General features: G+C 48.6%; 5 protein-coding genes across 34 annotated transcripts; 4 read left to right on the top strand and 1 right to left on the bottom strand.

The window, feature by feature from the left end:
• The first annotated feature begins 12,288 nt into the window (after positions 1-12,288).
• On the top strand, positions 12,289-25,325 carry SLC2A1 (solute carrier family 2 member 1). 2 transcript variants are annotated; one of them, XM_083876809.1, is made up of 11 exons: positions 12,289-12,346; positions 17,021-17,113; positions 20,344-20,504; positions 20,648-20,888; positions 21,232-21,394; positions 21,474-21,661; positions 21,753-21,857; positions 21,957-22,058; positions 22,294-22,497; positions 23,535-23,726; positions 24,407-25,325. In XM_083876809.1, the coding sequence occupies exons 1-11, from the start codon at positions 12,329-12,331 to the stop codon at positions 24,407-24,409; spliced, it is 1,470 nt and encodes a 489-aa protein (XP_083732935.1). In that variant the 5' UTR covers positions 12,289-12,328; the 3' UTR covers positions 24,410-25,325. The 2 variants fall into 2 exon arrangements, with proteins under 2 accessions (XP_083732935.1, XP_083732934.1); XM_083876808.1 differs by having other exon boundaries at positions 23,535-25,320.
• Positions 25,326-26,908: 1,583 nt separating this feature from the next.
• ZMYND12 (zinc finger MYND-type containing 12) lies at positions 26,909-41,540 on the bottom strand. Its single transcript, XM_083876718.1, has 8 exons — positions 41,309-41,540; positions 40,175-40,316; positions 34,951-35,122; positions 33,429-33,598; positions 31,294-31,416; positions 30,363-30,483; positions 28,685-28,830; positions 26,909-27,378 (listed from the first exon to the last, which is right to left on the bottom strand). Exons 1-8 carry the CDS (start codon positions 41,389-41,391, stop codon positions 27,259-27,261), a joined length of 1,077 nt encoding a protein of 358 aa, XP_083732844.1. The 5' UTR covers positions 41,392-41,540; the 3' UTR covers positions 26,909-27,258.
• Positions 41,541-41,543: 3 nt separating this feature from the next.
• Positions 41,544-47,983, top strand: PPCS (phosphopantothenoylcysteine synthetase). 5 transcript variants are annotated; one of them, XR_014591572.1, is made up of 4 exons: positions 41,544-42,082; positions 42,739-42,842; positions 44,199-44,591; positions 47,883-47,983. XR_014591572.1 is itself a non-coding variant. In XM_083876719.1 (3 exons), exons 1-3 carry the CDS (start codon positions 41,566-41,568, stop codon positions 44,520-44,522), a joined length of 945 nt encoding a protein of 314 aa, XP_083732845.1. In that variant the 5' UTR covers positions 41,544-41,565; the 3' UTR covers positions 44,523-44,833. The 5 variants fall into 5 exon arrangements, 2 of the variants coding, with proteins under 2 accessions (XP_083732845.1, XP_083732846.1); XR_014591573.1 differs by lacking the exon at positions 47,883-47,983 and adding an exon at positions 45,860-46,179; XR_014591574.1 differs by lacking the exon at positions 47,883-47,983 and adding an exon at positions 45,050-45,853.
• Positions 47,960-93,752, top strand: CCDC30 (coiled-coil domain containing 30). Of its 25 annotated transcripts, none has more exons than XR_014591552.1 (29): positions 58,722-60,589; positions 62,500-62,592; positions 63,294-63,400; positions 64,173-64,365; positions 68,320-68,418; positions 69,057-69,197; positions 70,608-70,745; positions 71,553-71,710; positions 73,004-73,244; positions 74,644-74,817; positions 75,455-75,664; positions 76,242-76,399; positions 76,855-77,002; positions 77,500-77,621; positions 79,092-79,233; positions 80,646-80,782; positions 81,059-81,170; positions 81,933-82,000; positions 84,985-85,671; positions 85,829-85,884; positions 86,127-87,006; positions 87,100-87,483; positions 87,661-87,722; positions 88,195-89,442; positions 89,944-90,047; positions 90,291-90,408; positions 90,646-91,936; positions 92,205-92,886; positions 93,040-93,752. XR_014591552.1 is itself a non-coding variant. In XM_083876716.1 (23 exons), exons 1-23 carry the CDS (start codon positions 48,042-48,044, stop codon positions 82,836-82,838), a joined length of 3,240 nt encoding a protein of 1,079 aa, XP_083732842.1. In that variant the 5' UTR covers positions 47,960-48,041; the 3' UTR covers positions 82,839-84,295. The 25 variants fall into 25 exon arrangements, 3 of the variants coding, with proteins under 3 accessions (XP_083732842.1, XP_083732841.1, XP_083732840.1); XR_014591566.1 differs by having other exon boundaries at positions 84,985-87,006; positions 92,205-92,323; positions 92,450-92,482; positions 92,560-92,886; XR_014591570.1 differs by adding an exon at positions 84,304-84,399 and having other exon boundaries at positions 84,985-85,126; positions 85,326-87,006.
• A 4,049-nt stretch (positions 93,753-97,801) lies between these two features.
• Positions 97,802-103,134, top strand: LOC310918199 (guanylin-like). The gene is made up of 3 exons (XM_083876996.1): positions 97,802-98,031; positions 101,179-101,368; positions 102,232-103,134. Exons 1-3 carry the CDS (start codon positions 97,957-97,959, stop codon positions 102,294-102,296), a joined length of 330 nt encoding a protein of 109 aa, XP_083733122.1. The 5' UTR covers positions 97,802-97,956; the 3' UTR covers positions 102,297-103,134.
• Positions 103,135-132,293: the final 29,159 nt, after the last annotated feature.

Raw genomic sequence — 132,293 nt, 5'->3', positions numbered from 1 at the left:
TAAATAAATTTTCATGTCTTTCTAACACAAAAATACCCTTAAAATATGTTTTTATCTAATCTTACAACTTTCTAGTGGAAAAACTGTCACATCCCACCTTATATGTATTTTAAAATATATATTTATATTTTTTCAGCTTTTTAGTGCAAAAAAAGACCCTCAAACATCCATACATGTATGTTATTGTAGCTTTCCTGTGAAAAATCCCAATTAACTTCCAGATAGATACATCTAATTTTGCAGCTTCTTAATGCCAAAGCTGCCCAAATCCTCCTATATATTAATCTCTAATAAATGTTTTCCTTATATTTGAAATATTCATGTGTCTGACCATCTCAGACCCTCCTTCCACCTGGGTACCAGCCTCTGGCTCATCCTGAACTAGCATCCTCAGAATTCTTCTCCCTCAATTCTTTGGAGAGACAACACCCCTCCCAGTCCTTATACGCACAACCCACAAATAAAACTCTTTCACTGTTCCCTGGTGTCCCAGATCCTGATGTCAATCAATTTTTGATGGATGTAAAATGACAAATTCCCTCAAATTTTTGGAAAATTTGATTATTTGGGCAAGATCCTGATGCAGAAATGTATTTATTATAACTCTATGTTTTTGTTCTTTCTTCCAAATTTATTTTCTCACCTTCTGGGAAAATGAATTTTCAGTACTTGGAGGCAAAATAAACGAGGGTTTGTGCCTACAAACCCCACAAATGTGATGGTTTTATTTACCGGGACATGAATTTTTCTGGAGGGCAATGCGGGAGTTCACAGATTTGGAGCCTCGATGGAAAATTACTGCCGGGCAAACAAAGAAATCTGGGATTTGGGAATAAACAGGCGGGCCAGGAAGCTGGGAGGAAACCTTGGGCAGGGGAAGGGAAGAGAGAGAAAAGCTCCCACCGCGGGGGGTGGCGAAAACAACTGGGGGGGGGGGGGGGTCAGCGCGTGGGAAAGGGGCTTCAGTCCTTGTCGGAGGGACCTCAAATCTGGGATTCCACAGCGTGGGGGCAAAACACATCTCCAGGTCAGGGGGGGGTCAGGCCTGCACTCCTGATCCTGTGTTTGGGGGAGGGTTGGGAATTCTGAGGGCTAAGGGAATAAATCTTTCCCTAGGTTTATTTGGCCTCATGGTTCTTTGTGAATGGCAGGTGTGCAAGGCAGGGAGTGTGCAAGGGAATGGGGGGTGCAGAAGGAAATAGGAAGCATGCAAGAGAATGAGGAATATGGAAGGGACGTAATGTGTAAGGGAATAGGGAGTGTGTAAGGAAATGGGGAATGTGCAAGGGGACAACACGTATGAAGGAAACAAATGAGCAAAGGAAGTGAGTGTGCACAAGGAGCAAGTGTGGAAGGAAGTGAGTGTGCAAGGGGAGCAATCCTAGAAGGGCACTAAGCTGCAGACGGCCTGGGTGTGCAAGGGGAGTGCACAAGCAAATGGAATGAGAGTGGAAGGGGAACAAGTGTGCAAAGGAGAGTGAGCACAGAGGGACAGCAAGTGGGAAAAGGGACCAAGTGTGCAAGGGCATGTTGGAACAAACACATGAAAACAAGCATGCAAAGGGACAAGTGTGCAAAGAGAACCAGTGTTCCAGGAGAGCAAACTTCCAGAAGGAACAAGCATGGAAGGGAAGCATGTATGTGCAGTATGCATGGGGAGCAGATGTACAAAGGGAGGGAGTGTGGACAGGGGAACAAGGGAACAAGTGTGCAAGGGGAACAGGTGTAGAATGGGAGCGAGTGTGCAAAGGGAGCAAGTACAGAGTGAAGTGAGCAGGAAGCAAGTGTGTGGAGAGTGAGTGTATAAAGTGGTGAGTGGGAATAGGGAGTGAGCAGGGAATGTGCAAAGGGCGTGTGAAAGGGCTCCCATGAGAGGGGCTGTGGAACAGCCAGGATGTGCAAAGCCAGCCCCCATGACTGACTCCCACTGGAGCCCCTAGCATTCCCGTTTTCCTTTGGCTGTCCCTGTTTCCCAACATGTCTCAGTCTTGTAGAAAGGAAACTTCAAAATATGTCCATCAAAAAAAGGGCCTTGAGCTGGATGAGCTCCCGGCACCCACACCCGGCATGGGGACCCATTGCTTGGGCACTGGCAATATTTGAGAGATTTTTGGGAGCAAATTCCTTAAATCTGGCCCCTGAGAGAGCAGGTGGAATGTGGGGACGCTGGGGGATACGGGAGCTGGGAGACGCCTCAGCCAAGTGGTTGTTGCCATGGAGTGTGACCCTGGGAACAGGGCTTGGACATGATGCTGCTCCCCAATACTGGGGGATTTTTTTCTATCATCCAGCTCTGGAGCACCCCCAAAAATGGGCAAAGAGGGGATGAAGAGGCACAGAGGAGGCAGCTACCAGGCAAGACAATGCCCATCACCTGTGTCAGGCCAGCACATGCCCTCCCCACCCTTGTGCAAGGGCTTGGAATGAGGAAGAAACTGCTCCTGCTGCTGCTCCTGATGCTCCCACAGCCTGGAAGCACTACAGGACCCTGGCTGAGGTCTCACCCCAAAATCCAACCCCATCCCACAGTGGCCTGTCCCCAGGTGTCCCCAGTGCAAGACCCTTGGTGGGACCCTGCTCAAATGGTGCTGTGGGACATCTGCCCATATCCACCCCATGGAATGTTCTTCATTCCCCACACATGTCCTTCACCTCATGGAGGTCCTTTACTCTGCAGATGTTTTTCATTCCCTGAACTTCCTTCACTCCACAAGTGTTCTTCACCCTGTGGATGTCCTTGACCCTATGGAATGTCTTTCACTCTGCAGATGTCCTTGATCCCACAAATATCCTTCACCTCATGGATGTTCTTCATCCCATAAATGTCCTTCATCCCTCCATGGATGTTCTTCATCCCAGAGACATCTTTCATTCCATGTGTGTTCTTCACTCTATGGATGTGCTTCACGCTGCAATCCCTTTATCCCTCATGCTCCCCCACCCCTACCATTCCCATTGGGAAATGGTGCCTATCCATGTCATGATCTTCCCTGGACTCAGCCTTCACTTGGATCCAGAGCACTGCTTCCTAAGCCAGCCTCGACTCCTGCAACAGGCGGCAACAAGTCCTGGCCTGACCCCATCCCCCAAAATTTGGGTCTCTGGTGGCCAAGCATGGCAGGTCCCAACAGCTCTGGCCTGGAGCAGTTTTGGATGGCTGTTGCCAGGATTTGACCTTGGGTTTGGGAAGGGAGAGTTTTTTGGCTGACCCACATTTTTGGGAAGTCCGTGGGAAATGGGGGTGAAGCCCTAAAATGCTGATCCCCCTCAATAAGCCAGGAAATGTGGAAAAGAGGGAAAAATCCTTCAGAAATGCCAGGTTGGGGAACACAGAATGAAATTCAAAAGCCACAGGAATTCCAGAGACTGAAAATTGTGGAAAGGATCAAAGTGGCTGCATGGGAATGGGCAAGCCTTAACAAGATCTGGGGTGACCTCACTTTGACATTCCCAAAAGTTTGGATCCCTCCCGCTGTCATTGCTCATTATCGAGATGTTCATTGCTGAACCCCCTTGCTCCCAAAATTGTGGCTCAAAGCACCCAAGGAACCCCCATGGGAGGATGTTTTCAGACTTTACACGATGTTCTGGGCATCCCCCAATCCCCCTGGGACGGTTGCAGCTGGGCCGGTTCCCCAGCATGCCAGGACGTGCTGGGAAGCACTTTTCCAGCATTTTCCTATCTCCTTCTTATGCAAAGAATTCAGTGCTAAAAAGCAGTGCTGGGGGTTTTGCCCTGGCTCCATCCCACCCTTCCCACAGGATGCGACAGAGCTGCTAGTTGTGGGGGCTGGATTTTGGGATTGCATGGAAATTGCACTGAAATAACATGGGATTTCATGGGATGATTGTATGCAATTTTGCATGAGATTGCATGGTTTACGTGGGAATTGCATGGGATAATCGCATGGGATGCTCACAAGTTATTTAATGAGATTCCTTGTGGTGATTGTATGGGAATTTCAAGGGTTGGTTGCACGGTATTTAATGAAATTCCATGGGGCAATTGCATGGGATTGTATGTGATTCCATGGAATAGTATGGGATTCTATGGGGTGATTGAATGGGATTCCTTGGGATGACTGAATGGGATTATTGATGGGATTGCACAGCATTTCATCAGGTGAATCCATAGGACTGCATAGGATTGCATTAGATTCCACTGAGATTGCATAGAGTTCTATGGGATTGTACAGGATTGCGTAGGAAGGGAAGCTTGGGAACATGGCAGCAGATGCTTACACAGGTGCGTGGTGGATTGGACAGTGTGGGATCAAGGTTCAGGGGGATATTTGGGATAGAGCTGGGCACTGCTGGCCACCCTTTGGCACATCCTCAGGGCTTTTACCTTCCCCCATCCCTTTTACATCCCTGGGAATGGAGAAGGAAAGTCCACCTGGAGAGATAGCAGACCCAGTTTGGTCATCAGTGCATTCCAGACTCATTTGAGCCTCAAATTTGGGTTTAAAATGCTTATATATGCAGAATTCTGGGATATGGCACAAAAAATCTCTTGGCATCTCCTTGGCCAAATTCAGCTGGGAAAACCCCCAAATATGGGAATTTCATGGCAAACAGCATCAATCCCCCCTTTTCCACCACCACACCCTCCCCATCATCCCCCATTTCTGGGGGGTCTGAGCCCCCCACTCTGTTGTGCCCACTTCCATCTAATGAGTGTAGCCTTTCCCTTTTCCTAATTAAATTCTGCTCATTAACCCACAGGATTTAATTGCTCCCGACGAAGGGCAGCAGGGGATGCATTTCCAATTTCCTTCCCTTAATTCTTTTAATTGGGAGAAGCAGAGAGATGGTGACCCAGCACTGCCAGAAAATCTACCCAGGCCAGAGTTTTTGGGAATATTTTCCATAGCTTTCATCTAATGGCTTTGTAACACTCCCAAAAATAGGGAGAATATCCCCAAATCCCCAAGGAAATGGTTGTAAGAGCTGCATTGTCACTCCCGTTGATGCTGACAACAACGACAGCAACAACAAAACTGATAACAATAACAATGTTGATCCAACCTTTTATTCCAGATTAAGGCATTTTTGGGAGGTTTGGCGATTTTTGGAAGCAAGCTGTCAGTGTGGCTTTTCTTCTTCTCCCACTTGGAAAGGAGTTTGTAATTTGCCTCCTGGGTTTTTTGAGAGCTGCTGAATCATGAGTTTGGGGAATGGGGTAACAGAGAGGGCGGGTGAGGCTGCAGAAGGTGGAGGGATATTGGGAGAACCTCACAAAAATAGAATGCATTATCTTGGGTGGGTGCTATTCCCAAAAAATCCAATTGCATCATCCCGGAATTCTGATAAACCCCCCTCCCACCAAACTGGATTGTGTTGTCCTGGGAGGGTGATGATCCCCAAAATATCCAATTACATCATCCTGGGAGGATAATGATCCCCCCAAAAGTGTATTACATTGTCCTGGGAATCCATTAGGCCCCCCAAAAGTCAATTTTCACTGTCGTGGGAGGGTAATAACCCCCCTAGAAATCCCATTGCACTGTCCTGGCTGGGCTATATCCCTGCAAAAATCATAGTTCATCCCCCCGGGAGGTTGATCCCCCTCAAACCAATTTGCATGGTCCTGGAATGATGATAATTCCCCCAAATTCGAATTCCATTATCCTGGATGGCTGATGCCCTCCAAAATGGAATTGCATTATCCTAGGAGAATAATGACCCCCCCTAAATCAAATATTATAAGCCTGGCTGGGTATTATCCCTCCAAAATTTAGAAATGTGTTGTCCTGGGAGGGTTACGACCCACTCAGAATTCAAATTGCTTGGTGCTGGGAGAATGATGCTCCCCAAAAATTCATATTGCCCACCCAAATTTAATTTGCATCACATTGTGAGGGCAATATTCCCCCCAAAAAACCCCAAAACAACAAGTTGTATCATTCTGGGAGGATGAGAGGCCCCACAAAAATCAAATCTAGTCATTCTAGGAGAGCAATATCTCCAAAAATCAAATTTTGTCATCCTGGGAGAACAACGATCCCAAAAAAATTGAATTTCATTTTCCTGGAATTATGATATCTCCCAAAGAAAACTGCACCATCCTGGAAGGACAATGATTCCAAAAACTTGAGCTACAGCGTCCTGGACGCCCCTGGCCCCACCCTGCGGACCTGCTCCCTACCAGGGAAAATGGGGATCGGTGGAAATTTTATCTCCTGGATTTTCTGAGCCGAGTTCGCTGTCTCCGACATGTCCCTGCAGCCAAAGGGTGATGACACACAAATACCTGACTCATTATTATTCCGTCAGTTAATTAGGTAATGGGGCTTAATCCTCCTTCCTGCGGGGCGGGAATTGCCCATGGAGCCTGCTCCGACCCATTCCCAGTGTTCGAACTGGGCACTTCTCAGTCCAGCAAGGGATCGGGAGGCAAAGCCCATCTTGTCTGGAGCCTCAGGGATTTTTAATGGAAGAAATTAGGATTTGAGGTCTTTTCTTTCCCTTCCTAGTGTTTCCCAGCTTGGGATGCCAAAGCCACCTGCATCCACATGCTTTTGGTGAGTCCAGGGGGTAAAATACACCTTGTGCAGGAAGAGGAAAATCATTATTAAAATAACTAATTGAAAATCGAGCATCCCAAAATATGGGATGTCCTTCTCCATCCGCAGTGGGATGCGTGGAGCAGCTCACTCTGTACCCTCTGGCAGCACCTGGCTCACAGCCCGACAACGTTCCCACCCTCAAACCCAACATTTATGCATCCTCTGACCCCAAGTTCCCTAAAATTCATTCCCAAAGTCCACCTCCAGCCCTTTTCCAGGCTCCTCATGAATGATCGGGCATTCCAGAGATGCCAAGGGGTGGAAGGAGGATGCCTCCGTACCGGCAGCTCCAGGTCAGGGTGCCTTACGTTTGGCAAATTGGGCCATTTTGAGTGAAAAATCAGGATTTGGGTATGCTGGTGTCCGCAATATTTGGATTTTTTCCAAGCCTGACGGGAAATATGGGATGGGAAGACCAAAATCTGCCTGTAAAGAAGTTCATCACTCTGGGAGCAAACACTGGATTTCTCTGTGGGATGCTCTGATTGACTGCTGTAACACACCCCCCCCTCCCCCCACCCCCCCCGCCACTAGCCCCGGACCTGGAAAATTCCTAAATCTGAGCAGGTGTGGGTGGATTCCCACCGGGATGGTGACACCGGAGCCAGGAGGATGCTCCTTTGGGATACTCGGGGTTCTGGCATACACTCCCCACCCTTGCAGGATTCCCAAAGCCCCGAGTGCTGTGACCGTGGGCCAGGGCTGAGACCTTGGGAATGTGCCGGGAGTGGCAGAAAAAGGGGAAAACGGCCTTATTCCGCCTTTTTTTCTCGCTAATCCACTATTTTTCTCTCTCTTCCAACCTATCTTCACCGTGTTCCATCAATTTTCTCCCTGTTAAATCTTTTATCTTCTGCTTATTCCAACTTTATTCTCTCTGATCCAACCATTTTTTCAGTCACATCTTTTTTTTACTCTCTGTTCCACTCTTTTTTGGTCTGTAATCCTCCAATTTCTCTCCCTGTTCGATCTCTTTTTTCGCTTTGTTTTACCCATTTTCTCCCTTTTCCACTTCTGTTTTCCCTATTTCACTTTGTTCTCCCTATTCCACTTATTTTCTTCATTCCACTCTTAATTTCCTTCTATTCCACCTTTTTTTAAATTTAGTGTTCCACCTGTTCTCCCTATTCCACCTTTTTTTGTCCCTGTCCCACTTTTTTTCTCACTATTCCATCTTTTTTCTCCCTGGTCTCCTGGCTTTTCTACCTATTCCACAAATTTTCTCCCTATTCCATCCTTTCTCTTTGTAATCCATCTGTTTTTTTTCTCCCTATTCTACTTTTTTTTTTTTTTTTTTTTTTTCCCTGTTCCACCTTTTCCCTCCCCAGGTGGAGAGAATCCCAGTGACTGGACCCCAAAAATTCAGCAGCTCTCCAAAACAAATTTTTCCATGGCATCCTCCATATTATGGCAATGGGATAAAATAAAATCAAAGAATTAATTAAAAAAAAAAAAAAAAAAAAAGAAAAAAAAAAGAAAAAAAAAAAGAAAAAAGAAAAAAGAGCATCCCTGTAAAAGAAGCCAAGTGGCTATTATCTGCTTACTGCTTATTATCATAAAAGAATAATTATTGTCATTAGCAGCCTTTGACTTCAGAAATAGCTCCCCAAGGGGAAAATCATAGGCAAATTGGAATTAATTCATTATAATATCATGGAAAGAGGGGGGGAAATCACTTTTTTCTGCTGTTTTGGCTGGTTTAGGGGTTCTTTGGGAAATCCAAGGCACTTCTATGGAATGGGAAAAATGGGATTAAATACATATATTTATATGTGTATGTATATATAACTATGTATCCCCTTTTTTATTTCTTCTTGGAGAAGGACTAGGAATCTTCATGCGTGAACGTGTGAAGCCAAAAGGAAAATGGATTTTTTCCTCTCATCTTCCCATGTGTTTCTGCTCTGGCTCCATCGGCACAACACTCCCAGTGCTGGCCATGACTCACCCAGTTATTTTTAGCCCCGACCTCTTTTCTTCCCATGTTTTCATCCATATTGTGGTACCCTTAAAATGCAAAATAGGGGATCTAATGGAAATCCTACTTTCAGAAGAGTCAGAACTGGGGGGTAGTTTTTCTGTTTTCATGGATAAACCAGAAATTCCCTTTGTTTTCTTATCTTTGCTGTATTTATTGAGTGAAAAGCCAACAAAACCAGGTCAGTTTAGGACAAGGAAGTTGCTGCCTGGCAGGAAAACTTTTTATTTATTAATTGGAATGCATGGAATTATAATAATTGAATTTATTTGGATCAGTGTTCCTGTTTTTTCAGACATAGGACTTTTCTCCATTCCACTCTAACCCAAGGACTGGAGGGTTTAATGCACTTTAATGCAGTTTTACTAGTTCTGGGGTTTAACTAATCCAAGTTTAAGGATAAGAAGTGAAATCCAAGGAGTTCCAGCTGTTAAATCCAAATATTAAGGATATTCAGGAGCTCTGTCGCATCCCTAGAGCTGGACCAGGAGGTTTCAGGAGCATTCCCCAGATAAGGAACCAAGAATCTTTATGGGAGCAGCTCAAAATCCCAATGGAAAAGCCAAACCAGGGCATTTTAAGTAAGGCTGTAATCCCTATGGAAGTTGTGTCAAAGTTGCCCAACCCAATTTTATGACAAATCCTGTTTCCGGATGGACTTTATCCCCAATTTGATCACCTGGGCTGAGGCTTTCCAGGTGACCTGACCCCAGCTCAACCCACCCCTTCAAAGAGCCTCACACCACAAAAAGCACCCAATTCATGAAATGCTGGTGGGATCACTGGGGTGTAGTGCTGGGCGGATGTTGGCAGCTGGTCCAGCTGTTGGGGGCTGGGGTTGTTGTACCAGAATTATGCACTCCTGCATATTTTTTCTGTCTTTTTTTTTTTTTTTTTTTTAGGTTTTGGAGGAATTGGGATGGTGGTGGTCCAGAAATCCCATTTTGGGGGATTTTTTGCTGGACTTTAAAAGGATAAACCCCAACTTTTTGGCCCAGGGAAATATTTTAAAGCTTCTTGAGGGTCAAACATGTTGGAGGATACTGTGAACAATGAAATACGTTTCCCCCTGGAGTGGATTAACTCCATCCCAAGAATGTTCAGTATTGGGGGAGAAATTCTTTAGTTTCCCTATACTTTAAGGGATAATCCAGTACTTTGGGCTCATGGCATCAAGTCCCAATAAAGCCAAATTCTCTCCCATGATCCATCCTGTGAAGCCAGTTTTATTTCCTCAAGAAACATCCCTGGAAAGGCTATTCCAACCTGGACTTCGCCTGAAAAAATGGGAGCTGTGTCTGAATCCCCTCCCCAAATCTGGTGTGCCACCAGGACTTGAGTGTCCTTGATGTTCCTGAGGGTGGCACTGGGTCAGGATGGGAGAGGCTCTGAGATAACAACTCGTCATGAGTGATGGGGTGTGAGGAAGGGATTGCAGAGATCAGGAGCCTGGATTTCCTCATCTCCTGGGAATGAGAGTTTATGGGAGAGGTCCCTGGAGTGGGTGTGTAGGGGCTGTGTGTGATGGGGGCGTCAAAGCCAAAATCTGTGGTGGGGAAGGGGGTGAGGATGGAGACCCAAGCCCATCTCTTTGTTCCTGTTCTCCACACAACCCAGATCTCTGGAAGAGATCCCATCCCTATAATCCCTTGTCCTCGACAGGACCCCAATCCCTTGGAAAGGCTGATCCCATCCCTTTGTCCCTGTTCTCCAGCACCACTGGACTCCGTTACCCCATCCCTGTGGCCTCGGGTCTCCACCAGAACTCCAGGTCCATGGAGAGGCTGATCCCACCCCTGTGACCTGTCCTTGACACAGGTGGACTCCCTGAGCCCATCCTTGTGGTCTCCATCCCCAGCAAAACTCGGATCCTTGGAATGGCTGAGCCCATCCCGGTAGCCTCGGGCCTCCCCTGCCCTCCCTCCGTGTTATTTTAACCCTTTCCCCCGGAGCAAATCTCCCTAAATCCCCTCCAGCCCCTCGGCCCCGCCAGGATTATCCCGCTCCGGCCATTTCCCTCCATCAGCATTCCCATGGCGCCGGGGAGGGGTCCCGCCGGGAACGCCGAGCCGGCTAAACCCCCACCCGGATCCCTTGGGATGGGCAATAAGACGGAAAAGAGGCTGGGATGGATTCAATGGATGTTTAGTGGAATTCACAGGTCAGGAATTGCTTGGAATGACCAAACGTGGGGCAAAATCCAGCAGTTTTAGGAAAGGAAATTAATATTTATGTTAGTTTTTTCTGGTTTTTTCAGTGCAATTTCCGGTTTTCCCTTTTTGGTCCTTTTGGGATTTGCTCTTTTGGTGTCTTTTCTTTGCATTCCCCCCACTTTCTTATTCTTCAATTTTATATATTTTGGTGCACAATATTCGCTCCTTTTCTGTGTTGTTTGTTTGTTTGTGGTTTTTTAAAGATTATTTTTTGGTGCAATATCTGCATAGTTTCTTTTTTTCTGGCCTTTTAAATTTTTTGTACATTTCTGTGCTTTTCCCCCCCTTTTCTCTCCTTTTATTTAGGTTTTAGTTTTTTCTCTTTTTCTACAATTTTTGTGCAACTTTTAGTTAACCTCTGTCATTTTTTGCCATTTCTCCTCTCTTTTTACCTTTTGGGGGTGCAGATATTGCACAATAATTTCTTGCACTCTTGCGGTGCTTTTTCAATATTTGTGCACTTTTTGTGCATTTTTTTTTTCGTTTTGGGGACATTTAAAAAAATTTTTTGGTCACTTTTTCCAACATTTTCCCAATACTTCTCTCTTTTTTTGCAGGAACAAAAAGGGGAATTGCTTTTTCCATCCACTGTTTAGAATTTTAGTGATTTTTAGGGATCTTAAAATACGAATTTGGAGGAAAAAGGCAAGTTTTGGGTGGGGGTGGCAGAGGTGGGCACATGTAGGTGTGCACTCACTCGTGCACCCACGTACAGCTGTGAAATCCTTGCACACTCGTGTGCAGACATACCTATCGCACACACACACACAGGTGTGCAAACCCTTGCAACACGTATAGAGCCACACAGCCCCTTGCACGATCACACATATACAGGAACACATACCATTGCACACTCATGTACACACACAAACACATACATGCACATGCCACTCATGCCACACCTGTGCACACACAGTCACACACATGAACATTGGCACACGGCTCACACACACAGATCTGTGTATACACACACACACATATGCACAGTGACACCCATGTCCCCCATCTGCCATATACACAGCCGCACGCACCCATGGGCGTGTGTTTACGCACACACTCACATACGTGTACACAGTGACACACACCCCTGCACACTCTCACACACACACTCTCATCCCCCACACTAACACCCACACACTCACACGTGCACACGGTGACACACAGACACAAGGACACACACAGACACACACACAGACACAAGGACACACACTCACAGACACACACTCACACTCTCGTACTCCCACACACGGACACTCCCCGTCCCCGTCCCCGTCCCCTCCTCCGCCGCCCACGTGCAGCGCCGCACGCGCCGCCGCCCCCCGCGCGCCCCCTCCCACGCCCCCCATTCACGGCCCCTCCGCTCCGCCCCCAGGTCTGGCCACGCCCCCTGCCCCACACCGCCCAATGGGCGCCACCGGCTCGCGCCGCCCCCGCCCGCGCTCTTAAGCGGCTCCAATGCCCGGGCGGTGGCTGCGCCTCCACCCCGCTCCGCTCGTTCCGCGTCCCGCGCAGCGCCCCGGCCCCGCCGCCTGCCCGCCCGGCCCCGCCGCGCCGGCCCTGGCCCCGCCATGGATACCGGCAGCAAGGTGAGCCCGCACCCCCGGTCCTGCGTTACACAACCGCCGGCCGGCCGCCCCCATGCGCGGCTCTGCCACCCCCGCACAGGCGCGGCTGCTGCCGCCAGCCGCGAACACCTTTTTGATTTATTTTGTACCCTACGCCCGAGTGGAACCCTCCCCAAAGAGCGGCCGATGCTGGCTCAGCGCGTCGCAGCACGCACGGCCACCGCTTTTGGGCTCCCCATTCCCCCCGAAATGCGGAACCGCGATGGACTGACCCAATATTGTCCCTTTTGACCTCGTTTCGGGGGGAAGCGGAGAGGTGGCCCTAGAGCCCAGCAGGGGCCGAGGTGGATTTTGGGGAGTGCGAGGTTGGGGTGGCCCCGCCGGGACCCTCCGGATCTCCGCAGTGTTGAGGTTCGGCCGGGCACATCCCGCCTGGAGCTCCTGACCCAATTCCCATTAATTTATACCAAACTGTGAGTTATTGAATGCTCTCAGCTCTCCCGGCCGCTGCCGAGCGGCCGGGATCCCCCAATGCTCTCTCCATCCCAAATGAATTAATTTATAGGGTTGTTTAATTTGTAATTAATTTGGGGGTTAAAAGCCCAGAACGACCCTGGTGTTCCAGTAGGTCACTGACATCAACCCCCATTTGCTTCATCCCAACCACCCAAATATTCCCATCTGGGAAAGGTTGGGATAAATCCAATTGGCTTTTTTTTGGGGGGGAGGGGGTGGGACGTGTTAGGAAATTAGCTGCGTGGCGGTACGAAAGTGTAATTAACCCCCCAAAATAATGATTTTATTCTAATTAAAGATGTCACGGGAACGATCCCGCTTGGTATTTTCCCCCCTGGGAAACAACTCCCACTTTCCTCTCCTCCTCCCCTTCCCCCTTTGGAGAATGAAATATACAATTTTCTTAAATTTAAGGATCTATCTCCTATTTTTTTATGATTTCATTCCGAGCAGGCTCGGCCGCAGCCTCTGTTTTCCAGGATGAGGAGTGGGATTGGGGGTGGGAGCCGGGAACGTGCCGGCCGGCAGAGCGGTGATGGGGGCAGGAATTAAACGCAAATTTGGTCTCATACCCAAGAAATCCGACGCACTTAACTCCTGGCTTCCCGAACGGAGCCGGAGTCGCATTCCTGCTGCTTTTCCAGCTCCACAACCCCCCGCCTTGAGTGGATTTGGGTTAGAAATTATCAATTTTTGTGAAGGTAATTAATTGCAGGGATGATTTGCCGAGCGCTGATGGGTGACGGTTCCATCCAGAGTGTGTTTTGCATGGAGGAAAAAGGATTTTTCATGGAAGCAGCTGGAGGTTGGTAGGTGGGGGATAAACTCCCCTCACCAACCCCCTTTATATTTAATAATTAATATTTTTAATCCGGAGTGTGTGGGGGGGAGTGTTGCACATTCCATGTGTTTTTTCCAGCTCATTCCATGCAAAAACATTTCCTATGCTGGTCACAGTTGCAAAACTCGCCGGGATTGTGTCGCCGTCCCTGGTTGACCTTTAAGTAGGGAAGAAGAATAAATAAAAATTAAATTCCACCACTCTAGCGCTTCTTCCCATCCCCCCCCCGGTTCTCTCCCTCAGCCCAAATACCACCTAGTCCCCACCACAGTGCTTGGGTGTGACCCCCAAATTCTCTGGCTCTAAATCCCCTCCTTTGGGTTTGGGGTGGATTTTTCCTGGTTTTCGGTGGGGGTGTGAGCTTTTCCTGAGTTGGGAGGTAGATGTTGTCCATGTGCCCTTGCTCTCAGGAGTGTGCAAATGCGTGTGCAAGGGGTTGCACCAACTGCCCACATCCCCTTTTCTGTCCTCGGATGGGACCACTCTGGGCTGCTCCTTAAATCCTCATGGATCATTTTAATGGTGTCTTTGTCATGCAGATTTTCTCAAAATTCCCTCCTGGGACCCTCTTTTTTAACTATTATTTGGATTCTTAAGGAATTATTAAGTTGCTCCACGGGACAGATGGCATCTCAAAACCCTCCATACTGGAGTAAAAAAAATGGGATGTCCTCCCAGGACCTTTGTTTTTTCATGTTATTGCTAATTTGCTTTTAGAGAAATTATTAATTCACTTGCTCCATGAAACGATCAGCATTCCAAAATTGCCCAAATCCTCCTGCACTGGAGTGAAAAAAGTTGAAATTCCCTTCTGGTCCACTTCTTTTACTATTATTTAGAAGGAATTATGAATTCCTTTCTTTCATGAGGTAGCAACATCCTAAAATCCTCCATGCTGGATTGAAAAAAGTTGGAATTCCCTGCTGGGTCACTCTTTTAATATCTTTATATTAATATTTTAATATTATTATTTTGCTTTTAAAGAGATTATTCATTCCCTTGATCCATGAGGTGGGCTGTATCTCTCCAGGCTGAAGGATAAAAAAAAAAAAAAAGGGAGGGTTAAAAATAGACTCATAAAGCTGAAGGCAGTGGGTTGGGGGATGCCCCTGTTGTCCCCCCAGATCCTCCTTGGAGCATCCTGGCTTCCGCGTTGGAGCTGGGGAGGAAGCAGGAAGCAGCTCAAAAGAAAACAAATACTATAAATGTATTAAAAATCTGTCTTTCTTATAACATAAAGGAATTAATAGGGATAAAATCAGGAGTTTGGGGTCTAGCTGGGCTTAAATAAGTTTATTTTATGGAAATAAGAGGGAATTAGTCCCAAAATTCCTGGTAAAGATGCTTTTTGCTGCAAGGAGTTAAAAAATCTCCCCACAGTCTCACGTGGGGTTTGGCAGGAGCTGCCTGGGCAAAGCCGCCCTTAAAAATCGACTTTTCCCTTTATTTAATTATTCCCCCCCCCCCCCCACTTGCCTTTAATGGCGAAGTTCAAGCCGAAAGGCTCCCGGATCAGAGCCGGGCAGCGTGTTTGGAACTGGGAAGGGAGCAGGAGGAGCTGACTCACCCTGACCCTACTCAGGACGAGCCTCCAAAAAGCAGTTTTCCTACGAGTTTTACCCTTTCATATCTTCAAACTGCTGGAATTTAATCATAATTCAAGGGGGTTTTGCTGTTTAATTTTTTTTTTTTTTTGTAGGCATGAAATGTTCCGTTTTTCCAAATGTTAAAATGGTATGATGGTGTGGTTTTTTTTTTTTTTTTTTTTTTTTTTTTTTTTTTTTTTTTTTTTTTTTTTGTGGCTGGTGTGGGTGCATCAAGGTGTTGTTACCTCTCACCTTCCTGGAGCAAAGTTCATCCGGCTGCCGCATCCCCATCCCTGGAGCCATGACTCACCTGTGCTTGCCCTACCTAGGGGAGCGCCTGGCAGCTCCTGGGGTGCCCTTTAGCCGGGAAAAGACAAAATTGGGACCCAAACAAATCAGGGTGATCCCCCAAAATCAAAGGAAGATTACTCCATCCCCCAAACCTCTCAATTCCCCCTAAACCCACTCAAATCCTCCAAATCCTTAATTTTTAAATAAGATTTCCCCAGCAAATGGTGCTTTCAGCATTCCCATCCTAGGTTTTTGGGGGATGGGTAAGGTCACAATTAGAATTGTGGGGTTTTTGGGGCTTTTTCTGTTTTTTTTTTTTGGGGACACCACCAAGTTCCCAGCCTGTTCGTGCCCTCCCAAACATGGAAGAGGTCTTTTCTCCTTAGGGTGGATTTACTCCGAAGCACCAACCAAGTCCAAGTGCCAAAACCTCCCTGATTAGTTGTGTTGGGGCCAAGCCTAATTAATGAGCTTCATTAATGGGCCTGGCTTCGTTCCTTGTGCATTTTTCCTGGGAACTTTCATGCAGAGGGAGGCAGTGGCCAGAGTGGTAAGGTCAGGGAGCAGCATTAATTCCATTATTTATTAAAAGAAAGAGGAGAATGGTTCTTAATATAAAAAATATCCTTTCTGTGGAGGGAGTTGGAGTCACCCCATCTCATTTAGATGGGATATGAGGGATTGATCCCTTGGGAATATTAATCCATGGCACCCTGGGAGCATCCTTGGGGTAACTTAGGTACTTTGGTACTAATGTTGGTACTTAGGGAGAAACGCCAGCCCTCCCCCCTGCCCCACCCCCCGAAATTAAGGGTTTTATAAATTTCACGTGGCTCATCCCAAAGCTGATTAAGTGGGAATGTCGGATCCTGGTTCTAGTGCCGGGAAAATCTCCTGCCTGGGATAATTGGGCCGCTAACGAAGGTGGCCCAAGCACTAGCCTGCCCTGACCTCACTTCTGAACAAGGCTCGATTGTTGCTCCTGCTCAGGCGAGAGGAAGAAGAGGCCCAGGAAGGCTTTGCCAACTAACCAGGATTTTGCTCAGTGACTCTTAATTAGACTCTGATGGAAAACCGTTGTTAGCGGTGGCTTCCTGGAGCATCCTTGGCCAGGAGCGCACGGAGACTCCACTGTGCTCTGGGAGTGGCCAGTGCCAGCCCAGAGCGTGATGGTCACTGGAGCCACTGAGGGGACCCTTGGAGCCCCAGTAACACCTCCAGCCCACTCCAGGGCCGAAATTCCTTGAATCCCCTGAACCCTAGGTTTTTTTAACCCCAAAAATGACATATTTGTAATTATTTTTCCCTGTTAGAGCCAAAAAAGTGAGTTTTCTCTTTTATTCTGAATATTTGTACCTGCTGCCTTCCCAGCATCCCATGCAGTGCCCTGGTATCACTCAGGTGGGGGAGACAGGGCTGTGGGGATCCCAGATTTAACCCCTTTCCCCTGTTTTCCGGCAGATGACAGCTCGCCTGATGCTGGCTGTGGGAGGAGCAGTGCTGGGCTCCCTCCAGTTCGGATACAACACTGGTGTCATCAATGCCCCACAGAAGGTAAGTGCTCCCAGAACCCTCCCCAGGGAAATCTATCGCAAAATTCCATCCCTTTTCCCCCCACCACCCCATGTCTGAAAACAAGCCAGCCTCTGCTGCCAGCCTGGCGAAAATAGTACATCCCGCTAGGCAGCTTAGGGCTGTAATGGGATTTGAGAGGGAGTTATTTAGCTCCAGCCTTCCTGGGAGAATTTGTTTCCTACTTGCTTTCATTGGGAAAAATCCCAGCAGTGCCTGCAGGATGCTCTCTGGGTGTGGCTGGTGGAACTTTTAACCTCGGCTCTTAGTGAAGGTCTGGGAGTGAATTAAGGTTTGAGTCATCCTGAGTGGCTGCTCTGACTGAGAGCTCTATTTCTGAGTTTTACATCCCGGCACAATATCCTGGGAGGAGAGAGGGTTGGCTGGGAAGTGTTGTAAGGGGGACAGAGTGCAGGGGGTGTTGGCTCCTCCCCTTATGTACTGCCAGGATCCTCTAGCTGCTCGTAGATACCTGTGGTCCATGGAAAACATGACTTTTCCCAGATTTGGTGGCTGCTTGAGGTATTAAACAGTTGGAAAATTAGCTCAGAATTCCCATGAGGTGCTCACAATGTTCCCTGGGCACAGCTCTTGTGCTGGGATAAGGTGTGGAGGGACAGCTTGGGCTCTGGTGGGAGCAAAGCTGTCCCTGAGTGTCACCACCCCAAAGAATTCAACCCACCGGGACAAGATCCAGCTGCCAGAGTTTAATCCCATCCCAGTGAGTGCCTCTGGAACATTGCCTCAAGCATTGAGAAAACTTCTCGTGGGATAGAAGACCCTGTGGAAAAACTTCCCAGGCCCCATCAGTATGGGAAGAGGAAAAAAGTCAGGAATTCGTTCAAGGTGTTGCATTACATAGTATTGAATCCTGGGATTCAGTCCCTGTGGCTGGAGGCTGCAGCTCCCACCCAGAACCTGTGGGGTCTGCTGAAGGCTTCCTGAAATATCCCGATGCCTCCTTGCCTTCATGTGCACTGGTCTAATGTTGGGAATGTTCATTTTTGGATGGCCCTGAGGACCCTGCTTGGGAGACAAGGCAGCAGAGCAGTGTTTGAGCTGTTGGAGCTAGAAAATCTCTTGAGATTGCACTCAGGAGCTGCTCCCCAGCATCTGCCCTCATTTTCTTGAGCTCTGGCACTGTGGGAAAACAGAATGCTGTGATCACCACCCTGGTCAGAGCCACATCCCAGGAGGAGCTTTTGTTTCCATGGACTGAAGGATTTCTCTCCATTCTCTCCCAGCTGGCTGCTTTGGGTGACATGGTCAAGGATCAGCTGTGAGTTCCCGTGGGAATGAGCTCCCGTGCCTGCAGCCCCCAGCAAATCCAGACCCTCATGATAGGTGTTGCCACTGTTTTTCTGAATGATTTTGGGAATGAATCTCTTGTGCACAGGCCAGGAGGAGTCACATGGTGCAAGACAAGTCACCAGTGTTGAGGGGAAGGATTTGGGATGCTCCGTGTGGGAGCACGACAGGAGGTGGGCTGAGGGTTGTCCTGGTCAGCACAATGTGCTGGACACAGAGAGTCATCCCAGCTTTAAGGATGGGGACACATTACTGTGCAGGACTGGAATGCATTGGACTTGGAATGGGGGTACATTGGGATAAACTGGGGCACAGAGTTGGTATGCAGGATGGGCATGCATGAAGGTGCGGGAGTGGGACAGGAATGCCTCATGATACATTGAGGCACAGGATGGAGATGTACTGGGATAAACTGGAGTGAAGTGTTGGGATGAGGATGCACAGAGATGCAAAGTTAGGATGGGGATGCACTGAGATGCATTAGGGCACAGGTTTGGGATGCACTGGTATTGGGATTCATGGAGCTGCAGGGTGGGGATGCATCACAACACTTAGCTGAAAAGTGGGCAAAACCAATTTTTTTTTTCTTCACCTTTCTCCCTTTAAACCCATTTTTCACCTCTTCTTCTCCCAAAAAAACACATTGGGTTCTTCAAAGAACCTCTTATTTCAGGAGGAAGGGGCGGGAGGGGATGTTATTTTCAGATACCCCCTGGGCCTACTGAAAGCCTGAGCCAGTACAGACTTCTCCAATAATCCAATCAATTATTTATTTTGACAATACTGGGAAAAGCATCCAAACCTCTGGGTGAAACAGGAGGGAGCAAAATGGAATATAATTATGGAAATTCTAATGGTTTACATGCTTTGGAAGAGAAACAACTTGGAAAAATAATTATACTATTGGGACTTATACCCAGCCCAGTGTGTATTTCTTGTGCTGTCTCTGGCAGGGCTCCGGTTTGGGCTTGGATTGATGGGAAAAGTGGAAAGTGAAGCACAGTGGTGTAAACAGTGAATTGGGAATTAAACCCCTCAGAGCAGTAAAATCTTGGAGCCACCTGAGGCCCAGCAAAATAGGGAATCTCTGGAATTTCTGCTCCTTCCAGCTGAGCTTGGTGGGGTTGTTATGGAGCCCTTTGCTATGGTGGTTTAGGGATAGGTGACCCTTAAATCATGGTATTACGTAGGATTTGGCTTGGAAGGAACCTTCTAGAGGGTCATTTAGGCCATTTCCCAGCCATGAGCAGGGACAGGAACTTGGTGAGGCTACCAGTGATGGGCTGGCTTTAAAAATACATCAAAAGTATACAAAATGTATATAAATGTACATATTTTGTATATAAGTGTATAGGTTTTGTGTATAAAAAGATACAAAATTCATGTAAAACCACCTAAAATTCACAAATCAGGCTGTTCTTGGTGTTTCAGACCAAGGCCTGTGTTGGGTGCTGGCATCACGGTCCTGCAGAACCATATCAGAGATTGTGTGTTACAGAATTCTTGGGGGGGAAAAAAACCTGGAAATCCAATTTGAGGAGTATCCAAGGGGATGGGAACTACCTTCTGTTCCTCCCCTTCCTTTGCGGGGCTGGCGCATCTCTGGCTCCTGCCCTGCCCTGAGGAGCAGTGTGACCTCCCCATGCCTGCCTGGCAAGTTTTGGCAGCACCATCTCTCTCCCTCTGTGGGCAGGGTGAGCCCAGAACCTGTCCGGCTGCATTTCCCCCATGTGTCCCAGCAGGTTCCCTCCCTTGGGCTGGAGCCGAGCCTCGGCCAGTGGCTCCAGTAATGGTGACACATTATCTTATGAGCTGTGGTGGCCACAGGGACTTGTCCCTCCAGTGGCATGGCTGAAGTGGGGGCAGGTTTGATACATGATTTGGTTTCTCTCCTTGTTTTCCAGGTGATTGAGGATTTCTACAACCGCACGTGGCTGTACCGATACGAGGAGCCCATCAGCCCTGCCACGCTTACCACACTCTGGTCTCTCTCTGTTGCCATCTTCTCTGTTGGGGGCATGATTGGCTCCTTCTCTGTGGGGCTCTTTGTCAATCGCTTTGGAAGGTGAGCTCTGAGCCTGCCGGATCCCTGGTGGAACCCTCAGTGGGGAGGTTGTGCTGCCTTACCCCACCCTGGCATTCTAGGACTGCCAAGGGCTGATGTGGTTCTCCTGGTGTTCCTCACCTCTCTCCTCCATCCCTCTCCAGACGCAATTCCATGCTGATGTCAAACATCCTTGCCTTTGTGTCAGCTGTCCTCATGGGCTTCTCCAAGATGGCTTTCTCCTTTGAGATGCTCATCCTTGGCCGCTTCATCATTGGCCTCTACTCTGGCCTCACCACAGGTTTCGTGCCCATGTATGTTGGCGAGGTGTCCCCTACTGCCCTGCGGGGGGCCTTGGGGACCTTCCACCAGCTTGGCATTGTCCTGGGCATCCTCATCGCACAGGTGAGCACTGGAGAATGACTGGGAGGGGTTCCCACTTTTCTTGATCCTGACACTCATCAGGGCCTGCAAAGATGAGGTGCTGTGGATCTGCAAAACCTTTCAGGTGGAGCTGGGGTGGGAGGAGTGAATCTGGAGCTCAGAGGAGCAGGGATGCTGTGGTTTGGGATCTGAAGGTTTGGGATGGGCAGCATCAGGACATTAACATCTGTTGGCCACCTGGAAGCAGCATAGGAGTCCCTCTAAGAGCTGTTCCAGCTTGGAACACACCATTAGTTGCAGAGTTTTGTCCAACCAGGACTTTTCCAGCTGGGATGGGTGGCTCAATCCCTCTCCTTTTCCTCAGGTGTTTGGTTTGGACTTGATCATGGGAAACGACTCTCTCTGGCCACTGCTGCTGGGCTTCATCTTCGTTCCTGCCCTGCTGCAGTGCATTATCCTGCCCTTTGCCCCGGAGAGCCCCCGGTTCCTGCTCATCAACCGCAATGAGGAGAACAAAGCCAAGAGTGGTGAGTGCCTCCTCCCTGGGGCCCATCCTGGCACTTTGGAGGGTCCTTGACATATCCTGATGCCACCTCTCCCTCTCAGTCCTCAAGAAGCTGCGAGGCACGACGGATGTGAGCAGCGACCTTCAGGAGATGAAGGAGGAGAGCCGGCAGATGATGAGGGAGAAGAAAGTCACCATCATGGAGCTGTTCCGCTCACCCATGTACCGCCAGCCCATCCTCATTGCCATTGTCCTGCAGCTCTCCCAGCAGCTTTCAGGGATCAATGCGGTAAGTCTGGGTGTGGTCTGAATGCCAGTGGTCAGCTTGGTTCACCTAGAGCTCCAGGACCTGATCTGTGCCAACTTCCCACCCTTTGTAGGTCTTCTACTATTCCACCAGTATCTTTGAGAAGTCGGGGGTGGAGCAGCCTGTCTACGCCACCATTGGCTCTGGTGTGGTGAACACAGCCTTCACGGTGGTCTCAGTGAGTTTTGGCCCCCCCAGGGTCCTTCCAGGGAAGGTGGGAGAAGGGGGCCCTTCCTGCAGGCTGGGGAGGTGCTGATGGATCATATCCATCCCACAGCTGTTCGTGGTGGAGCGAGCCGGGCGCAGGACCCTGCACCTCATTGGGCTGGCGGGGATGGCTGGATGTGCCATTCTCATGACCATCGCCCTCACACTGCTGGTGAGTGCTGGGGAGGCTTGGTAGGAGGAGGAGGTTGAGGAGGGATGGTTGGAGAGGAGGAAGGACTTATTCCTCCTTGAGGTGATGGCTGAGCACTCGGTTCCCATTGTCACATCTCTCCTGAGCTCCCACAATTCTAGTTTCCAGCTCATGGCTCCTTTGCCAGCCCCAGCTGAGGTGTCCAGGTGCTGTATCCCCTTCATGGTACTGACCTTCTCCCTCTCCTTTGGCCTAGGACCAAATGCCCTGGATGTCCTACCTCAGCATTGTGGCCATCTTTGGGTTTGTGGCCTTCTTTGAGATTGGCCCAGGCCCCATCCCGTGGTTCATCGTGGCAGAGCTGTTCAGCCAAGGCCCCCGTCCTGCTGCTTTCGCTGTGGCTGGGCTCTCCAACTGGACCTCCAACTTCATTGTGGGAATGGGCTTCCAGTACATTGCGGTAATTGCAGCTGGAATACTGGGGGAGTGGGTGATGTGGCAGGGGACACAGGAATCTGGGAGTCCCAGGGCATCCCAGCAATCCAGGGGAGTCTCAGTCTCAGCCTCTCAGACCATGTTGGTTCAGGGTGGATCCATATCTCGGTTATGGATCTGGGATGGAAAGTGTCCAGCAAGATCCTGATGCTGGCTCCCAGTGCCAGACTCCAGTGTAGGATCCCATTGCTGGATCCTGCTGCCAAATCCAAATCCTGGTTCTGGTTGGTTCCTGGTGTTGGATCTCATTGCCAGATTTTGGTGTGGAGTTCTGGTGTCAGATCTTCGTGCCAAATCCTGCTGCAGATCCCAGTGTTGAATTCTAGGGCCACATCCTTGAGCCCTAAAACCTAGGCTGAGGTGGTTTGGTTGGGTTAAGACCCCTTGGGAAGAAGGACTTGGAGCCAGAGCAGGAACTCAACTCAGTGTTGCTTATGAACTTGAGATGTTCCTTGAAAGGAGGATCTGGGTCTTGGATGACCATAGCAAGGTGTGGGCAGGGTGGTACCAACTGGTTCTTCAGCCATGGCCCATCACTGTGTCCAGAGATGGGAATGGAGCTGGGGAAGGGTCTGGAGGACCAGAAGCATCTGAAGGAAATGGGAAAGGGGCTCAGCCTGGAGAAAAGGAGGCTCAGGGGAGACCTTCTGGCTCTGCACAACTCCCTTACAGGAGGGTGCAGCTGGGGGGGTCGGGCTTTGCTCCCAGGGAACAAGGGACAGGATGAGAGGATGCAGCCCCAGGCTGTGCCAGGGTGGTTTAGATTGGATATTGGGAAAATTTCTTCATGGAAAGGGTGGTCAGGGAGGTGATGGAATTGCCATCCCTGGAAGTGCTCAAAAACAGGTGAATGTGACACTTGGGGGCATGGGTTAGGGGTTGACCTGGCAGTGCTGGGTTGGTGGTTGGAGTTGATCTTGGTGGGCTTTTCCAACCTCAATAATTCCATGATTCTGTGACCTCCATTCATGTGCTCACCTCCCCCTTTCCCTTCAATCCCAGCAACTCTGCGGCTCCTACGTCTTCATCATCTTCACGGTGCTGCTTGTGCTCTTCTTCATCTTCACCTACTTCAAGGTGCCAGAGACCAAAGGCAGGACCTTTGATGAGATTGCCTCAGGCTTCCGGCAGAGTGGAGGTGGCCAGAGCGACAAGACCCCGGACGAGTTCCACAGCCTGGGTGCTGACTCGCAGGTGTAACCTGGACCCCCGGCGCCACCGCCCCCCGAATCTGGGGGGACTTTTTAAAACACTTTGTACAGACCCCAGGCAGGAGGGAGTGGGGGGGTTCTGGCTCAGATGCCCCTTCTCCAGCCTCCCCCAGTGGTATACTGGGGACAGACTGACCTATTTTTTTTTTTTTTTTCTGCTAGGAACGAATTTTATTTTATTTTTTAGCTGGTTTCACGTCCAAGATTTCAAAGCCAATAGGTGTTTTAAAACCCAGCCACACAGCCCCCAGCAGCAGGAGGGCAATTCCCTGTTTTTTTTATTAACGACGCGATAGTTATTTAACAGAAAATCACGTAGAAGTTTTTAAAAAGCTGGAAATTTATTTTTTAACGTTCTAATCATAGAGGAAAAAAATCACATAAATTGACTAAATCTAATATTTTTTTAAAAAAGCTACCACGAAAATGAGTCATTTTTAAAAGTCTCCTTGATTTCAAACCCTGTGGTGGGTTTGTGGATGGGGACCTTCCACCTGGGGCAGCGCGGAGGACAGAGCCATCGGGATGGATCAGTTGGAAAGGTCAATCCATTGTTGCAGCCTCCTCTCCTTTCACCTGAATTCCAGCTGGGAGGGGGAAATGGGAGAGGGGAGATGTTTTTGTTGAATTTTGGGATTAATCTCGGCAATATTTGCCCGACAGTGAAGCGCCGGTGGCAGCCGCACATGACAACATCCCCCTCCATCACCACCCCCATCCTGGGACTCACCAAAATCCAGCACCGCATGGATACAGCAGTTTCCTGCTCTGTGTATAGACTGGAAGATATTTATATTATATATATTTTTGTTCAATGGTTGTTAATAGTAGACATTTAAGTTATAGCATTTCTGATCTGACAAGCCAAGTACTGTAAATATTCTCGGAGTATATTCACACTGTATAATGCATACAAAAGGTACAGAAAAAGGTTATAGCTTCTATAGCAACTAAAGAAAAAAGCTTGTACATGGTTAGGATGACTTTTGTATAGTTCTGCACTGTAGTTGTATCTATTGCACTGAATTTCAGGCTGTAGTATATTAAAAAATATACATGAGAAATACTGTCCTTTTCAAACAAAACTGAAAACACACACAAAAAAACCCCATTTTCCTGAGTGCAGCTGCTGGCCACAGGCAGGACTGTTTTTTGGTTTGTGGTGTTTTTTTTTTTTTTTTTTTTTTCTGTCGCTTGATTTTTTTAAAATATATTTTTTATTTGGTTTGGAAGTGATGACACTTGACTATACGTGAAAGAAAATAAAGGGGGGGGAGAGAGTAAAATAAATCTCTTTAAAAATGCCTGTTTTCAACTGGTTGTAGCACAGCTGTGCCAAGCTGGGGGTGTGTGTGTGTGTGTGGTTTTTTAAGCAAATCCCTGCAGTGAATTGCTAAGGGCCAGGTGTGTGGTGTGAACAATAAAGGAGAATGTGAGCAGCCACCCACCCCTGGTGTCCTGTGCCTTTATTTTTTGGAGCCAGACTTTCCCTGCCCTGCCAGGAGTGGGGGGGTCTGGGAGTGCATGTCCCTGCAAAGCTTTTCCACCACAGGAATGACTCACCTGGTTGCAAAATGAGTCACTGTGCTCTGAGTGTACAACCAGACTTTAATTGCCTGGAGCAGTTTGGCCTGGGATCAAGGTGGGGGGCAAGGCAGGACCTGGCTGGAGCTGTCCTGCCCTGTGGATCCTGAACCTGCTCCCCTTGCCCAGGAGAGAGCCTTGGTCATGCCATGAGCACCTGAGCGAGGGCAGGGAGGGAAAAGGTTGCAGCTGCTCTGTGGATTTGGTTTTTTCCCCTTCAGCAGAAAAGGAGCCAAGAACTGCAAGCCTGAACACTTTCAGGCAAAGAAATGCTGATCTTGGTCACTTCAGGCTTTTTTCTATTTATTGAAGCAGCTCATTGCCCTGCAGGGCACACACTGGGCATGGCTGTTGTAGGAAATTGCTCTAGCAGTGCAAGAGCAGCCCAGGGCTCCTTTCCTCTCTGCTGTTTTGTTCTTGGCTCCAGGAGATACTCAGCCCTGCACAACCTTAATTTCCAGGCTAGGTTTGTTTTGTTGAACATTCAGAGCAGCCTCATGGCCCTGCAGGCTCAGCCTGGGAACACTGGAAGGATTACAGATATGACTGAGCTCCAAATCCCTGGTGACCCAAATCCTTGTGCCCTGGGGCACTATGCCAGCAGGCATAGTCCTCCAACATTCCCCACCCCATGGAGGTGATCATTCCAGCCTCTTCCAGCATACCCCACCTCGTGGAGATGATTGTTGCAGCCCCTTCCAGCATCTCTCACCCCATGGAGGTGGTTATAACACACACGATGAAGTGGAGACATCACCATCATCTCCCACGTGAGTGTTGGGTGGTCTCCTAGCCCTTTCCCAGGCCTGTGCTATGCACCCCAAGCAGCCTTATCCCACCCCCTGGAATGGAACATGGCTGAACCTGTGGTTTTCCCTTCCCCAGCAGCAGCAGTCCCTGCTAATTGCTCAGGCCCTAGCTTGACGAAGCATTTACAAATCACGCTTGACTCCAGCCCAACTCGGCGAGGCAATTAAACATCCTCATAAATCCTCCTGAAGTAAATGAGCCTTAATCGGAGCTCAGGGCTCACCCCGGCACAGGCCGAGATTCCCCTTCTCCCCTTTCTCAGCCATGAGGGATCATGAAATCTGGCAGCTGCACTGTGCTTCCCACTCTCCCCATGGCTTCTGGAGCCTTTGGTGTCTTGCTCTGGTGTCCCTGTGCCTCTCCAGCAGGGTCGCCTCTATCCCAAGGGGTCTTGCTGTTCCCTGGGGCAGGAGCCAGCTGGGAGGGGACCTCGGGGCCTTTTCATTCTTTCCCTCAAGACTACTTAAGTGTCCCTCATGCCTCTCATGGTCCCTCCAGGATGGAAGTTCTTCCCATGGAAGTGAAACAAAGGAGTCTCTCAGAGCCCAGAGCTATGAGAAGCTCTGGGATGAGCTTTAAACCAGGCTGGTTTTCCAAACCAGGCTGGGATTCTCTGGAAATTGGTTTGGAGATGGAGAAGCTCTGCAGGGAGGTGCAATGCCTTGTCAAGCCTAACCAGCTCCCCAGGAGTAGATGTCCAGCACCCCAGCCCTTCCCTGTGTCCCTCTCCTATCCCTCCATGGGATCTCCCTCACCAAACTGCCAAGAAAAGCCAGGAAACCAGTAAGAAACACACCTGAGCTTGTCTTGGCTCCTGGACAACCACCACAAAGCTGTGAGAAGGCTGTTTGCTTATTCCCAACCTGGCCAATAAATGATTTATTCAGTGTGTTCGCAGTGCTTTTATTTCTCACCCTGGTGCTGTTACTCTCTGAAAAGTTACAGAGGTGGAGCAGCACATGAAGACTAACTCAGACAAAAATGTTTATTTACCAGTTTGGGACAGCCAGATGCAGCTGGAAAGAGGCAGCAGCAGGAAGGACCAAGGGCTTGTGACACTTATCCAGGAACCTGAATAAGAGAGAAACTGGCCAAACACTTGGGTCTGGTAGAGCCAGTTTTCATGTGGTGTGGGAAAACTGGGCATTAATTAACTCCAGCAGATGACCGATGGTTTCTAGAGAGTCTTGCTGGGGCAGCTGCTTGGCCAGGTCAAAGGCTTTCATCCCCACCTCCCGGGCCTGGAATGGGACAGAAGAAACACCCAGGAATTGTCAGGAATCTGGCTTTTCTCATGGAGTATTTAAATACCTGCTAAGGCTCAGTGCAAGAGCAGATTGGAGCAGATCCAGGTTCCCTTTCCAAGGTGACCTGTACAAGCTGCTTTACAGGAGAGCCTAAAGCTGCCAGCAGATCCCATATTTAGGATCCAGTGGTACAGATGGGAAATTACTGGCCCCAACCCCCTGTGCTGGATATCACTTCCTGTCTAACACAGCTCCTCTGAACAATCCCAAAGCTATGTCAGGGAAAAGAACAGCTGTACTGACTCTGAACTAAATCCTGCATTTATCTTAATAAGAAGCTAAATAATTTCCCTTGGTAGCTCTTCCAGGGATTAGACACTCTCACAATTATAAAGCTTTGTCCTTTTTCTTTTTCAAATAACTTCAAATTTGTTTTTGTTCCCAAACACTCCCAAGTTGTGGCTTTCTGTAATGTGATGAAGAGACCATTAATATTTCAACATAGTATTTTTCACCATCTGTATTTTCACTCTTCAAAACCCAGGGTGAAGAAACTCAGGGTTTTGAGCTCTGATCCCAAACAGAGGGGCCTGATTTCCAGATGGTTTCTGCTCAGCACTTCCTCAAAATCAATTTTTGGTAAAGCACAGAAGTTACCAGTCACCTGTGAAATTTTGAGCCATAAAGATACAGGAATATAGATTCCAAACTGGAATTACAGACTCCAATACACTGAACCTTGAACACAGAGGAGCCTGGCTCAAGGATAGGTCTGTGAGCCCCAGGTCTTGCTCTGTGTAACCCCTAAGCTCAGGTCTAAAGGCAGCTACACCGCCAGGATAGCCCAGATAAAGGATGAACCCAGAAAATGTGGATAACTGTAGGATCTGCTGGCCTGGCAGAGACGAAAACACATCCACCAGAATTGTCAGCCTTGACAGAGTGCAGGTCACTGAATCATGGAATAGTTTGGCTTGCAAGAGACTTTAAAGCTGATCTCATGTCCCATGGCAGGGATATTTACAAGACCAGGTTGCTTCAAGTCCTGTCCAACTTGGACATTTCAGGGATGGGGCAGCCACAGCTTCTCTGGGCAGCCTGTGCCACGGTCTCACCACCCTCACAGGGAAGGCTTTCCCCCCAGTATCCCACCTAAGCCTTTGGTTTGAGAGCTAAGAGGCATTTTGTCCTTGGTCACCTGTGGCCTCAGGACAGGTGCTGGGAAACAAGAGGACCAGGAGACAGTATGATCCCCAGAGCAGTTGGGCAATTCTCCTGAACCATTTCAGACACAACCTACCTTGGCTAAATCCAGACCCAGGTAGTGGATCATGGCCAGGGCATGCAGGACTCGGGCTGTCTCCCCAGGATGCTGCAGTGGTCCCTGTTCTCGGACCTTCAGCACTGCCCACAGCACCCGTGTTCCTTCCTCGCCCTGGGCTTTGGCTGCATGGAGAAAGAAATGATCCTGATGGATTGATTTGTGCAAGAGAATAGATTCAAAACTGCCCAACTGGCTCTTCTAGACAGCAAAGCATTTCTACTACAAACATCAACATGGTCTGAGGGTGAGGAGGCCCTGGCAAAGGGTGCCCAGAGAAGCTGTGGTTGCCCCTGGATCCCTGGAAGTGTCCAAGACCAGGCTTGATGGAGCTTGGAGCAACCTGGGACAGTGGAAGGTGTCTGCCTGTTGCAGGGAGGGGAATTAGGTGAAAGTCAAGGTCCTTCCCACCCAAACCAGTCTTGGTGTCTATGATCCCAGCTTCATGCAAATTCCATGCCCATGAACAGGACTCCTTTCATTCAGTCAGTGTTTGTGTTGATCAGCCTTCAGAAAGGATGTGGAGTCACAACAGCTGCAGGAAAAGAACTATTTTTCTACTCCTGTCACACCAAAGATGGTCTCCTGTTGCCCTGTCTTAGTGCTCTTCTGGGAACTCCTGATGGAGGTAGTGCCAGGAAATGGGATTTACACAAATGTTTCTCTTATAATCACAGACTGCTTTGGGTTGGAAGGGATCTTAAAGACTATCTCATTCCAACCACTAGTCATGGGCAGGGACACCTTCCACAAGACCAGGTTGCTCCAAGCCCTGTCCAACCTGACCTTGAACATTCCAGGGAGAGAATTTTTTACTCTCTTTCCTGACAATGTCCTTATTAGCACAGATGGTAGAAAGGAGCCAAGAACCAGAGTCTGATCTTGCTTCAAGGGAGCCTGAGGTAGTACCAGGGGAACACTGATGCTTTCTGCACCTTTATGTGCCAATGAAAGACTCCACAGCTCTTCTCTCAAGAGTACTCTCCTGATTAATACATCCAATTATCTGTACAGGCTACTCCATCATGTCCTGCTCCTCCAGGAGGAAGCTGTAACTTCATCTAAGTGAGCTGAAATGTCACATCCATTATTAAAGAGAGACAAAGGAGCTGCAGAGAAATGAGCATGTTCAAGTACTAAATTGTACCAGGGGAGGTTTACTTGGACTATTAGGAAGAAATTTTTTCATGGAAAGGCATGTAAAGCATTGGAACAGGCTGCCTAGGGAGATGGTGGAGTCAGCATGCCTGGAAGTGTTCAGAAAAATGTGTGGATGTGGCCTTTGGGGTGTGGGTTAGTGGTGAATAGGACAGTGCTGGAGGAATAGTTGGACTTGATGATTTTAAAGGTCCTTTCTAACTTGAATGATTCTATGAGTCCATGAATCAAATCTTGCTTTGCTCCAGTCAGTGCCAAGGGAGCTGTGAAATGGAGAACGCAAACAGCAAGGGCAAAGCTGTCTTTCCTCGGAACACCCTCATTCCTGAAGGGGCCTGTGGCAATCTACTGAGCACTGAGACCAAGAACATTGGCATTGCCATTAAATTCAGCCTCTGGAAACACCATGCCAACCCCAAGACTGCCAACATAACCTATAGGGTGTGGGGACTCTTTAACCTCCACTTCCCAAAGGTTTTGGAGCAACGGCAGCTCTTACTCATCCTGTCCTCGATGCCTTCCTCATCCTCAGAGAACGGCGATGTTTCTGCCTGGGCCCGGAGCACACGCTGATGCCCATGAAGGGAGCTAAGCAGCCAGTCATGCCAGAGGTTGCTCACCTGGCAGGAAGTACGAGAATTATTTCACTCTTGTGAATCCCTGGTATTCAGTTGTTCTCCAAACAATGTCCCTGCATGGCCCATCCCCTCCGTGTGCCTGTGGATCACTGAGCTGGGCTGAATGTTCCCAGAGGAATCACATCGCTCCTCTCCCACACAGCCCCTCACTTCTCCAGCTCACTTCTCCAGCTGATTAGGGATTTTCAGCTAACTTGAACAAATCTAACTAAAATATTCACCAAAATCTAGTTCAGTTGAAGTTTGGGACAGGAATGACGGTCGATTTTGCAGCACCCAGAACCTTATTTCCACAAAAATTGATTTAAACAAATAAAAGTTCATGTTTTTGGTTATTAAATCAATTAGACAATTATTACTTTCCTTGCTTGATCAACCCATTCTGAAAATCTTTTATCAGTGTGGCTTTTTACTGATTTCCAGTGTAAATTTTAGCTGGCTTGTTTGTACCCACTCTTCCCTGGATTTAGGAACTCCTCAGAGACCCTATGTAATGATGGGACTTAACTTCTGGCACAGGAAATTTGGTAGCAAAGCTGGTTTTTAAGGAGGTTTGGCTGCCCAAACTTAAGACAGTTTATTAAAAATTTTGAACTGATTACAGGATTAATATCTCATGGTTTTAACTCAGAGAATTATTTATGTATGAAAAGAGTTTCTGGGATTGATCCTAAAAGGCAACACTGACACTTGATAGGTCACCATCCCATTGAAAGGAAATGGAAAAAACTTTGGAAAGGGCACCAAAAAAAGCTGAGAAAAACTCAGAGGATGATTTTTGGTTCTACCAACCTCAGTATAGAGTGAATTTGCTGCATCCATTTTATTCTGGTGGAAGAAGATGTTGGCCATGTTTAAGTACCCTCCAGAGGCCTCAACAGAATTTAGTCCAAACTCAGCAGTAGCCAGGTAAACCTGAAATCAATATAAACAAAAAATAAACCCCAGAATGTTCATGTTCATGTTCATGCCCATGTTCATGTCAAACCTGGGAAGTTTTTCATTGTGGATTAATAATATTGCAAATGCTGGGGGGTTTTTATGTGTAAATTATGCCCGGTAGTGATTGGAAAATGTGGTACTTAAAAGCTGGTTTTTGGGGATTATGTAAAGGAATGACATACTAAAAACTCTGTTTGGGGATTATTCATAGGAATGAGGCACTAACAAGCTGTATTTTGGGGGTTATGTAAAGGAATAAGGTATAAAACCTCTATGTTTTGGGGTTATCTGTGGGAATGATGTACTAAAGAATTGTATTTTGGGGTTTATCCATAAGATCCATAGGAATATACCTAGTTCACAGAGTTTATCCATAGGAATGTACTAAAAAAGCTGTATCTTGGGGTTGACCCATGGGAATGCAACACCTTAAATGCCCCCTGGCTGGGGCAGAAGCACCTGCTCAGCTCATTCTCTAAAGTCCAGGGTAGGTTTCCCACCTCTCCCCCTCTCCCTGCTCCAGTCATCCATCCCACTTCTCCCAAAGCCCATCCTGCTGCTTTCCCAGCCCCCAGGCAAGCCTGTTCTTCCCCAGGAGCCCTGGAGGAGCAGCGGGAAAGCAGTGGAGCATTCCAGCTATTCTGAGCTAGCATGTGACTCCCAGCAGATCCCAGACATGCAGCCAAGGTCCAGGCAGGTCCTGAACTTGCTAAGACTTAAAAACTCCTTATCTGGTGCCCTTTGAGGCACCACATTTAGAGAATGTTAAAAAAAAAAAAAAAAAAAAAAAAAAAAAAAAAAAAAAAAAAAAAAAAAAAAAGAAAAAAAAAGATTTTGGGAATCTCCAAAGCCTTTTCGGAGATTCCTTTGTGAGATTCTCAAATGCCCAAAGGGCTTCTAGACTAAGCAGAGACAGGGTTGTGTGCTATAATAGAAAGGGTCTAACTCTTCTCCCTTTATGTCATAATTTACACCCACACAAAGCCACTATCAAATTCCACAGAAGTGGGTATACATCACTCGGCACTGGATAAATTTAGTCTACATGGGACAGAAATAGGATGTGGAGAAGTTCATCTGGCTTTGAAGGATCAAATGACAGGCAAAGCATCCTCAGGAACAGAGTTGGCAATGACCACTTTCAATGTAATAAATTGTTTTGGAGAACACATCATTGAACCAGATACTGAAATAGGGAAATAAGGCATTAATTAAATAATGGGTGACAGAGCTCAGGAAGTATTGAGGGAAATAACAGCCAGAACATAAACTATCTGTGGAATAAAAGGCAACTCCATCAGTTTGGTGCAGGAATGTCTGGGCATCTCAGCACTGTAATTTATAGGGAGAAGCCACAAAGAAAAGGAATGTGAGGAACATATGAGGAATGGCTGAGGGAGGCTCAGCTTCAAGAAAAGGAGTCTCAAGGGGAGACCTTCTGGCTCTCCACAACTCCCTGACAGGAGGGTGCAGCCAGGGGGGGTTGGGCTCTGCTCCCAGGAAGCAAGGGACATGACAAGAGGAAAACAGCCTCAAGTTGTGGCAGGGGAGGTTCAAGATAGGATATTGGGAAAAATCCATCATGGGAAGGGTGTTCAAGTATTGGAACAGGCTGTGCAGGGCAGTGGGGGAACCACCATCCTTGGAGGTGTTAAAAAAATGTGTGGATGTGGCACTTGGAGACATGGGTTAGGGGTGGACCTGGCAGTGCTGGGGGAATGGTTGGACATGATGATCATGGAGGGCTTTTCCAACAGTAGTGATTCCATGATTCTTTGTCACTTCATGGGAATAGGGATAACTGGCAAAACACATCTTTAGATCACACATGGATCTACAGGTGTCTCAGATCTATCCATTTCGGGTGTCTGATGTGAACCCTTTCAGGATCCCAAATCTTCCTGTTGGCATTTTGATATTGATCTGGGAGGAGAGAAGGAATTAAAATGGAAGTGTTCCTTGTTCCTGTATTTCAAGGGACTTACATCATTAGCCAGGTGATACAAAGCCTGGTCCAGGTTTCCTTCAGCAATAGAGAAAAGCCCCAGCCCACGTTGTAACTTAGACTGAAGAGCAGCACTGCAGCCTGGGGTTTGAAGGACGATCCACTGGGCTTGGGAGAGATACTTGGCTGCCTGTCGGAGATGGCCAGTACCTGGAATGACATATAGGGATAATCAGGGAAATAAGGAGGATAAGGAGCATTTTTTAATCTGGAAAGTCAGAGAATACTGTTTGCTGTCCCTTTGGGGTAGCTTGATATGGAGATGCAGTTTGGGGATTTCCCACTTCTTTCCCAAGGGCTTCTGAGTTGCCCAGGTGTCTAAAGTCTCATTTACAGACAGGTGAATGTGTAGAGAGCTCCAAAAGGAACCAGAAACCACAGAATTCCAGACTGTGGAATGGGTTGGAGGGACCTTAAAGCTCATCCTGTTCCACCCTCTGCCATGGGCAGGGACACCTTCCTCTATTCAAGGTTGCTCCAAGCCCAGTCCAACCTGGCCTTGGACACTGCCAGGGATCCAGGGGCAGCCACAGCTTCTCTGAGCAACCTGTGCCAGGGTCTCCCCACCCCCACAGCCAGGAATTCCTTCCCAACATTGCATCTGACCCTGCCGTCTGGCAGTGGGAAGCCATTCCCCCTTGTCTTGGCACTCCAGACCCTTGTCCCATGTCCCTCTCCAGCCTCCTTGGAGTCCCTTTAGGCACTGACAGGGGCTCTGAGGTCTCCCTGCAGCCTTCTCTCAGGTTGAATCCCCCCAGCTCTCCCAGTCTGCCTCCATGGCAGAGAATATATTGCACACAATCTCTCTGGAACACGTGGCCTAAACAGGTTCACTCCAGGCAGGCACTGATGACTCTCACCTTATCACACTGGAATTAGTCACAGCATTTTTTTTCCCTGCTCTCACCACACCATTTACGACAACCCCTGAGCCAGCTCTGTTGTGCCAGCAGAGCATTGTGTGTGCTCTTGGAATAGCAGTGATTTACAGGGATCTCTCTTGCAGGGAGAGCAGCTCCCATGCCCTCATTTGCAATGTTTTCCAAAGCACACAATGAGAAAAAGTTCTGCTCAGGCAGAGCAAGATTTGTGAATGAACTGGGGAGTTCTTTGGGTGCAATGGCCTCCAAAATGTTTGCTGGTTCTCTGAGATAAGAGCACAACCAACCACCCTCTGGAATTTAATGGTTTGGAGAGTCATTTGAGGCCACAGAGGTGAAGAATAGATCGCCATACAGCTTCTCCTGTGGGAATTGGTGGAGAAGGAGAAAACATTTCATTTAATTTCATTGATCTCCTGAGTGCTGAGAGATCCTTTTCCCCAGAGCCACAGAAAAGGGGTGTGAGGGGGGTGTGTGAGTGGGATGGCTCAATCTCTGCAATGCCCTTGAGGCAGAGCAGGGCCCAGAGCTGCTCCTTTCCAGATAAATGGCAAAAGGAAACCAGAAACCTGATCCGGGAGGCCTTGCCCTTGCCAGCATTCCCATGTTGACAATGCTCACCTGTGGAGGCCTCAGCCAGGAGCAGATAAATGGGCACAAGCTGCACGGAGCCAGAGCCGAACACTTGGGAGCTGAAGCGCAGTGCCTGCAGTGCTGCAGGAATTGCTTCCAGGGGCTTCCCTGCCCACACAAATCCTTGGGCTGTGCTCAAGGCCAGAGCAATGAGGGATTCCTGAAGGGAAACAAGGCAAGGGCAGAGTGAGAAAAGACAGGGAGAAAGGAAATCACAGGACCCCACAATGGTTTGGGTTGGAGGAAACTTAAAGCCCATCTCATCACATCCCCTGCCATGGGACATCTTTCACTAGACCAGGTGGTTACAAATGCACAGGCTCTTTTTAAAATCAGATTTTCAAATTATAAAGCAGCAATTGTAATGTAGTTTGTGGCTGTAATTAATAGACAGACATTAAAGCTGTCATATTAGAGCGTATTAGAGTCCAGCTCCATTCCTGCTTCGAGCAGGAACAGCTTTGGACATCCTTGTAGGTCATGTGGTGTCTTCCCAGACGAAGAATCCTTTACGCCTCCTGACAAGGTCTCATAAGGCTGCAGCAATAAAAGCTGTGAAGCACATAAAATGATCATCACAAGACCAGAAAGGAGATTAGAGCCAGGGGCTCCAGCATGACTCAGAGCCAGCCAAGCCCCATGGTGCCAGCACGGCACAGCTCCAACTGCTGGAGACATAGCCAGAGAGTGAGGAGAGAGCTCCTCACAGGGAACTGCAGCTTCATCCCACCCTCTCCTGGCTGGTCCCAGGCTGGGATTTTATGTGCAGAGTCTGAAAACTGGTCAAAATCACAATGTGTTACACTCAGCAAATCCATCCCCAGCCAGGGCTGGTGGTGCAGCAGCTTCTGCAGTGTTTGAGTTTGTCAGAATCTGGAACTTATCCTGTACTTATTCATGCATAGTTGCTCCCTGTCTTTTGCTGTTCCTACCAGTCCACACCATTTGGCCTCCCCACTGTTAGCAGCATCTGATGTAATCCCCAGTTCCACAAACAGATCTCCATCCCAATGCCTGCTCCCTGCCAGGATCTGTGCATACTGTGCCCTTACAGGGATGCTAAGGAAAAAACACCAAGATCCTTGTAGAATGACAGAATCTCAGAAAGGTTTGGGTTAGGAGGGGCCTTAAAGCTCATCTTTTCCACTCCCTGTCATGGGAAAGGACATGTTCCACTAGACCAGGTTGCTCAGAGCCCCAGACAGTCAGCTACTAACACTTCTCCATCATCTTTTCCTACCAGTGGTGCAGCAAGAAAGCTGCCTGGGAATCAGTGGTGCTGCTGGAGAGTGCAGCAGTGCTACCTTGGTTTTCTCAGTGGGACACTGAGAAAACACCAGTTTACCCCTTTATCACACTCTGCCTCCAGCTGGGACTGAGCTGGGCAGAGACAGCAATCTCAGAGCTACTGGAGGCCAGGCTTTGGCATTTTGCTGACCTTGAACTGCTTGGAGTGAGGCAGAGTTGTGCCATGGGTGATGGAGCAACTCTGGGACAGAAAGCTCCAGGACAACCTGTGAGTGTTTCCCAGAGAACCTGGCTGAGGTAAAGAGACACCTTACTGGATAAATGAGATCACCAAAGAACACAGCCCAGAGCAACAGCCCCTGCTCCAGTGCGGAGAGCCAGGAGCCAGAAAACACAGCACCCATTCCTGAGCTGCCAGGATATGGAAAAGGGAAAGGCAGGTTTTCCAGAGAAGCTGTGGCATTCCTGGAAGTGTCCAAGGCCAGGTTGGATGGGGCCTGAAGCAACCTGGGACAGTGGAAGGTGTCCCTGCCCATGGCAAGGGTGGAATGAGATGGACTTTAAGATCTCTTCCATCCCAAACCAGTTTGGGATTCTGTGAAACACAAGCTGTGTCCTGGGAGCAGGTGGTGCCCAGGAGAAAACCAGCACATGCTTGGGGCAGCAGGAGGAAAATCTGGTATTTCTCAGGCTGCTTCTTTTTGTGCCAGTCTGTTTGTGCCAGTCTGGTGCAACCAGTGCAGGCCCTGGTGCGTGAGTATTGCCCAGTTTGGCATTGGGATGTGCTGGAGATCGGGATCATTTTTTTTTACTCTTTGTCAATGGTATCATTGCTGCTTCCCATGGCCTGAAACACCTGCAGCGAGGACAAAGCTGGGGGTTGGACTCTGGCACATCTTCCAGGAGGAGAAGGAAGGGCAGGAAGCAAAAGGAGCCCTGGAGCAGTGAATATTTCCAACCACAGTTCCAAGCCTCGGAGGATGGTTCCCTTTGGCCCTAAGGAGCCCTGGGGGAATGGTTCCCTTTGGCCCTGCCCTGGTTTCCCCCTCACTCCTGGCCCTGTCACTTTGGGCTCTTTCCAGATGTGTTGCAATTTGAGGTTTCTCTGAAGATGCCCCCACAGTTTTTGGGGTTTGAGGGGGCTGAGGACCCCAGCTCTGCTCCAGGTGGGAGCAGGAGATTGGGAACACAGGGTCCGGTGCCACATCCATTATTCCCTCACAGACACAATCGATTGTGTGTCTGAAGAAATGAGGTTTTCAGGAAGAGGGAAGGCTCCAGTGAGATGGAGCTGAACCTGCAGCCAGAGCAGTGCTGGGGTTGGCTGCGCTGGATCTTTTCTCATGCCCAGGAGCTATGGGGAGATGACATCATGCAGGCAGGTGAGGATCTTCTCCAAACAGAAACTTGGAGCTCTGTCAGTTTGGAGGTGCTGTCTGCAGGCACCCCACTGGCTATGTTGACAGAAGCAGATTTCTATCAATAAAGCTTTGGAGCACAGACAAGGAATGAAACTCATAAAACCTCCTCGCTCCCAACTCCCTGCTCCTTGAGCCACAAGGCATTTGGACATGCTCAAGTTTCCCTGTGTCCTGACTGGGACTGGAGCTCTGTGTTTTCTAAACAAACACAGGGCAGGAGTGGGTGAAGTACAGCAGAAATGTTCAAAAAGCAGCAAACCCAAGGCAGCCTTTGGGCAGCAGTTTTTTTCTCTGGTTACCATAAGACTGCAGAGCTTTTCCCTCAGCTCCAAAGGCCTTTTTTGTATAGAATCCCAGACTGGCTTGAGTTGAAGGAACCCTAAGGCTCATCTCATTCCACCCCCTGCTATGTGCAGGGACACCTTCCACTACCTCAGGTTGCTCCAAGCCCTGTCCAACCTGGCCTTGGACACTTCTGGGGATCCAGGGGCAGCTACAGCTTCTCTGGGCAACCTGTGCCAATGCCTCCCCCACCCTCACAGGGAAGAACTTTTCAAGCACTTTTGTTTGATCTGGAATAGGAATGTGATGCAGCCAGTGAGACAAGGCACTAACTAATCTCCCCCTCTCTCAACGCCTCTTAGCTAGCCCAGGCCCAACCTGGCTGCTCCAAATCCTGCTGGAGAAAGGAATTTTGTTTCTGGCTGGGAAAGCCAGCAAGTAACTGAGGGATTTCCACTGTCTCCCTCCTTTTTTTGGAGGGAAGGAAAGCAAAGTATCCTAGCACAGGTCATTCTCAAAATCTATTTTATTTAAATAGGCTGGATACAAAGGTCAAAGAGCAAATGATGTAAAGGGTTGTTAAGAAGCTTATAAAAATCTCCACTTCAAAAAAACCCTGGAGTCTTCTCTCCCTGCCTTGTCCATGGAGCCATTCCCAGCCCAGGCTCAAGCTGCAGGCTGCTGTTTGCTAAGCCAGTATGAACCCCAATCAAGAGTGACTTTCTCTCCACCAGCCCCATCTTCCTGCTGTTTTTTTCCTTCACCTAATTAAACCAGCAGATTAACTTCCAGCTAATGAAGGAGCACTTCCCTCAGCTGGCAGCCACGTGGCCTGTTGGAATGTATGGGGATAATTTTAGTTCCAATAAAGTCAGTGATGTAATCAGTGTCAACATCAGCGTTCAATAGCAGGGAGTTTCTTGGAACAGCTTCAAGCACTTCTGGATGCAAAATGCTGTCACACCCCCATGACACCCATTTTAACCTTCCTCACAGGTTTTATAAAGAACAACTTAAACAGAACCTAGAACTAAGGAAGTTTTACATTTTCCCTTTGGGACACACTGGCCTTACACACCTTCTATGGACTTTGTTCAACAGTCTCACCCAGGATTTTCAGCCAGACAGGAGTTTCCAAACCAGCCTGTGATGTCATTGCCCAATTCCTGTAAAACCAAAAGGAATCCACTGTCCAAAGCCTGTCACGAGCTCTCACCAAGCAGGACTTTTGCCTTTGGACTTCATCTTTCTGGAAGCTCCCAAGAAAGGTGAATGAAAAGAAATGAAAGAAAGCAATGAGCTGGTCCCCAAAGCCCCACAGTTGGGCCAGAAACACCTTAAAAATAATAATTTGTGTAAATTTCAGAAGTTTAGGTATGTTCTCCTCAGTGGCACCATTGGATTGTTCCAAGCCCACTGTGTGCTGCCCCATTATTCTGTGTCTGCAAGTTATAATAAAGAGAAAATTTATTTCCATAGGAAGGATTTTCAGGAGCAGATGCACCTGGGTGGGTTATTTTAGCAACAATGTAGAACAGCAGCTTCTGCCACTCCATAAACAGAAAAAGAAGGAGTTGCAAACCATTGGGGCTGGAAATGAGCTGCACATACCTGAGGCCTGATGGAGATAAAAGGCTGCACTTAGTGGGAAAGGGTGTTCCAAGTTGGCCAGGAAAACAAAGGGAGAGGACCTGGATTCTTTGCCCCTTTCCTCTGGGAAAGGGGATACCCTCCCATCAAATGGCCTGGAAGAAGCAAATCTCAGCTGGATCGCAGACTAACCAGGGCGATGGACCAACCCACTGGCAAGTAGGAAATCCAGGATTGCTGCTGCCTGAGGAAGTTCAGAACACCAAGGAAAAGGCTGGAGGCTCAGGAATGACAAAGAGGATGCTGCCACTCCCCTTATTTTTGAGGTTTTGTTTAAAAAAAAACAACCCCAAACCTCTCTGACAAGTCCCAAATCAACCAAGGAAGTGCGATCCTCTTCCTTGGGAGCACCCAGAGGGAGGAATTCTAAAGAGGCAGATCCTGTGAAGGCAAAAGCCCTGATTGGTTTTAGGCAAGAAATTCCTTTCAATTTTAAAGGAATTGTGCAGTGACAGCCCAGGCTGCTTTGGAGACTCCTGTGTAGCTGAAAATTCCAGGTGAGCCCAGTCTGCCCCTGGTGTGTCCCACTATGTACCACCAAGGTAGGGAGAGGAGCTGGAATTCCTTCCCTGGAAGAACTTTGAAGTTGTGCTTGTTCCTCCTGCACCTACCTGCCTCCTCAGCAGCTGCTCCTTGCCATGTTTTCTGTCTTTTTCAGAATGGAAACAGGGCTGGGGCCCAAGGACTGGGATGAGCAGGTGGCAGATATGGCTGTGGATGCTGATCCAGTCGGTTTGCTGGTGGGAGACATCACTAGCAAAAGGAGAGAAGAAGGATACTGGTATTTGCTGGGATATTATGTAAGAGAAGATTATTCTCTGCTGTCTTTCAAGACTTTCTCCACAGCAATTACCCAGAGCCCTTGGACTGCCTACAGGGGGCCCAATATATGATATTTCCAAATGTTTCCATTTCACAGCACTGTCCTGCCACATCCCCACAGCTCTCTGTGTTAAAATCCTTATTTAAATCACTCCCTGAACTCCTGATACAGCTAAGTTTGAACAAATCTCTGGATTCCAACACTGGAAAAACAGAAACCACAAACCAACCCACCCCAGGTCATCGTGGAAACAGGGAATGTTCTGGACCTCAGTGGCCACTCTGAGGGCATGGGAGGGGTGTTTGTCTGACACTCCAGATCTCTCTCTCTCTCTGCTCCCTGCCTGATGCAGGAACTGCCGGAAGGCAGCAGGAACATTCCAGGTGAGTGTGCCTGTTCAACTTCCTGTTGTCCTGCTGGCTGAGCTCCAGCTTGGGCCCTCTCCAGGCTCCCAGGCTCCATCCTGTCCTGGGCTTTGTGAGGCATGTCCCTGTGTACTGAGCCTCATCCCAGGGACAATGCTTGCCTCTTGCCTGTGTCCCAGACCACACCCCAGGCTTTGTCCCTGTCTCTCTGTCCTTGTTCTGGGCCTGTTCCTGCCTCCTGCGTTTCATCCTGGGCTTTTTCCACGTGTCCTAAGCCTCACTCCGTGGCTGGTTCCTGCTTCCTAGGCCTCACCCTGGGTCTTTTTCTCATACCCTGTGCCTCATCCTAGGCCTCGTGTCCTGAGCCTTTTTGTGGGACAAGCCCTGCCTCTCGTGCTGTCCTAAGTCTGCTTCCTCCTTCCTGGGTCTCATCCTGAATACCAAGCCTTATCCCAAGCTTTGTGCCTGCTCCCCCTGGAGCTAATCCCTGCGTCCTGCCCTGTCCCTGTGCCCCAGGCCTCATCCTACCCCCTGAGCCTCACCCCGGGGTCTCTCACCAGTAGTAGGTGAGGCGGCAGTCGGGGCAGCGCAGCGGGGCCGTTCGGGCCCCACACAGCTCGCAACGCGGGGGCCCCGCCATGGCCGGCCCTGAACCCTTGACGCGTCCCCGGTTGCCGGGGTGACACTTCCAGCAAGGCGAGAGTCGTCACTTCCGACAAATACTAAACACGGCGCTGGCGTTCCGTTGCCGAGACAACGCTTCCGGTACCGGAAGGTGACACACTTGATTTCCGGCGGGCCGTGCGGGGCGGCGATGGCGGCGGCGATGGCGGCGAAGCTGAAGGACAAGGACGAGGACAACAATGTGGATGCGGCGGCGGTCGAGGGGCGGGTGCGGGCTTGGGCGGCGGCGCAGGCGGCACGCGGGCGGCGCGTGGCGCTGGTGACGTCGGGGGGGACGCGGGTGCCGCTGGAGGCGCGCGCCGTACGCTTCCTGGAGAACTTCAGCAGCGGTCGGCGCGGGGCCGCGTCAGCCGAGCGGCTCGTGCGGGCGGGGTACGGCGTGTGCTTCCTGCACCGCGCCCGTTCCGTCTTCCCCTGGGCTCGCGCCCTGCCGCCGCACGGGCCCGCGCTGCTCGATGTGCTCCGCCTCACCCCGGGGCCGCCGCCCGGCGTGGCCGCCGCCCCCGCCGCGCTGCCCGCGCTGCTGCCCGCGCTCCGCGAGTACCAACGCGCCACCGAGGCGGACGCGCTGCTCGCCATCGAGTTCACAGGGCTCGTTGAGTACCTGGCGCTGCTGCGCGCGGCCGCCCGAGCCCTGGCGCCCCTCGGTACGCGGGGAGCCCGGGAGTGAGGGGATGGGGGGAGCCGGGGGGACCCAGGAATGAGGGGCAGGGTGACCACCAGTTCGTGGGGCACAAGGCAAGAGAGAATGAAGCCCCCAGGGCTGTCTCCAGTGTGAGGGAGCCCAGGAATGAGGGAACAGGGTGGTCCCGTGCAAAGGTTCGGGATGAGAACAGATGGGGGTCTCCAGTGTGAGGGGACTGGTGGACCAAGAACGAGGGGATGTGATGGTTGTGGTGGTAGGTCGAGTGGGTCCCCAGCATGGGGTAGATGATAGAACCCCCTCGCAGTAGCCCCAGGGTCCAGATGTAAGGTGATCCTGGTGCCTGTGGGGCTCTGACATGAGGGGACAAGGGGACCCCCTTGTTTGGAGGGCTCCTGCACCCCGGCATGAGGATCTGGGCTGTCCCTGGGGGCTGTTGTGGCTTGGGAAGAGAGAACAAGACAGATCTCCAGCGGAGAACAGTGTATCTGAGGGGACCCCAGGATGGGGTCAGTGCTGCTCTGCTCAGGATTGTGCTGGGAGGATCCCTGAGGGTGGCCTTGGTCTCCCTTGTTTGGTGTGTGGAGGTGGCTGCTTGGCTGGCTCTGGGGTGGTAAAGACTGGCCATGGCAGTGGGGGACAGCAGTCATGTTCCCACAGGCTCCAGTGTCATGTTCTACCTGGCAGCTGCCGTGTCGGATTTCTACATCCCAGTCTCTGAGATGCCGGAGCACAAGATCCAGTCCTCAGAGGGGCCCTTGCAGGTGAGGCCCCCCTGGGCATGGCTCCCTCTGTCACTCCCCTGAGCTATCCCCTATTTGCTTCCAGGGTCCTTCTCCTGAGAACTGGCTGTGGATAAAACCCAGGAAAATGAGAAAGCTGGAAATCAGCAACTTGTGTGTGTTGTCAGAGGGAATGGGAGGATGAGATTGCACAGGGACAGAACCCTGTGAAAATCCTGTAGTTGCATTGTTTTGTTCTTATCTTGCACTGAGGGGCCCAGATACAAGGCAGGGCAGGATCAGCCCTGTTCTCCTTTGATCCAGGTTTATTTTTAGGGTGGGATGAAGGGGTGAGTGGTGCCATGGGTTATCTGCAGGGAGGTCAGTGCTGCATGGGGCAGCTTCAACATGTCTGCAATTGTGGTGTGGCACATGAAGAAGGGCCCCTGAAGTAGTACTGCTCCTCTGGCTTTGTCCTTTAAAGCTGCCTGTGCTTTCATGGAGATGAGGAGAGGGTGGGTCTCAGAGACCTGAAGTGCTCCTAGAATAGCTACTGGAGTGGTGAGGCCCTGGCACAGGGCCAGGTGCCCAGAGAAGCTGTAGCTGCCGCTTCCCTGGGAGTGTCCAAGGCCAGGTTGGGTGGGGCTTGGAGCAACCTGAGATAGCAGAAGGTGTCCCTGCCCATCACAGGCTTTAAGGTCCCTCCCAGCCCCAAACTCTTCTGTGACTCTGGGATCCATCTTGCTTGTACAAATGACAGTCCAACACTGCAGCACTGAGGTCCCTCTCAGCAATGGGAGCAGGTGGCTCTGGAATTCTTTATGTAACAAATACCAAATTTATTTAATTAATTACTTTCTAAGGAGTTGCTGGGCTTCATTCTTTATCATTAGCATCAGAAAGATGAGACCTGGCCTGATTCCCAGTGATGGATCCAGAAGTTGGGAAGCTGGAGAACAAAGTCTCCTGCTGTTTTTCCTCATGTTTTAGCACTTTTATGCCACATGCGTGTTAAGGAGTTGACAGAAGGAAAAGTGAAGGTAGGATAAGCTATCTGGATTCTGGAGAGCTGAAAACTCAGATTTATGCAGTTGTAATGCTTTTTAAAATCTTCTCTCCTCATGTTTATATTCTCCCAGTGTGGTTAGCTCTGGAAATTCAGGGTTCCTGTGGCCCAGCCTTAGAATTTCCTGACAATGAGCACCGCATGGATCATTTAATTTAAATTTATTGTAATTTGAACCTTGTTTGGTGAGAGCTGCCCAAACATTGCCTTGAAAAGCTTCCTGGTGTAAATGGTATATGAAACAAAGCTGGAATTTCCCTCTTTCCCATCTCTTATTAAAACTCCCTGTAATGTTTTTACTAACTTTTACTTTCTGTGTTTTCCCACTGCAGATCACAATGAAGATGGTGCCAAAAATGCTGTCACCCCTGGTCAGAGACTGGGCCCCTGAGGCCTTTGTGATTTCCTTCAAACTGGAGACAGATCCTCAGATCCTCCTGGATAAATCTCGGCAGGCTCTGGAGAAATACCGGCACCAGGTGGTGGTGGCCAATGTCCTGGAATCCCAGAGAACCTCTGTCATCATTGTCACCAGAGACTCCCAGACTCCCTTATCCCTGTCTGATGAGGAAGTAGCACAAGGAATGGAAATAGAGGAGAAGATTGTGAGTTACCTCCAGGGCCAGCATACGGCCTTTATAGAGAGAAAAGAATGAGGAGCAGCTCGGAGGAAACAAGGGAATTGTGCTGCAAAGGGAGTGGGACTGGAGTGATTGCCTGTCCAGGTAAATAAAACAATCCCAGGGGAACACTAAGGAGGGCCGTCCAACACTGTCGCTTTTCTACAGCTTGGCCATGGCTGTAGTGGCTTTGTAAAAGAGAAATACATGAAAGTGAAGCCATTCCAAAGGATATTTGTCCTGGTGTCTAAAGGAGGAAAGGAGCTTGTTTCTGTCCCATGGGCTGGGAGAACTGGGAGAACAAGAAATGATGAAGGTCTCTATATATAAAGAATTTTTTGAATCTCCCTCTTTGAAGTGTCTTTTAGAATGGCTGGAAGAAGGAATGGGGCTTTGCAGGAAAGATACGCTGATTTTATGACTGGAGAGGGGAATCATCTGGTGTTGAGAGTGGATGTTGAAACCAGGGTAGCAAAAAGGAGAATGAGGTGATAGTGACTTAGGGGAAGCAGCTTTTGTGCCATGAGAGTTCCTGGGAGAGATCCTGTGTTCCTACATTTCAGGTGCTGCAGCAGTGTCCCTAAAGCAGCTGTTCCAAAGGTTTTCCTTCTATCCCAGGTACTTGAAGATTGTTTTGTTTCATATTCCATTTACACCAGAAAGTTTTCCAAGGCAGTATTTGGGTAGCTCTCACTAAACAAGACTCAAGTGTCACTGCAGAGCTCTGTAAACAAAGGCAAAGCCACATTTGGCACAGACCACAGAGGATGGATCCAAGCTTGAGGCCGAGGTTGGAGAAGGGGAGTGGGCACTGAGGGGGGTGGAGTCCTTGGAAGGGAACGGAGCTGAGGAAGGGTCTGGAGCACCAGGAGCAGCTGAGGGAGCTGGGAATGGGGCACAGCCTGGAGAAAAGGAGCCTCAGAGAGACCTTCTGGCTCTGCAGAACTCTCTGACAAGAGGGGGCGGCTAGGGGAGGTTGGGTTCTGCTCTCAGGGAACAAGGGAGAGGATGAGGAAACAGCCTCAGGCTGTGCCAGGGGAGGCTCCAGGTTGGATATTGGGAAAATTGTTCATGGAAAGGTGTTTGAGTATTGGCACAGGCTGCCCAGGTCAGTGGTGGAGTCACCATCTCATGAAATGTTAAAAAAAAAAGTGTGGATGTGGCATTTGGGGATGGGGTTTAGGGTAAACATGGCAGTGCTGGCGGAATGGTTGGACTTAATGATCTTCGAGGGCTTTTCCAGGCTTAGTGATTCCATGATTGTCTGACAGCAGAAGGAGTGGCAGTGATTGACCCTGGAAGGGGAAGATTTCTTCTAGACTGTGTGGATTTAGAACTGGAATGTTCCTGGTTTTATCTAAACCTTCTTTCAGTGGTTACCAGCTTCAAAGTGTATGTTTCTCATGCCTGCAAGAAACTTAACAGCAGCTCTCCGGCTGTCCACTATGTGTCTGCTCATGGACTGTCCTCAAAATAAATTCACTAGGATCCTGGAAAGAATCATGGGAATGCTGGAAACATTTCAAGAGGTGAGACTGTGCTCTGGGTAAAACCACAAAGTGTTCAAGAGGCAGGAGTGATTTTGTAATAACTCCAATCCTCTGAAAGTGAGGGGTGCTCAGCAAACAAGGAAAATAAAACCAGTAGAGCAAGAAAAGAACACAAGGATGAGATCGGTGGATCCCATCAGTGATGGGAGAAGTCCAGGTTGATCAGGAGGGGAGAGATCCAGCTTGTAACTGGGTCAGGAGAAGGAACTCACAACTTCTCTGTGGCCAGGACTGATAAAGAAGGTGAATAAGCTCCAAGAATTGCCTGTCTTCATCTCCCAGTATATAATTGATGGGAGTGTCAAGTCTGGGGTTTCCCTTGTGTTAGTTTGGAGCCTCTGGACAGCATGGATGGGCCAGCAGGGATGAGAATATAAAAACTTGTGTAAGTTGAAAGTACCCTTGGAGGAGTGTTGCGACATGGGTTGGGAGAAATGCCACCAATGCTGTCTTCAGAGTGTCCCAGAATTTCTCAGAGGTGGTTGGGAAGGAGAGGAGTAATCTGAGCTTTTTGAGGAGAAGATGGGCAGTGGGCCTAGGGAATCTTGGGGTTTCATTGGACTTGGGAACACACTGTGGGCTTCCAAATTGTGTCTGCCCCTATTTGTGAAGTGGCAGCTGGGGAGTTAAGCTCACACTGAGCCACAGCCATCCTGATCCCATGTCAGGGATGCACTTGTCCCAAGTGTGAGGTTAAACCAAGCCCACAAGTGCTCCCACTCTGGCAGTGTTTGAGCACCAGCACTCTGGGAGTGGTGGCTGTGGTACCTAATTTGGAAATGGCTCCTGCAAGTCCAGGATCTGTCCGTTGCTTTCTGAAGGATCCTAGAGGGATCAGTGGAAGGTCCTCACTGGACTCTGCCATGTCCCTCTTCTCCATGTCCTGGTCTTCTCCTTTCTCTACCATTTGCTTGCGCAGTGTCTTCAGCCAGCGAGTTGATTCTGCAGGATGGACCTACTTAGCTCTGCAGTTGCTCAATCTCATGGAGTCATCTTTGGGTTGCAAGGGGCTTTAAAGCTCATCTCATTCCACCTTCCATTAGCTGAGGTTGCTCCAACCCCTGTCCAACCTGTCCTGGAACGCTTCCAGGTGTGGGGTACTCCAGTTTTTCTGGGCAGCCCGTGCCAGGGCCTTCCCTCTCACAGAGAAGAGTTTCTTCCCAATATCCAATTTAACCCTGCTGTCTGGCAGTGGGAAACCATCCTATCCTGTCACTCCATGTCCTTTTCCAAAGTCCATCTCCAGCTCTCTTAGAGTCCCTTGTAGGAACTGGCATAGTCTCTAAGGTCTCCCTAAAGCCTTCTCTTGGCTTGGCTCCATGGACTTGCCCTCTTCCCCTTTAGGTTCAGCAGATTAACTTGGGGTTTAGAAGAAAACTGGGAGAACTTTTGGCCCCTTTTGTTCACCCGAGCGGGAGCGCCGCTTCGCCCGCTGTCAGCCACCAGGAGGCGTCACGGAGCGAGGAGGGGGAGTGGCGGGAGCGCGTCCTCTCCACCACACGTGACGTATGGGGGCGTGGCCTAACGCGGCCCAGTCACGGCAGGGCTGATGGGGGCGCGGCCGCAGCAAGGGGCGTGGCCTGTCGCCATGGCGCCGGGAGTCTATCCCGCCGCATGGACGCGGTCGCCGCCTCCCCGGTGGGTGTCCCGGGTCGGCCCGGAGGCGTCGGGGGCCGGTTGTACCTCCGGGACCAGCCCAGGGTGAGGTTCGGGGTATTTGTTGTGTCCCCGGCACCGGCCGCCCTGGGGGCATTTCGGGGGATCGGCCGTACTCCCAGGATCGTCCCGAGGGGTTTGGGGTACCCGAGATCCCCCGTCTCTCACGGCTCCTCTCGCTGCCCTGCAGGCGGAGCCCCCGGTGCCAGCGGACACTATCCAGCACTAGCGGAGGGCGGAGGGCGCCGATCCTGCCGCCCCAGCCGAGGAGCAGCTGGGTCTGGCCTGGCGGCTTCTGCAGGGAGCTGAGACCCGGCTGGGTGAGCTGGAGCAGCGGCGGGCCCAGGACATGAGAGATGTAAGGGCCGGAGAGCAGACCCGGCTGGGGCCTCTTCAGGGAAGGGAACGGAGCTGGGGAAGGGGCTGGAGCGCCTGGAGAAGCTGAGAGAGCTGGAAAAGGGAGTCATCCTGGAGAAAAGGAGGCTCAGGCGGGACCTTCTGCCTCTCCGAAACGCCCTGACAGGAGGGGACGGCCGCGAGGAGTCGTGCTCTGCTCCCCGGGAACAGGGACAGGACGAGAGCTAGTGGCCTCAAGTTGTGCCCGAGGAGATTCTGGTTGGACATGAGGAGAAATTTCTTCACTGAAAACGTGGTCAGGCATTGGTAGGGGCTGCCCAGGGCAGTGATGGGGTCCCCATGCCTGGAGGTGTCCAAAGAACAGCTGGACATGGCACTCAGTGCTCTGGTCTCGTGACAAGATAGAGTTTTGTCACAGGTTGGACTCTTGGGAGCCTTTTCCAACCTTAGTGGTTCTGGGATACCCCTGGGGTTTACTCACCCAGGCCTGTATCCATTGATCCCCCCTCTGCAGCAGCAGGTTCAGGTGCGTCATTGCTGCACTGCTGGCCTTGGGAACTTGGGGTTTATGTCCCCATTCCTCATACTGGGCATCAAAAAGCACCTGGTGAGTCCAGCAGCTCCCACAGAGCCATGGTTGAAAGCTCCCCACATCCCAGCACCCCCATAGCTGCAAGACCTCCTGACCTCCCAGTCAAGGTTTTACCATTCCCAGGTATTCCAAAGGCATAAGACATATTGTTCTACAAATATTTGAGGTTATTCCATAAACATGATGGAATGGAGAACTTTATGTGCTGCTGGTTCACTGGAGGCACTGGCAGGCATGGGAATAGCTGGATTTTCTTTATTCCAGGTGGAAAGCTATGTCGACCATGTCCATACCCTGACGGAAGAGTGGGATGCCATTGCCTCTGAGTATGAGAAGGAGAATGAGCAGCTCAGATTGGAGCTGGCACAGCAACGGCTGAAGCAGGGTAATCCCTTCCCTCTGGAGTGTGGGCCCTGGGAATGCATTGGCAGGTGTTCAGGTCTGGAAAGCTTCTTGGAGAGCTGAGCAGCATTTTTTGGGAGTTCTCAGGGAGCTCTCACGGAGTTCTCAGTGGTTTGTTGTTTGAGAAGTTGCTAAAAGTGTTAGTGACGTGTTCAAAGAGATTTGTAATTTATTTAGAGGTTCTTGTCTGCTTTTACTGCCTTTATTCAGGGAGTTTGGCAGGTTCTCTATGTAGCTCTGTTGTTGCATAAAGTATCTTCCAGAGGCTGTTTGAAGACCAGAATTGGTGGTGCTCTTTGGTTTCTATCTCTTAATTGTTTGTCGCTCCTACCAAGTCAGTGAATTTGGTCTTGGCTTTGGTTTACACAAACTCCACGTTTTTTAAAACAATGGGAGGGACAGGAATTGTTTGTTCTGGCGATTCAAAAGTTGGGTGTGCTTGTCGTGGAATTCCAGGATGGTTTTGGTTGGAAGAGACCTTAAAGCTCATCCAGTTCCACCCCCAGCCATGGGCCTGGACACCTTCCACTAGACCAAGTTGCTCAGGGCCCCTTCAGAGCTTCAGTAATTTTGTTTAAACAAATTATTTTACTTATTTGGCTTCAAATAATTTATTTTCAAACTCTAGGGTCTCTTTTGCTAGGTTTAATTCTTGATTTTCTTCAGTCTTTTGTTGTATGTTCAGTGGTGCTCATAGCCCATGTCACCATTAACTACTTTTGTGAGCTGTATTGTTTTGGTCCTAAGATAAAATTGGGGGCGATAAAATTTGGGATGATCTTTGTGATGCAGGCTTTGGGGCAGCAAATACAGGAGTTTGGGGAAAATTTTGAACATTGGTTGCGTTTTTGGGGGGCATATCTGGTGGTGTGACTTTCCAAAGACTGATTTACCTAAAATTTTGATTTCTCTGGGCACGTAAAGCTGTGATTTGTGGTGAAAAGGCTACTTATGAAGGTTAAAATGAATAATGAGCTCTTGGGAGTCTCGCTGTGGCAGAAAACTCTGTTCCTGGTTCTCTCCCTTCCCACAAGGTGGCAGGAGAAAAACAGAATATCCCCTGTTGTCTCGTGCCTGGTGATATGGCACTTAACAGGGGAACGACATAATCCTCGGGAGAGTCCCAAGAAGTCGCTGTAGAGTCAGTGTATAAAGGAACAAAGTGGGCTTCACATGCAATCCGAGGATCGTTTATTAAAGCCATGTAAATCGTAATGTAACTCGAATGTAGTGCAGAGGTGAAGACTGGGAACAAAGGCTGAACCATGGGTTTTAAGGGACAGAGTCAGGGTGGAGTTTGGGGTCAAGGGGCCAATAGGGAGAAGACCAGGGAGGGACACAAGGTGAAATTTACAGAACACAAACCAATGGGGAGGATAATATAAGGAAAGGAGATCTATATAAACAGACCAGTGGAGCCTCAAATAAAAGGAGTTTCCCCAAGGGGCAGTCCAGGCAGGGCCTGATACCAGGGGAGACTGACAGAACATTCGAGAATAAGAGATATTTGTCGGGGAAGATTGACAGGCCAATGGGTAGACACAACCCAGGCAAAACCACCACCCTGCGGAGGGTGAAACGGGACAAACTGTATGCTGTTAAAACACAAAATTACACACAGCAACAGTCTCCAAAGCTGGAATGGGGTAATTTGGTAATTTCTTCCTGATGGCTCTGGTCCTCTGGACTTTCTCCATTTCTTAGGGATTCCTGAGGCTCTTGAGCGATGAGTACCTCTGGACTGGAAGCTGAGATCCTTGACCATGGATCTCAGTGTAGCCAGGAGGGATTGCTGGTTGCCATCCAGTTGTTCCCAATGTGTTGTCCCTGAGGGGGTTGTGTGGCTTTGGTGCTATAGAGTGTTTCTGGAGGGAGCTTTTTTTGGGGTATGACTCAGATTTTGAGGTTCAGGACTTGTTGACTCACGGCTGGCATTGGCTTCTCTCCTGGGATGTGTGTGGATAATTTAAGAGTCTGGAAGCCCTGCTCCCTCTGGGCTGTCACCTGCAGAGAGAAGTGCCAGCCTCAAGATGTAGATGTAAAGTTCTCCTTGTAGAGAACTTTATTGAGTGACTGGTCCTTTTATCTAGGTTTGTTCAGCTGGAGCCAAGGAGGCTGAGGGTGGCCTGAGAGCAGAGCTCATCCCAGGCTACAGCTCCTCTGGAGCAGAGGATTTTATCTCTGCTCTCTGGGACCAGGGAAGGGAAATGAGGTGAGGTGGCTGCTGTTTCTCAGAGTATTCCTGGGGTAGAAAAATACAACTATTAATGTAAAATTTGCTTCCAAACAAGAGTGGACAGAGGTGGGAGATGCCAGTGGAGCTGTTGTGTGCCTGGGGCCGGGGTTGGCTCTTCCCAGACACTGGATGAGGGAGGGAAAGAGGTTGTAAGGAATCAGTGGGATTTACTCATAGGTAAATTACTTATAGGGATTTACTCATCTGTGCTATATGGACAGACCTCCCTCATCCTCACAAATTCTTTTTGCTCTGCAGCTTCTGGAATATGTCTGGGATCTAAAATGATACCACTTCATCCTATGCTGCAGGCTGGGGACAAGGGGAGCACTGGCAGGGCATAGGGTGTCCCATCTTGGGCATAACCCAGAGCAGTTTCTGTTCATTTCTGGGATTTGGCAGAACTGTGGGAAGAAACTGCCAGGCAGGTTGGGGTTCAGTTTAGTGTGAACCATGGGCTCTTCCCAAGGCACATGGAGCAGTTTTGATCCTGCCTTGTTTACTCTGCTGGAGCAGGAAGCTGCTGGGGAGCCCTGTTTGACCCTGTATTGACCAGGCTGTGCTTTGTCTCCCTGGGGAAGATGCCAGGGAAACCGCAGGGTGTTTTCCATCCACAGGACTGGATGGAGCTGGCTGCAAAGCGTGGAGTGGAAACATGGGATCGATCGGAGCCTCGGGATGTGATTGCACTGGGTCCTATGTTAAATCAGTACATGATAGTGAGGGGGAGGCTTGTCCAGGTCTCTATATGTCCTGTGTCTGAGGAATATTTGCTCTGCTGAACCTCTGCTGTCCTACTCTAGATTCTTGAGGAGGGAAAGAGCGTGAATATCCCTCCTACCTCTATACAACTCCATGCACTTCCCATCTTACAGCACTTAGAAGCCTTTGTAATCTGGTTTGGGCTAGAAATTTGGTTAGAATCTGTTGGTTTTGGTTTTAATACAGATAACACAGGGAGGGTTTGAAAAGCCCTCCCATGGCTCCATAAGCTGCTAGATCAATGCAGGAGTTGCTGCCCTCATCATGCCAGACACCAAAGGTTCCTCATTTTCTCCTGACAGGTAAATTCCAAACACACCAACGAGGGGGTCTTTTTAACAACTGTTGGTTGCACAAACACAATGGTGCCCAGCCATAAACTGAGTCGTGCAAGTCCTGTCGTCACCTTTCTGCCTTAGAGACCCTTGAGTCTGGAAGTTTTTCCCAGTACAGGGTCTTCCTGGCTATAATTTTTGGATAAACATTGAAGCACTGGCGTTTTAATTCTTAAAGGTGTTTAGATCTGCTTCCTTCCTAGACCTTCCTTGGAAAAATTGTGATATTCTCTAGGACCAATTTAGTATTTTATGTGTCTCCTGCCAAAGAAGAACATCTGTGACTCTGTGTCCGTCTATTTGCTTTCTCTTCAAGGTTGGACTTGATGATCTGAGGGTCAGAGCTGATGCTCTTGGAGGTCTTTTCAACCTTAATGATTCCCTGGTTTTCTCAGTATTTGTTTAATTTAATCTGTTTAGTTTCCACCAAGCTGTACTTGGGGTTGAAGGAGCTGAGGATAAACCAACTCCTGGGGGGAGCAGGGCCTATCACATGCTTGGCAGGCAGGGAAGGGTATGTGAAGAGAAACCTTGGGAGAGAGGGAATAGGGGTGAGATAATGGATAGCAGGGAATGGGAAGCAGTGAGGGAAATGGGAAGCAGGAGAGACTTGAGGAAGAGTTAGGCTCCAGGAGAAATGGGGCTGTTGCAGTGAGGAATGTTTAGAGGAGCTGGGACAGATCTCCAGGAAATCCCGCCCTTTCTTTCTCCTCTGCTGACACCAAGCCTTGCCTTGCAGAAACCCAGCTGAAGGAGGTGGAGGAGATGCTGGAGCAGGAAGGTTTATCCCAGATCTCCTGCAGTGCTGCCAGTGAACAGGTTGCATATTTCCTGGTGGAGCGGGTGGCACTGCTAGGAAAGCTGGAAGTGGCAGCCCGGCAGCTGGAATCCCACAGCATAATTGATGGACTCCAGGTACCTCCTGCTCTGTGGCTCTGGTTGCCTGAGAGCTGCGAAGGAATATCTTCAGCATATTTCTGCAATGAAAATTGTGTCTTCTGTCTCTGAGGCCACTGTGGAGTCTTGGGGCTGAAATACTTGAAGGAGCTACAAGAAAGATGGAGTGAAAGTATTTATGAGAGTCTGGAATGCCAGGACAAGGGGGAATGGTTTCAAACTGACAGAGTATGTCTAGATTGGATATTGGGTAGGAATTCCTGGCTATGAGGGTGGTGAGATCTTGGCATAGGGTGCCCAGAGCAGCTGTGGCTGCACCATTCCTGGTAGTGGCCAAGGCCAGGTTGGGCTTGGAGCAGCCTGGGATAGTGGAAGGTGTCCCTGCCTATGGTAGGGGATGGAATGGGATGAGCTTTAAAATCCCTTCCAACACCAAACCAGTCTGGGATTCCAGGATTCTAAGTCAGTGCCTTTCTTAATTCTCACACTTTGCACTTGATTTACTCCCACGTCTGCACCAGGACAGTGACACGGATTAATTATAATCCTGTGTTGAGGAGTTTGTGATGTGCTTGGTGTAAGGATCTTCACTGGGTAAGAATGACTTTCTCTGGGTTCAGCTGGAGCAGAGGAGGCTGAGGGCATAGCTCACTGGGGGCTGCAGCTTCTCCTGAGGGGCAGCTCCGATCTCTACTCTTTGTGAGCAGGGCCAGGATCTGAGACAGCAGCTGGAGCTGTGCCAAGGAGGGTTAGGTTGGATATCAGGAAAAGATCCTACCCCAGAGGCTGCTGGGCACTCCCCAGGCTCCCCAGGGAATGGACATGGCCCCAAGGCTGCCAGAGCTCCAGGAGGGTTTGGACAGCGCTGCCAGGGATGCCCACGGTGGGATTGTTGGGATGTCTGTGCAGGGCCAGGAGTTGGACTGGATGATCCTTCTGGTTCCCTTTCAACTCAGGATATTCTGATTCTATGCTTCCAAGGCCACCACTTTCCGCCTACTCCTGACTTATGGCAATGTCTCCATGGAACTGGAGTCCAGGAGTGCTCTGGGATTCTGGGAGCTGCTGTTTGTCCCTAAGGTCCCAAGCAGTGAGGAGGAAGCAAGACTTCAAATAGGGGTCAGGTCTCATTCTCTTGTTGCTTTCTGCTTCTTCCTGCTGACAGGAGTGGAATCACACAACAGTTTGGATTGGAAGTGATCAGGGACACCTTCCACTAGGCCAGATTGCTCCAACCTAGTCTTGAACGCTTACATGAATTGTTACAAATCTAATGCTTTTTGTTTACAATCAACCACAGCTTCTCCACATTTCTTACACTCTTTCTGTGTTTTTACACTCTTGTCTGTGTAAAGGACACGTTGGGGATGTGTTTTCCCGGAAAACAGTCTCCCTGACAGGTCTGATTACTCTCCCTAGTGATGTAATTGCTGTCCGTGCCTGTGGAGCAGAAACTGTTGATTAAACACTCCATTGTTCCCAGGAGCATCCCACTTGTTTTGCAGAACCATTAGTGTTACAGGTTAATGTGTTAATTGCTCCTCTTACTCTGTTTACTGGAATGTGTGGCCTTGCTTTTTCCCAGCTGACCCGTTCCACTCTTGGAATGAAGGACCAGACATGTTCCTGTCTGGTACAGGAATGAATTCAGCTTTTAGCCAGACTCCTCAAGCAGAATTGATTGTTTTATTGCATCCCCAGGAAAGCAGAAAGGTGGGATACAATCTGTCTCTCTGTGTGGTCAGCTCCAAGAAATCCATAGGGAAACGCCATCTGGATTCATGGCACATGCTAGCTCACTCACCCTCTGAAGTGCCAAATATCAACGGCAATCAATGTGCTGAGCCTTAGGACCCCCTCAGTGTAGATGCAGTGGAGCAGGAATGTGTAACTTGATAAAAAAGAGGGATGTGGAGCAGTGGTCCAGGGAAGCTCGTGGAGTTCAAGTCCCTTTGCTTGGGTCGGGGCAGTCTGAGAATGAGCACAGGCTGGGGGAGGAATTCATGGAGGGCAGCCCTGCAGGATGGATTTGGGCATTCTTCTGGATCAAAAGCTGGACATGAGCCAGGGGTGTGTGTTTGCACCTCAAAGGCCAAACGGCATCATGATTCTGTTCCTTTCAGAAGAGACTCCCCTCCCAGCAGTGCTGCTCCAGCTCCAGGATCCCCAGCACAGGAAGGACCTGTTGGAGCGAAGCCATGGAGATGCTCTGAAGGCTGGAGCCCCTTGGGAGCCAGGCTAGGAGAGCTGGAGGTGTCCACCTGGAGAAGGCTCTGGAGAGACCTTAAAGCCCCTTCCAGTGCCTGAAGGGGCTCCAGGAGAGCTGGAGAGGGGCTTTAGACAAGGGTCTGGAGTTCCAGGACGAGGGGGAATGTGGGAGGAATTCTTGGCTGTGAGGGTGGGGAGGCCCTGGCACAGGCTGCCTGGAGAAGCTGTGGCTGCCCCTGGACCCCCGGCAGTGTCCAAGGCCAGGTTGGGTAGGGCTTGGAGCAGCCTGGGATAGTGGAAGGTGTCCCTGCCCATGGTGTTGCCCGATCCCGAGAGAAAACACAAACCAACAGAGTGTCAGTTTATGCGGTGCTTTATTCAGGGCCCTGGGGACCTGAGGACTAGCGTCCCAGAGTCAGTGTCCCAAGTTGGTTACAAAGATGCTCATCTTTTATACCTTTGTTACAAGTCTTACTTCATCAGCCTACGTGCAGTTTCCTACATACTTCACTTCAAACATTCACATTCATCTTCCAGGTAACCTTTCTAATGGCTGTAAATTTTGCACGCTTGCTTTAGCTAAAATAAAGGTTAATTTTCTAAGCTTAACTCCCACCATAGAAAACATTTTATTGGTAACCATGTAATCATATTTCACAAGTAATTTGTATACCTATATGTACTACATGCTCTACTAAGTTCTTTAAACGTTGTTCCTTGCATCTGCAGATTCTCAGGCTCAGGTTTGGTTCTCATGGGCCTGCAACAGGAACCAACTCCTTAGCCTAACTACTGCTAACGGAGGCCTTATGGCAACAATGGCAGGGGTGGAATAGGATGAGCTTTAAAGTCTCTTCCATTCCAAGCCTTTCTATGATCCCATGATTCTGAGTCTCCCAGTGTTACTCTGACAAAGTGAACCAATTACACTCAGTGCCAACACTTGGGGCAAAACTGAGTCCTCCAGCTCTCATGGGCAGCCGCAGGAAATTAGAGGACTTAATAAAACAATGAACCCCCAGAGCTCCCAGGAGGAGCTCAGAAAAGTGAGGGATTTTCGCAAGGGTTTGGGATAACTCTGGTTGAAACATTCCTGTCAAGTACAAGGCATGGTAACAAAACCCCTTCTAGTCAAGATACATCAGAAATGAAAATCCTCCTCATTGATCCTGAGAGACATATGGCAGTGCCAAGGGACACATGGCAGTACTGAGGGATGCATGGCTGTGTGGTGGTGGTTCTGTTGTTCAGGAACATCTCTGTGTGCAAGGCTGGATCTGCTCACACCTGTCAGGCACTGGTAGCTGAATTCCCACAGCAGCAGGAATGCATACAGCTTCCTAGGGAGACAGAAATAAGGAAATACACATTTTCCTGCTGGCTCATAGTTGAGATTTCATAGAATCACCGAAGTTGGAAATGCCCTCCAAGATCACTGAGTTCAACCATTCCCCCAGCACTGCTAGGGCCGCCACTCACCCATGTCCCCAAGTGCCACATCCACAGGGTTTTTGAACACTTCCAAGGGATGGTGACTCCACCACTGCCCTGGGCAGCCAATTCCAATGTCTGACCACCCTTTCCATGAAGAAATTTTCCCTAATATCCGATCTAAACTCTCCCTAGCACAGCTTGACACCATTCCCTCTTGTCCGTCCTTGTTTCCTGGGAGTAGAGCCTGACCCCCAGCTGGCTGCACCCTCCTGTCAGGGAGTTATGGAGAGCCAGAAGGTCGCCAGGCTGAGCCCCCTCAGCTGCTCCTCATCACACTTGTGGTCTCCCTCATTTCAGATTTGTCCTTAGGCAGGCTGGGAAGGTTTTTACTGTGTTTACAGTAAAAAACCAAGAGCCCAAACTGTCACAGCCTCATCCTCAGGCTGTGCCCAGCCTGGACAGAAAATAATCCCTTCTACTGAGAGCCAGGGAACACTTCACATTTTGGGGCAGGCGTGCCTGGTGGGACTTTGGTTTGTCCTGGAACTGGCACTGGATATGAAGAAATACACATTTTCTCAATGAGACTGGTGTGGAGGGGTCGACAACCAGCTCTGCCTTGATCACATCCCCCCAGGGTTCCTCATTTCCATTGGCACATTAACCCTTGTGCTTCAGTTCTGCAGGGAAGAGCTGGAGGGGGAGCCAACATTGCCTGCCAGAGTTGTGGGAGATCTGGATGAGGCCCCACAGAGGCTGGTAGTGTCCCAGGAAGATATCCAGAGGGTGGCAGAGGGGCTGGATACACCAAGCAAAGAACAGAGTGGAGCAGGTAAGTGATGCTCTGGTGGCCACTCCTGGCCTGATCTCTGCGCTGGGAAGCAGGGGGCCAGTCTGTCCTCTCTGCTTGGAATGTGAGAAAATTAGTGCCAGGAGTCAGCCTGCTCCCTAGGAGGTGGGAATGCAGTCGTTAACAATCATAAATCCATTAATTCTGAGACTGGGCTTCTCTGATCTGTGATGCAGCTGCACAGTCTGGATGAATTTCCTATCCCTGAGAATTTCCTTCACGGAAAGCTTTCTGCCCTGGGAGGGGATGGAGAGGGATTGATGATTTGGTCTGGAAGTAGAGTAGCTGAATTACCATGTGCACAGGGCTAGTTAGCAGAACTGGACCTCTTATCCCAGGGTACTCTAGGTACAGTTTGAGATGTCGCCTCCATAGGATCCTTACCAAGCGCAGCAGTGGGGAATTGACCGGGTACATTTTCTTGCTGAGAATATTCCTTTCACCTCCTTCTTGAAATAACTGTTGACCAGCCCTGAAGTGTTATTTATTAGTAGGCTTTTAAAATAAATTCTGACTGTAGAAATAAACAGTTTTCTGGAGGGAGACATGGTAAAGCTGCTCTTGAAATGAAATGTCCGTAGAAAATGTCCTTAGCGACACACAGGTATCTGGATGCTCTTTTGGAGGATTCCTTGCATTGTCTCCAAATCTGCGATGCAGAATTTTATTGGAGAACAGCAACTGGCATGAGGTGACTAATCCCAGCCCCATGTGCCTTTTCAGGGACCAGCTCTCTTCAGGAGATTGGCACTACCTGGGGCAGGTTTGGGGAAGAATTGCAAGTCCTGGGGCTCCCCTTGGAGCTCACACACAGCACCAGGATCTGTCAGCTCCTCTCCAGCCCTATCAGCTCCTTTCCAGCCCTGTCAACTGCTCTCCAGCCCCAGCAGTTCCTCTCCAGCCTCCATCCCCATAATTCCCGGCCTTTTCATCCCTGTACTTGGTAAGGATCGATCCATAGTCCCCAGGGATGGGGTGAGCGATGTGGCAGCTCCAGTGCTGACTCTGGAGCATGGACGGGCTCCAACCTGGGACTCCTATGGATCATAGCCTGCTCAGGGAAATCTTTGCTTTCTGAGATGTTAGATGAATACAAGGCTTTAAAAATGTGAGTAAGGGCTTAATGCTTGTTTTGTCTCTGGGGTTTGCTGTGCTGTGTATGCAAAATGAGGGTGACAACATTCCAGTGGCTTCCCTGCTTTTGTATCTCTGCACGGCTTCTACCAGCAAGCTCGGAGCCAGCTATTCTGGGAATCAATTGATTTGCTACTGAAAACCTAAACCGGGGTCACTCATCTTTAGTAAAACCCCCTTAAACAGCATATTTTGGTTCAGTGATAACTTGTGTGCATTGGAGGGAAGAATTCCTGACCAGTTTGAGCCCAGTTAATGGGATTTTGGTGAAGAAAGGCTTTAAATAGTATTTAACAAAGTGCATAAGGAATGTTGCAGGGTTTTTCCAAAGCAGAACTGGGCTGCCACATCCAAACACTGCTGTCCTTGTGGAATCACCCCTGTGGTCAACCCTGAATGCAGCTGAGAGGGAAAAACAGGAGAAGGAATGGGAAAATAGGGTGTAGTCAGAATTTTTGCAAGAGCAAAAGAGCTGGAATTTTATAATCCTTTTGGCAACCTTTTAATAATTTTATTATAGTTTTATAATCAATTTGTGTAGTGGTCCACAGGCTTTTGAGTAATATTTCCATTCTGGTGGAAGATGGGGGTTGGAACAAGATGATCTTCAAGGTCCCCTTCCAACCCAATCCATTCTGTGATTCTGTGAAGATGTTCTTTGCTTTTTATTTTAAATGATACAACTGAAAATCCAGTATCAGAATCCCTGTTTGAAAAAGGAATTTGCTGCTTTTTCCAAATTGGAACCAAAAAGTAGATTTGTTTATTTTTTTTTCCCCTGAATAGAAGCCAAATTTAAACTAAAATTTCCCGTACCCAGTGTTAAGCTGAAAAGGGAAAAATATTTCTTTCCTTTTCTCTAAAGAAAATTGTCTCCTGAGATGGGGGATACCAGTGTGTCCTCAATGTGTACTCCTAATACAAACACCTTTTCCTATTTCTGCTCTGGAGATATTGGGAATCTACATTAATTGGTGTTGGGATTAATTTATTCATTGATCCATTGAAAAACTGATGTGCAGTTTTTTCAGTTGTGGCCATTCCATTATATTTTAATGTGTGGATAACACAGATACGTTGGCTGGGATTGTGTTCCTGCTTGTGGCCATGATGGATTTTATGGTGAAAATTCATAATGTGGCTGTTGGGGTTTTCCAAAGAGAAAGTGAAACCCATATTAGATGAGGTGAGTAATTGAAATTCGGTTTACCTCTGTGATCCAGAGGTAAACTGAATCCCTGGAATAATGATAGAGAGTTGAACCTGGATCATCAGCCTTTGCTGTGGGAGGGAGGGGATGTGGATGTGGAATGTGTTCCCACATAGGTGTGTCCCATGTGGATGTGTTCCATGAAGATGTGTTACCACATGCATGTGAGATGTATTCCCAGTGGATGCAGGATTTATTTGCAAGTGGATGTGGGATGTATTTCCAATGGATGTGGGACATGTCCATGCTGCCTCCCACCTTTCCCATGTGTGGGATCAGCCTGGAATCCATACTTGGAGTGTGGGCCAGGCAGGGCCTGGTAGGACCAAGCCAGTGACCACTTTCCTGGTGCTGCTGTCTCCAGATAGGACTGAGCTCCAGAGGGCCATGGAGCACAACAGCCGGTTGGACAAGGAGATCCTGGCACTGCGGGCACGGGTCCAGACGCTCGACCTGGAGAGGAAAGCGTTCCTGGAGCTGGTGAGGATCCACCAAGCCAAGCCAACAATCCTGGGCTAGCTCCTGGAAGTCATCCCTGCTCCCAAACCTGCCCTGCCTTCCCTTTTCCCCTCTCTGTTGTATACCCAGTCTTTCCAGAGCTGCAGTCTGGCTATATCACGGATCATGGAGCAGTAAAATTCAGGAAATAGGCAGAATGTAACTGTGGGAACTTCCTTCCATGCAGGAAGAGTTTGAGGGACTCTGAGTGGTGACTTTGGGATATGTTTTTGTGTGCTCATGGAGGGGGATCAGCTCCCTGCTCCTGGTCGGTGTTTACACCAACTCAGGTGTGTAAACCGAGTAAGAACATGTCTATTCCTGGACTTGATTAAAGACTTCAGTTTACCTAAGTTTAGCCTAAAACCTCCACCAGCTGGTTTGAAATCCATTTGAAATTTATGCTTATTTTTGATCCCTCTCAGCGTCTTTGATTTTTAACTCAGCCACATTGATTGATTGCTTATTTTCTATGGGTTCTCTTAATGGAATGAATTACATTACTGTTACATTACTATTAGTTAAATGATTGGTGTTGCACAGCCAGGATTCTCTAAATGCCACCTAGAATTAAGGAACAATTAAGGAACTATAGACCAGGTAATTCCTTACTGAGGTTGCCAACAGGAAAGGGATGGAAGAGTCTGCTTCCTATTAAAATGTATAATTGGGCACAAAATCTGCTGCTGTTCTTATCTCCTGAATTCCTTAGATCTGCCTTTGAGAGCTGGAATTGCCTCTGCCATCCCAGCACTGAAAGCTCTAGGCTGTCTTGCACTTCTCTCATGTCAAATGAGTATTGCTAAATTAATAGATATATCTCTGAGAAGATATTTTTCAAATAATATTTAACAGAAAATATCTTGAATGGGATTTATTCCCACTTGAGGTGTTCAGAATTTTACAGTATTGTTCATAGTACAGAATTTTTTGCAGTTTTGCTTCTTGCATTTAAAAAAGTTGCTGGTTTTTCCATGTCTGTCACCTCAAACCTTGTATTTATAGAACAGTGTTTCTGAAGCTGCAAAAAACCATAACTTAGTTCAAATTCCTCTGTTTACTTATTTTTTATTTCAAATAATGTTTTCCTTGCTGTAGGACATTGCTCTTTTCAGTCATTGTGGATACACGAGGGTATGTATAGCTTATAAAAAGGTAGAAATATAATATTAAAATCTTTTCATTTATATATCAATATATAGGTCTATATAGACAGAAAACCACAAACGAACAAAAAAACTCACCACCAAAAAACAAAAACAACAACAAAAAAAACCCAAAACCCCAGACATATGTAACATACTGTGGTCACTGAACAGGAAAAAATGTAGCCAGACTGAGATGGGTTCCAGCCACATGTTAAGCTAAAAGCAAATTCTCTTTATTCCTTAGGAATGGGGTTTAACTGTTGGCACAGAACTTGGGAAGCCTCCAGTTTTTAATTTATAGTAGTAGACAATGTGCTTTATTACCTACTACACCAGCTCTGTGTCCTGAAAGATGTTTTCTTGCCTGTGGGTTATGAAGAGTAGGGGAGGAACAGGCTGGGCAGTTGGCCTGGAATGAACTGAGACTGTGCGGAGCTGCTGCTGTAAATGGAATTCCGTTGATACCATGGATGGAAGACACTGAAAGGTGTCCTCGGAAATAGCAATTGGAATCTGATACAATGTGGGTGTGGTCAGGAAGTGAAATAAATTCAGGAAAATCACCTTTTAATGGATTGGAGCAGCAGCATTCCTACTTTCGCTGCTCCTTGTCTGAGGCCACTCAGCAGCTGGAGCAGCCACAGGATCTCAACCAATCCCTCAGGATAAATGATAGTAATAAATTAATAATAAATATGAAATGGAATGTACATCAAAACTCAAAGCAGGTGTTTTGTGTTGCAGGTGGAGCAGCTCAAGGAGGAGATCTGTGAGTACCAGCGAAGCGAGAGGCCAGAGCCTCCACCAGCCGAGGGAGTCAGAGTGACCTCACTGCAGGTGTTTCCAAGGGCTCTTTCTTTGTCATTGCAGAAAAACAGGGTCCCCTCTGTATCCCAGACCCTAGCTGTCCATGAGAACCTTGATATTCTGGGTTTGGAGGATTTTGCTTCTAGGGGGCGAGAGATGAAGCTGACATGGCTCACATGTTTTATTTCTGAGAGACACAGGTGGCTTTGGAATCACTCTGTCCTCTCATGGGAAAGATGTGGAGCTGTTGGAGCTGGGTGAAGAGGCCAGGGAGATGCTCCAAGGGCTAGAGCCCCTCTGCTCTGGAGCCAAGCTGGGAAATCTGGAGGTGTTTATTTGGAGAAGGCTGCAGGGAGACCTCAGAGTCCCTTCCAGTACCTAAAGGAGCTCCAAGAGAGATGGAGAGGGACTTGGGAGAAAGGTCTGGAGTGCCAGAACAAGGAGGAATGGCTTTCCACTGCCAGAGGGCAGGGTCAGATGGGATATTGGGAAGGAATTCCTGGCTGTGGGGGTGGTGAGGCCCTGGCACAGGTTGCTCAGAGAAGCTGTGGCTGCTCCTGGATCCCTGGCAGTGTCCAAGGCCAGGTTGGACTGGGCTTGGAGCAACCTTGAATAGAGGAAGGTGTCCCTGCTCATGGAATGGGATGAGCTTTAAGGTCCCTTCAACCCAATCCATCCTGGGATTCTGGGATCTCAGTCCTAGTTCTGTGTTAATGTTGATTTTCTCTCAGGCACAGGGCACATGGGAAGAAGCGGGAGCTGATGGAGACACTTGTGCCAGCAGAACTGCCCTGTATCAGGAACGTGGAGATCAGGGTGTTGAAACTCTCCACAAAAGGTGAGAGGTGTAGAAATCTTTCACCCCTTGTACTTCCATTGGTTCCTGGTGCTGTGCCTCTGGTGCTCTCTCTTGCAGGATTATTTGATTATTGAATTGTTTTAAATACTCTTTTGGACTTTGTTCTTCTGCTCCCAAATGGGAAAATTTGGAGGAGATGCAGTCCTGCAGAATCACTTCTTCCAGTTAAATGCTGAGACTTCCTCCAGTTTGTTGGTTTCCTAGAAGAAGAGAGTTGGGCTTTTGGGACTCTCTGCAGACAAAAATGTTGTTTTTAAACCTGTTTTGCTGCTGGGAAGCTTTCTTTGGATTTGGTTGCTCCCCAGGAGTTCACCAAAATACCTGGCTTTCCACCATAAGTATGTAAACAGGAGTTTCTAAGGGAATTCAAAGCTTTGTTCTCCCAATACCTGTTCAGAAGCTGCTGCACCTCTTCTGGCAGGTTCAGTGAGGAAAAGGGGGCTGATCCCATCCGTCTGGCTCTTTTCCCTTCAGATTCTCAAGTCTGTTCTCCACCTCAAGCAGCTGAATTTGCTGTTGTCTCTCTGCCTTTGGCAACCTTATGTCTGACCTGTTTCCTGCCCAGACCATCATTCCTTGTGTAGATCCCATCACCCCTAATTTCCATCTAAATAAGAACAGGCACAGGCCATGCTGGATGTGAGACTGGAAATCAGCAGGATAGTGTAAAGAAAACCTGAGCTTTTTCTCGCTGGTGGGGAGCAGTTAGGATGCAGTTCCATCCTTGGTGATGCCGGGTTTTGGTGTGCAGGTGCCAGGAAGCCACGGAGGACATTGAGGGCAGGAATTCCCAGCTCCTTCACAAGCTGCAAAAACTGGAGCAGGAACGTGAGGGTTTGGTTGACCACAATGAGGAGCCAGAATCAATTCTAGGAGAGACACAGATCCAAAACAAGCAAGAGAAGCAAAAGCTGGAAAGCGAGGTGGAGGGACTGCACCAGAAAGTGAGTAAGCAATAGGAGAAACAAGGTTTGGATTTCTTTCATTCCATCTGCTTTTCTCTCTGATTGGAAAAATAGAATTATGTTTGAACTGGCCCTGCACTCTGCTGGGCTTAGTTTGACAAGAAAAACAGCCAGAAAAACTTGGCCAGTTTGGGAGAGAGGGGGAAGGAAAGAATCCCAGCTGGGAGTAAATGACTCTTGGTTGCAAGTGCAGATTCCCTGGTGTTATGGAAGTGTTGTCTTTCCGTGTCCTGTTCCCCCTCACAGGTTCCCAGACTGGGAAGGGACCGTAAAGCCCATTGAGTCCCACCCCCTGCCATGGGCAGGGACACCTTCCACTATCCCACTTGGTTGCTCCAAGCCCTGTCCAACCTGGCCTTGGACACTTCTAGGGATGCAGGGGCAGCCACAGCTTCTCTGGGCAGGCTGTGCTAGTATCTCCCCACCCTCACAGGGAAGAATTTCTTCCCAATATCCCATCTGACCCTACTGTCTGGGACACTGATGCTCGTTGATCCCAGGAAATATCACTTGTTGAGTGTTCTCATAGCAGATGATTGCACTTCGGCTTTTCCCCAGGGACAGGATCTTGGAGATGTGTCAAACAGTGCTGAGTGTAAAGGCCTGGAACATCCCTCTGAACACACAAATTGAGGGACCGGGAGTGTTTCCTATCCTGTTGTACATCAGCTGCTTGTGAATGGGGCTGCTCACCTCTCTTGGAAAAGCTCTGAGATCCATCTTGATCCATCTGATCCATCAGTCTTGATCAAGATGTGACCTCAGCAGCATCTTCCTAACTTGGATCCTACTTGATTTTGGGTGCCATCATCCCAGGGTAATCTGGATCTATTCCTGTTAATAGGACAAGTCCACTCAAATCATGGTTTAACTTCAGGAGGTGGATAGAAATTCTTTATTATTTGTATATGACAAATGGGAACCTCTGGGGACAAATATGAAGCACTTATTAAACATCTGTTTTTCCAGAACCGTGGCAATACTAGGGGCCTCCTTGAGCACCTGCAGGGCCACCTCCATCCTCTGAGCAAGAGTAAATTGTGACTGAAGCCTCTCAGGCTGATGCTGCCTTTGTCAGGGTGGTTTTTAGCCTCAGTTTTCTGGAGGGACTCTCCATCTCTCTGGAGTGAGGAGCACTGGCACTACATGCTTGGTTGGCACTGCTTCTCCAGGGAAAGTTCTGTATGGAGCATCACTGCCAGGGCACAGGGGGAGCAGCTGGGGAATTTACAGCCAGAGAGAAGAGAGAAAAACAGACTTTGGTCTGGCCAGGTAGGTAGGTGGGATTCTCCCCACAAAGGCTGGCTGAGGAGGTCCTTCCCATGGGCAGAGCTCAGCTGCCTGGCCAGGAACTCTTCCTTGCTGGGGCTCTTTCCTCTGCCCTCTGTCTGTGCTGGAAATTCTCTCTGCAGCGGGCCTGGATTGATCTATCTTTCCCGACTGGCAGCTGCACCAGTCCAGAGTGTCCCTAGGGGGTTTCTGAGGTGAGGTTTTAGCATCCCCTGCCTGGCTTTCTGTGAGGAAAAATGTGTCCTAATGCCTGGTGTTGGGTTAAAACGCGGTGTCAGAGATGGTGCCGGCGTATCCCACATGGACACACAACTCCAAGCTGGATTATTCAAAGGAGGAGATGAGGAATTCCCAGTCAGTTGCCTCTGGAAAAGCCTCTAAAAAGAGGTTGAAGGCAAGTTCAAATACCTTAATGAGGGTGCCAGTGCACACCATGTTTGTCTCCTATCTCAGAGGAGCCACGGGCCAGCTTTGGGATGGGATGGAAAAGGGTCTGTCCACCATGGCAGTGCTTTGGTTTAACTTAAGGCTTGTTCAGCTTGCACCAAACTCTTCCCCTTTGGACCAGAAAGAACACAGCCCTCCAAAAATCAAACACAATATGTTTTCAGCTTGGACAAATCCCTGCTTTGCTCTGTGGATTGTCACACAGATCCTTAGGAATGCCATGCTGGGGAGACAAGAAGATGCGAGGCATTTTGTCTACAGAGGCTTGGCAGCTGCTGGAGCTGGAAAAGAACCATTTTGAGGGATGCAGGGCCTTAGAGCAGAGGTGGGATGGACGAGGACGTGAGTTTTAACCAATGGATGGACATTGCTGAGCTGTGTCCTGCATTCCCAGGGGGCTTTGAGAGCCCTGGAGATGAGGAGGGAAGGGGCTGGAGCCTGGGGAAGGCAGTGGTCCCAAGTCTTTGCCAGTCCTGCCCTGACTGGGAAAGACTTGGAAGAGTTTTTGGTTCTGGCACAGCTGCAGATACCTTGGCTGTCCAGGCTGTGATTCAGGACCAGGACAGCAGGATACAGAGTGAGGATTGTTCTGCTGCTGGCATGAAATTTCGGAGCACAAATTAAATGTTTAAAAGTTAATGGCTTGGAGGGAGAATAAAGAAACGCATTGCTAGGTATCAGCTTCTGACCAAAGGCTGGCTGGGGTTGAGGAGGAGAGGTGTGTTTTGCATTTGAGAACCTTTTTGGAGCTCCAAAGTCTTGCTGAACCCCAAATTACCATCCAGTCATGCAAAAGGAGAGAGGTTTGTCCTTTAGCTCATCTGTGAGAGGTCTGGGTGTTTCACCCCACTTTTAATACCTTTTAACACATTAGTGATCTCCTATCTATGATTTAAAAAGCAGTGTAGCAGTAGCTTTCCTGTGTGTTGGAGACTACTCCAGCAGGGGCTGGGAGTTCCAACAGACCCAGGAACTCATCAGGGAGAGCAAAGCTCAGGGGCTTTGAGGTGCTGCTTTGGAAATGGATTGGGATTGGCAGGGACTTCGTATTTCTTTGGCTTTGGGATTATATATGAGGAAGAATTTCTTGGCTGTGAGGGTGGGGAGGTCCTGGACACATTGTCCAGAGAAGCTGTGGCTGCCCCACCCCTGGAAGTGTCAAGGGCCAGGTTAAATGGGGCTTGAGCAACCTGGGATAGAGGAAGGTGTCCCTGCCCATGGCAGGGGTGGAACTGGATGGGCTTTAAGGTCCTTTCCAACCCAAACCAGTCTGCGGTTCTGTGGAGCTGGATTTCATCTCCCTTCAGTGTCCCAGCTCATTTCAGGAGAGCCAAGCTCAGGCAGTTAGACAGTCCAGCCTGGGGTTTTAGAAATAAGCCCAAATTGGATTTCAAGCCTAAGGAGTGAAAAGGAAGCTGTCCAGGCTTCTCCTGGCAGTGGAGCAAGGGGGCTGCCAGTGCCAAGACTTAGATTTTGGAAAAGGGTCTGTGGGATCCCTAATGGGAAAGAGAAGCTGATGATCTTTACTTGGGATGATCTTTACTTAGGCTGCTCTGAGCTCCTTTGAGCCCTTTATAACTTCAGGACCAATAATTTTTCCCTCAAGGGCAGATGCCCTTGGGGGTGATTCAAATGCAGAGTGAGACCTTGTCCAAACTCCCACCTGCCAGGAGCTGCCAGGAGGAGCAGAAGTCAGTGGTCAAGAGGTCAGTGCTTTGCTGTCCCAAATCCTGAGTCCTTGGAGCCCTTCTGGAGGGACTGAAAACTTCCTATGAGCAGTGAAGGGACTCCTGAGTCCTGTTGGGCTAGGCTGAACATCTACTTGGATAAGATCAGCACTCGAAGCACAGGGAACAAGGATGACCCAGCACCTGAACTGGAGTGTCTTGGGGTCCTCCATGTTGGGGGAGCACCACAATGTGTGGAAGCTTTTGAGTTTTCACCGTGCACTTGGGTTGTTCCACTCCTGAGAAGCAGAATTCCATCTTTTTTCTGGCTTGAGTCCAGATGGCTTCTTCCTCCTTGGAAGCAGCAGGATGAGGGATGAGCTAGAGCTGGCCGTGCATATCTCCTCCTGTTCCTTGCTTCCAACATGGACCTTATCCATAACAGCAGCACAAGGAGTACTCTAAGAGTAGTTGTGCATTTAGTTGTGAGTCCTGGTGTGGTTTTAACTTGGGATTTGTCCATGTTCAGATCACCAGTTTGGAAACAGAGTTGTTTGAGGTGCAGAAGAACAAAAGTGAGATGAATGGGAATGAGCAGGTGGCATCTGGAGCTCAGGAGATGCAGGAGGTGAGAGCTTTTCCTTGGGGAATTAACTGTTCTGTTTAGAAATGTTTTAAATTAGCATCTTAAATGAGCATCTGAAGTGACTGTCTCCTGGGGATGTTCTTTGTCACCCTCTCCTGAGGATTACTAGTCCCTCACCTCATGCAGATGGATGGATTTTTGTAGAAAAGCAGCCAATGTGATCTCCATGAAAACTCTCCCCTTAGGAAGTTGTCTTGCCTTCAGCTCTGCCAGCTGAGGAGTTTGTTGTCTCCCCATGAGCGTGAAGTTTTTACCTATGTGAAGGTGCTCAAATCTTGTTTAGGGTTTAGTGAAACCAAGGGATGTGTAGGTACATTTAAAGCTGATTCCCATCAGGCTAACTGGGTTAACTTTCCTGTCCACTTGTTCCTTGCCAGCCCAACAATTGTATCTGTCTGGTGTGTCAGCCAGATAGAAATGGAGAGGAGCTTCCCAAGGGGTTTTGGGTGAGTGGAGGTTCTGCAAGTCCTGAATAAGAAGTGTAGGAATTTCACTGGAAACATTTGAGAACCATTTTTCTCCTCTCCTTGTTTCCTAGAAGACACATTTCCTGCAATCTGCTTCTCTCTGTGTAGAAAAAACAATGTTGTGGTAGTGACTCTCAACATTTTTTGTTCCAGATGTTGGAAAGCTGCCAGGAAACAATAGACAAGTTGGGGAGTCAGCTGGGAGAGAGGAGAGAACGGAGAAAGCAACTGGTATCTGAGCTGGAGTTGCTGCGGGAAGATCTGAAGGCTGAGAAGGTGATTCTGGGCAGCCAGGTATGTCCAGCCCCTGTGGTGGGACTCCCTGCAGGAGCCAGCTGCCTTTGGATGCTCCATGAAACATCCCCATGTGCCCCTCAAACTCATTGCCTGGCATCTCTTGATGCATTTCTCCAGCCTAGCCATTTTCAAACCTTTGGTGGAGGGTTTTCAATCCAGTTGCTGTCATGGCATTGTCTCTAACTCCAGAATTTACTTTTGTTTCAGTGAATCTAATACCAAATCAGTAATTCCAATTTTGTAGCCAAACCCCGATTCTCCAGAGGGCAGAGTGGGAGTTTTCAGACTCAGGTATTAATTGCAGGAATTGAACACCCCAGAGCCAACTGAACATCCTGCTGGGATCCCAGCACTTCTGGGATTTCCTCAAGGGCCCCGGCACACTTGGCTTAAACCAATTAAGGTGCTAAATCAACTCCTGGGGATTTCCCTGCTGGGAATGTTGCTGGAACTCTTGTATTCCAGCTGGGGCACAGAGGAGAGACAGTGAGTGGTGCCAACAAAATTGTCTAAGATCTGCCAGGACAAGGGCTGAAAATTAGGGTCAAAATTTAGGAGATTGGAAGATCTGTGACCTGGACAAAGGGACCTGGCAATGGGAGACTGGCAAGCGGTGGGGGGGCACAACCATGACATACCTCATTTTTTATGATTCTGAGATGCCTTAGATCAGTTTGTGAGTCCTGTCACTTCCTTGAAACCAAATAAAAATCCATGGAAGTCCTGAGCTGTTGGCACAACTCCACAGACTCAGGCACTGCTGGAGGAACAGTGGCATCTAGAGGCCAGGGCTTAGTCATGCTGCAACAAATGTACACTGAAACCTGGGATCAAAACTTGGGATGAAAACAGTCTGGCTGGAAGAAGGAGGCTGGATCAGTCTATCAACACACACATGGAAAGGAATTGTCTGATCTGAGGGATGGTGGAGAAAATGGGAAGAGTCCTTTTTTAACCCTTGCCTCCCAGTAGTTCAGCCTACTCGTGATTCAGGGACCTTTGAATCCAAATCATCCATCCCTGACAGTCTGGTTGGAATTCAGCCACCCACTGGCCTGTGGTCTCTCTGAAGGAAGGACTGTTTTCCCATTAAAGGGATCAGGAGGAGACGGAATCCAGAGCACTATGTTAGACTGGAACAGCCTTTAGCATAGAGACCTTTGCATGTATTTGGTGGATTCCTGTCTTCCCACATGGGCTCATTCCCTTTGGATGGAGTAGCTGTACTGCAATGAATCATTTCCCAGCAGTGCTGGAAACAAGCTTTGCATGAAATCATTAGGTTCTGTCATCTGGAAATCTCTTCTTGTTTTTAAGAGATTTTTGGATATTTGAGAGGAGAAATCTTTTCCTGACCTCGTCCTTCAGGGTATGTTTCATCCATTGACTATGTTGTTTCCTCTCCAGGGTTTGCCTGACTCCCACTCAGAGCTCACAAGTCACATAAACACCTTCCTGTGTCTCCAGAGAACATCAGCCAGCAGGGATCTTGTGGATATATCCCATGAGAAGCTGCACAAAGACAGTGCTTTGCTAGATCCAGAGGTGAGACATGGAAAGAATTTCCAGTTCTTGTGATACCTGATGCAGGCAGGAGCTGCAGGGGTGTGTTGCTCAAATATGAGCAAATTTGTCCTGGTGTAGATAAGATGCCTTGGAATTGAAATACCAGGAAATCCCTGGGATTGAAAGCTCAGGAAGAGCTGTTGATTAAAAAGCTTTAGCAATCAAAGTTGGTGTTTAGTGAGGATAATGGTGTTTGTGTCTGAAGGATTTGGGCCTATCACAGCTGAGCAGCAGATGAGACACGGCAGACTCCAGTTGTGATTCAGCTGGGAGTTTCTTTGTCCTGTTGTGTTCCTGCTTTTCTGCCCCTTTTACTTTCTTGGCATCTTCTCCTCAAGTCTCAGGTTCAGGGTATGCTGTTACCTAGTGTTACAGGGTTAGGTGACATTGGGAGTGGAGGAGCCATCCCTAGGGAGGTGTTTGGGGTAGAGTTGGAGCACCACTGTGAGAGTCACCTGAACCCACACCTTGTGCTTCTCCTGGTTTGCCAAGAGCTGCTGCTTTTATAAAGTGCTTTGGCACATGCTGTAAATCTGTGGGAGCTGCAGATGTGCCACAGTAGGATGAAATCAAATAAAGAACCATGACTTGGTGGTGGTTTAAACACAGCTACTTTCCATGCAGGAAAAAGGACTCACATGTGTCTTTGAGGGGAAAGAACTGCAAAAATTTAGCCACAGGATCACAAGCCATGTCTTGCTGGAGTCTCCAGATTGCCCTCTATGGCTCCAAAGATTTCCATCAGAGCAAAGGAAATCCAAGTTGTGGTGTTTTCTGACCTTACAGGCCTCTAAAATCCTGCAAGACAGAGAACAGAGTCCCAAAGTGGAGCAGAAAGAGGAAGATCCCTGTGCAGATGCAAAGATCTGTGAGGAACAGATGGCTAAAGTAGTGATTTTGGAAGAACAGATCAAAAACCTGAGGGAAGAACAAGAACTGCTGTGGTAAACCTTAACAAAGCCTGTGTTTTTTTCTGCTCCTTGTCTTTGCTGATTTAAGTTTTGAATCTTTTCCAACTCCACATGGGGCTGCTCCTGACAAAAATGAGCCTGGCATCTTCATGTTGTCCTTAGGTCAACATCTCTGATTTCGATGACTTTCCTCAATGCCATCAGGATCAGCCAGGATTAAAGATTTTTTCTGCAGCTCTTCCAGATTCTGAGCAGACTAAATGGGAGCTGTCCTTAGGAAGGAGGATTCTTCCCTTGAAGTTGGACTAAGGGTGTCCTGTTGTGGGTTTGGGCTCCTCAGGGATCACTGCTGGCAGCAGGTGATGGTCCTAGTTCCACTGGAGATTTGGGTAGTCCTTGGAATTTGGGTGTCTTTGGAGAGGAGGTGTCAGCAGGTGTTGGTTCAACTCCCCTTTTTGAGTAGATCAGGATAAATTTGGAGTTGGAGCATCTGGGCTCAGACTGTCCTTAGTAAATAAAAGCTTGGATTAAATCCAGTATGGTTACAGTGACCGGAGTTACTGATACTGGGATAAAGTACAACGAGGAGAAGGCAGTAGGGAGCTGCTAAGGAATCATGGAGTCGTTCAGGCTGGAAAAGCCCTGCAAGATCATTGAGTCCAACTATTTCCCAACACTGCCATGTTCACCCTTAACCCATATCCCCAGGTGCCACATCCATAGGTTTTTGAACACTTCCAGGGATGGTGATTCCAACCTGGACAACCTGTGCCAGTGTCTGGACATCCAGGACATAGAATCACAGAATTCCAGACTGTTCTGGGGAGGAAGGATCTTAAAGTTCATCCCATTCCACCCGCTGCTATGGGCAGGGTCACCTTCCACTATCCTGGGCTGCTCCAAGCCCTGTCCAGCCTGGCCTTGGGATGGGGCAGCCACAGCTTTGATCTTGGATGGAGAAAATGGAGATGGAGTTTTGGTGAAGATATGCCAGACAGTGGACCAGGACACCTGAGCCTCTATTCCAGTGCTTCCTGTGACTTTGAGTCCAGAGTAGCTCCTGTGCCTTTGTGAGGATTCCTTAGTCAGCCTGTAACCTCCTCCTGGGGAGAGCTGAGCCTTTGGACACACATGGTTTTGTGGGAAGTGTCCCAGGGAGACTGACCCTTGCCCAGAACTGCTGCACCCAGGATTGAATCCCCTTTGGAGCCTCCCAAAGCACTTGAGTGTTTAACTGGACTCTCATCTCCCAAGTTTTTTGCCCTTTGGGAGTTTTTTCTCTGGATTTGTGTAGTTATCTCTCTCCTTTACTATTTCTCCTTCAAGCTCTGAATTACTAGAGAGCAACAAGAAGAAGGAGGAGCTGGAAAAGCAGCTCAAAGAAAGCAAGGAAGAAAAAAGGATATTGCTTGAAGAAATTGCCCAGCTCAAATGTGATGTCCGGAGTGCCTGGGAGCAGGGCCCCAGCAGAGACACAAGGAGGATGGCCCCAGGCTTGGAGCAGAGGGAGAACAGGTTTCTCCCATGGCAGAGCTCAGCAGGCAGTTTAGAGGGGAGCCTTAAACAGGTATGGACAGCTTTGCCATTCTGCACCCTGCTTTTTGTCATTAATTGAGTGGCAAAATGTAATTAAAGTGGGCTGGAAGCCAGTCCTGTGGTGTGAGTGATTGTTGGAAATTAGGGATGTGTTAATTTCCTTGTGTTGTGCTATTGGATGTGATGAGGACTTGGATAAACTGAACTGATTACACATGGAAGAAATAAGTGATTTAGATGGAATTTGTTCACGTTCCTCACCTTGCGAGCTGAAGGAGAAAGAGAGGTGCAGGTGTCCCTTCCAAACAGGGAGAAAATGATGGAAGAACTCAGGATGGGGTGACTGAGGAGGAGGTCAGTTTCTGTGCAAAGATTTTGGAGAGAAGAGAGCACAGGGTGGTCTGTATGGCCAGGGTAGGAATGAGAAGTAGAAGATCGGAGTCCAATTGTATCCAAGAAGCAACAAATCATCCAGGTGGAGCAGAGCAAGACACAAGGAGTGCAGTGGATGTGGGAAGGGATCCTGATAGAAACAGGTGAGGAAAACCCCAAAAAACCAATGGGGCCAATGGACCTCCAGGACAACTGACACTGCCAGATCCCATAGTGCTGGATCAAGACTTTTCCCTGCTTGGGAAGTTATCTGGGGATTATCTGAGAAGGCAGATTTTGTCTTCAGTGAATTCCATCTGGTCCCAAGAGCAGAAGGTGAAGATGCAGAGTGGGAATGCAGGCCCAGAGATGGCTGAAAGTGATGCTGGAAAGAAAGGCTTTGGTACAACCCAGGCTTTGGTGTGTGTGCCAGGAAGGTGAGTGAGCCAAGGAGGTCAGTTATCTCCCAAGAGCCATCGCAGACCATCGGTGACACCTCCCAGTGTCCAGGCTTTGTCCTGTTGTGTTGTTCCTGCCAGGACTTGCCTTTCTCCTGTTCCTGGTCCCTCTGGGAGCTGGGCTGTGTGTGTCATTCCTGCTTGGATGCCTGAGACTCTGGTACAAAAATCCAAAGTGACCTAGTTGCTTTGCTTTGATTGGACAGGTTTGTTTTAATAGGGATTTGTTCCCTCATCCAGGTTATCACCTCTTCCCCCTCAGCCTCAGGAGTTATACTGCCTTCTCTGAGGTGATGGAGAGAACCATTGAGTCATTGAGCTTGGAAGAGGCCTCTGAGATCATCAAGTCCAACTATTAACCCAGTAGTGCATGTTCACCACAAGCCATGTCCCCAGGTGCCACATCCACATGGCTCTTAAAACCCTGCAGGGACAGGGAAAGGAACCAGGACATGGTGTAGGGATAGAGAAATGCCCCTCTGGAAGGCTTTATGCATCTTCCTGTCCAAATGCCCTTAAATCTTACTGGCTTCTGCCTTCCTTAATCACATTTACCCTGCCTTAAAGTTAATTTCTGGGTCACTTCTGCTGTTCCTGCAGGGTCTGTCACAGGAGAGGTTCCAGCAGCAGGAGGAGAAGCTGCAGCAGCTGCGCCAAGACCTGCGGCGGGTGCAGAACTTATGCAGCTCCGCTGAGAGGGAGCTCAGGTATGAGAGGGAGAAGAATGCTGACCTCCAGAGGCAAAATCTGCTGCTCCAGCAGGAATGCACCAAGGTAGGGACAGAACCAGGCTCCCCAGTGTGCTCTGCCTCAGCTCCATGGAAATTATGGCCATGAGGGCTGGAGCCCATCTATAGCCAGGCTGGGAGAGCTGGGGGTGTTTACCTGGAGAAGAGAATGCTCCAGGGAGACCTCAGAGCCCCTTCCACAGCCTAAAGGGGCTGCAAGAGAGCTGGAGAGGGACTTGGGACAAGGATCTGGAGTGCTGGGACAAGAGGAAATGGCTTTCCACTGCCAGAGGGCAGCATTAGATGGGCTGTTGGGAGGAAGTCTGTCCCTGTGAGGGTGGTGAGGCCCTGGCACAGGTTGCCCAGAGCAGCTGTGGCTGCCTCATCCCCAGGAATGTTCCAGGTCTGGTTGGACAGGACTTGGAGCAACATGGGATAGTGGAAGGTGTCCCTGCCCATGAAAGGGGGTTGGAACCAGGTGAACCTTAAGGCCTCTTCCTACCCAAGCCATTCTGGAATTCTGTGAAAAATTTCACTGTGTCAAGTAAAACATGCTTTCCTTCCTCTTTTGAGGAAGTGATTCCTCTTTTGCTCATTCTGGAGTCCTGTTCCCCTTCCCGAGCCAAGCAATTCTCACTGATTTATGCTGAAGTGTGAATCTGATTTCTTCTCTGGGATCGCAGGTCAAAGCTGAGCTGAAGCAGGCCCAGGCCAAACTCTTGGACACCACGGAAACATGTTCTTCGCTCTCAGTACAGTGGGAGAGGAGCCAGCAGAAGGTCAAGGAGCTGGAACTGGAGCTCTCCAAGTGTTCCCAGGCTGATAAGCTCCAGAGCAGCCTCCAGGAGAGGCTGGCCCAGGAGAAATCCAAAGCAGGAGAAGCACAAAAGAAGGTGAGTGTAAGCTAGGGTATGTTTGATGGTTCTGTGCAGCTCCAGTGCAGGAAACAAGCAGGTTTGCTTCCCCAAATTCCTTTTTGTGATCCCTTGGCTTAATATTGTAGGAAAAAAAAGTCTGCAATTAGTGGGAGCATAATCAAGGCAATAGAAGCCATGTCTGATAACCCAGTATCTCTGAAATACTGATAGTGGGGCTGGCAGGCACAGGGAATCCTGATTTTGTTCTTACTGAGGAGACTTCGTACTGTTTACTGGCTGGAAAGTTCCAAAACCTTGTGTTTTCCATGGCACTGATTCTGTCATGCTCCTGCAGAAATCACTGGATTCTCTTTTGTAGTGTGCAGGATCAAACTGGGTCAAAAAAAAGATTGTTGGGAATTCATGACATAGTGTCATGAATTTGGTCCAAAAATCTGGTAGCCATTCCAAAGGTTTTCCTTTTAATGGACTTAGAGTCAAAACAAGGAAATCTTTCCTTCCCATGCCTCAGACACTGGGGAATCAGTGGGATCTGATTCAGACACTGGCCTATGCATTCAGAAAGTTTCTTCTATGTCCATTTTAATCCAAGGTCTCAAAACTCCAGCAAAAGCTGAAGGATTCTCAGCACCAGCTGCTGCTAGCAGAGGCCCGTGTTTCTGATAAGAAGCTTCTGGAGGAGGAGCTGAAGGAAGCTCGGGAAAATGAAGCCCGAGTGCAGCAGGAACTTCATGAGGAGCAGCTGAAAAGGTCTCTGTGCTGTGTAGGGGCTGTGCCAGCCCTCCAGCAGCTCCTGGCTGCCCTGGCAGGGTTCAGGGAGACGCAAACCACTGCTTTGAGCTCCCATCTTCTCTTTGGACCTGCCTTATCCCTGGAGTTCTCCAGGGATTTCCCCCTTCCTGAAATTTAAAAGATTATTGGAGGCTTCATCTGCCTTGGCCATGGCCTCTCCTGTCAGTGCAATGATGCCAACAGCCCCCTTCCCTGTGCATCTGGGAATGATCCCAGTATATTATCCCCCCTTTCTGTGTCACTGGGACATGGGGACGATTGGGATGTGCAGATTGTCCCAATTGTCCTTTGTCCCCTTCCATGTCAGCTGGGGCAAGAAGGGAACAGGGAGTGTTTTGAGTGGCAGACAAACACCTTGGGGGCAGGTGGCACATCCCCCTCCAGCTCTCACTATTACGCCATTGTGTTTCTAGGAGGCTTCTGGAGCAGCAGGTGGAGGAGCTGCGGCAGCAGCTCCGGCATTCCCAGGAGACAGAGGCATCACTGGCCAAGATGAATGTGGAGCTCCAAGCCAAGACCCTGCATGTCCTGGAAGATGAGAAGAAGCTGGATGCTGGTGAAGTGAGTGACAGTGAGGGGTTCCCTCATCATACAAGGGGGAACAGGACCATCACAAGCTGGAATCTGTTCCTGGGAGCTGCTGGAATTGGGAATATCTGATCAGGGGCCAAACCCTTGCAGATCTCACTGATTTCAACAGGAGCTGGAGGAAAAGCAGCATCCCAAAGCCAGTTGGTTTCCTGGGATGCAGCTCGGAGGGCACAGGAAGGCTTGGTGGTTTCTTCCTTCCCTTTATCTTGCAGAGCTTGGAGCTTTTGCTTGGAAATTTTGGCAGAGTCCATTGTTGTGGAGGGTTCATTGCCCCTTTCTGCAACAAAATCCCATGACTTATTAGGGGGAGGAGGGGTATGGTCTCAGGGGCTGGCTGGCTTGATGTTGGCTGTAGTGGGAACCACTGGGGTTCATGAGAGAGAAGCTTTGGAGACTAGGCAGATGGGAGGCAGAGGAGTCCCTCCAGCTGGGGCCACACACACAAGTTAAAAATAGCCCTTTCCCAGCATGTGCAGTGCCAGAAGGAGAACCAGAAGCTCTCGGAGCAGCTGGTGCTGCTGAAGGAGGAGAACAAAGCCCTGTATGAGGAAGGTGTCCGACTCCTGAACCAGAAGGATCTCTATGTCAGGTAATGCCCAAAAACCTGCCTGGGCCTGCTATTGGATTTGGCTGTGGTGTGGACCTTCCTGTCCAATGTTCAGGCTTTTAGCACTAAATCCACCAGCCCTGTGTGCAGTGAGCTGATCCACCATGTTTGCTGTCAGGGAATTCCAGAAAAGTTTGAGTGGGAACAGACCTTAAAGCCCATCCTGTTCCATCCCTTGCCATGGGTAGGGACACCTTCCTCTATCCCAAGTTGTTCCAAGCAACCTGTCCGGTCTGGCCTTGGACACTGCCAGGGATGAGGCAGCCACAACTGCTCTGGGCAACCTGTGCCAGGGTCTCACCACCCTCACAGGGAAGGATTTCCTCCTAATATCCCATCTGACCCTGCCCTCTGGCAGTGGAAAGCCATTCTCCTTTGTCCAAAGTCCCTCTCCAGCTCTCTTGGAGCCCCTTTAGGCCCTGAAAGGGGCTCTGAGGTCTCCCTGGAGCATTCTCTTCAGGTGAACACTCCCAGCTCCCCCTAGTTGGCTCCCCAGCAGCCTTCCTGCTCTCCTTGGTGGGTGAAGGCAGCACAGGAGGATGGTCTAGGTGTTAGTTGGGGTCTTGGTGTCAGCAAAGACTCTCCCTGGAGCTTCTCCTTTCTCTCCAGAGCCCTTTTGTTTAATTTGAAGCAGAGTAGCTTTTTTTATCATGAATTTTGAGCAAACATGCGCAAATCTCTCTTATATGATAGAAATTTCTCTTCTTTTTTGGTATTATTTTCCCTTCTATCCCAACTGGATAAATATAAAGAAGGACTTTGCCCAAATTGACAAGAGGGGAAGAGAAAAAAATCAGAAGTGTCAGGAGGGAAAAATGTTTGTCCCCAGTGTTCTAACTCAAAGAAGCTCCCACTGAAGTGGCTCTTCTTGCTCCTCTTGACCTGTCCATTCCTGTTCAGAATTCTTAATTTTCCACCCAATGTGTGGATGTGGCATTTGGGGACATGGTTAGTGGGTGGCCCTGGCAGTGCTGAAGGAGTAGTTGGACTTGATGATCTTGGAGGGTTTTCCTACATTTTCTTCCCATTCAAAGTTCATTCCCTTAGCTATCCACATCCCCACCAACAAAACCAACTTATCTTTGCCTTGGAACTTCCAGTTTTGGTGCCCTTATAATCCTGTTTGTTATAAAAACCTGGAAGGGATGAGCACAAGGATTTGTAAAGCTGGGAGTCACTTCTGAGAATGTTTTGGGTCCTTTTCCTTTATCAATTTCCATTTGGTTGACACTTAAAAATTGAGATTTCCAACAAAAACACCCCCAAATTGATAAGTGAAAGTGTCCAGACAGTCCGTATGCTCATTCTGGGCAGGAAGGAGGAGCTGGGGGATGGCTGATACTCCAAGTTTGGACTTTGAATAGCCTGTATAAACCCAAGACATTCTTGCCTGGATGGTGACCCTGAGCAAAAGTGCTTGTCACAACCTGATGGTTGTCCCTGCTTTCCCAGGAAATACAATGAGATGCAGCTCCGGCACAAAGACAAGATCCGCAGGGCCAAGGAGACCTTCATCCACGAGGTGAAACAGAGGGACAGCAGGATCAAACAGCTGGAAAATGAGCTCAGCGAGTCGAAGCTCCAAGTGGAAAAAGTGAGAGGACACATCCAGGGCTTCTGCAAGGGGAGGCTCCAGGGGCATTGCTGCTTCCAATAGTATGTCCTGGTGGCCAAGAAGGCCAGTGGTACCTGGCCTGTATCAGGAATAGTATGGCCAGCAGAAGGAGGGAGGTCATTCTTCCCCTGTACTTGGCACTGGTGAGGCTGCACCTTGAGTGCTATGTCCAGCTCTGGGCCCCTCAATTGAGACGCTTGAGCACGTCCAGAGGAGGCAAGGAGGCTGGTGAGGGGCTTGGAACACAAGCCCTGTGAGGAACGACTGAGGGAGCTGGGGTTGTTTAGCCTGGAGGAAAGGAGACTCAGGTGACCTTATCACTCTCTTCAACTCCCTGGAAGGTTGTTGTAGCCAGTGGGGGTTGGTCTCTTTCTCCAGGCAGCAACTGACAGAGCGAGAGGACACAGTCTTAAGCTGTGCCAAGGGAAATACTGGTTGGATACTAGGAAAAAGTTTTTATGGAAGGACTGATAAAATACTGGAATGGTCTGCCTGGGGAGGTGGTGAAGTCACCATCCGTGTGTGTGTTTAAAAAGAGACTGGATGTGGCACTGTTTATTTGAGATGTTAGTGCATGGGTTGGACTTGATGATCTTGAAGGTCTCTTCCAACTTAGTCATTTTGTGATTCTGTGCTTCTGTGAAAATAATCATGGATTCAGGGAATGGTATGAGCTGGAAGGGACATTAAAGTTAGTCTCATCCCACCAGCTGCCATGGGCAGAGACACCTTCTGCTATCTCAGGTTGCTCCAAACCCCGTCCAGCCTGCCCTTGAACACTGCCAGGGATGGGACAGCCACAGCTGCTCTGGGCAACCTGAGTCAGGGCCTCCCCACCCTCACAGGGAACAATTCCTTCCTAATATCCCATCTAACTCTGCCTCCTGGCAGTGGGAAGCCATCCGCCCTTGTCCTGGCACTCCAGGCCCTTGTCCGAAGTCCCTCCTTGCAGGAAGTTATCAGGGGCTCCAGCCAAGCCAAAAGGAAATTCCTGGCTCAGAATCACCCCTGGGGGAAGCCACATCCTCAAATCGCAGTCTGACACTAGCTGAGCTCCATGTTCCTTTGCAAGTCCTGCTGGGAAGTGACCCCAGAGTCACTTTTTGAGGTATTTTACAATGAACAAGGTATGGAATTGCAGTCGTTGAGGTTGGAGAAGACCTTTAAGATAAGGATCTTCATCAAGTCCAACTATGCACTCACCACCACTAAACCATGTCCCCAAGTGCCACATCCACACAGCTCTTGAGCACTTGCAGGGGTGGTGACTCCAAGCTTTTAGGAGCTGGCACCCTTGATGGTGGTCCCTTGGGAAAGCCCTGAGGTTTGCAGAGGACAGAGGAGAGTCAAAAGTAACTGGTGATTGTTCCTTCCTTCTCCACCACCCTAAGGGGAAGGTGCTGGTTGCCCAGATCACTGCTGAGAATGAGAAATTACTCCAGGAGAGGCGACGGCTCCTTCAAAAAATATCAGACCAGGAGGAGTCCCATTGGAGCCTCCGGTCTGGGATTCCCTCCTTGCAAAGCAGGTAGGCTCCTGCTGATGTTCATCCCCTGGGATTCTCCCTTTTCCTGGTTTTATGCCTCTTTCTCTTAAGAATTCCAGAGGAAAGTCTGGATTGTGCCCCAGGAGTGGCTTTCATGGCTGTAATTAGGGATGTAATTACCCCGTTTTCCCATCCAAGACCTTGCCATTGAGCTGGAGGCTGTGGAGAGCAACAGCTCTGAGGTTGGAAAAGAACATTTCTGTTTGAAAATGGAGTGTGGCAAGAAGGGAAATTACTTGTGCTTTGTGCCATGCCCAGAGGGAAGATCCTGGGGGAGGAGAATACCCGGCTGCAGGATAAGCTCCAACTCTCCTGCCATGTGGCCACCTCCCAGCGCCTTTCCAGGAGCAGCCCTGCTCCCAACACAGAGGTGAGACCCTGGGAGGGCTAGGATCAGCAGGAATCACAGAGCCTGATGTCTGAGGGTCTGAGGAAGAGCTGGATCCATCCCTTGAGATGGAAAGGGCTCCCACATGGTGGGTGGCGATGGCTGTGGCGAAGAGAGGCTTTGTGAGGAGCTGAAGGCTCCATAAACTCAGCCCCTGCTCATCTCTGAGCTGCTACCCGTGGGATCCCCTTCCACAGTGGCAGGAATCTCACTTGGCACGTTTAGAGCTGTTCAAAGGTCTCAGTTGTAAAGTTGGCTCTAGCAAAGGAGAACCAATCCTGCATCGAGATTGGGAATGTTCCTCCTGCCAGGAGGAATATTCCTCCCTCAGGCCAAGCTGACTGATTATTCCTGAGCTGAGTGAAAGTATTTGCCATATTAATGAAGAACTTTGGCAGGAGTAACGGAGAAAATCCAGGAAATCAGAGTTTTCAAATGAACCAGGTGGATTTTGGAGTTTATTGGTACTTTTAATTTGTAGGGAACCCAGGTAGGTTGGAAATGAGCTGTTGAGGGGGGAAGGGCTCTTTGGGCTCACCTGGCCTTGGTGGGGCTTGGTTTGGATTTTTTAGTATAAATTTACACACAAAGTACAACCAAATCCCTGATTAGCATCTCTGTGGGGCTGCAATTAGTGGAGAGGACTCTCAGGGAAGCTGGGGGAGAGCTTGGAAGACCCGGAATTGCTGGAATTCAGAGTCTGACCTGTACCACCTCCTTTCAAGTCTCTGTTCCTCCTTCCAGGACTCGAAGATCATTCCTGGCTCTGAACGCCAACCACAGAGTAAGGTGTTGTCACCTCCTCATGCCAGGTACCGTGGAGGGGGGAAGGAGGATCCAGGGAGGAGGGGAGGAGCCACTTGAGCATTTTGGCTGCTCCACCCTGTGCTTTCACCTTCCAGAGGCCTTTTTTTTTAGTTTTTGGTCAAATTTTAGGGAAAATGTTATTAAAATGGCATTAAGATGGTATAAAAACCAGTTAGCAGATGGGATTGAGAAGTCAAATTTTCAGAATATTTTGGGGAACATTGTGGGATTTAGGAATCCTGGTGCTCAGGGGCTTTAGAGGAGTCTTTATACAAGAGACTTGGAGACTTTGAGACTTGGAGCCCTAGTACAGCCAGAGCTGTGTCCCACATTGCTCTGGGATGTGTTCCTCCATTTTAATCCATGCCAGACCAGATGAGGGAAAGGCAGAGGGACCCTGTAGCTCTGGAGATGTAGCTCAGGGGGTTTGGTTACTGGCTCTTTTGGGATGAAGGATGCCCCAAGCAGGTTCTGGGCTGGCTGAGAGTGTCCCTTCCTTGGCTGGAGGAGGAGCCTTGATCCAAGAGAAAAGCATCAACATTGTCCTGTGCTGCTCAGAGGTGTTGGGTAAGGGTCACCCAGACTCGACAGAATGACAGAAAATGGAAATTTATTTCCAGCTTCCAATCCCAAGATCTCCCAGAACCTCTTGGTGCCCTAAAGGCCCTGCAGAATGCGAAGCCTGAGGGAGAGGCTGAGAGCCAGGATTCTTCCTTCTGCCTATCCCCCTCGCAGCCTTCAGAGATTGGGTACCTGAATGTGGCCTCTCCCGGGGATACCACAGCCCCCACAGCCTCACCGCTGCAGGACGAGAGCCGGAGCCTTGGCTCCGAGAACTTCTGAGCTGTGAATGTTGGTGGCAGCCTTACCTGAACTGTAGGATTTGGGCTCCTGGGGCAGTGGGACGACAGTCTGCAAAGAGAATTGCCAAATGGACTGGCCCCATGATTTCTGGGATACATTCCAACTACATGATTCCACAGCTTTTTTTTTTTTTTTATTATTTGCTCACCTGTAAATGTGTGTGTGATCCCAGATCCACTGGAGGCTGGAATTTGTAGATAAACTCAGTACAATGATAGAGGGGTGGGGTAAAGGGTGTCTTCCCTCAATTCGAATTCCCTGACCAGTCGAAATCAATACATTTTATAAATAAAACTTGGAGAAGTTTCCTTTTACCCTGTGCCTACAATCCATCCCCACACACTGTCATTCCCCTTTTTCCATGCTCTCAGCCTTCCCTTTGCTTTGTGCAAAGGTGAATGGGGTACCTGAGCACCGGGGAGAGGATGGAAATGTGTAGGGAAAGAAGATGGAGGAAAGAGAAGCTCTGGGGGCAGGATACAATGGGCAGAGGGGTCAGAAATAAGATAAAGGGAGATGGAAGGGCAAAGGGAAATGGAATGGGGGCAGAAGAGAGGAGGGGTATGAGCATCCAGGGAAGGAAAGGAGATACATCTGGAATAAATGGTCTCTGAGGATGCTTGGGTGGGAGTGGGAGGGATCAGGCCATGCAAAACAGGGAGTGGAGGGAATCTGAGGGTGCCAAGAGGGAAGCAGCAGGATCAGAACTGCAGATCAGGTGGGAACAGAGCATAGCTGCTCATCTCCATGGGCCTTTCTGTGCTTCCTGGGCTCTCCCTTTGTGTTTTTGGGAGCTCTGGACCCCTTGGTGTGCCCCCTCTGCACCCTGGCTGTCCCTTAGAGGGTATCCCAAGCCCTGGTGTCCATTTTGGGAGGTATCCCCACTCCTTGGTTTGTTTTGTGCCATGCCCAGGCCACAGCGTTGCCTTTGGGTGCCCCTGGTCCCTGACTATGCATGTTTGGGCTCCCCACAGCCCTCAAGGAACCTTTTGGAGTGTACAGAGCCTCTCCATGGGATTTTCTGTGTCACAGAGCCCCGGGTGTGCCTTTGGGCTCCTCTGCACACCCCAGTGTGTGTGAGCATTGTCTGGGGGAGATTTGTGCATCCTCAGCTCTCTGGCTGTGCCCTGGGCTACCCCAGAGCCCCCACTGAGCCTTTGGCTACCAAAGACCTCAGGTGAGGTATCAGGAACACTCCCATGGAGGGCTGAGGTGTTTCATCCCTTCTGATGGGGCAGCACTGGCTCAGCCACCTCAGGGAGAGGCAGAGTCAGGTCTTAAAAGAGGTGCAAACCAGTAGAGACCCTGAAGGGTCCACAGACTCATTTCTGGGCCTTCCACCAGAGGACTGGGCATGACCTCAGTGTTACATCAGACAGTGTAAAACTCCTGACCCTACTGAACCTGAGCCCATATTAACCCACTGAACTTTGTGATTTTGGAGCTTCTCCTACCCCTGATGGATCCAGACTGTGGCCATCACTTTGACCATGGACACTGAAGTTGCAACAACCAAGTCTTGTCACTGCACCTATGGGTGGTGAGACCTTTCCTCTCCATGCTCTACTCTGATCCTTTCCTTTTTTTATTTCTTTTCCACATATATTTTCTCAAGTGTTATTTTTATACTATTATATTGGTATATTTCTAAAGGAAATAACCAAAATGGCTACATAGGTAACTTCCATTGCAACCAAAATGACTACATAGGTGCCTTCCATTGCAACCAAAGTGTTAAAATAATTGTGATATATATATAAATATTTATGTATGTATGTGTGCACCATCATTCAGTGCCCTTTTATCCATTCCAAGGGATCTATTAACCCAGAGCCTGGGTTACCCCACCTCAGAGATGGCTTGGAACAGCTCCATCAGTTCACCCTCATCTCAGAGCAGCTCTGTGCCCACATAATAGGATGGGCAATTTTCCACAACTCTCCAGTGCCTTGAGGTCTGTCTTGTACGAAGGGGTTCCCCAAACAATCACTTTTACTTGAGGTAGGACCTCCCCAGTGCTGGAAGCATAAAAAAGGGAAGAAAATGCAAAGCTCCAAATGTGACAGGGCCTGTGGTGCAGATACAGAACCAGAGGAAAATCCTGTGTTTTGTGTTGTTGTGGCAGTGAGAGGAACATGGAGCAGGGCATTATGGAAGAGCCTGCCAGGCCATTGCCCTGGAGGGATGTCCCTTGAATGGATGGAATGTGGTCAGCTCATCTCAACCCCTCCCCGGGAGAAAGGACCTAGATGAGGCAGTTCTCTCAGGTCAGAAGAAGGCACCCATAATGCTTTGATGTGCCTTTCCAAACCCATTGGTTCTTCCCCTTTGGTACCACCCCTGCTTTCCCCATAAATACCCCTGCTAGGCAGGGAGCTTCCATTCCTGGCCACCCCTTTGCAGAATAATAAAAGCTACCCTGTGGAATAGCTACACAGCACTTCTGTCTCTCTGTCCCTGAGTCAGCCTGGGATAACGTCGCAGGGCAGAGCTGAAATCACTGCTAAGAGCTGAAACCACTGCTAAGAGCTGAATCACTTGCAGCCCCTGGCTGCTGTGCCTTGCTGAGGCTGCCCGACACCCGGAGACTGCCCAAGACCACTAGAAGGCTGTCTCTAGCAAGACCTCTCTCTCTGGGAAGATGGTGGCCATCCAGATCGGACTACAGACTCCACGATGGTTCACAGGGCATGGCCTCGTTCTTCTGCTTGATGCCCAACAACTCCTACCAAAGAATATTCCTTACACTTGGGACCACAGAGAACAGGAGGTTTGACCATGATCCTATCCATGTACAGTCATGGTTAATAAGGTATGAAATGTACCCTAGTTTTGTACTTACCTAGGGGATTAGAGTTCAACCTGGAATTTGGAGGGACAGATTGATGGGATTGTCCCCTTCATCCTGCTCAGAAGGGATGTCCCTGGGTAAATCTCTGGGTAAGGCCACACTGAATGTTTTGACACAGGAAATGAATCTGTGATTGTAATGGCATCATTGGAGCTCTCTGGGGCTGTGCTGCAGGTTTGTTTTCCTTATGCCCAGCATAGGAATGGATCTGGTACAGGGTAACTGGAATGCCTGTAATTGGTAATCATGAATCCAGTTAACTGAGATCACTTACCCTGTATGTCACACTCAGTGGACCCTGCTTTGGGTGAACCCCACCAGAACTACACTTCATGGGCTATTCATGCATCCAGCATCAGCCCCTATGGCTGTTTTTGCAATAACCTATTGTGGTGCATCCTCTCCCTGCCCTACAGGAGCTCCCGATAAGCACCTGATAAAGTGAAGAGTCCCCTGACTGTACCAGGAGCTCCCAAGTATAACAGCAACAGCAGCTGCCTGTCCAAGGTGAAGAACAAAGGATAATCAGTCATTCCTTGACGGCCTTGGAACAGTCCCTATCCGAGTCAGAGCCCGAGTGGAATGGCACCATTGTTGCTGGAGTTTTGAAAACAATTTCCAAGTGTTTCAGATAAGTTGGATTCTGGCCATGATGAAAACTTACTGATGACTGAAGTCAGTCATCTCCTGATCCTGCAAACACCAGTGCCTTAGAGGTCTCTGGGACCCTGTGTTGCAGCTGTGTGCCTGTGTAGGAGTGAGGCCTACAGTCTGAGATAAGGGATTTTCATGGGATATGTGGTGGTGGGAGTACTTGGGTGTGATCACCTGCTGGTCAGGTGATGGGTTATCAGGCAAAGGCTGGAATGGTTGGAATCTGCCAGAAGGAAGATGGAGTGCTGCTCAGGTGTCATGTTCTATTCTGCCCTTGCCAAGACCCAGAGTCTTTGTAATCTCTCTCATTATGACTCTTGATATCTCTCATTTCCAGATAAACTGCATCCTCCTCCCTCTTCCCCAAAGCATGGACGCCTCTTAGCAAAGATTTGTGCCTCCAGGCACAAATTCCTGGGAACATTTTTCCTGTGCAGCTTTTGCATCTCCAGTGCATTTATCACTCAGTCTAACAAGAGTCTGTAACCTGCTGCTCCAATAAACTGCACTGTTGGTGAATTTGTGTTTATGAAAGTTACCACTGGATGTGACCAGACCTGCCAGGTGGAACTGGCTCCTGTCAGGAATTCAGCCCTGCTGCACCCAGCCCCTCTGATCCCTCAGGACCAGCTGGGACACTAGGTTTGTTTTCTGCCAAATTTCTAACTCTTAACATAGCAGTATCCATGTAATCATTCTAAATTGATTTCCATCCAATTTTCCTGTGTGCTTCAGCAGCGGCTCTGGGACACTTGTCGGAAAGGGCAGTGGCTGGGTAGGGGCAGCCCCTCAGAATGATGAGTGCAACCTCCTTCCTCTATAGGGTAAAGCCTGGGGGCAGGGAGATGTCTGTGTGGGGCTCTGCAGCCCCTTGGTGACACGTGAGGTCACAATGGGATGTTCTACCTCCATGGAACCATAACACCTACTTCCCTGAGAGCCAGAGACCAGCCCAGCTGTGGTGCCCCACTGTCCCAACAGGCCTCCTGGCCTAAGGCCATGATGGGATGGACAGGAGGAGAAGAAGAAGTCGGTCAGGAGGAGCTGCAGCCATGACAGAGCTTTTCCCTGGCTTCCTCCTTGCACTGTCTCCAGATCTTGTGTACTTCCACAAGGATGGTAAAGCCTTGAGATCCCCCGAGGTCCAGGCATCCTCCTGGCCCTGGGGGTGGGAATGTATTGGTGGTTTTGCCCAGGGAAAGGGTCCCTTTGGAGAAGGGGATCTGACATTAAGAAGGTGAAGGGGGAATGATGAACTTCATCACTTCAGCATGGCCCTTTCTCTTCTTCTGACAGAAATCACTAAAGTTTGGGATTGTGTGTCTGAGTGCTATCACCAAGACCTGCTGCTGAAGAAGGTGGGGCTGGTTTCCTCATGGTCCTCCCTCAGACCATGAGGGCTTCCTGATCCTTCCCCATCCTGCCTGGCTCTTGCCCAGCCTAGAGGCCAGAAGAAATGTCCCAGGCAGACCTTGCATTTTAGCCAGAGACCCACTGTGAGCACAGGAAATAAGTGAAACAGTGCTTGAGTAAAAGAATGTTGGATTTCCTCTTCGGAGTCTTCCCCAGGATGACTGGAAAGGAGGGACATCCAGGCCATGCTTCAGCACTCCTTGGGCCTTCCCAGGCTCCAGGAATTTCTCCCACATGTCTTGCATTGTGCAGATCCTGGAGAGGAGGGAGTGAGGAACCATCTGGAGTGAAAGGCTCTTCTCCAAAGTTTTCCTAGGGGCTCCATCTCAGGCCTTGGACCTGCAGGGATGGAAAGGGCACAGATCACCCTTAGCCTTCCCTCCTGTTTGCCCTCTGATTGCCTGCTTTTGCTTCCAGAGAGCTGGGCTGATAAGCCTGGGTACCATCCACATTATGAAAAGACCCATCTGGCATGGAGAAGGGGAAGGTTTCATGCTGGACAGTCTGGCATTTGATCTGAACAAGCTGTTTCTGGTGGGGAAGAAGCTCCTTCATGGGAAAAGCCCTGTGCCTGGTAAGATGAGCCCTTTAGCTCTATGCTCCCCCTGGACATGGATGGGTTCCTCCAGCAGCCCCTCCAGAGCCCTCTGGGTACCTATGGTGTGTTGGCTGCTGCTGGAGAGCTCTTGGAGGTGTTTCTGAGAATCTCCTGGCACCAAAGAGGCTGATGATCCCCACCACCTTGGGAAGGCAAGAATCAGCATTCCTGCTGGCTCCTGCAGCCACCTGAGAGGTTCTGTGGAGCTGGGCCATGGTGATTGAGCTGGCAGTGCAGGGGCAGGGGCTTATGGCACAAAAGTAGGATGAATGCTGGGTAAAGAGTCATTGTGGTGGGAGGGGGTTGGTGGGCTCTCAAGAGGCCACAGAAGGGCTGAGTGCGTGACTTGGTTTTCGGTGGTTTCCCCATAGGGCTCTCCAAAGCTGACAAGTTGGTTTGTGCTAAGGTGGCCTTGTGCCTGCACAAGCCCACCATCGTGATGTGCATCAAGGCCACACTAAAGATCTGTGAGTGGGCCTTGTCCAGTGTCCAGAACTTCAACTTTGTGTTCAAGGACATTGGCATCCTGGTTTGCTGGGTAAACCTCATGTGGTCATGAGGTTCTTTGAAGACTTGGTCCAAGGTGGCTCAGTCACAGCTCCTGGCAGAGGGTTTGCTCCAGGTGAGTTTGGCATATATTTCATGTGCCCTCAAGCTCCTGGGGACAAAGCCGCGGCCTTGGGCAGCTTTCCATGGTCCTGGTAGGTGAGCCTGCCCTCTTGCTCCCAGGGAGTTATCCCTGGGCTATGGCTTCTATGGAGATGCTGCTGGTGTAGCCTTGTTGTCCCAGAATACCAAAGTGGTGGAGATGTTCATGGGTTTGGGACAATGTAGGGGCACAGGGTGATGGAGAGAGAGCTGGGGCTGGGTGTTGAGGAGGGGCAGCTGGGGCTGGGAGTGGAAGAGGGGTTTTGTGGCTTGTGAACAGCAGTGCCTTGTAAATTCTCTGTGGATCCTGGCATGTATCTGTCCCTGTTGCAGTCACCAAATCTGCAGCCATTATTCACAGCCCACACGGAAAAGGACTTTTCCCAGATTCCTCCTGGAGGTGTCTTTGTGTTGCCACAGTGAGTGTAATTTTTTCTGTACACCATGGGGTGATAACCAGCAACACGTTTTGGTCCTGGCTTCTCCCAGGTGGGAGGAATCCTTGGATGTGTTTAATTTTGGAGGTGGAATTGAAATTGTGCAAGGTCCATGGCCATTCTGGCTTCTCTGGGGACTGTCTTCAGGTGGATTCCCTGGGAAGAGGGGATTCCCTGCTTTACCTTCCCACCTCTGTGGGAATGACCCTGGAGGCACAGTTGGGTGCCACGGAGCAGAGAACCAACAGGCCTCAGAGTCTGGGATATTCTTAGTCACTGCTGGTTTGTTTTCCTTGGAAAGCATCTCTGACAAGCGGGATCCCAGACCTGGTTGAAAGGAGCCCTATGGAGGGAGGTTCTTCTGCCCATGCTCCACTGTTTTGTTTTGTTTGGAAAACTGGATGCCTGGGAACAGCTTCTTCCCAGAGGCTGCTATGGACTCTGCTGCCCTTATTCAAACTGACATCACCATCTTCTTTACAGCTTTGTGCAGGCAGATAGGAAGTCCCAGCCACATCCTATAAGTGCTTCCCTACAAGGCACTGAAACCACAAGCAAAACCAACACCAAGCGCCAAACAGCTCCAGGTACGTTCCCTCCTAGGAACTGACATCCTCCATGCCAAAGGGAATTCTGTCTCCTGCCAGAAAACTGTCCCAGCAGGTCCCTCTTTTTCTGAATGGAGACCCAAAGAAGCAGTGGGACAGGATCATGGAGCCCACAGCCCTCAGAGAAGGGGACTGGGCTGGGACAGGAAGGCTGGGAGATTCCTCATGTCCAAAGTGTTCTGGAGATACAATTGAAAGGAGCTTCCTCGTTTTCTTCTTCAGGGGACCTTCCCAGCCAACACCTCCTTTTTTGTCCATGTCTTTCTTCAAGTTGGATATATGATGAGAAAATGATGGGAAGAGAAAAGAAAAAGATTGATGGTGGAGTGTGGAGAGGGAGGTGAGAGTCTGGGAGAGCTGGCTTTAGGCAATTATGTGCTCCTGGGCAGGTGTGAGGAGCTGTCACCTTTGGCCATGCTGCCTGTACTCATGGAGAGCAGATATGGGCACATGCCTAAGGCCTTGACCCTTCCTGAAGCATGGGAAGTGGACAGCAGTGTGTTGGAAAGGACTGGAAAACACACTAGAGAAGATGCTCTCACTCTTAAGACAAAATTCTTGTGTGGTGTCTTTGCAGTTTGCTACCTCCAATTGAGAACTCTGTGAAGAAGGGCAGAGCCACCAAGGGGATGGAAGCACCCAAAGCTGGGCTGGCAGCTCCCACCAGGTATGTGACATGGATGTAGGATCATGTCCTCCATCACTGCAAGGAGGCTGTTGAAAAGATCCCTTTAGATGTGTCTGTTGTGGGATATCTTCTGGGTCCTCCATTCAGTCCAGGGAATGACTTCATTGTTCTGTACTGTGTTGCCAGAAATCTTTCTCTGAACTGAACCTCTATGGTGTCCAGACTTCTTCAGGAAGCAGAAGATCACTGTCAAGAACTCTGGGGGAGAGAGGAGGGATCCAAACTGTCCCTTGGGTCATGGTTTGCAGGATGGGACCCTTGTTGTCAAAATGTCTCAGCTACCTTCCCTTTGCTTCATGTAACAGCTTCTACCCCTGGCAGAACAGAGGAGTCTGGAGAAGGTTGCTGCCTTCTCTCCTGGAGGATTTGAAAGTCTAAAAAAGAAGAGAGTGGCTGCTCTCGGGTTTAGGTTTCTCTCACCTGAGATTCAGGCTGGTTGTTCTGGTGGGTCTTTTTTGCTCTCTGCCCTCTGAAGGCTTTGAGTCTGTGCTTGGCGCAAGAATGAAGTGGAGTCTCAAGGTCTGGTTTTCTTGGTTTCTCATGTTGTTTATTATTTCTTACCTTACAAATTCTCTGTGCTCGGCCAAGGTGTTCACAGCAGTTCGGACACGATATGACTCTCCCTGTGATGGGTGGTCGCTACTTTTTATACAGATAACTACGTGACTCTTATTTACAATTCTGTGCCAATGCCTAGTACCTATACTAGAAAGGTCATTTCTACTTTGACCCAATCCACTCAAACTACCTTGTGCCCACGTCACTGCAGAAAATGGATGCCAAGAGAGAAGGACTCAGAGTACCACCCTAATTCCTCCATATTGTTCCCCTGCACCTACATTCTAAAAGCCCCAAACTACAAAACTTCCCACCTGATGATTAACTACACTACTGTCTGTTACACATTTGTGACTTGTAATTCCTCTGTGTTGGAAGTTTTTTCCATGGACTGAAATCAAAGCCTGTGTCTTCCTGGGCTCTGTGCCAGGCACCCCCTGGACAGACCCCAGACCCTCTTTCTTGGATCCCAGGCCTCTCTGCCGAGGTCTGTGACCATCCAGGGTGCCCAGAGGGATGCCCTGGACTTCGACATCTGCTGTGGCAGGAGTGGCTGCTGCTTTGTCCCAAGAAAGGAGGAGGAAAAGACACTCTCCCCTTGTGGAGGAAGACCACAGCCAAGGTAAGAATGTGGCAGCACCTGTCAGGGTCAGGGGGGTTGAGCAGGTGGAGGGACCCCTTTGGGATCAAGGAAGAGAAGCCCTGAGCCCTGGGTTGGATATGGTCCCTTGGACATCCCCTGACATGGACATACTCTGGGATACCCCCTGATCCTGGGGCTTATGCTGAAGGGTGTGGTGGGGCCAAAGGGAATGTGTACACAAGAACAGCAAGAGCTGGGCCAGGCAGGATTCTAGCCAGGGAGTGAGAGAGGAATATGTCTCTTGCAGGACCCCATGACCAAAACAAGTCCTGCTAAATTTGCAGCCATACAAAGTTGCCCAGGAGCAGTGCATGAAGGCCTTGCAGATCAACAAGTTACGGGAATGGTCTGATGACAGTTCCCTCGGTAAGTATATCCAAGTACTGCATGCATTTTCCCGTGGCAGCACATTCCTCCCCTGCCTGGCAGCAGCCCCCAGCAAGGACTGTCTGGGAGTCCTGGAGCTGTCCCTGAACCAGACTTGCCTTCCAGCCCCAGGTGACAGTCTCAGGCAGGATGGGGCATGTAGGAGGAAGGGTAGGTTCCTCTGCTGTCTGGCCTGGCCTCTCCCAGGTCTTGGGCTGGCAAGGCTGTGTCTGCAGGACTGGGGTGTCTGGGAGACTACAGAACCTCCAGGAGCAGATCTGGTGAGCAGAAGGTCCCTGCCCTCTTCCCTGTACCTCCTGAATCCTGAACAGCTCCTGGATCTACCTGAGCTTGGTGAAGCAGCTGGACATCCATGAAGAGAGAACAGCAGAACTGGGACATGGGGGCAGCCACATGAGACCTTGCAAAAAGGAATAAAGACCTAGAAATCCATCACCTTGGTGTGTGAATTGCTGCTCCACACCAGAGATTGAGCGCAGTGTTTCATGATTCAGATGAGACTGGTGGACAGGGATGACTCCAGTCACAGAATCCCAGGACAGGTGAGGCTGGAAGGGACCCCAGTGGCTCATCTGGTCCTACTTTCCTGCTCTAGCAGGTCCATCCTAGAGCACATGGCACAGCACCGTGTCTGGATGGTCTGAAATATCTCCAATGAGGGAGACTCCACTCCCTCTCTGGACTACCTGTTCCAGGCTTGATCACTGCACAGCAAAGAAGTCCTACCTCATGTTCAGATGGAACTTCCTGGGCATGAGTTCCTGCCTGTTCCCCCTTGTCTCACCATTGGGCTTCCTGAAGCAGAGCCTGGTCCCTGTTCTGAGCCCTCCCTGCAGACAGGAATAGACAGGGATGAGGGCCTCTCTCAGCTGTGTCTCTTCTTGAGGCTGAACAGCCCCAGGTTCCTCAGCCTTTCCTCAGCAGGGAGATGCTTCAGACCCTTCATCATCTCTGCAGCCTCCACTGGCCCCCCTCCAGGAGCTCCATGTCCCTCCTGTCCTGAGAAGCCCAGAGATGGACACAGCACTCCAGATGTGCCTCCCAGGGCTGACCAGACTGGCAGGAACACTCTCTGACCTGCTGAAGAGTCGAATAAGGACTTTAAAATCAGAAATTGTAAAGCAAGTATGTTTTATTCCAGCTGGGACATGTGGGGATATCTCCTCCAAACCGTGTATACCTGGTCAAGACAAGGTCCAGATTTAAATACATATTGATCTCACAAACCCACGCTGTCCCCCTGATTCTTTAGCCTTCTGATGATTGTTTACATACTTCTTCTGGAGTTTCTCAAAACGATGTAGATTGTTTTCGTATTTCTCGGTGATGGACTTCTGAATTGACCATCGGGGTCAGAGAGGTGTTCCTCTCATCTACCAATCCTCGACCAAATTCCTAATCCTATTTAAACCGTAAATCATAATAAACTGTCTTTTCTTTTCCTCACTTCAACCTGACGGTGAGTGTGTGGTTCTTTCGTGTCCCTGACAGCGACACCCACACCTCCCCACCCACCCATTCCCTGCCTTCTCGCGCTTCATATTCTAATTAGCTGCCACGCCTCCTGCTGGTTGTGATTTGGGGTCTTGGGAGGAAGGCCGACGTCTTCCTCAGGTTGCCGACGTCTTCCTCAGGTTGATCTTTGCTTCTGGGCAGGCACAGTGGAGGTTTGGCTGTTTTTCAGGTCACTTTGCTCTTGCCAAAGATTAGGAGCTTAATTTGGCTGGACTTAAGCCACAAAATTCTGCTTTATTATTTTTAGCAAATACTTAGGTCCTGCTTTGCTAAGTTTCAACATTATACATCTTATCTATATAACTTCTACCTAGTAACTACCTAACAACCAAGCTTAATAGCTAATCTTCTATGTGTTCTCAGTACAAGCTGTTTCTCTACTTCTACAAAATCACCAAAAGTTGCTTCTAAAATCTTGTATTTTCATATCCATAAACATCCCCCATATCACTGGCAATGCTCTCTCTGATGCCCCCTGGATCCCATTAGTGTCCTTGGCTCCCAGAACACACTGCTGGCTCCAGGACAGCTTGTTGTCTCCTGGACTGCCAGCTCCTCCTCTGCAGAGCTGCTCCCTCAGCCTGTGCTGGTGCCTGGGATTGTTCCTCTGCAGATCCAGTACCTGCATTTCCCTTGTTGAACTTCAGAAGATTCTTCCCTGCCCATCTCCCCAACCTGTTCAGGTTTCTCTGAGGGCTGCATGGCCCTCAGGGCTGTTGAAGCTGGGCCTAAGGAGAGACAAACAGCGCCAGCTCATCAGTCCAAGGTATTCACTCTATGAAAGGTGATTTTGGCAGGAGGGGATCATGACAACCGACTCATGGCCACTGACTCCAGAATCGCGCTGACTCCAAATATGGTCAAGACTGAGCCTGTGGACTAATTAGTGTGGGAAGGGAGATAATAATTTCACCAATAGAAGATAGAATATTAATACGAGAACTCTGTAACATGCAGCCAATTAATATCTAGGCCTTTGTTTGCTAAAATGTGTAAATAATGTAAAGCTTTGCTGAATGGAGAGCAAATGTCTGTGGGAACCCCCTAGGTCCTGCTATGCACAAACTGGAACGATGATATAGATAACTCTCACCTTGGAGTGAGAACTGACTCTGCACAGCAGGGAATGACCCTGGGTTTGGGACAACCAGACCCACCTTCCAACCCCAGGACGGCCACAAGCAGATGGGGACATGGCTGGGTTCCTCTGGTGTTGGTCCTGGCCTCTCTCAAGTCTTGTACTGGTGGGGCTAGGTCTGCAGGCCAGGGGTGTCTCCGAGACCACAGAACCTCCAGGAGCAAAGCTGGTGAGCAGGTCTCTGCCCTCCACCCTATACCTCCAACTGAACTGTTCCTAGTCCCCCCTGACCTTGGTGAAGCAGCTGGAGCTCCACAACCCCAGAGAGAAGTGGAACTGGGATGTGGATGTGGTGTGGGGTAGTGGCCTCACATGGACCTGCACCATAACACTGAGGGGAAAAGGGGCACAGCAAAACTACTACACCCTTCTCCCTGACTTGGAATAACTCAAATTTCATGGATGGATTGCTCAGGGGATTATGATTTGGTTGGATGGGCACATACAGGATGGTAAAGGGTTCAGATGGAGCTCAGAGACAAAGGGGTGTCCCTTGGGGTCCATACTGGGATCAATGCTTTTTAATGTCTCCATCAACAACACAGACAGTGGGGGTTGAGGGCACCCTCAGCATGTTGGCCCATGGCCCTGAGCTGAGCAGTGCAGGTGACACAGCTAGGAGACAGAATGCAATTCAGGGGGACCTGGACAAGTTCCAGAAGTAGCCCGTGGGAATCTCAGAAGGATCAAGGTGGCTGAACACAACGTCCTGAACATGGGTTGTGGCAACTTCAGTATCAGTCCAGAAGTGAACTTGTCCCTGTCTTGTCCTTCTTCTACACCAAGTCTTGCTATCAAGCCCTCCATTCCCAGCCTGGATAGAGACTGGGAGTTTTGTGCAGGACCTCATGAAATTCCCAGGGACCCGCTTCTCAAGCTTGGCCAGGTCCTCCAGGATAGCTCCATCCTTTGCGTGCGTCACCAGTCCTGCTCAGCTTCCTGTCACCTGACCAAGAGGCTAAGGGTGTGCTCCACCTCACTGTGTCCTTGATAAGGTATCAAAGAGCACCGGCCCAAGGCAGGGCCCTGAGGTGCACCACGCCTCACTGGACATAGGACTATTGACTACACATCTGCCTGGGTCTGTTGGTTCAGTGTTCTTTTGACACCTCTCCAAAACTGCCTGTCCATCTCTTTGGGTTCTCTCCAAGGTTGGACTTGATAATCTTGTTGTTTATTTTCAGTCTTAACAGTTCTCTGGTTCCCTCAATGCCTCTTTAATATGTTGTTTTGTTTCCACCAAGCTGTAGTCAGGGCTTATGGTTGAGGATAAACCAGATTTTGGAGAAGAAAATGGTTGTAAAAATTCTCAAGAGAAATGTTCTCAGAGGAGATTTTTGCTCTGCCCTTTGCTGTTCCACCCTTGACCTACATTAAAGTAATTAGGGGCAGAGGCTTGAGCTGCTATGGAGTTGCAAATGCTGTTGGCTGCTGGCCAGGGCAGCAGAAAGCAGAGAAATCATGACAGGAGAGGAAACAGGCCTGTTTTGTTGGAATAAAGATTCTTCCAGGGGTTCAAATTTTGTGGATGAGGTTGGTGGAGAGGAGAGAAGCAAAGTCTGTCAGCTCACACTCTGCATTGTCAGCTCAACTTCAACTCTGCAGTAATTTTTGAGTTATACTAAATCAGAAAAGTCCCATTCTCTCCCTCCAAGCCCCCTGATTGGGGACTTGACTGCTTTGGATTCTGGAATTTCACTCCAAGCAGAAGCATGATTTTCACTGTTACAGCAAGAACTGGAGCCTGTGGGGTATAGAACATTGCTGAGATTTGAAGAAGATCCTCAGTGAGTGAGTAATGTCCTCTCCTGTTCTGCTGGGATCAGGAACATTGTTCTCGTGTCTGTGTTAATCCAAACCCACAAAAATTCAGAAATCATTTACAGATTTGAGGACATGAGCTTGATGTAAGAACTGACCTGAGGCATGTTGGTCCTTCATCTCTGTAGCTTTCCTGTGTTTCCATATAAGCATAGAAGTAATGGAGAAATGGATTTGATTCCTGGCAGCCTGTGCCCTTAATGACAGAGCCCCTGTGCCTTTTAACACACGTGGTTTAATTAGGGGATGTAAAGAGAAGAGATGACATTTTATAGCTGGGCATGTGCAGGCACAGGCTGGGGTTCTCTGCCTTGGTCCTTAGCTCTCTCCAAAACCCTGACAAGGCTTGGGGTCACAAGGGACAGGACAAGGGGAAATAGCCTCAAGTTGTGCCAGAGGAGCTTTAGGTTGGATGTTGGGAAAATCTCTTTGTGGAAAGGGTGGTCAGGCACTGAAAGGGGCTGCCCAGGCCAGTGGTGGAGTCACTGTTCCTGGAAATGTTAAAAAAATGTGTGAATGTGGCATTTGGGGACAAGGTTAATAGTGAACAATCTACCACCAGGTCCTGGGTTGATGGCTGGACTCAGCGATCTTAGAGGGCTTCTCCAACTTTAACAATTCCATGATTCTGTGATTACATTCTTAGTTCCTGGAACTCCCAGAATAGGCAACTGACTGGATGAGGTTTTTTCTGTCATCTTCCAAACTTCTTTTTTTACTCCCCAGCTCTGCAGAAAGTGCCAGAATTATGGGGACTTTCAGGTGTTGCCTGAGCTCAATTTCCACCATTTATTTACTGCAGTTTGGAATGTTTTGCCTGCCTGTGTCACGACCAGTGTCTCAAAGAGTGGGAGCAACTCATAAATCCCAGGATCTGCCTGGGTGTGACTGATCGTCTGTGCTACTGAGCAGATAACTGAGAGTCCCCTCAGGGTTTATGATATGTCAATAAAAGGATTGGATTAATGGATTACCAACCTAATGCTGTGTGAAGTCTTTATAAGTCTCTGACTGCTGGGCAGTCTGAGAGCTCAAGAGAAGAGAGAAAGTCTGAGAGACACAAAAAAGGCAGAGAAAGGCCATAGGCAGAGGAAATAAAATCTGTCGAGGTCAGGAGAGGCTTGGCTTTGCAGGCACTATGAAAAGCTTTCTTTCCTGGACAGTCCTGGCAGTCCTTGTCCTGGTACATGTCTCCCAGGCAGTCTATGTTCAGGTGAGTTTTTTATCTTTCATTTGTTGGTATTACAAATTCAACAAAGTGCTGATATTTTTTAAACTTCTGACTGCAACAGAAATCTTTAACTAAATTAATAGACCTGAATTTTTGCTTTGTTCTGCCTTGATTTCCACTGCATCTCCCTATGCTCTGGGTGTTCTGTAAACCACTTCGGGTATCACTAAATGCTGCTGCTGTTTATTGACCTTTTCCAGCCATATATCGGCTCTGAAATCCCTTAGGGAGTGAGGTGTTTCATGCCTGATTCTCCTAGACTTAAAGCCATGTGTGGTGAAGGTCCTGACTTTAGAGAGTGAAACAAGGTGTGACAAAGGAGAAATTGTCTTGTGTTACCTGGTTCTAGGCAGGAAATTCTTTGTGGAAATGATATGTGAGTTTATGGGATGGAGTCTTTAAAAAAAGGTCAAAGAGCTTAGCTGGATCCAATTAAATATGATTAGGCAGAGAAGTGATTAGAGGAGCCTCTGTGAAATTTTACAAGTACACAGCACCTATGGCTGATTTTCCATGCAACATGGAAGAGGTTAAGGTAGGGCCCTGGTCTGTTTCTGGCAAGCTTTAGAGCTCTCTGCACTCATCCTGAGAGACAGTGTGGGAGATTTCAGTCTGATTGCAATGCAAACGGCTTCCTCTGGTGGCCAGGAAAACTAATACTTGTTAAACAATTATTGACTCTCTCTATGTGTATGCAGCAGGTTTACAGTGATAAGGTATGTTTTTGTCCTGGACTATACTCTTTTCTGTCCTTTGGATGACAGAGATATCCAGAGGTAGAAGGTTTAAGCTATTCCTTTCTCTCAAACCATTCTTCAACATTTACAGTCTCTAGAGCAGCAGCCAGCTTCCTACACAGTGAAAAACACCCTAGTTTTCCACTTGTAGCCATAAAAAAAAATTAATACGTGAGAATGGCTGCTTCTCAGTTGCATAACTGAGTAGGAAGTGCATCTCTGGAGTTTGAGCTGGAATTCTTCTCTCATTAATCATTAAATCTGTGTTTTCCCCACCGTACTTGCTGTGAACTCCGAGTGCATTGAACTCCTTTCACTTAAGGTCTGAAGTCTGACTGATTCTTTGATTCTTCACTGCACAATGTTGGCTTCCACTCTTCTTCCCTGAAACTGTTCCCGAGACTTCCCTTCCTTGTCCCATAGTATGTCAAATTTAGTTCTCTCTAATACATCTTTCTTACTTGAGGTGGCAGGGTTTTGTCTCTATTTCACTGTTCCTTTGTTCTTTTTTGTCCCCAGGACCTATAGATCTCAGGGTTTGTTGGGTTTGTTCCCAGTTCCTGGTTTCTCTAATATTGTGCCTCTAGAAATCCACTCTTTTTTGGTTCTATGAGTTTTTCTTCTCAGTTGTGTGACCAATACCTGAATCTAGAGCTGTCTTTATAGGAAAAGTGAATTTTTCATAGGCAGCCAGGGCTGATCACAGAATCAGAAAGTTGTTTAGGTTGGAAAAGCCCTTTAAGATAATTAAATCCAACTGTTCCTACAGCACAGAGAGATCCACCATGTCCCCAGGTTTTTGGAATACTTCCACGGCTGGTGACTCCACCACTCCCATGGGCAGCTGGTGCCAGTGCCTGATTAACCTTTATAGATCATTAATAAGGTCAGAAAAGATCTTTAAGATCATAGAGTTCCACTGATAAATTAACCTCAGTAAGATCATAAACTGATTGCAAGAGAAAAGAATTTGATTTAGTTAAGCAAATGCATATCCAAAGTCTATCTGGTTGGGTTTTTTAAACCTTTAACACCAAAATAATGTGATTCTGTAAAAAACCCTCCAAACCCTCAGTCAGAAGCAAATCCCCTCCCCACTTATCTCACATCATTCCCCACTGGATTCACGGAGATGTGAAACAAATGCTAATATTTAGTCTTGTGCTGTATCAGAGTCACTGAATTTTATTTCTTTGGATGAGGAGATCCCAGGATCTTGATCCCAGAATCCCAGGATGGTTTGGATTGGAATGGACATTAAAGTTCATCTCGTTCCAAACCCTGCCATTGGGTTGGAACCTCCCACATCACCTTACTGACTACATGTTGGCCATGAAGCCATATTAAAACAGCAGATAAAAATCAGTTTGAAAATGCTTATTTGTCTTCTAGGCCAAACTCTGATTATCTGCAAATGTATACAGACCTTGTGCATTTGGTTAAACAGCTGCAACACCTGCAACTCAAATTTATGACCTCAAAAAGGGGAAATCTCTTGAAACTGAGGGAGTGACCCTTAACCAATGCACATGGAGAGCAACTAAAACACAGAGTAATATTTCTCAGAGTCTTGTCCAGCTTTCTTAAATTTCTGGTGTGAGCTTTGAGTCAGAAGTGTCATATTTATGTTTCTAAAAACTTGTTTTTCATTAATTGTGTGGGCAAGTCTTAAATTGGCACAGGGTGCTTTGCCACACCTTGTTGGGCATCTGTGCAGGGCCAGGAGCTGGAGTCAATGGTCCCTGTGGGTCCCTTCCAGCTTAAGAGATTCTGTGATTCTAAATTAATGGAAACTTTCCACAATGTCTTCGGGTGAAGGGTTTAAGCCCTCAGCAATGTGTGGTGGTGTGAAAGAAGAGCTGCTTTTTTGTGGTCACACCCTGCCAGGACACAGCCAACACTTGACACTCCCACTGCTGTGTTAGGAGAAAGAGTGAGTCAAATAAATTTCCATTTATCCCTATTCAAGTCATGATTTTGTAGATCTCTACCACATATCCCTGGAAGTGCTGGATGGTGTTTGGAGCAACCTGCTCTAGTGGAAGATGTCCCTGCCTGTGGCAGAGGGTGGAATGAGAAGAGCTTTATGTTCTCTTCCAACCCAACCCATTGCAGATTCTGTGATATTGCCCAGCCATCTCTTTTCTAGGCTGAAGATTCCCAGCCTTGATCTTCCTATCCCAGATTTTATGGGTCTGTCTCATGGGGGGGATGAGCCAGGCCTGAACTCTCCCTCTGTCCACTGCCTTCATTCAGCACAGGTTTTATCTGGGTTTTTTTTCAAGACCATCTTTTCCCTCTGTTATATCTTTTGGGAGAGCTCTTGGTTGAAATGGAATGGATTTGCCAAAAGCCTGATTTCCTGACACCTATTTTTTCGGACTCTGCACAGGATGGAGACTTGAAATTCCCTTTAGAGTCCGTGAAGAAGCTGAAGGAGTTCATGGATGGGAACAGGCACATCAACCCTCGCATGATGGTCCCCATTGCCAGCTATTCCCCATGCCAAGAAAAACACCTCCCTGAGGAATTCCGGCCTGTGTGCAAGAGGGAAGATGCACTCCTGATTTTTAGGAGGCTGAGTATGTAATTCCTATTTCGTAGTTTTCATTTTTACCACACTTTTCAACCTTAAACATTCCAAAAACAGGAGGCAAAGCCACAGAATTACTTCTGTGTCATTTCTAGGGCAGCTGAGAGGGTTTGTGCCTATTTTGTACTGCCCTTTCTCCTGCAAAGTTGGGCTCCATGAACCCCCTACGGAAAATTCCTGCAGTGCTGAGCTGAGCTGTTCCCTGGGCACATTCCACTGCTGTGGCCATGGAAAAGTTCATCCAAGTAGAATAATGGAATCACTGAATGGTTTGGTTGGGGGGACCTTAAAACTCATCCTGTTTCACCCCCTGCCATGGGCAGGGACACCTTCCACTATCCCAGGCTGATCCAAGCCCCATCCAACCTGGCTTTGGACACTTCCAGGGATCCAGAGACAGCCACAGCTTCTCTGGGCAACCTGCGCCAGGGCCTCACCACCTTTACAGAGAGGAATTTCCTCCCAATATCTCATCTAGATCTACCCTTCTCTAGCTTAAGCCATTCCTCCTTGTCTGAAGTCCCTCTGCCATGCACTGCTGCAGCAGCGTTTGCTTTTTAAAGTTATTATATTGCATTTATCTACTGTCCAGTACAAGGGACACTTTAGGACAAAATGCTGCCATGTCCTGTTGTTCTCTTGCTTACACACATTCCCAATGCTTCCCAAGGAATTCAGGTTTGATTTCATTCCTTCAGCCAGAGTTTAGCATGAGCTAATTCTACTTAGAGCAGTATTAATTACAAGGATCTTTCAAATGATAAAATAGGAATGCAAAGGAGTCTCCAAATGCTTTGACAGGTAGCTCTACCCTTCTGGAATCTGACTGAATCCCTCCTTTCTCCTGGACAGGCCTGGCTGCCGAGGATGACCTGTGTGAGATCTGTGCCAATGCTGCCTGCGCCGGCTGCTTCTGAGAAGGTAGAAAAACCACACTGGGAAGTTTTTGCATTCCTGTGACAAGATCATGTACTTTCACCAATCAATATTCCTGGGCTTCATCTCCCACTCCAGCCAAACTGGAGCTGCCAGCTTGTGGGGACATCCCTGCACTCTTGCAGCACTTGGATCAGGTGCCACTACCAGAGCAGTTCTGCCATCAAGGAGGCTGTGACTTCTCTGAGAGGTGGAGGTGCTGCGGAAGTTGTGTGATGCTGGAATGGAAATGCCCTGTGTTTCATTTACCACTATTTTGCCTGGATTTGAACAAGCTGGGTGAAACTCAGCATCTCCTGCAGCCTTTTTAATAGCTAATATTTAATATCTAAGATTTAATGTCCAATAAGTAGTATCTAATCATTAATAGCTGCCTGTGATTTGACCTCCCCTACACACAACATCACTGGGTTATTGCCATTCCCAGTCCTTCCTTCCCAGTGTGCTGGATCCCTTTCCCTTCCACCTGTCTGCAGGTGACACTTTTGAGTTTATAGCAGAACTGCAACAAATAACTTGAGATGAATTCCTGGTGTTTAAGAACACTCTGACAGCCAAAAATCAGACTGTTCCTTGTACTGATTGTTCTTGATTTAGGGAATGGTTGTAGAGGAGCACAGGAACACTTCTTCCCTGGTTGGATATCAAGATTCTTTAAATTCTCTTTGGGAGAAAGGAATTCCAAAGTGCAGTGCTATAATCACATGGAAATGAAAGCATTGCCTGTTTTTTTTTTATTTATTAGTGGCAAGATTGTGAAGAAATTATCTGCCCATGTTTATGTTTTGTACAGGCAATAAAACCTAATAATAATTCTGATTTTTGTTTTGTTTTGTTTTGTTTGTTATTACTGTGTTTTGGAGTGGTTTTGTTTTAGGACACTCTTCTTGCCTCCTTTCTTTTTCCCCATATAAGGTGTTTCATGTCTGCAGCTTCCCTGAATAGAATATATCTTTTAACAATGTCTTGAACATAAACCAATTTATAGTCACAGAATCACAGAACTATTTGGATTGGAAAAGCTCTCCAGGATCATTGAGTCCAACCTGTGCCTGATCCCCACCTTGTCACCCAGCCCAGAGCAGTGTCATGCCCAGTCCTTCCTTGGACACCTCCTCCAGGGATGGGGACTCCACCACTGCCCTGGGCAGGTCCTTCCTATTTCTGACCACCCTTTCCATGAAGAAATTTCTCTTGATATCCAACCTAATCCTCCCCTGGCATAACTTGAGGCCTTTCCCTCTCCTCCTGTCCCTGTTCCCTGGGAGCAGAGCCTGACTCCCTTGGCTGCCCCCTCCTGTCAGGGAGTTGTGGAGAGGCAGAAGGTCCCCCCTGGGCTTCCTTTTCTCCAGGCTGAGTACCCTCAGGTCCGTCATGGTAATGCAAGTCCATATTAACGATTTTAAATTTTTCCCTTCTATTCATAACTGTTGCACTACTATCTCCATTTTTATATATGAAATGAAGATAATATGCTGAGCCCTCAAGTCAGCGACCAAGTTCCCCTAAGACTCTCAGTGCTCCAAATCTGTATCCTCAGCCCTGGAATTTGGAGCGTAAATCCAGAATTGATGTTAGAAAATTATCATAAGGTGCATAAATTCTTACTTCATTTGACAGAAAACTGTGAGGGTATAGAAGAGGATTCTTTACATCCAGTATTTTGAGTACCCCAGGACAAAACACATCCAGAGAAAATTCCAAAGAGGGAGTCCCTCATGAAGGCTCCTTCTGCTGCCTTGAAGTTGGCACCTCTGGGAAATGGGATTTCCTGACTCAAACGCTGCAGGGGCTTCTTTTAAATCTGAAGTTATTTCTCCGAATAAAGCAGGGACTTATTATTTTCCTTTAAAACTAATGTGACAAATCCTCAGGTCCCTGCACAGCAGGTTGGACCAGCTCCTGTAGAGAAGGAGGTTATGGATTTTGCAAAGGAGACTTGTTGGAAACAGGATTAGAACCAAGATCCTGTGAAACACTGCCAGTGCTCAGGTTGAGTAGGAGGGCTGGTCTGGAGACCTTCCTATAAATCTTCTGCCCCTTTGGATCCCGGGCCATTCCCAGTGACACCCCAGGCTTGTTTAGCCTGGCGTGGAGAGAACTGCAGAGGGAAAAAGAGGGATAAAGGAGGGCACAAACCCTTCATTTTGTCCCTGCTGGCTGAGATTTGTGATTTTGAGGGGTTGGTTTGACAGCAGGAGGTTGTGTCCTTGGGGAAGAAGGGGTGGGGGCACACAGGAAAAGAAACAAACATAGAATGGCCTGGGTTGGATAAAGATAATTCAGAAAGGATGACAAATAAAGGAAGCCAAGAGCAAGGAGTGGAGATCTAATTTTGCAGTAGGCTTAAGAAGCCTCTCCAGAACCCAAGCATTGAGGGCTGTGCTTGCCAGCTCTCTCTGGGAACTGGAGCTGTGTCTCGGAGCATAGCAGGGATTTCATCAGCTCAGCCACCTGCACAGCCTGTGGGAATCACAGAATCAGGGAATTGTTAAGGCTGGAAAAGCCCTCTGGGATCATGGAGTGCAACCATTAATCCAGCACTACCAGGGCAACCACCAGCCACAGGTGTGCAGGAGTGCCAGGCTGATGTGATGAACTGCTAATGTTAATCACAGGATACAAAATCACAGAATATCCAAAGCTGGAAGGGATCAGTGAGTCCAACACTGGGATGTACCAGGTTCTGGAAGGTTGTCTGTGTTAAACAGCTGGGTATTGCTTCTTTAAAGGAGAAGATTTATTTGCTTTAAGAAGTAACCTCTGGGTTGAGGATTTATTTGTTGTACTTATTTAGGAAAATGTGAAAAATGCTTCTTGCACAGGGAAGCCGCTACCCCTCCTCCAACCTTGCGTCCACCACCTTCACCTTCAATGCACATGAACACCAGGAAGTGAGGGAAGAAAAGCCATGATGAATTTCAAGGAAATATCTGTTGGCTTTCCCTACCTTTATTTCAGAGATAAGACGAAGCCTTCAGCTATCACAGCTCAGAGGAAGGAGCTGCTGGCTTAGCTCTGTTATCTCACTTGACTGTCCCTTGCCAGAGCAAGGGGAGAACCTGAACTGGAGCATCAGTGAGCCTTCTCTGGCATTGTCAGGTACCCTGAGATCAGCAGTGTATTTGTGGTCTATTTTTTTCTCCCTCAACCTCTCAGTAGCTTAAGGACAATCATGGGTTTATGGCTGATGTCTGTGAATCTGTGCAAACCTTCTGCTTTCTCAGAGCCCCACACTCCGTCCCAAGCCTCAGAGGTGCTCATAAACAACCTTTGTTGGAAAGTCTGGGCATGGGAATTACTTTGTGATTTTTCCATAGCTCAGAGACCAGGCTGGGAAAGCAGATTCAGAGTCCTGAGACTGGGCTGGGAATTTGTGAGTCCCAGGTACAAAGTCCCAAGTACTCGAAAGATTCTTCCATTTTTTATAGCCCAGCATCAAAATCCGTATTTCATGGCTGTTCTTTCATTTTTCTTCTTAAATCCACTATTAGACCACTATTAGCTAAGAATTTCGTAGATTGGTGTAAAATCTGAATTTTCACATTATTTCTTGGACTGAAACCTGGGTAAAATAACAACTGTTAAGCAAATGTTGTATAAGATGATTCAAATTTTCTGGTCAACTTAAAGAAACTGCAAACAGGTGATTATTGTGTTCTAAAAAACATATTTTGAGGTCAGGGTGCAACACAACTTCATCTATAATCATACTGATGCTGTGTAGGAAAGAACAGTCACACCTCAACTACCTTTTCTCTTCTCTTTGATTTGCAACTATCAAGGTGCTGTGGTTTGAAAGCAAAATGAGTGAGAGGCTCAAAGTCAGAAATACAATTTAATAAGAAGAAAGGTAAAAAAGTAAAATAAAATAAAATAAATGCAATAATACAAAAGACCACTGACAGAGTCAGAATACAACCTGAACAGGGTAGTGGAAGCAGTCCAGATGAGGTAGTCTTCCTGAAGCAGTGATCCTGTAGAAAGGTCTGGTAGCTCTGGTCCTCTGGGAATCCAGTGGGTAAGGGCTGCTTGTACTGTCCCAAATCCCAGATTCTCTCCAGGTGGGAATGCTTGGCTCCTCCCCCTGGGCGGAGCATCTCACAATGGGATGATGAGTTGTGAAGTGGGTCCTTGATGGCCCATTAAACAGAGATAACTCCTGGAGGGAGTTACCTGTGAGTCATGGGCAAGGCATTGATGGGCCATTAGCAGAAGACAGCCCAAAGAAAGGGGGCCTGGGAAGAACACTGCCCCACCTGGTTCCAACAGCTCATGGAGATGGTGATAGAATAAATACTTTGTGTACATCCTACACTACAACCCAGGACACAAGGGACAAAACTAATTTTTTAGAGCATGAGTTTGTGAGGAGTCTGATACTAAATTTAATATTAGATCAAATATATAAACCAATTATTTAAGTATGAAATAAAATACATTAAAAACACCTGTGCTCTATTTAGACGAGGAGTCTGTAACACCACACATTGTAGAGAACAATGCTATGAACTGGTCCCAGTATCCTCATCCAGGAGAGGAAATAAATAGGCTTGTAAAAAACAACAACAAAAAACTCCTAAAGAGACTTTTCAGGATCAATGTCAGAACCTCAAAGCAGTGTGATATGTAGTATGAGAGCTTAAATTAAAGCAGTTTAGAAGAATTAAAAATAGTCAGGTAAGTTCAGTGTTGAGTTTTAGTCTCTCTTACCGCCCCCTCCCCCGCCCACCTCCCCCCACTTTCCCTTTCCCTTAAGTTTAACCACTCTTGGCTTACAGAAGATATTTGAGTGGGCAATTTCATGCAGGGGCCCACAAAGATCCACTAAAAGCCTTTCGAGCAGCCCAGTGACAGGGCTGGACTTGCTGCCCTGCACAGTGGGTTTTGTCAGAGCTCTGGGTTCCTTTCCAATTTATGGCTCTTACAGAATTGAAATTGGGTTCCTTTCCAATTTATGGCTCTTACAGAATTGAAATTGTCTCCTTTATTCTGTTCCCTGTGATGCCGATGCTCACACCAGAGATGGAAAGTCATTATTGAAAAGTGAATTTAACTCAAGATTTTCCTTGCAATGAACTCTTCTACCATTTCTAGTGCTTCTGTTTAATGTTCACTATCTTTAAGTGTGGGAAATAGATTTGTAGAGAATTCTCAAAGCCTGACAGAAGGTTCACATAGTATGCATCCATATGCAAACTGAGATAAAATATGCTGACTTAGAAAGGCTATGGAATAGGACAGACATTGTTAAGAGAGAAATGGAACTAGAATAAAGTTTCAAAAGATGACCTTGCAAATACACTGGATATTTTAGAGAAATAGAACTATAAAAGGTGTATTATAGTAGGACATATCAGGGGTATTTTTAGATGATTGGCTTAAAAGACATTAACAGCATTGTGTGGCAAAAGCTGATAGGCCAAGAAACACTTATAATTTATTGCAATTAGAAAATAGTTTAGCTTCTGATTTTGATGGTGTGAATTGTAGCATCTGTATCGTCTCACCCTTCACATGAGACTGAAAATGGAATAAAGGTCTTTAAAACGCCTCTCAAGAGCCCCATCTCTAGGTCAGAAAAAAAGAATAATCTGACAAGAACAGATTTTACTTCACTGTTTAATTCTGAGCTTAAAATGGGATTTAAATTTTAGTCTAATAGTGGATTTAAAAACAAAAATGAGAGAACACCCAAGAAATACTCATTTTGGTGCTGGTCTATAAAAATGGAAGAGTCTTTCAAGTACCTGGGACTATCCAAACTGGGTACAGATCATATATGGCCTTCTGGGCATGGGATTCAGGAGTTTTCTCTTTTGTGATCTTGTCAATCATCCACTGAGATTTGGGGTCTTCCTGAAAGATCCACCTCCTGGATCCATGGGTCTGGAGAGGATTTTTACTTTGCTTGAACAGGAAAAAGTGAGGGGTTTAAGATTCTGGGTTAGGGATGGAAAGCTCAGGTTGTGTCTTGAGCACACATTGGAGCAAAAATAATGTCAGAATTTTATAATTTTAAGGAAAGCTGAGAACTGGTGGGCCAGGATCAGGACTGGTGAGTGTGGAAACCCTTGAACCCCTCAGGGAAACCTCCCAAGCTTTGTCCCAGAAGAATCTAACACAGAGTTTCCCCACCTAGTCCGAAAGAAAAGATTCTCCCTCATCGTGTCCTGCAGAACTATTTTCAGTCTACCTCGGATTGCTTCCCCCATTGGCCAGTTGATCCTGCCCACCCCAGTTGTTCATCCCTTATACTCCTTATAGGTTGCTGCCCTTTGCTCTGCCCTTTACCCTGCCCTTTGTACTGCCTCTGTGCCCTCAGGTCATTGGCTACTGACCCCTTATTTAACTACTGAGCATTGCATGGTCTCTGCCATTTATCCCTGATCCCTTCCATGTGGTGGACATTACTTTAGTGGACAAGACTTTGCAGGAATTCTTCATATAGAAGGCCCTTCCTATCTCTCTTTTGCTGAGCTATCTGTAGGGTGTGTGTGTGCATGGACTTGAAATGACCATTCCCATGGCCTACTTGAGCAACCTCTGAAGGAGATGCTTCAAGAAGGTAGCAGCACTTTCACCTTCCTGCCACGCTGCTACAGGTGAGAGTGGAGGTATGTGAGCTTCACTTCACATGAATGAAAAGCTGTCAGAGGAAAATCCCAGGCACTGGTCAGTGGGTCCTGATCCATCAGGACTCTGGAACATTCTCTGCCTGGAACCTGCTGCCTGGTTTAGGGCATTTCACAGCCCACAGAAACAGGTCTGGGTGAACAGGGTGTTTTTAAAGCCCCCCCAGGCAGAAGATGGCTTTTCCTCTAGCACAGAAGCCTGGCAGCAATATCTGTCCTACATCCTGGACACATATGGAGAGCAGAGACCCTCTCCAAAGATTGAGTTCAAAACTCTTCCCTTGTCCTGCCTGCATGTGAACCTGGCTCTCAGAGAGCTGAGAGGGGGTGAGAGTAGATAACACACACATCTGATCTTGGTGAAACCTCCAGGAGGTGGAAAGAGACACAGAAATAAGGAAAGACAACATGGAGAACTGCTTCTGTGTCCTTGCATATCCAGGTGTAGGGTCCCCCAGTTTGGCAGGTCCTCATCTGAGCAGGGAGGAGCAGAATTGGGAACACCTAAGGATATTTCCTCCCAACCCTGAAATGTGCTTCACTCCACTGAAATGTTCAAAATGTCTCTATACTTCCTCTGAAATAAGTAACTCAGCAGCTAAGCATTCCCCCCTCAACCCTGGATGCTCCTCCCTACAGGATTGTTAGGGATTTGAAAGGTCTGCTGGCATTCCCTGTTGGGATATTGAGGATTTGGACATTAATCAGAGAAATATTGTTCCACATAGAGCTGTTATCTGCAGAAGGTCAGCACATGCCAAGGGCAGCTCTGCAGGAGTAGCTTTCATTAAGAGATTCACAGAATGATGCCACCAACCCAGCAGCACCATCAGGCTGGGACTGGCTGCTTTTGGCACCAAAGAGCAGCCTCTGAATGTGCTCCTCATAGAGCAAGACCCTGCACTGCATTTTTAAGGTCTTTTGGTGATCTTGTTTGCAACCCTGAGGGTACTGAGGGAGCTCAAATGGATCTGAGGTCACCATGGTCCTCCACCTGCCCCTGACCTACATTTCAGTCAGCTCTAAGCTGTGTTGGAGGGTGCTGCTGGAAGACCACAGGGGTCCTGGTGCCCACCACCTGTGTGGGCCTGGCCATAGGCAAGATGATCAGGACCCCAGTCCAGAGACCATCTCTCTGGCTTGAGCTGGGACCCGTCTCTTCATGATGTACCTGGCCAGGGATCATAGGGCTCTGTCTGACCTCTTTACCCCAATCAGTCTCTGACTTGCACACTGACTTCTCAAATTAACTTCAGACCTGTCTCATCCAATGAATGATTAAAATTTGAACTCTTGGTTGAACCTGAAGACAGTGTTGGTCTGCCCTGCTCAGCTCACCCAAGTGCTGTGGGACAGGATTGCTCTTAGCTCCCAGCCCACATAACTATAGGGAGCAGATGGAACTCACTGCTTTGACATCAGCTCATGATGTGTACGTTTGTAACCCAAATGCTGAGTTGAGTGAAATTCACGTCAGAAAGAACTTATTTTGGCAGACCTGAATTCTGAGCATCAGGTAAGAGTGCAAAGCCCTTCCTGAGGGGTCCAGTAGATGTCCCTGCCAGGGATTGGAATTAAATGATCTTTGGGGTCCCTCCTAACCCAAACCATTCTGTGATTCTATGATTCTTCAACACCTCAGTCCCTGAAAAATGAGCTACAATGAATTGTCTCACTGGTGATTCAGCTGGGTAATTTGTATTTTGAGAAAAGATCATGTTGATTCCCTTACTTTTCACCAAACCATCAGGCTTGTGTTATCTCACACCCCCTTTTTATTTCTAAATCCATTATTTTTCCTATTCCACTTATTTAAAAGTCCATTACTTTTTTCCACTTGTGTTCTGTAAGTGACTTCTGAATCCCTGAAATGTTTTGTGGGGTTGGAGTTCAAGACCAGGTTGGATGAGTCTTGGAGCAACCTGTTGAAGTAGAAAGTATCCCTGCCCACAGTGGGGGTGGGATGGGTTGGGTTGGGATGGGCTTCAAGGTCCCTGTCAACCCAGACCAGTCTGGGATTCTCTGATATGATTGATTGATTCTCTGATTTGCTATTGATGTTTAATCACTAATGAGAGGACAGATGTCAGCCTGGTGCTGATATCTTTCTCCTCACATCATAAGAGATTTCACTCACCCTGACACTCCTTTATTGCCGGCTCACAACTGTGGAGCTTTTTTGCAGCTGTTGAGCACTGAGATGACAAATTCCATCAGTTCTGTAATTCCAAGAGTTTCCTGAAGCACTTGTAATCCAGAGTCTGGCAGCTCTTCCCTGTGTCCAGCACTTGCCACTCCCAGCCCCTGGTGCCCCTTGTCCCTTTGTCACTGTGTTATGACGTTCACAGTCATCAGGAACGTGGGATTTTCCCCTTTCTCAGCATTATTGGATGCACAGACTTTTGTGCCTTTTCTCCCTTAAATTTGCCTCATATTTCCCCCCAAATCTCTTTTCTTTCTCCTCATCTTGCTAGGCGCTTCCACATTTCCACATTATCCAGGCCTTGGCTTATACATTCATTTATTCTACTTATTAGCTGCTAGTTCTGGTCCTTCCTACTGGCACCATCCCCAGTCTCTTATCTCTAAGTTTTGGAGTTTGGGTTGTTTTCTTTTTCTCCTTGATTCTCTAATGTGACTCTTTATCCAGCTTTCACTATTCCTCCTCTTCCATTCCTGCTTCATGACTCTCTTGGTCCTTATGCGATTTCCCTGCCCATTTCTCCCTCTATTCTGCTGAGGCTCAAAATTCCCTGGACTGATCATTTTTTCGTAGTTTAAAATATATTATTTCTACATAGTTCTCATATTTTTACTCTCTTCTCTAGTTTTAGCCACCAGTGTTCTCAAACAACCAGCTTTAGATCCCATTACTTCTTTCAAATTCCAACCCTGTATCCTTTCTATCCAGAAATGTTGTGTTTATCTGCTTCTATTACCATTAACTACTGGCTTCCCACCCATCTGGCAATTTTCACATCCTGGTGCGCCCATATTCTTCCTGTATTTCAGAATGTTTGTTAACCCTTGCTTTTTTCCTACCCGTGCCCGCCCCGCCCCCCCCCCCCCCCCCAACCCCACCCCGCCATTTACTTATCTATTTGTTTATTTATTTTAATTTTCTGTAAAGGGATAAATCCAGACTGCATTTGAGGGAAGCAGGAAAATAAGTTGTTATAACAGCAAAAAAAAATTTTCTTCCTTTGAAATGTACAAAAATATGAAGGCTGAAACCCATTTTTTACCAGAATCTTGGAGTAGTTGAAGTTGGAAGGAACACTGGGTCATCCAGTTTTACCTGTCTGGGACCCGAGTGCCCACAGGACCATTTCCAGATGAATTTTGGTTGTCTCCAAGGATGGAGACTCCACAGTCTCTCTGAGCAACCCATTCCAGTGCTCAGTCATCCTTCTTTTTTGTCTTTTTGTTTAATATCAGTGAATTTATGACCTACCTCCACCTAGGAAACAGAAGGACAGAAGTATTTTTTAATTTCAAATGAAGCTCTTTTTTGAGCAAATGTCAAAATGCAGAAAAAATGCAGAATGATTCCAGGCAGTATTGATGGCGTTGGTCTTACCCCTGACTGGGCCTCTGCTCCCTCCCCATGCAAATCCAAGGATCCCAGAGTGCTCAGCAAACACTGAGCACACAAAGATGTGATTGTCCTTGGGGTAACATTTTAACTAAAGGGTCAGAGAAAATACCAGCAATGACGTGATTTGGTTCCATAAAAGCAATGGCACACCCAAGGAGAATTCGCATTAAATATTTTGCATGTTCTGATAAAAAATATCAGGGTCAAAATAGAAACACTCTTAGATCTTTCCAGGAGCTTAACTTGGGGTTTTTTTCCCCCAGGAATCTGAAAGACCAATCCCATGTTCTCCTCTGCCTGGGATATTTGCACTATCAGGTACTGGAATCAGAATTGCTGATAAAAGTATTTTATTGCTGTTTTCATTCCTGTCATGGTAAGACACTTTCTGATCAGATCAGTAAATGTTCTCCTTTGCTGTTTCAGTGGATGAGGTGACACAGTGAATCCCAGTATCACTGTTAGCATTCATCTGCTTTAAATAATAAATATATCACAGTTTGGTGTCTCCCAGGTGGGAATTGTCAGTCATCCCAGACATCTTTAACTTTTTGATATCTCCCGATGGATGTCCAACTTCTCTCCTGGGACATATCTGTGAAAAAAACTGAAAAATCCAGTGCAGGGTGACTGAGATGGTGAGGGGTCTGTGGCACATCAGATGGGGGAATATGACCTTCTTTAGTTTGGGAAGAAGGAGAAGAAAAGGGTGAAGGGGGCAATTGTGAGAAGCAGGTTAATCATGGATGGGCCTCTTATTTTCAGATCCTTCACAAGGGCACATCCAGTGAGACTTCCAATGATCCATGTCTCAGTTTGCTCATGAGCCACATTGGCTTTTAATAGCTCTGGAAGAATTTTTAAATTATTTTGGAAGCTTGTACCAAGTGTGGCATATCTGTTGCTTAAAAAGAAGTATTTATAATAATTCAGAAGCTACTGCCTGATTATTTCACTAAATTCCCCTTGTCTGATATCATTTGGCTTTTTGTGCTCTAAAGCTGCCCCGTATCTTTGATCTTATTGACTCAGACTTTCAGGGCTTGTCAGGCTGTTGTGGTTTGAAAGCAAAATGAATGAGAGGCTTCAAGTCAGAGATATAATTTAATAAGAAGAAAGGTAAAAAGGTAAAAGTAAAATAAAATAAATGCAATAACACAAAGGATCACTGACAGAGTCAGAATACAACCTGACCAGGATGGTGGAAGTAGTCCAGGTGAGGTGCTCTTCCTGAAGCAGTGATCCTGTAGAAAGGTCTGGCAGCCCTGCTCCTCTGGGAATCCAGTGGATAAGTGCCCTTGCACTGTCCCACATACCAGCTTATATCCAAGTGAGAATGCTTGGCTCCTCCCCCTGGGCAGAGCATCTCACAATAGCATGAGAAGTGTGAAATGGGTCCTTGATGGCCCATTAACAGAGATAACCCCTAGAGGGAGTTACCTGTGACTCATGGGCCATTAGCAGAAGACATCTCAAAAGTCATTAGCAGAAGACACCCCAAAGGCGTTAATGGGCCATTAGCAGAAGACACTCCAAAGGCCATTAGCAGAGGAGGCAGGGGGCTTGGGAAAACACTAGCGCACCTGGTTTCAACAGTTCATGAAGATGGTGATAGAATAAATACTTTGTGTACATCCTACACTGCAACCCAGGACACAGGCTTACACAAGAGAGATGGGACCACTGAGAGACATTTAAAAGCATGATTATTATCTTCTACAGTCTCATGAAGGATTGAGAATGCCTTCACCTCAGAAGTTAGAGGTCAGTAGTCCGTGATCAGTGGTCATAAGACCACTGGTTACCAGGTGTTTTATAGGTTTTCTAGCCAATAAGCTACTGCCACAAAGATTGTTTCTACTTTCACAGCAATACGTAATTGAATTGTATAACATGTCTTGCTGCGATGAAGACCTTCTTAACCAATCATATAATGACATACAAACCTACTTGCTATACCTTAAAACTTTTTAATATTTCTGTAACTACTTCTATATCCAAACTTTAAAACCTTAAAACTTTCCACTATGTAGCTTAATATGTTTCTATCTAAACTACAAACTCATATTCTTGCTTATGGTCTCTAAATCTAGAAGCCTTTTCCAAGGTCTCAGGTCAAACCCTATATTCATTTCCATGTTTCTCCCTGCATGTACAAGGTTTTGAGAATTTTCTGTGCCTGGATTTCCCACAAGGGCTTTCAGCAGAGCTCTTGTGATGGCTCTGAATGAAGTCGATGGATATGGCTGAGTGAGCACACAAAGGCACAAACAACAGAGACTTGCAGGAATAACAAAGGTGCCACTCTGCCAATCCGGCTGTTGAACAGATTGGTTTTGGGAGAGTCTGAACCCTGATAAGTCAATAGAAGAGATAACTCAGATAACTCAACTTCACTAGAGAGTGAGAAATTGGACAAAGGATTCTCTTTCTGTTGCACTCCAGGAACAAAACAGATTGTACCAAGGTAACTGTGCTGTGTACCGTGGTAACTTTGGACATCTCATGTACATTGGAAATGTGACCAAAACCTTGTCATTGCCAGTCAACAAAGATCTCTGAGGCACATGGAGATGCTTTACGGGCTGGAGCCCCTCTGCTTTGGACCCAAGCTGGGAGACCTGGGGGTGTTCACCCAGAGAAGAGTAGGCTCCAGGGAGACCTCAGAGCCCCTTTCAGTACCTAAAGGGGCTCCAGGAGAGTTGGAGAGGGCCTTTGGACAAGGCCTGGAGTGCCAAGACAAGGAGGAATGGCTTCTCACTGTCAGAGGATGGGATATTGGAAAGGGATTCCTCCCTGTGAGGATGGTGAAGCCCTGGCACAGGGTGCCCAGAGAAGCTGTGGCTGCCCCATGCCTGGAAGTGTCCAGGGCCAGGTTGGATGGGGCTTGGAGCAACGTGGGATAGTAAAAGAGGGTAGGACTGGGTGAGGTTTAAGGTCCCTTCAGCCAAGCTCTCTCTTCTCCCTTTCTCCTTACACAGGTATATAGGAAATACTATGAATGCAGAGGAAGGGGAGCACAGGATCCTATTAGATTTACTGTAGGAGGCTTAGGGGGAGAACCAAAGGTGGGGAAATGGAGGGGTTGATGGAATTTGGAGAGGAGCTGTGGAGGTCCATGGGCCTGCCACCATGGCAGCTATGCCTCAACCCTGGCTGATGCAAACAGGCAGAACCCCTTGAGGTTAGGGTGAGAAAAACCTTCTTCCCAGGGGTCTTTGCAGCCACATGTTAATATCTCTTAGGTTTCATTGTTCTATTGGTTTGTTGAGTTTATGTCACCCTGTTTAGCCACTGTTCACCCTATATGCACCCCTCCTAGAATGTTCTTCCTTCCTGTGAACCCCACTGGCTTTGTTTTCCTGCAGTACCCTGCCCTGCCCCCCCCCCCCTCCCCCCCCCGCCGTTACCCTGTTGTTTCCCCCCGGTTCCTATTTACCCCTCTGCAACACTTTTCCCTATCCCTATTGCACCTTGACCCTCAGATCCACCCCATTTTCTTCATTTATAACCCTGTGCCCTCGGACCCCTGCTTGTTCTTGTCCCTGGATTCCATTTGAAGCTGTTTTGGGTCCCTGACATCCCTGGACCCCTTCGCTATTCCTGCCTGTGTTCCTGAATAAACAGTCTTGGGATATTCAAATGAGAACCCGTCTCTTCACTGCTTCATCAGTGCCGTTACAGTCATGCCCTTACAATCCCACAGTCCTGGGCTTAGAGGTGCGAGTTGCTTTTTAGGACCCTGTGGCCACTCTCACAAATTGTAACAAGGAACAAAGGACAAAAATAAGGCTCAGGGGACAAGAGTGGCCAGTGCTGTGCAAAGAGTTTACTGGATAGTGTAATCCCGATCCTGATCAGCACACTGTGACATGATTTCTCATTAACCTCCATTCCTAATCCTTTCCTGGGTCAGGGACTGTTTATTTCCTAGAAGGGACGTATGAGATCCCCCATAAAGGAGGACTGTGGGTGAATGGCTTGTGTGCCAGGGGCTGGAGCTGTGTGTGTGTGTGGGGATGTGATCCCAGGGAGGGTCCAGCCAGGGGAGCTGACCAGCTGGGTAAGAGCCTTGGGAGCCAGGAGTCTGCATGTGTGTGAGGATGTGAAAACCAGAGGATTTGACTGCCAGAGGCTCAGAGGGCCCCGTCCAGTTGCTGGAGAGATCTTGGAGTCTGAAGGGGGAAATGGGGAAGATCCAGGAGCAACTACTGGGCTGATGTGCAGCTACTGGAGATACTCAGTGTTGCTGAACCTGGTGGGCCTGTGGCAGTCTTGCCTCTGTTTGGGTCCCAGATTCCGTACCTCACAATGAGAAGCAGCATCAAAAAAGAGCCATCAGTTAATCAGTCAGGCACTGTCATCTCTTAGAGGCACTTTTGAGGTTTGTGAGTACATGATGGCAGGAGACAGCTGGCTTGGAAAAGAGGCTGGACAAATGAATGCAAATAAAACATGAGCCCTGCCTTGAAGAGTTTATGGCAGGAATAATGTTTGTTCCGTGGAAATAGGAGCAATTGCAGATCCTGGTTCCTGTGGCTGGATCACTCAAAGCTGACAAAGGGCTGGGTATAAAACACTCTCGTTTGAGGTGAAGTTTTATGGGAGGATGTGAGTGTTCAGCCAGATGGTATCCAGGTTATTGGGGTTTTCTTTCCCACCAGTCTTTCATCTTCTCCTTCATAAAAAGAACAAATCCATTCCAGCAACACACTGGCAGGCAGGGCTGAGGAATGTTAACTTTATTATCTGATGAAGCTTGCAGAGGACTGTGACATTATCTCGGGGTGTTCCAAAAGGTGCCTCCAGTAGTTGTGCCCACTGTCCCCAGGTGGGTCACACCAGTCAGCACTCCATGCACCCCATGGACACCATCCCTCACTGTGCAGGTCCTCTGGGAACCCTGCTCTGGAAGAGGATGTCCCACACCTAGGTCACAGGTATCTCTCTCCAGGACACAAGTCAGGGGAGGATCAAAAAAGCTTCCAGCTAGAAAATAAGCCTTGGGAGAGAGAAAATCCCTGCGCTGATGACAGAAGCACCTGAGGCAGAGGAAAGTGAAGGAAGAGATTTGTACAGGTGTGGTGGCCTACAGCTGGCCTGTAGGCCTCACAGTTATAGATAATTTTAACTTTATAACTGAAATATGGTTGATTATATAATTACCTTGATTTGTAGCCCAATCAGTAGGCCTTGTTGAGAGAACAGGCCCAGGCTGTTGGGGGTTCAGGCTGCTATTGGCTCGTTGGCCAGGTGGCAACTGGCTCAGCCAATGATGATTAACTGCATGTGCCTTATGATCTATATAAGGAGAAGAAGGTCTTGATAAAGCTGGCTGTTGCTGAATGATCTTTGTGTATGTTTGTTGCTTCCCTGCCTTGGACACATCATTGTGATGACTGGTGACCCCAGTGTGATACAAGCTGCCGCAGATATTGCAGGGAGGCAGAGGGCAGCCGAAGTTGCTGCCTACAGTGTGCCAGACTGTGGAGAGTGGCGGGAATAGCAGCAGGGCAGCAGGAATTGCTGCCAGTAGCTGGTAGGGCTGCATAAAATGGTGGAAAAAGCCGTGGAATCCCAGCGGAGCAGCAGATATAGCTGCAGAAGACGGTGGAGAAAGCCGTGGGAGTCTGGACCCCCCCCTTTTTTGGGAGTAGAAGATGCCACTGGGAAAGAAAAAATGTGGGAGTGTGGGCCTTATTAAGGTATGGCCTTTAAAGAAACAGGAGATAAGATATAATGAGCAGACTTTACTGGCCCTGCTAACATGGTCCAAGAAACACAGACTGTATATAACTGAAGGAACAGCTCTAGATTTAAAAACATGGGAGTGAGTTGGCAGGTACTGAAGAAGCCTCCCTAGGAGATGAGGCAGCCATCAATGTGATAAAACCCTGGAGGCTTTTAAAAACTGAGTTAAAAACTCAGTTAAAAACTGAGCATGACCCGAGAACAGCGGTGGGCACACTGCGGGTACAGCCAACTGAGGCTGGCAGCAAGGAGAGGGCACCAGAAGGAGCAGCAGGAGGCGTGGACACTGCAATAGGCGCACAAGAAAGAAGGATGGGCAAAGCAACCATGCAAAATCCTGCTGCTGCTCTCTGCTGGGACCTTTCCCCAGGGGAGTGTCTGGCGGCTGTGCAGGGCTGTGCCGCCAGCTCATGCTGGGGCACCTATCCCGGGGGGTGTCCTGCAGCCGAGCAGAACAGCACCACTAGCTTGCGCTGGGACGTTTCCCTGCAGGGACATTCCATGGCTGTACAGAGTGGCGCTGACAGTTCGTATTGGGGTGTCTCACGCCGGGGATGTTCCATGGCTGTGTGGAGTGGCACTGCCTACCCATGCTGGGACACACTGACAGCAGAACATGCTGATCACACTGAAACCTTACCCAGCCACTATAAAGGCACTATGAAGCAGTGCCCAGCTGCTGCAGAGAGGTGTTGAGTGCGCCTTGCACGGCCATCCAAACAGCATGCCCAGGAGTCGTGTGAGTCCTGCATCACCACAGACATGCTCGGATTGCCTTATCCTGGAGCTGATTGGCTAGACTGCAAGACCAAATCTACAATCCTGCCCCCATTGGACGCACCTGCCTGTTACTCCAGAAGTCAAACCTATGTCAAACCCAGAAGTGCTGGTGAATTGGAGATCCCTAAAACCGCCGCTGTTGTGTGCGGGTTCCTGCTGTTACCGGATTTAGAGCAGCCCCTGGAAAATACACTGGCTAGCAACTTGGCAAATATCCAGAGAGAGCCAGAGTTATCATCCCTTTGCCAAACCCAAAGAGAACACAGCCATCACTGCACTGCTGACAGCTATTTCTGATCTGGTCACTGTCTGGAGACAGGTAAAGTGAGTGGCTGTCGTGAGTGGGGATTATGAGGCAGCAGAAAAAATAGATATGCCCATGTCAGATGATTGGGAGCCTGGGGCCGGAACAATAAAAGTGTACCCTGTACTGAGAGGCAACAGAACTGTGCCTGATAAGTACACACCTTTTCAATGGCCAGTTCTTTTCGAATTACACAGACTTGTTGCCAGGTATGGATTGGGATCCCCTGTTGCTAACTTGCTACCATTCTTATCCACTGAAGAAGTAACATCCTTTGATATCAAGCAGTTAGCAAAATTGATTTGTACCCCAATTCAATATATGCTTTTTGAGTCAATTTGGAAAAGCAGTGCAGAAAAACAGGAATTAAAAAACCTAAGAGTTTCACAAGAAGATCCACATTTCGGGGCAGGAGTTACTCAACTCCTAGGACTGCCACCACTAGGGCACCCACAATTGCAGGCAAAATTGCATTCATTAGTGCTGGCACAAGCGAAAATTTGGGGATGCAAGCTTTATTTAAAGTAGCAGACATAGCTAACCCAATCCAAAAATATTCAAAGATCAAAGAGGGGGCTAAAGAGCCATACCTGCAGTTTATAAAGAGATTACAAGAAGCAAAGGAGAAACAAATCACAAATCAATTAATTTTACATCTGGCAAAGGACAGTGCAAATGAAGACTGTTGAAAAATCATAGAACTACTACCAAATAAAAATCCGTTGTTAAATGAAATGATAAATGCCTGTGCCAGGGTGGGATCTGAATCCCACAATGCATCTTTGTCAGCAAATTCCATTGTAACTGCAGTGAAATTGACATTGCAATGCTACAGATGTGGACAACAAGAACAAACTTCCCCCGCAAGACAGGAATATCTCAAGTACAGGGAAATGCCAACATATACTGTAGCTGGTGTGGGAAGCCCAGTCATACAACCAGACAATACAAATGTAAAGTTTATACTAATAGACAATCTTTTAAGGACCAGGGAAATGGAAGACCAAGCACAAGGGAAAGATGCATGCAGATACAAGCATTTTCCTGTTCTCCTGTGTCACCCTGATTTTTTCAGCCTTCTGATGTTTTACATTCTTGTACTGGAGTTCTCACGCATTGTAACATAAACAAAGTGGATTGTTTTCACATTCCTCTCTGTGATAGATTTCTGGTTTGACCAGTAGGGTCAGAGAGGTATCAACCTCATTCTCCAATCCCTGATCAAACTCCAAAAACTGTGTAAGTCAAAATCCCAAACAAACTTCCTTCTTTTTCATTCTCACAACCTGATGGTGTGATTGTAGTTCTTTTTGTGTCCGTCTAGCGACACTCCTGTGCAAGCTTGTGTGACCAGCTCCCAGGAAGGACCTCAGGAGCTGCTGGAGTGGATGTTTCCACTCTCATTCCAGCAACCATCAGCACCTTAAAGGTATATAGGATCCCTCTCGAGGCTTAGGGGCCTATTGGGAGAGGATTAAGTGAACTGTTGATTGGCAGGTCCAGTGCCACTCTACAAGGCATCTTTGTGCACCCTGGTAATATTGACATAGACTTTACTGGACAACTACATGCTGTGGTTTCTACCCCTACTCCATCTGTAATTATCCCTGCAAAGACCCAGATTGCTCAACTTATTCTCTTGTCCCAAAAACAGATCCCAAGGTGTGAGGAGACCAAGGCTTAGGGTCCAAGGTTGAACTTCAGGTATTTTGGAACCAAGTTGTTGGAGAACAGAGGCCCAAAATTATGTGTACCATCATGATGTCTCAGGCAAGGCTCTCGCAAATAAAGGTCAGTGGAATGACTGACACAAGGGCAGATATCTACATCATCTCCACCCAAACTTGGCCATCCTCATGGCCCACCAAGCCTGCAGGATCCACAAGTTGCTAGCCTTGGAGGGACAACACAAAGCTGTTAGAGCAGTAAACCTGTTTTGATAAAAAATCCTGAGGGTCAAATCACCTGGGGTAGAGAGTTTTGTTTCCCATGGAAAAGGGCCACTGTTTGTGTCCAGGAGCCTGTGGCCAGGAGTGGGCTTCTACCTTTTAAAATTACAAATGGTGCAGGATTTCTCCCAGACCAAAGCTGCCAAGACTTAGGACTGTAGCTGCCCTTGAAGTGCCCAATGCCTCCTCCAAACTGACATCAGGAACCTGGGGGATTGAGTCTTGTTTCCGAAGGAAGGGAGGGAGGGAGGGAGGTAAAGGAAGGAAGAGAGGGAGGGAAAGGAAGGAAGGAAGGGAAGGGAAGGGAAGGGAAGGGAAGGGAAGGGAAGGGAAGGGAAGGGAAGGGAAGGGAAGGGAAGGGAAGGGAAGGGAAGGGAAGGGAAGGGAAGGGAAGGGAAGGGAAGGGAAGGGAAGGGAAGGGAAGGGAAGGGAAAGAAAGAAAGAAAGAAAGAAAGAAAGAAAGAAAGAAAGAAAGAAAGAAAGAAAGAAAGAAAGAAAGAAAGAAAGAAAGAAAGAAAGAAAGAAAGAAAGAAAGAAGAAAAGAATTCAACTACAACCACACAGAAGACACTTCAAGGCCCCCAAATCCCAAAATTACTACAAGCAGCAAGAGCATCTCCATAATTGCCCCCTGCTGTCCCTCCCTCTAGTGCCACCCTCCAAAAGCCCAAACCACCCCATCTCCCCTTCCAATCCCCACCCCTCACAAACTTCATCTCACCACCACAGTCTCATCCCCACCCTACACTGGCGCACCACATCCAAACCACCACACCCCACACTATCCAACACCACCCTCTCCCAGCTCATCCCATCCTGTCCCATCCTATGTCATCCCATCCCTCCTTGGCAGGAAGCCCTGTCCAACCCTACCTGTGATGCTTCCAGGGATTCAGAGGCAGCTGCAGCTTCTTGGGCCAAACTGTGCCATGGCCTGACCACCTTTCCAGGGTACAATTCCATGCCCACATCCCATCTCAGCCTTGCCCTCGGCAGCATAAAGCCATTCCCTGTGTCATCTCCCTGCAATCCCTTGCCAAGAGCCTCTCAGCCAACAATTGCTGCTCCTCCCTGCTGTGGGGCAGAAGCTGCAATTTAATTTTTCTTCCCATGGCCCCAGCCCAGCCCTGAGCCAGGGGCAGGACCTTTCCCCGTGGCTCTGTGGCTGCTGCCTCCCTTCGGCCGTAGCCCAACAGACAGAGCTTGGAGCTCCCCGGGGGCTGAGGCTCTTTCCCAAGGCCAGCACTGGGACAGTTCCCACCTGGGCCCCAGGGGAGCAGGAACAGCACCCAAAGAAATGGCTGGGGCTGGGCCAGGCCAGCTCCAGGCTGGAGATCAGCAAAAGCTTCTTCCCCTACAGGGGGCTCGGCCACTGACCAAGCTCCCCAGGGAATGGTCAGAGCCCCAAGGCTGCCGCAGCTCCCAGAGCCTTTGGCCACCCCTCCCAGGGATGCCCAGGCTGCCATTGCCTGGACTCCACGATCCCTCTGGATCTCTTCCAGCTCAGCCTCTTCTGCCATTCTCACCCTTTGGCTCAGGCTTTGTGTCCACTTGAGGTGCTGACAGAGCTGTTGGGGGCAGGGCAGGAGCGGGGCATCCCCAGCATTCCCCTCTTTGTGACACCAGAGTGGTGGCAGCACCAGTGTTCTCTCCCTGGAGATGCCCAAAGGGAAGCGTCCAGAGTTGCGTCGTCAGCATAACTGACTGGCCACTGACCAGCCCCAGCCTGGACTGATGTGGATTCCTCTGCAGACAGCTTGGGGAAGGTCCCTTTGGACACCTCCACAGTTCCACAGACAAGTAGTCAGATACAGTTACACAGCTCTGCCCAGAGCTGACAGGGAATGTTAATTTTAAAAAAACCCAAAACAAACCGCCGAGAAAAAAACAACCCCGCCCCCAGCAGACCTGCTCCCTCCCTCAGTTGTTTCATCTGCACACACACAGCATCTGAGACTGCAACCAATGAGCATTCCTCAAGGAACATGTGCAGCAAAAGCAGCTTGAAGACAGCCTTGCAGCAGCACTTTTATCATCCCAGTGAAAAAGGCCCCTTGGCAGGCAGCTTGTGGGCCCTTGCAAGGGCAAGTGCATCAGCCCACAGGGGAGAAAAGGGATCCCAATTGGCTGCCCCTGGCACGTAAACCCTGCTGCCAGGCTGCTTCACACAAAAGATTCTTCTGGAGGACTGTGCCAAGCTGAGAGTCAGCTCTGGCTTCTCAAGAGTCCATGTTCTAAAGCTGCCTGGGAGAAGAAAATTAGGCTCAGCTCCCGTGGCACAATCACTCCTGCCCCAGGGCACAGCGCCAGGAAGGCCTTGGCATGCCGAGGCTTTGCTGCAGCCACAAGGAAATCTCCTACCTCAGGGTCACCTCTCCTACTCAGCCAGACTCCCGAGTGCCCCAGCAGCAGGAAACTGGTGGACCTGGGTGGTACTGGTGCTGGCAAATGACAGCTCTCAGGAGCTGCAGGATTAGGGATGCGAGGGAGTGGGGGGGGGTGCTGAATGTAAAAACTGGGAAAGAGAACTTAAGCTTTAAATATTCTAAATATTCAAAATATACAAAGCCACATAAATTAAATTAAACTTCCATTACATAATTATTCTCTCTCTAAAATCAAAGCTTTCCTAACCCATAAATATACGTCTCCTTCAGCCTGGGAGGTCTCATTCTCCCTGCTCCCCCTGCTGGAAGGGGATTGTGCACCCACAAGATGTCAAAGCACAGACCTGGGATCCAGGCGTCTCCCACCTCACCCTGGCAGCTCCAGTCCAGGTCCTGAAAAATTCTTTGTAGGTGTTATCAGCAGAGCTGGTCCTCCTAGCCGCTAGAGGAGCCATCCATGTATCGGCTTTCCCCTCAGCAAAATACTCGACAAAACTCGAGGCTCGCTTTGGGTGTGGCCTGAACCATGGTGCCTTGCCTCCAAGATGGCTGTCTGGCAGGTGTTTGGCCGTCGGAGTCACCCTTTCAGGGACTGGAACGAGTCCCATTTCGGGCGGTCACTTTGTTGCATCATGCAACTGTGTGTCTCTGAGATCTGCGCCTCGGGGGCGTAGAGTACTCAGCTAATGAAGAGCTGACCTATTGAGCAAGGAGATGGGGTCCCATTTGGAAATTCAAGGGCTGTTTATTATTGGCACTTATATTGTGGCTACAGCCTCAAATGTGTTCCAGAGACCAGAACCAAAAAGGCTCCGAGGGCACAGGGTTATAAACGGGACTTGAGGGTCTTGAGGTCACGGTTCAATAAGAATAGGAAAAAGTGGTGCAAAGGGGTCAATATGAACTGAGGGGACTAATGGGGTCCCAGGAGTGGAACACTGCATCAAATTTAACTCAGTGCGGTTCAAAGGAAAGAAGAAAATTCTGCCATGGCTGCATATATGGTGAACTGGGCTGAACAGAGTAGCATGAACTTAACAAACCAATGGAACAACAAAACCTAAGAAATATTAACATGTGTCTGTAAAGGCCCATAGGAGGAAAGTATTCCTCACCGTCATCTAAAAGGTTATTTTTTCCCATTTCTCAACCTCTGTCCTTTCGAAGTTGAGGCACAGCTACCATAGGGATAAGCCCCTGGGCCTCCACACACTTGGCTGCAGAGAGGCCATATTTGGCAGTGAAACACTCCTCCTGCTGAGCACTGTCCTGTAGGGGTTTCTGGAAGTCTGCCTCAATGTCCCTCATGTTCCTGCAGTTTTTCTGGCTAAAGCTCCGTCAGCACCTCCTCTCAACTGGCTTGTCCTCCACATCCCTCGCCAGCTCCTTTCTACTTTCCCTGCACAGGCTCCAGCTTCTCTTTGTCTTACTGCATCTGAGTGGCAAAGCAGGGTTCTCTCTGTAAAATTGAGCTTTTAGTGGTTTCCAGCTCTGACATGTAAAAGCAGCAAAGAGCCAGCAAGGCTTTTGCTTTAGCTGCTGCAGACATGGAAAACTCAAACTGTAGCAGAATATCATCCAGTGCTGGAAAAGGCAGACAAGTTCATGCATTAGCTTATTTGCTTGCTGAGAAAAAAGAGAGTGAATCCTGTTTCTGTAACCAAGCAAAGTGACAAGCATAAGAACACAAATCGAAAGAGACCAGAGTCTACCACTTGCTGCAGTGTCTACAGCACCCAGATGAGGGGCGGGTGAGTTTGGCAAGGAAAGAGTCCTTGCGCACAGCACAGTCATATGAGGTTTCTGGATGTCTACCTGAAGGTCCCTGATGAGCCTGCATATTTTCAGACTAAACCTCCATGAGAACTTCCTCAGCTCAGGCTTGCCTTCCACATAATTCACAAGCTCCCTTCCTACCTATTATGCATCACTTTGCTTTGCCTCTCAGAAGCAGAGAGTCATGGATAGGCTGCAAAAAAATCTCTGCAGAATAAAATTTTAGCAGTACAAAACTCCGAAATGGAAAAGGAACAAACAGACAGCAAGGCCTTTGCCCCACATGCTGCAGACACAGGAAAATGCAAAATGTAGCAGACTGTCCTGCAGAGCAGGAAAATGCACAAATGGTACCGGACTAGTGTCTCGGATTGTGTGGAGCAAACGGAACACAGGCCTCCTGCCCCATACAAAGCTACAGAACCCACCCTGAAAGGCCACAAGCTCTGTGTGCAGAGTTGCTTTTCTCGGCAAAAGAGAGTGTGCAGCTGATGTTATGTCTGCCATGGAAAAGAAGCAGGGAGACAGCACAAAATGGCTTCTGGCTGCTAGAGACATGGAGAAACAGCAAGTGTGGCAGAATGTGTTCCAAAGCAGCTGGAGCTACCACGGGCTCCTGACAGGTTTATTTTCACTTGGAGAACACAGAAAACACCCCAAGGTGCTGCTGCAAGCAAAGTTACAGAACCCCCCTTGAGAGGACCCAAGCTCTGTGTGCAGAGTTGGTTTTCTCGGCAAAAGAAAGTGTGCAGCTGATGTTATGTCTGTCATGGAAAAGAAGCAGGGAGGCAGCACAAAATGGCTTCTGGCTCCTAGAGACATGGAGAAACAGCAAGTGCGGCAGAATGTGTTCCAAAGCAGCTGGAGCTACCACGGGCTCCGGACAGGCTTATTTTCACTTGGAGAACACAGAAAACATCCCAAGGTGCTGCTGCAAGCTAAGTTAAAGAACCCCCCCTGAGAGTTGCTTTTCTCGGGCAAAAGAGCGCTTTACAGCGCTTTCTGGCTGCTAGAGACATGCAGAAAGAGCAAGTGTGGCAGAATGTGTTCCAAAGCAGCTGGAGCTACCACGGGCTCCGGACAGGCTTATTTTCACTTGGAGAACACAGAAAACACACCAAGGTGCTGCTGCAAGCAAAGTTACAGAACCCCCCCTGAGAGTTGCTTTTCTCGGGCAAAAGAGCGCTTTACAGCGCTTTCTGGCTGCTAGAGACATGCAGAAAGAGCAAGTGTGGCAGAATGTGTTCCAAAGCAGCTGGAGCTACCACGGGCTCCAGACAGGCTTATTTTCACTTGGAGAACACAGAAAACACCCCAAGGTGCTGCTGCAAGCAAAGTTACAGAGGTCCCCCAGAGTGTTGCTTTTCTCGGGCAAAAGAGAGCTTTACAGCGCTTTCTGGCTGCTAGAGACATGCAGAAAGAGCAAGTGTGGCAGAATGTGTTCCAAAGCAGCTGGAGCTACCACGGGCTCCGGACAGGCTTATTTTCACTTGGAGAACACAGAAAACACCCCAAGGTGCTGCTGCAAGCAAAGTTACAGAAGTCCCCCAGAGTGTTGCTTTTCTCGGGCAAAAGAGCGCTTTACAGCGCTTTCAGGCTGCTAGAGACATGCAGAAACAGCAAGTGTGGCAGAATGTGTTCCAAAGCAGCTGGAGCTACCACGGGCTCTGGACAGGCTTATTTTCACTTGGAGAACACAGAAAACACACCAAGGTGCTGCTGCAAGCAAAGTTACAGAAGTCCCCCAGAGTGTTGCTTTTCTCGGGCAAAAGAGCGCTTTACAGCGCTTTCTGGCTGCTAGAGACATGCAGAAAGAGCAAGTGTGGCAGAATGTGTTCCAAAGCAGCTGGAGCTACCACGGGCTCCGGACAGGCTTATTTTCACTTGGAGAACCCAGAAAACACCCCAAGGTGCTGCTGCAAGCAAAGTTACAGAACCCCCCCTGAGAGTTGCTTTTCTCGGGCCAAAGAGCGCTTTACAGCGCTTTCTGGCTGCTAGAGACATGCAGAAAGAGCAAGTGTGGCAGAATGTGTTCCAAAGCAGCTGGAGCTACCACTGGCTCCTGACAGGCTTATTTTCACTTGGAGAACACAGAAAACACCCCAAGGTGCTGCTGCAAGCAAAGTTACAGAAGTCCCCCAGAGTGTTGCTTTTCTCAGGCAAAAGAGTGCTTTACAGCGCTTTCTGGCTGCTAGAGACATGCAGAAAGAGCAAGTGTGGCAGAATGTGCTCCAAAGCAGCTGGAGCTACCACGGGCTCCGGACAGGCTTATTTTCACTTGGAGAACCCAGAAAACACCCCAAGGTGCTGCTGCAAGCAAAGTTACAGAACCCCCCCTGAGAGTTGCTTTTCTCGGGCCAAAGAGCACTTTACAGCGCTTTCTGGCTGCTAGAGACATGCAGAAAGAGCAAGTGTGGCAGAATGTGTTCCAAAGCAGCTGGAGCTACCACGGGCTCCGGACAGGCTTATTCTCACTTGGAGAACTCAGAAAACACACCAAGGTGCTGCTGCAAGCAAAGTTACAGAGGTCCACCAGAGTGTTGCTTTTCTCGGGCAAAAGAGCGCTTTACAGCGCTTTCTGGCTGCTAGAGACATGCAGAAAGAGCAAGTGTGGCAGAATGTGTTCCAAAGCAGCTGGAGCTACCACGGGCTCCGGACAGGCTTCTTTTCACTTGGAGAACACAGAAAACACACCAAGGTGCTGCTGCAAGCAAAGTTACAGAAGTCCCCCTGAGTGTTGCTTTTCTTGGGCAAAAGTGCGCTTTACAGCGCTTTCTGGCTGCTAGAGACATGCAGAAAGAGCAAGTGTGGCAGAATGTGTTCCAAAGCAGCTGGAGCTACCACGGGCTCCGGACAGGCTTATTTTCACTTGGAGAACCCAGAAAACACCCCAAGGTGCTGCTGCAGGCAAAGTTACAGAACCCTCCCGAGAGTTGCTTTTCTCGGGCAAAAGAGAGCTTTACAGCGCTTTCTGGCTGCTAGAGACATGCAGAAAGAGCAAGTGTGGCAGAATGTGTTCCAAAGCAGCTGGAGCTACCACGGGCTCCGGACAGGCTTATTTTCACTTGGAGAACACAGAAAACACACCACAAGGTGCTGCTGCAAGCAAAGTTACAGAACCCTCCCGAGAGTTGCTTTTCTCGGGCAAAAGAGCGCTTTACAGCGCTTTCTGGCTGCTAGAGACATGCAGAAAGAGCAAGTGTGGCAGAATGTGTTCCAAAGCAGCTGGAGCTACCACGGGCTCCGGACAGGCTTATTCTCACTTGGAGAACTCAGAAAACACCCCAAGGTGCTGCTGCAAGCAAAGTTACAGAGGTCCCCCAGAGTGTTGCTTTTCTCGGGCAAAAGAGCGCTTTACAGCGCTTTCTGGCTGCTAGAGACATGCAGAAAGAGCAAGTGTGGCAGAATGTGTTCCAAAGCAGCTGGAGCTACCACGGGCTCCGGACAGGCTTATTTTCACTTGGAGAACACAGAAAACACACCAAGGTGCTGCTGCAAGCAAAGTTACAGAAGTCCCCCAGAGTGTTGCTTTTCTCGGGCAAAAGAGCGCTTTACAGCACTTTCTGGCTGCTAGAGACATGCAGAAAGAGCAAGTGTGGCAGAATGTGTTCCAAAGCAGCTGGAGCTACCACGGGCTCCGGACAGGCTTATTTTCACTTGGAGAACACAGAAAACACACCAAGGTGCTGCTGCAAGCAAAGTTACAGAGGTTTCCCAGAGTGTTGCTTTTCTCGAGAAAAGAGCGCTTTACAGCGCTTTCTGGCTGCTAGAGACATGCAGAAAGAGCAAGTGTGGCAGAATGTGTTCCAAAGCAGCTGGAGCTACCACGGGCTCCGGACAGGCTTATTTTCACTTGGAGAACACAGAAAACACACCAAGGTGCTGCTGCAAGCAAAGTTACAGAGGTTTCCCAGAGTGTTGCTTTTCTCGAGAAAAGAGCGCTTTACAGCGCTTTCTGGCTGCTAGAGACATGCAGAAAGAGCAAGTGTGGCAGAATGTGTTCCAAAGCAGCTGGAGCTACCACGGGCTCCGGACAGGCTTATTTTCACTTGGAGAACACAGAAAACACACCAAGGTGCTGCTGCAAGCAAAGTTACAGAACCCCCCCTGAGAGTTGCTTTTCTCGGGCAAAAGAGCGCTTTACAGCGCTTTCTGGCTGCTAGAGACATGCAGAAAGAGCAAGTGTGGCAGAATGTGTTCCAAAGCAGCTGGAGCTACCACGGGCTCCGGACAGGCTTATTCTCACTTGGAGAACACAGAAAACACCCCAAGGTGCTGCTGCAAGCAAAGTTACAGAGGTCCCCCAGAGTGTTGCTTTTCTCGGGCAAAAGAGCGCTTTACAGCGCTTTCTGGCTGCTAGAGACATGCAGAAAGAGCAAGTGTGGCAGAATGTGTTCCAAAGCAGCTGGAGCTACCACGGGCTCCGGACAGGCTTATTTTCACTTGGAGAACACAGAAAACACACCAAGGTGCTGCTGCAAGCAAAGTTACAGAAGTCCCCCTGAGTGTTGCTTTTCTCGAGAAAAGAGCGCTTTACAGCGCTTTCTGGCTGCTAGAGACATGCAGAAAGAGCAAGTGTGGCAGAATGTGTTCCAAAGCAGCTGGAGCTACCACGGGCTCCGGACAGGCTTATTTTCACTTGGAGAACACAGAAAACACACCAAGGTGCTGCTGCAAGCAAAGTTACAGAGGTTTCCCAGAGTGTTGCTTTTCTCGAGAAAAGAGCGCTTTACGGCGCTTTCTGGCTGCTAGAGACATGCAGAAAGAGCAAGTGTGGCAGAATGTGTTCCAAAGCAGCTGGAGCTACCACGGGCTCCTGACAGGCTTATTTTCACTTGGAGAACACAGAAAACACACCAAGGTGCTGCTGCAAGCAAAGTTACAGAAGTCCCCCTGAGTGTTGCTTTTCTCAGGCAAAAGAGTGCTTTACAGCGCTTTCTGGCTGCTAGAGACATGCAGAAAGAGCAAGTGTGGCAGAATGTGTTCCAAAGCAGCTGGAGCTACCACGGGCTCCGGACAGGCTTATTTTCACTTGGAGAACACAGAAAACACACCAAGGTGCTGCTGCAAGCAAAGTTACAGAACCCCCCCTGAGAGTTGCTTTTCTCGGGCAAAAGAGCGCTTTACAGCGCTTTCTGGCTGCTAGAGACATGCAGAAAGAGCAAGTGTGGCAGAATGTGTTCCAAAGCAGCTGGAGCTACCACGGGCTCCGGACAGGCTTATTCTCACTTGGAGAACTCAGAAAACACACCAAGGTGCTGCTGCAAGCAAAGTTACAGAGGTCCCCCAGAGTGTTGCTTTTCTCGAGAAAAAGAGCGCTTTACAGCGCTTTCTGGCTGCTAGAGACATGCAGAAAGAGCAAGTGTGGCAGAATGTGTTCCAAAGCAGCTGGAGCTACCACGGGCTCCGGACAGGCTTATTTTCACTTGGAGAACACAGAAAACACCCCAAGGTGCTGCTGCAGACAAAGTTACAGAACCCCCCCCGAGAGTTGCTTTTCTCGGGCAAAAGAGTGCTTTACAGCGCTTTCTGGCTGCTAGAGACATGCAGAAAGAGCAAGTGTGGCAGAATGTGTTCCAAAGCAGCTGGAGCTACCACGGGCTCCGGACAGGCTTATTTTCACTTGGAGAACCCAGAAAACACACCAAGGTGCTGCTGCAAGCAAAGTTACAGAAGTCCCCCTGAGTGTTGCTTTTCTCAGGCAAAAGAGCGCTTTACAGCGCTTTCTGGCTGCTAGAGACATGCAGAAAGAGCAAGTGTGGCAGAATGTATTCCAAAGCAGCTGGAGCTACCACAGGCTCCGGACAGGCTTATTTTCACTTGGAGAACACAGAAAACACCCCAAGGTGCTGCTGCAAGCAAAGTTACAGAAGTCCCCCTGAGAGTTGCTTTTCTCGGGCAAAAGAGCGCTTTACAGCGCTTTCTGGCTGCTAGAGACATGCAGAAAGAGCAAGTGTGGCAGAATGTGTTCCAAAGCAGCTGGAGCTACCACGGGCTCCGGACAGGCTTATTTTCACTTGGAGAACACAGAAAACACCCCAAGGTGCTGCTGCAAGAAAAGTTACAGAACCCCCCCTGAGAGTTGCTTTTCTCGGGCAAAAGAGCGCTTTACAGCGCTTTCTGGCTGCTAGAGACATGCAGAAAGAGCAAGTGTGGCAGAATGTGTTCCAAAGCAGCTGGAGCTACCACGGGCTCCGGACAGGCTTATTTTCACTTGGAGAACTCAGAAAACACCCCAAGGTGCTGCTGCAAGCAAAGTTACAGAGGTCCCACAGAGTGTTGCTTTTCTCGGGCAAAAGAGCGCTTTACAGCGCTTTCTGGCTGCTAGAGACATGCAGAAAGAGCAAGTGTGGCAGAATGTGTTCCAAAGCAGCTGGAGCTACCACGGGCTCCGGACAGGCTTATTTTCACTTGGAGAACCCAGAAAACACCCCAAGGTGCTGCTGCAAGCAAAGTTACAGAGGTTTCCCAGAGTGTTGCTTTTCTCGAGAAAAGAGCGCTTTACAGCGCTTTCTGGCTGCTAGAGACATGCAGAAAGAGCAAGTGTGGCAGAATGTGTTCCAAAGCAGCTGGAGCTACCACGGGCTCCGGACAGGCTTATTTTCACTTGGAGAACACATAAAACACCCCAAGGTGCTGCTGCAAGCAAAGTTACAGAACCCCCCCTGAGAGTTGCTTTTCTCGGGAAAAAGAGCGCTTTACAGCGCTTTCTGGCTGCTAGAGACATGCAGAAAGAGCAAGTGTGGCAGAATGTGTTCCAAAGCAGCTGGAGCTACCACGGGCTCCGGACAGGCTTAT

Source organism: Zosterops lateralis (assembly GCF_965231275.1).
Source record: "Zosterops lateralis genome assembly, chromosome: 22".
NCBI lineage: Eukaryota > Metazoa > Chordata > Aves > Passeriformes > Zosteropidae > Zosterops > Zosterops lateralis.
The sequence above is the reverse complement of the archived record's forward strand: the minus strand, read 5'-3'. Positions and strand labels throughout refer to the sequence as shown.

Bases quoted from the DNA above. Each gene is read 5' to 3' on its own strand.
- SLC2A1 (XM_083876808.1), top strand. The intron at 17,114-20,343 runs GTAAGTGCTCCC...CTTGTTTTCCAG, and splicing joins TCATCAATGCCCCACAGAAG to GTGATTGAGGATTTCTACAA. The intron at 22,059-22,293 runs GTGAGTGCTGGG...CCTTTGGCCTAG, and splicing joins CCATCGCCCTCACACTGCTG to GACCAAATGCCCTGGATGTC.
- ZMYND12 (XM_083876718.1), bottom strand. From the start codon at position 41,391: ATGGCGGGGCCCCCGCGTTGCGAGCTGTGTGGGGCCCGAACGGCCCCG. The intron at 31,417-33,428 runs GTAAGTCCCTTG...TATTGATTTCAG, and splicing joins TGTATCACCTGGCTAATGAT to GTTTACCTGGCTACTGCTGA. The intron at 30,484-31,293 runs GTTGGTAGAACC...ACTTCCTGCCAG, and splicing joins CAAATTCACTCTATACTGAG to GTGAGCAACCTCTGGCATGA.
- PPCS (XM_083876719.1), top strand. From the start codon at position 41,566: ATGGCGGCGGCGATGGCGGCGAAGCTGAAGGACAAGGACGAGGACAAC. The intron at 42,083-42,738 runs GTACGCGGGGAG...ATGTTCCCACAG, and splicing joins CCGAGCCCTGGCGCCCCTCG to GCTCCAGTGTCATGTTCTAC. The intron at 42,843-44,198 runs GTGAGGCCCCCC...TTCCCACTGCAG, and splicing joins CCTCAGAGGGGCCCTTGCAG to ATCACAATGAAGATGGTGCC.
- CCDC30 (XM_083876716.1), top strand. The intron at 60,590-62,499 runs GTGAGGATCCAC...TTTGTGTTGCAG, and splicing joins GGAAAGCGTTCCTGGAGCTG to GTGGAGCAGCTCAAGGAGGA. The intron at 62,593-63,293 runs GTGTTTCCAAGG...ATTTTCTCTCAG, and splicing joins TCAGAGTGACCTCACTGCAG to GCACAGGGCACATGGGAAGA.
- LOC310918199 (XM_083876996.1), top strand. From the start codon at position 97,957: ATGAAAAGCTTTCTTTCCTGGACAGTCCTGGCAGTCCTTGTCCTGGTA. The intron at 98,032-101,178 runs GTGAGTTTTTTA...GACTCTGCACAG, and splicing joins CCCAGGCAGTCTATGTTCAG to GATGGAGACTTGAAATTCCC. The intron at 101,369-102,231 runs GTATGTAATTCC...TCTCCTGGACAG, and splicing joins CCTGATTTTTAGGAGGCTGA to GCCTGGCTGCCGAGGATGAC.